Below are 144,179 nucleotides of genomic sequence, written 5' to 3' on the forward strand. Positions count from 1 at the left end.
GAGACATCAGCGTGGGCACTGTGCCTCTCAGTGCCAGCTCTTCCTGACATCTCCTCGCTGGGCAAGTGTTCCTGGAACTGCTTCAACCCCTGCAGCCACACGAGGAAGGGTGGCTCACTACAGGACACTGGGAAGTGTAAAAGCAGGTCTGAATACTCCCATTCTGTGTATTCCCAGGGTGGAGGTGTGGAGAAGAGTAGCCAAGAAGAGAGAGGCATCCTGAGCACATGCTGTCCCAACCAAGAGGCAAGTCAGCTGGGGCAGGGCATGCACAAAGCCCCTTTCTTGATTGTAATACACCCCAAAAGCTGTCATAGACCTTATGCTCCTGTCCAACAGAATAGACCAACTTTATATTAGCAATTTAAACCAGATAGGCAGAGCAAGCAGTTTGGAATAGATAGAAGACTGCTGAAAGAAATGTCAAAATTATAGAGTCCTCATGCAAATGCTACTGACTTTGTGGGCCAGGTCTCAGATCCTGTAACAGTAAGTAGAACGAACAACTGAACTGTAAATAACTGACTGAAAGGACAAAGCTGACTGCACACAAAATTGCAACAATAAAAGTGAGCTACAATAATTCTTCCTCCTGACTGTTTTTCAACCTGCTGTGCCTCATGGAAGGAGAGTTAATGTATGCTCACCCTCCACATTGCTCCAGCACTGCACTTCCATACACAAAGCAGCTGAAAAGCAGGTTGTATATATTTTGCTTGTGCTGGCAGCTCCTCCCATCCCAGCAAAGGCTAATGAGGCGTTTTGGATGCTTCATCTCATTTGTTATCTTCCTGATGGCATTATCATTCCAGTCAGAAAAGCCCTGAGATCTCCCCTCCCTTATGGCCATGCCAGCAGGGAAAGCACATCCAGAATTATGGTCCCCCTGCAAGTTCTTCGTCCTGTTACTGTCACCACAGACATGCACACCCTTAGAGACTGTGTCCCCCACGTTTTTATTGAAAGAGCCCACAAAAAGCTGACAGGGCAACTCTTTTTCCTCCCCAGCCTTGCTGTAAGGGTGGCCTTAGCACACTGCAGAGCACTCTCTGGGTTATTTCATGCTACTCACACAGCCTGTGTTAGGTTGGCTTCAGCTGGCAGCATGAGAACACTTGGATTGACACACTGCTAATGTTCCACCACAGCACATGAGCCTCCTCCTCCGGCAACTTGTGCAGAGTGCCCTGGAAGGGCACAGTATGGCTACTGGCAGGTTGGAGCTGTCCACTGGGGCTCGGCCATGCCGGGATTCAGGCTGCTCTTCTTCAGCACTGGCATCCAGCCTAACTGCATAGCAGGCTTCAAAATGGTGTAGAAATCAGTGCCAGTCTTCCTAAGATGCCATACCCCTGAGATTATTTATTAAAATATTTATATCTTGTTAATCATGATCTCAGAACCACCCACAGGTGTTTTGCTTTAAAATCTGTTTTTGTAAATTGATGATTAAGAAGTGGCACCCAAGGGATTTGTTCCAGTGGAGCATTATTTTCTCCTTAATCAATACAGGAATTTCAGGGGAAGACACTCTGTCTCCTTAAAGGGAGAGAGAAAATTCAGTAAAGCTTAAAACATAAGCACTGCTTGATTTGTATGTATGTGGGTAGTCCTAAGTAGTTATCACTGGGATATTTGCTCCTTGTCCTCAAAGTGGGCAGTGAGATTCACAGATTTGGATAAAATAGAGCTTAAGGACCAAAAAAAAATGGTCTGAGGAGGAAAAAAAACCAAAAAAACCCCAACAGGTTTGTTAGGGTGAGACTCTCCAGTGGACCAGCTCAATGCTATGCTACTGCTTTTATGGGAATGCTCACTGTTGTACAGGGAACTGTCAATCACCTCTCAAGGCTGATTAGGGAACAACAGGAGGAGATCACTGCTGGATCTTTCTGTAAGATAAGGACATGGTCATTAAACATCATTCACAGCCTGAAACAGCAATATGGCGGGGAGGTCAAAGAAGTCAACTATACAAGAAAAGTCCTAGATCAATGGTGATTTGGGAAAGATCAGCCTCTGGAAGGGGAACTGCTGTGCATTTTAGCTGGTAGATATTTATGATAAATCCATCTCCTTGAGTGCTGCAGTGAATTATATTTCTGAGCCTGTACGTGGACTCTGCCACAGCAGGTCCATGTGACATAACCTGCTCTAATGTAATGATTTCCCAAACTACTTGGATTAGGAACCTGGCAGGATCACACAGGGACTCCTTTTGAAGACCTTGCGCAAGACAGAAATGTATACCAAGTTCTCCTCCCAGATAGAAATCTATTGAGAACTGTACTTATCTCCAGGTGCTTAGTTTACACAGGCTAAAATAAGCTTTAGTCCCAGAGAGAAGTTGATGAAAAAGTGCCAGCTCAGAGATCTCCAAGGAGATGTGTTGTGGCTGCAGTAAAAGGGGCAGAGGATTGAAGTATCGAGACAAATCAGTTTGTACAGTGCAATCCATGTCTGAACGATGCCTTTGGCACACACTTCTGTGCAGTCAGTCAAGGGAGGGGTTGGAATCAAGGCTTTGGAGGAGGTAATGGCGTGCTCCTCGTTTTCTGGGGATCCAACTTGAGACATCTAAGCTGATATTTCTGGTTTGCAGATGTGTCAGGACCTCTGCTGCGCTGCCATCTGTTCTGAGTGGAAATGTACTGTACATTGTAATTGCTTTACAGAGTCAAGGCCTGTGGTTCTTAAAGCTGGCGATTGAAACACCATGGCACATTTGGCAATTGTGGAAGGCTCCCGAGCCTGACGAGGTGCAGCAGGGAATGCAGGGGACAAAATAAACTCCTCACTAGTGCAGTGCGCACTGCCTGTTTCTGTGCAGGGAATTTGGTTGTATACTGAGAGTCTGCACCATAACACTACAAGCATGTCACCTCTGCAGGCAATTCATTCTGGTACCTGCTGGTACCTTACTTCACAAATCCTTACTTCACAGGCTTAATATCCTTCTGGAAACAGGGTTTGGGAGACTTGATGGCATTAATTTGCACTGCAGAGCTCCCCAAAGGTGGGAGTTGTTGCATTAAGCACTGTTCAAACTTATGAAAAGGGTTTGGTCCTAAACCAAAGTGCTTGTAATTTACATTAAAAAAAATACTTGATGGGTGGGTATAAAAGGCATGTAAGAGGTACTGAAAGGAAAGTGTGTCTCTGAGATACATTATAGTGATCTCTTCAGTCCCATATCAAACCTGAAGTGCAGCAGTTAATTCATAGTGGTGGCTGATGTTCATATATTTCTGAGCCCCAGTTTTGTTCTGACATTGGACAAGTTAAAGACCCTTTAATTATCACAAGACATCATCCCTTTCTACGGTCCTATTTTCTTTAATAAAAACAATTTGTATCACATTAAAGAACCAAATCACCTCCTACTAGTTCACTAGAAATAAGCAATAATGTACCATAGGGTGCCTTCTACAGGAAGGCTCTGAGCCTGGAGCTACCCAAAAATTCAATAGAACTGTCCCAGTAATACCTTTGAAACCAAAGATTCTTGAGACCTTCTTAAGTTTCCTTATGAAATCCTGTCGTGCTTTTCCTGACCGACCAAAACAACAAAGTACTAGTCCACACAAGTCAAAGAGCTGCAGGAAAACCTGGTGCAAGTTGAAAAACAAAAATTCTAGTGTTGGTGGGCTTCAGGGCTGGAGGATTGTGAACTGTGGAAATCTAATAAAGCAACCCCCTAATGTTCACATAGAGATGTAAACAGAGAGCCATGTTTGCAGCACTTGGACTGGGATTTTTCTGTGGGGCTGTTACTGCTTTAACCAGACCACATGCACAACAAAATAAAACATATCTTGGTCTTTCCTTGGCCTTACTTCTTTCAGAATTAAGTGCAACATGAACAGCTTTGGGAAAGTGATGGGCAGAAATACACTCAGGCTGCTTTCTTCTCTGTCCTTACCTTTGTTAGCAGCAGAAGAAATAAAAATTAATAGTGCTATTACCACTTTCCCCTAGTCCTTCTCACCCCAGCTTTATGTCTCTTCAGCAAAAGGTCAGTCTTTTCAAGCATGATTTAAAATGTGCACCCATGAAAAGAGGAGAGCCAAACCACACAAATGTTGGATGTTAAAAATATACTCCTTTGTAAAGCGGGCATTCCTCTTGTGTTGAATGCACACTCCCTCGCTGCTGTTCTGTGGTGTTGGGAGATGTTTGCATGGAAAGAGCTGATACAAGTGATATCAGAGGAGCCAATGGAGGAACTGAGATCCTGATTATGCTTGTCTGTGGGACAACTCAGGAAAATGGAGCCTCAATAAAGATCCTGAGAGGGAAAGCCCCACCCAAAGAGCATGACTTGTGGTGGGGAGCAGGTTGAACATCTCCAGATTCTGGGATGTGGGGAGCAAACCTGCCCTGCAGCTCTGGCTGACAGGCAAGGACTCACCCCTATGCTTGGGCTGGAGCTCACCAGCTTTACTGTCTCTGTGTAATCTACTTAGTGTGGCAGTGAAGCACTCCAGTTTTCCAACTGTGCATGCACCGAAGCTTTTAAAAATCCTTTCAATTTATCTCTAGTCATTTGCAGAGACATTTTAATGGAGAAAGAGACATCATTATAGATTTCTCTAGCTAAGACAGGGAAGCAGGGTACCCACTGGCAAAAACCAGGGCCAGAAACAAGAAAGTAAATCTGTAAGGGACCAGGGAAATGCAGCTCTGCCTAGAGACAGCATTTTTTGTTTAAAGCTTTTATTGTCTAGATTTTCCACCTGAGGCTTCTGCTGTGTGAGAATGGGCTGTGTACTGTGTGTGTTTGGGTTTTTACTGTTGTTTTCCCAGGGATGTTTGGCATCCTAAAGGGATCTGCAAACTACAGATGGTGCCCAAAGCAAGGAAATGTGGAATGTGGAGTGGAACACAAATGGAGCATCTGAAAGGCTCCTTGTCTGCTCCTGCAGGCCAGGGGAGAAAGGCAGAGGAGACTCTTTGCTCCTTTTCTGTTATGTCAAAGTGATTGCTGCAGGACTGCTCATTTTCCTTTTCTTTCTCTCCATCATCCACCCCCAAAGCCTAAACCCTTAAAGCCCAGTTTGAACAGTGGAATGTGTGGTACATTCTTGTTCTGTCTGATGGGACAATGTCTGTGCTGTGGGGGGTTCTGAGGTAATTCTTTATTAACCATTAGTAATTCTGGGAGCTCATTGTATGAAATTCCAATGAACTGTATTGTGTCAAAATCATGCTTGTTTAATTTAATTAAGTTTTGTATGCCCTGTGCTGAAGAATGCTGATATGGAAACACATCTCCCAGGTATTGCCTGGGCATTTCATGGGTTACATGAAGTGTTTTTCAGTGATTATTTTGGGTTTGAATTTAAGAGTTTTTACATATAAATAGAGGTCACTTTTAAGCAGCAAAAGCAAATTTTAAAACCCTATTTTTTTTTATATTGCTAAAGAAGAGTTACTGTATCATATTTGGGATTTATTTATCTTTTACTTTTGCATTAAATTGCCAAAAAAGGTTGTTGTCTAAACGAGGACATGAGTATGGTAAATAAAGGGGTTGGTTCTTCTGTCTGCAACCCCAGAGTGAGCGTCTGCCCTCTCTTCTGGGCTAAGTTCAGTCACACCTTGGCTGCACCAAACCAACCAAACACAGCTTGGATTGGAACAGAAGTGTCTAATCTTTAAAAAAAAATCAACAAGGCATAGAAAAGAAACATTTTACCTCAAGATATAATCACAGACTGTTAATTATTTTGAAGGCACTAAATTCTGAAAAAGTTGTTCCAAAATTTTAAATTAAATCAGATCTTTCTTAGATGGAACATTCAGACACTTTCATTTGTACCAATTGTTGGAATGGACAAAACAATCACCTGGATATCACCAAAGCCCCCTTTAGAACCATTCTCCCCAACACTATCCAGCCTGGATGGCACCATGCAAGATGCATGATTTTATTTCCTCAGCTGCAGGGGAAGCAGTTGTGGCTCAGAAAAGGTCAAGCAAGTCATGTGGTGTGATCCAAGCAGAAATATTTTCTTTAAATTTGTGTATTCACCTTTAGAGAAAGTTGTTGCTTGTTAGTGATTTAATCCCTCTGTGGTAGCAATGCACTGGAAAAGGAAGGGAGTGATTTAAGTGCAGTCAGAACATGAGGTGGCTGATGTAGCAATGACATTCACGTATCTTGAAGATGTACAACTTCTGGAATACAAGTAATCAAATTGACTAGATAATTTAATTCAGATGTTTTGTGGTTACTGGAAAACAAAAACCACAAACTGAGAGAGAGGCCTAAATATCCTCTAATGATTTATTAGGAAGACTTTCAGCCTTCATAAGTGTTCCTATAAAATGGATTCAATAACCAAGATACAGAACACAGTAAGACCAGACATTTTTATCTTACAGTTCAGTGTAACCATATCCTACAGCAACATTCTCAAAACTCAAACAGATGTTGTTTAAATAAGTCATTTCATGAATTGTGCTGCTCTTTTCTTAAGAACAAATGTCCTTTTGGCTGGGCTTTAATGGAGATACTTTACTGACTTCAGAGGACAGCAGAAAAAAAGCTCTAAATTCATTACTTGGTAAAGCTCCATAGCTCTGACTGCAGGAATGGTAAAATGTTTGGTATTTTTGGGGCAATGCAGTGCCCTGACCCCAAATCCCAGGCAGTAGGGATGGCCCGACTGCAGGGTGTGTGCTCCCAGTTCTTGTCGTGCTGTTCTCACAGAGGGTGGCAGAGAGCTCAGGAGGATTCTCTTGGTACCCCAGAGGCAAAGAGATGCTCTGGGCAGTACCACCATACCACATAGCACAGGAATATGGACAAGCCTCTCCTAACGAGAGTGTGAGACAATGGGAAATACCCCTCCTCATTTCAGTGGTCTCTGCTCAGCTACCAAAAGATCAATAACCTTTAAACCTACAGGAGACTGTAGCTGGGGTAAAGGGAATAATGCAGGGAGCTTTTTTTTCCCATGCCCATTAAGGTCAGCTCTATTTTACAGTAAGGACTTCATGAACAGCCTGTGGAAATATTTTATATGCTTGTAGGTTGCAGCAATAGATCCACTCGACAGCATCTCTTGCTTCCAGTGTTTTTTGGAAATCCTTTGTGGGTAGATATATTTCAGGCTGTGTCAGTCAGCTGGGTAGGAAGTCAATTTTCAAAAACCTTTTCTATTTTTTTACTCAAAAAAGAGACATTTTCAAGAGTTTTTATGCAAAACCCAAGGATGCAAAGTAGCCTGGGAAAAGCTTCTGCATTTTTTTTCAAAAATCAACTCTTCAGATCCTGAAAGATTGTACGATGCTGAGATGAACAGCTATTTAGGCAATCCACTTTCTCTTAACTGATTTGTTTGCTACCCTAATGTCCAGCTCTTGAGAAAGACTTTTCTGTGACAATTCCTTTGGGAATGGACTGTCCCTGAATCCTTCAGAACATGTGCAGTATTGTGATCAGACAATGCAATAGATGGCAATATTAATATTATCAAAGGATCTTCTGCTAGACAGGAAATATGGGGAATACTCGATTTACTCATCAAAAGATGACATTCGTGATTATTATCAAGTAGACTGTAAATATGAATTATTCAGTGTCAGATTCTCTGTAAAACACAAGTGATATTTATCACTAAGAACACTCACTGTGTTGATGTATATCTGGAAGTGACAGACGAGCTATGCTATCAGAAATGGGCTTTCCCTGCAGAGAAACAATAACTTAATCAGTGTTTCAAACATTCAGGACATCTCTCATCTTTCAGTATGTGTTGCTGTTTATTATGGCTATGTGCACATGCCCTCAGACTTCAACATCCTCCTCATATCTCAGTCCTTTCAGCTGACATTTCTTGCTGAAAATCTCCTCTGACCTTTGCACTGTTTTTTGTCTGTAAGTGTCCAGATTTCCATTTGATTTGGTATGTTGAAAAAGCACAAATGTGCTCAGAGCTCTGACCTGTTTTCCATAGAGGCTGGTATCAAATAAAGCAATAGGAAAACATTTAACATTTCTATGTCTGAAGTGCAGTAGCAAAGCAGCAGCCACAGCACGTGGAAATTGTTTTGCAGTTTTCAGAGCAGGTGGAGTCCACTGTAATACTGAAGGCCATGAAACTCCTGTTGCTCTGCATGAAGCAGTTCTGGGTGGAGATGATGGTCAGTGGATTGTTGTGGTGTGGCACAGTCATGTCAGCAACATCAGCAGTGTGGCTGGGCTGGACAGGCCACATGCAGGTTGTGAAAACACAGATTCATGAAAACATAGACTAATTGGCCTTAAAATAGTGTGCAAGTGGCACAAATAGGCTGGGTTACTATTCCCAGAGTACTGGCACACACAAAGTGTCCCAGTGTCTCTTTCAGTGCACAACCTCCAGCTCTCTAACGCTTGATACAGACATATCACTATCAAATAGCTTCCCTCTGTACCCCTCCATGGGTGGAAACAGCTAAAACATTTTGACATTTAGCAAAATAACAATGATTCATGTTCTCTTCATCATTTATTAACATTGTTTGCTGCCTCAGGCAAGTTTTGTATTTGGTAACTGATAGATTTGGTGTTCCACTCTAGGGATCCTGCTCAGTGGCATTGCTGAGCCACAGCTCTGGGATATAGGGGCGCAAACATGGCATGGGCATGAAAATAGAGAATTTCACTGGAAACAACTGTCACTGTAGGTGTAAATGAGGTCACTAAATTGCCAGTGGACACTAAGGCTGCAAGCTGCTGGGAATATGGCAAGAAAGGAGCATCTCTTCAGCTCTGAATCCCTACAATGAAGGTGCTTCACAACAGCATTGGCATTTCCTTTTCACTTGAGAGATGAATAGAAATTACTTGCTTGAGTTCATCAGGAATGCATGTTACAAATGATGCACCAAGCACCTGCATCTGTGCTCAGTTTTGCAGTCATAGATATTTTTAGGGGAGCTATTCATTTTTTTTTAAGTAGATGCAGAAATTTCAAGAACACACGCAATTCTTATATAAACTATGATTGATAAATGGTAAATTCGTTTTTGATCTTTAAAAAAAAAAACTTACAAGGAAGAATTCAGAAAGGCCAAAAGACCCTTGTAATTCTTTCCTGTGGAGAAAAATTCAGACTGTTTGGAGGAGCTGTTTTTTCAGTCATCAGCATTAGACATCTCTTTTATGTGTTTGGTGAACTGTTGCTTTTTTTTTTCTTTCATTTTGATTTGATTAATTAGACCACAATGAAGACACAGGAATAAAATGGACTGGTTACTTCTTTCTTAGTTTGAAAAATAAGCATTTGGGTTGAGATCACATTTTCCCACTCGAGTGCATGATGAGGCTTGATTTTTGAAGATATATTTGAAAAATATGAAATGTTTCTGTTTAGCTTGCTCTATTTGCAGTTGCAATTTTTTTAATCCATCAATATTACTTGAACTATGTTCATGTTCTTTGGAATATACAGAGTAACTTTTGGCTGCTGAGCACTCTGGTAAAAAGGTGATGAGAAACTTGTCAAATTCATGAGGAAAATAGAAAGAAAAAGCTTACCATTTTTTCCCCAGCAGTTTTGAATCTTTCTACCTCATGAGACACAAATTGTATAATCATTAAAGAGTTCTGTGACATAATAATGTGAAATTATGAAAGTATATGGGGTGAGAGTATTATAAAGTGATGACAGCTGATTCCTAATTTCATCATCCATTATAATTCTTGTCTTTCTGAGCAGCTTGAGATAAGCTGATTTTTGTGGTTGGTATATTCATATGTTGCTATGTTTCTTGAGACATGTGTACTCTGCAAAATATGTTAACCAGTACAAGCGCCTGTCTGAACTAAGTAAAACAGGACATGCTGAACTCATGTAGAATTCCTCCTGCAAAAGGAGTGAGCCTTGAGTCACCAGGAAAATAAGTTTGACAGTGCTCCATTTGCAGGCCCACTGAATAACACGGAGAAAGATGGAGTGAAATAAGGGGGTAAAAACCCCAGCTGCAGACAAAAGTTTCGATTGTTTACCTGTTTGTCTGTGAGTCAGGCTAATTTAACATCATCACTTAAAGAGCCAGAGAGGAAGAAAAGGAAAAGCCTCACCAGTGTCCCCTGGCATGATATTTTCACTCTTCATTACAGTAACTTTTGTATTCACTAGGAATCAAAGTAAGGTGGTTCTCCAAAGCCTCATTTCAAAGTACAGTAATTTCACTACTGTAAGGCGCACCCTTTTGACTAAAATTTTCTCCCGAACCTGGAAATGTGCCTTATAGTCTGGTACACCTTATATGATGTACAAAGCAGCGACATTTGCCACCCTGGAAGCGCAAGCCCGCAACAGTCCCCAGGTGAGCAGAGCCCACCCGGCGGCGGCATCAGGTCAGCGCCAGGCCGTGCGGTGGGGGGGAAAGCGCAGCAGTGCAGCTCGGGTGGGGGGGCAAAGCCGCCGGCATCAGGGAGGTGGCCCCGCGAGGTGGGCCCACTGGCATTGGGGCAGTGGTGGTACGGGGCGAGTCCGCCGGCATTGGGTCACCCGGAGCACCAGGGGACTCCTGGAGCACACAGTCAGCGCGGGGTTCCCGGTGCGCCAGGGGGACGTGTGACACTCGGAGTGCCAGGGAACTCCCGGAGCAACGGGTCCCCAGGGACGCTGCACAGAGTAGCGGCGGGCATGCCCCGGCTGTGGGGACGCTGCATGGAGCAGCGGTGGGCATATCCTGGCCCCACTGGGTACAGGTGGGCCCGGGGGCCAATGGCTGCCGGGTTGAGGTGGGACCTCGGCCAGCAACCACACGAGGGAAGCTGGGGGTGGATCCTTGCTGCAAAAGAAGTGCACCTTATAGTCCAGTGCGCCTTATATGATCTACAAAGTTGCGAAATTTGCCGACTCCCGGGGGGGTGCGCGTTATAGTCCACTGTGCCTTATGGTCGTGAAATTACTGTACTATCTGCAAATTATTGAATGATAACCCAAACACTGAAATAACAGGTCAGAATGGGCCTGAAGTAATTTCTGCACTGTTAGCATGTTCTTCTATTTAAAGATTTTTTATGCATTTTATGGTGTGCAGCAAGTACTTCTAGATTAACATTTAAATATTTAACTTTCTATCTCTGTACTTCAATCTTATTCTTACATCCTTCAGCCTTTCATTACATGACCATTATCTGATAAATGCACAGTTCTCTGTGTCCTTTGAAGTAGTGAATTATTATACAGTATGGACTAGATTATCCATAGATTATTTTCCATGCAGCACAGTCAGGAGATTCTCAAGAGCCTGGGCAATCACCCTGCATCAAGCTGCAAGGTCTGGCTTTGTACTTGCTCCAGGATTAGGGAGTTGAATTTTCTTTGTCTGGCTTTAAGAGCATCTATAGCCACAGGCACCTGAAGACAGTGTGTGAGCTAGAATCTTCACAGTGAGCAGCACTTAATTTATTTTCTCTGAAGTGTGATTGTATCATCTAAAAGCAAAAATTGTCCCAGCTTAAAGCACAGTCAGTCAGTACTAGAAGGAAGTTCCAAATTCAAAATTCTGTTTTCTCAGTCCAATGTTTGATGCTTATTATCAACTTTAGTGATGACATTAAGGAGGAGGTAAATGTCTCAACATTCTTGAAATCATGGGGTCATTTAAGGATCTTTAATTTTTAATCTAAAAATATAAGTTTACCTCCTGTAGTTGTAAAAAAAGACTAAAGTCTGCAGAAAAATAAAACAAGTAACCAGAGTATTAATTTCTGCTGCATAAATCCTCCTGCAAACAGCAGTACATGATAATTTAATGACTTGTACATTTCCCTTCTCATTCTTAAGACAGCTCTGATGCATCTGATATGACATGAGAAGCCAGAGCTGGGACTGGGATGGTGCCTTGGTCTCTGCTTTCTAGTGACATGGGCATCTGGGCAGGGAGATGTGGTCTAAATCTGTGCATAAGTATCCCCAGGACCACACACAAGTGAAATGTCCTTGCATTTTATGCTCAAGACTACAAAATCCAAACAGTATGAAAATTGTTTCCTAGAACATCTCAGACCCAAATATTCTAAAATAGAGGAACAAGAAGAGGGGAGATATTTTGTCAGCCAGAGGTCTAAATGAAGAAAGGTGTCTGAGGCTTCGTGAGCTCTGTAATTCTGTGTGTGGCTCCCATTGCTTCTTTCCTCATAGGGCATCATCAAACTCCGTGTATTCGTAGGAGTTGCAGTGGAAATAGTTCAGAATCAAATGGCAATACCTCCACTGCACTCCTCAGTTTCTGTTTGGAGAAAATATCCATCTGCACACAGAATTGTTTGGGTCTCCTAAGTGGGTAACTGCAGCAGACTGAGCTGGACAATTCTTTAGAAGCGTATGGTCCATGCCCAGTTCCTAATAACTTTTTCCACTCTACAGAAAGTCGAGTGGTGGGCTTAGCAAATGTGTGATTCAGCCATTCCAATTCTCTTTTAATTATTAATTTCTAGTCTTCATTTTTTTTTCATTGTACTGCAGAAAAATCTCCAGTCACCACAGTGCCACTTCCATCCCTTAACAGCCTGAAATATTTATTAAACTCATTAAGCTCCAGTCTTGGTAGCTGATTACAACAAACCCATGTTTGTGGAAGCACATCTAGCTGTAAAGATTAAATTTAAATGACTGCTAAAAACTCCTGGCCTTTGGAGATTTTTGTTTTTCCTCTTTTAAATTTGTCAAGCGGATTTGTAAAGCTTCCTAGTTATTCTGGTTACATTAGCACTGCTGATAACAACAGACGCTGTTTGTCTTGGAGAAGTGCCAATATTCTAAGTACATATCTAATTTGTGCAGACAGTTTTAAAGTCTCTTGAATTGAAATCATAAGTTTATTCTGAAGAGTTACAGCAGACAATTACATATGAAAATTTGAAATGAGAAATTTTTAAACAAAATGAACTACCAGAATTCTTTGAAGTTGAAGGCACTGAAAAAATTTGACCCCTTTAGTACAACAAATGTCAGCAACCCATGTGTTTGAGCAGGGCTCTCAGAGGGTTCAGCATGTGGACTTGATGCTATTTAAAGGTTTCAACAGACCTTATGTAGGTGATTTTGATTCAAAGAATGCAAGATTCAAACCTCCATGTGTGCATTTACTCAGATGGAGAAACACAGTATTTGGCTCTTTCTGAAATGCTGTCCATGTTAGACCTCCTTTGAAGCACCCCTTGGGGACCATTTTCCTCTCCAGAATTGTGGATGGCTATTGGGATGAGGACTTCAGGCTTTGATAGAAGGCATTCCTGAGCAGTGTTCAATTTAGGGGGCATTCCAGAGTAGTTCTCCTTCTAGAAGTCTTACACAACAAAATCATAGAATGCTAAGGGTTGGGAGGCACCTTAAAGATCATCTAATCCTAATGAACCTCATAATTTTTTCAGCAAAGTTTTCCAATGAATTTAGAAAAGTGAATTTAGGCAACTATAGCAGATGTTGTAGCTACTTGGATATTAACTCTTACTGGCTAAGAGTAATTGCCTTCACTTCTACTTGTGAGCCCTTCTGGAAGCTGTCCCCAAAAGTATCGCTGTACCTACACAGTGACTCCCCAAGGACCACTGGAATAATTCTGTGAACATCAGGTGTCCAAAGCTTTCTGTGAGAGCACTGTCCTCTCTCCAACAGAAAGGGAGCAAGCTGAAATTGTAGTTTTTAAATAGCATCTTTCAGTTTGACAATCAAAAGGTGAAAGTCAGAGATTTTTAAAAAGACAAAAGGCCTCTCACATAGTCACCCCTGCAATGGAAATATTCACTGATCTTTTTAATACAAAAATATATTTCCTTCTTGATTCATATGTTGATGACTTTGTCTTCACTTTTTTTGGTATAAATTGAATTCAGTAAATGCCCTGAAAGGAAAAACCGCAGAGTGTGTAACCTGAGGATGGGTGTGCGAGTCTCGCTGCTGGCATCTGCTGAAGGGAATTTCAGGCTTACTGGCATAGGTGATTTTGTCTTGACTTGCTCCTTGGCTGCAGTGGAGTCAGGATGTAAAACATTATGGTGGTGTAGAACAGAGAAATTCCTTTATGCACACAGCAGGTCTAGCATAACCTTCGGATGTGCTGGGTCCCACCATTCCCACACCGACTGCTTTTCAGGCTGGAGCACGCACAGGGACTGGATGAAAAAGTGCTCCTGGCTTTGTCACTGCCTACTTCTTACCCTGTACACTTAGAAAAGAATGATTAGCATTATTTCATGGTGTTTAAAATAATACTTGTGGGTATGCTTTGAGTTAGGTTATTTAGATAAGGTTCAAACTGAACAGGATGTATCCCTCTGGCAGTTTATGCTGTAATGAGGCAGATTTTTAGGGGAAAGCTGTCTTTTTTTTTTTTTTAATCCAAAGAAATGGGAGTCAGATAAGATACTGTAGCTTCCTGGCCATCAGTGTACATTGGAAAGTGACATCAGATTGCTTTGTGAAAGTGAAATTAGAGTGTTTCTGTAGCTGCCAGTCACTCAGGACATGCAGAGCCTGGTCCTGGTCCAAGAAAGAGGTGACAGAGTGTGTCTGCTTGGGTTGTGCTCAGCCACACTGCAGCATGCTGCACTAGCTGCTCCTCATCCTGCTCTTGTCTTTACTGAAATATCAGTGGTACATTGCTGGTACATTCTTCATTCAACTCTCCAGTTTTGTAGTCCAAGACAGGGAATGTGATGACACAGCAAGTGCACACGGTGGAGTTCTAGAAGTTTCTGAATAAAAAGCACTGTCCCCACCTGAGGACTGCAGAGGCTCTTCAAAAAACAAATACAGTAATTTCACAATTATAAGCCGCACCTGATTGTAAACTGCACTTCCGGGTGTCAGCAATGTTTTGTTCTTCGTCCATGTATGAGCTGCACTTTCTTTACAGCGAACTTTCACAAAGTTGCCAATTAGTAACAGAATCGCAGGATCGCGGGGTTTACTGGCAGGTGGCAACCTTGGAAACGTTATTTCCAAGTGAAAAAAGATACAGACAAGAGCTGCGGCAGTGTACCCTGCAAGCTTTATTTACAAGTGGAAAAAGATACGAACAACAGTACGGTCATTTTGCAAGCATTTCCAATGGATCTGCGTTGCCTTTAAACAGCCACTCAGCCGCACAGCCAGGCAGCTGGGCAGCCGCTCAGCTGCACAGCCACACAGCCACACAAGACTGAAAACACCGAAAAAAATACAGAGAAATATCACGGGCTCAGATCGACCCCACTGCCCTGCCACCGGGGCCATGCGGGCTCTGGCTCAGCTCGGAGCTGCTGCAGGCTCACACTTCCGGCTTGGCAAATTTCCGAATTTTGTTCATATATTGGCTACTCCTGAGTGTAAGCCACACTTACGGATTGGGACCAAAATTTTAGTCAAAATGGTGCCGCTTATAATCGTGAAATTACTGTACATTGAAGTGTATTTCCAAAAGCGCTCAAAGTCCTTAAAACCTATGGTTAAGATCAGGATTTTTAGTGTATATTGACAATACACATATATTAGGCTGGGAAGAAAATGACTTATTAGGCTTTTAATGAAACGGCTTATTAGACTTTCAAAGAGGCTCTCTCCCTCTTGAACAGCAGCACTTATTTCTGCCCCTTTGTAAACAAGAGTGGATGATGACATATTTTTCTAATCTCACTCCATGTATTCTCAGGGCAATAAAATTTCCAGTATCTGTGGATACCATTCTTCAGTATCATCAGATACTAATGATATCTTCTGATGTTCTCTAAAGATACCATTAAGCCCATTAAATGAAACTTCTACTTATGCAGTTTACCTCGCACTGCATCTGACTTTTTGCAGGAACGTTGTCTTTTTCTACCTAGATATTTTGCCTAGGAAAATACCAGGTTCAGTCACCTGATGAGCAGATCAAGGCCATTTGCAGCCACCTCCATTGCACAGGGTCAGCTCTGTTCTGTGGCATATGGGCAGTGAGTCTCATGTATTTGGGATGCAATGGGATCTAACGTGTGTGCAGAGTAGATGATCTGTGTGAGCACAGTAAATCTAGTTCACTCTGAGCTTACCATGTGGGTATAAATCGGGGATGCATCCCAGACACATTAGTCTCACTGCATTTTATTTTGTCTGGGAAAACCTGGACAGAAATATGGTAGCCCCAAGCTTCCCACATTCCACACTCTACACACACACCTAATAGGTTCATGTCTTGAGCCCTTGGTGTCTCTCGGGCTTTCCATTATTGTTGATACAACACATAAATCTCAGGGTAAGTGTTCTCCTGACTTTGCAGTTATTTGCCTTTTTCCTATAGGCCCAACAGTCTTTAAATCCTTCTGAATTGCTTATTAGAGTTTTAGGTGGGAAATAACAGATGACCATTGGTTTAGCTCTCAGGCTGATTCAGGAGAAATCTCTTCTCTGTGTAATGCCCTGGTCTCTAACAAACCATTCCAAGTGATTTTTGCAGATGTGGGCATTGTTCTCTTTGTTCCATGTTCATTGTTGTTTTCTTAGCCAAGTATTTGGTATTTATTAATTGAGAGTTGTAAGTAACTCATGTAATCTCACACTTGATCAGCAATTTCAAATCAACATTTGAGAGGGAACATACCCTCAGGCAGTTGTTATTTATTCTGGTCAGGTAATTCCTTTCTGGGCTGTTTAAACAGCAACATGTTTTTTGTTACAGTGAGACTGCCTAACTTAGGAAAAGAGTTTGCAAAAGTCTGCCTTTCTGTTTCTTTCAAAGTTTAACTTAGTAGACTGTTTTGTGTGATAATGATAACCAAGTACTGAGGTGGGCAGACAGCAGCATAATTAAGAATATGCAACGCTGCAGTATAAAGCCCAGGCATCTGGTAAGGATTAGATTTGCTGGTTGTACAAAATCATGAAGATACAAACCATTCTGACAGATCTGATAGAAAGAAGAAAGATACATTACCATCTAAAAATACATTACCATCTAAGCTGCCCTTGTAGCACTGAGAAATCCTGTAGTGCTGTCCACTTAAAATATTTCAACATGAAAAGCTAAGCATTTGACTCTCAGGGAGAAGTTATATCACCCATTGCTAAATTTCTCCTTGAGTATTTTAAGTACAGTAATTTCATGATTATAAGATGCACCTGATTATAAGTCACACTTCTGGGTATTGGCAACTTTTCGTTCTTTGTCCATATATAAGCCGCACCTGATTATAAGATGCAATTCTGGTTCAGACCAAAATTTTAGTCAAAATGGTGCGGCTTATAATCGTGGAGAAAATATCAAATATAAGACTCACATTTGGGTTTTAGTAGATTTTTTTCCTCCTTTTGGAGTTTTGGAGTATGAGTAAGCCTAACTTAGTATTCCAAAGAAGTCCAGAAGTTGGAAGCTCCATAGCAGAGTTCCTTCTGGCAGCCCATAAGGAAGAAGTCAGAAGAATCTCACTGAAATATGTAAGACTGAGCTTTAATAAGAGCACTGTGCTAATTCAGGAGCTAGCACCTACAAGACACACTTGTGGTTAACAAAAAAAACCCCAAGCTTTAATCACTGCAAGGAGATGGATCCCTTTGCACCTATTAAAAAGTGCTTTGAAAGTTGCACAGGCACTCAGTGGCAACTCTGGCATTACAAAAGTTATACCTCGTCATAATTTTCAACAGGGTAAAACCATAACCCAAACCTCCATTCCCTCTTTCCTTCCTCCTCCAAAACTAACAACCAGCAACTACCAAAGCATGAAGTTCTATTTAGAGAATCCTTAGAGCAGGTTTGTCCTGGACCCAATAAGGCAAGTGTCTGCAGCTCCAGAATAAAGTGGGAAACTGAAGAAAGCTTTGCATTTCAAACATCTTTCAGTGAGGAATTAGTTTTAAAAGACATATAACAATAAGCCATGAAATAAGGCCAGACACCACAATTCAGGGTTAGAATATGCTATGAAACTGGCAGGCATCCAGGCCAGAGCCAGGTGCCTGTTTTGGATTAGATTCAATGGCCTGAGGCCACCTATGGAGCTTTCAGGTAGAATCTGGAAGCTGCTCACCTCAATATGCCCTACCTTGCTTCTATTTCAGGTAATTGTGAAGAATTCCCAGATGGCTGGCACTTGTCCAGACCCATCTGCTTTCAGCTCTCCTTTTCTCTATACTGTCATGAGACAGGCTGCAGAAAAAAGTGCATCTGAAAACAGACTTAATAATTAACTACCCATTATCCTCAGTTTGCAGTGAGAAAATTTGACTCATGAGAGCTGCATTTATGTCTTGCTGTTCTTGACACCCTGAGTGTCAGATGAACAAGGCACAAGTGTATACATATAATCAGAGGGAAACAAAAAACAGATACTGAAAAAACATAAAGATCTTGAATCTTAGACTATTATAGCCCATAAAAAAACCCCAAAAACCTGCTCTGTCAATCCAATGAATATTTTACCCATCACATTCTCCTGTTTACTTTTATTTCAATTTTACACTGGATCATGAAAGTAGGCCTAGATAACTTGAGTCCTGAACGTCAGTTTTAGAATTCTGACTGTAAATGGTTTTTGCCTGACTGTGTCTGGGTCCTCGACATGCTGTGTTCCATGTTTCTCTGGAAGATCCCATGCATGTCCTGCTATGGGACTCCAGTTTCATTCCATGAGGGTAGCTGGCTGTAAGGGCAGAGCTGGAGCCAGTGAGGTTCTTCCTGCTAGATTCAGTACAATTATCCTGGAAGTGTTGGGAAAAACTAATCAAGCTACCCTCAAACAGACTAATCAGTTTGAGTTTATGTTATGAATCTCTAGCACAATGTTGCTGTGTCTGCTCTGCCAAGGAGGTTTAAACCTCAATTAAATTCAAGCTAAAATCTCCTGCACTCATTAAAGTAAAATGATTGAAACAGCCATTAAATTACTTTTATCAATGTTACAGTCTTAAAGAGTTCATCCATGGAGCAAAACAAGAGCACTGTCACAGTATCTGGTATTCCTTAAAGGGGAGGAAGGGAAGGATTCTGATTATGAGGCACCTCCTAGCAAACATAAACATCGCAGGAATTAGACTTGTACATAAGGGTTTGCTGAGAAAAGGCTCAACCTTCAGGACTCCAATTCTCATTAATAGAAATATTCCACATTTCTCTGATTGTTATACGACTAGAAATCACCCTCCCAGCTACCCTTCATCCATGCTCCACTGCAGTGCTTTTCCTAACTCTTGCCTTACTAAATCCAGTTTAAGAAGAGCTGCTGGTTTTCGTGCTAGAGGCATACAGCATAAAATGATCTAATTCCTTTTTCTTCCCAACATCCTGCTCTATTGAAAACAGGCAAAAATCAAGCACTTTCCAGTCGGTAGACACACACAAACACAAACACAGTAAGATATTATTAAATGTTGTCACAGCAACTGGTACAACACTGAGTTCATAAAACAGCTGTTTGTTTCCTCAACATGCTGAAATCACTTTGGAAATCAACACCATAGTTGGGGAATAGTTTTGTTTGCAAATTTGGAATGCAAAGAAGGCTGTGGTAAATTAAAAACTGTAATCTGAGCTCTTGGGATAGGGACCAGTTTTTTGTTCTGCATGTGTTCAGCACCTAGATCAAGAAGTCCTCTACAGCTACTGCTACCATATTCATCATCTTTTGGCATGAAAATCAGTGGTAAAAAATAAATCTCTTTGCGTAAAAATAAAAAGTAAGTCACGAAGGCCTTGTTTTCCTGATGAAAGAGTATAAAGCAATTTGAAGGGAGTTAATGCCCTTATCCAAAGTTGTGATTGCTCACTGCCATTGTGGTGCAGTGTAGTCCTCAAGTAATGAGCTCTGGTTCTCAAAAGACACCAGTGTCTGACACAAATCTCACTCTTGTTATGGAACAAGAGTTTAGAGTCTTTCAGTGCACAGTCGAGTATCTGTGCAGATCCTTTAGACAGCACCTTCTTTGTACAATACTGCATGGTGCTGCAAGCTCTTTCTTATGGAAGCAAATATGGAACACTCCTTAGTTCTGTGGGAGACCTTTTCCTGTTTGTTTGCCAAGCTGTAGTTAAAATTCCCCCAGAGAGGTCCAGTTTGGGTAAGAAGGACATGAAGATGGTGAGTCTGGGCAGACCCCTACCAAGGGAGGATGAACACATACTGTACCAGAAGTAAAACCACCTAATTTTATAGGAAATGGGCTGATACTCAATTGAGAATGGTGAAAAAAAGGATTTGTGAGTACACTGCAACTGTTTCATAGAAGGAACTGAAAATGCTCCTGAGCTCCTTTGCAATCTGTGTTCCCAGCAATAAGGCTGAAGTAACAAAGGCTCATTGATGTGAGAAGGGAGGGAAGTTTTTAATAGAGGAATCCCAGGAGCCAGCCAAAGAAGCATTATCTTATATTTAAAAAATCTGCAAATAATGAAATTCAGAGAAAAGAGAAGCCAATTTTCTTTGCCTGGCCCATGAAATGAGTAGCAAATAGAAAAAGAAACACGTTTAAAAAGGGCTGGAGACTAAATCTTCCCAGCAACGTTCTTCTTGGTGTATGTTGCCCAGAAGCATACAGGCATCCATGTTCAGAAATTCTTGGGAGGTTCAGTTCTTCTTGATCCCAACTGGAGCTGTGAATTCTTGGTACTGTGGAAAATTAACACCCAAAATTTTCATCCTGGAACTCAGACTCCCATCCTGAAACTAACTGGATGCAAGCAGGAGAATTGTTATCAGAGATGGTATCTTGAAACTGATGCCAGCACCTGTGGGAGCTAGTCACATCAGCAGAAGTCACCTTTCCAGTCCAGTAATAAAATGAAAAAGCAACACAGTATTTCAGGCTTGGGTGTGATGAAGCAACACTACCAGGAATGGGGGAGAAAAGCACAACTTTCAGTCTCTGTTGGATGAAACAAATATGCGTTGTTTACAGATATGAAAAGAAGAACCAATAAGAAATGAATGAAGAGTAATTTCATCCCAATGCCATTTGTTTTGGGGATGGAATAATCTGATACATTCCTAACATGGAAGACAGAGGTTGAAACTTCCATATGGATTTTGTTTCTTGGCCTGATTTATCCTTTTCTGGGGTGCAGATGCTGGCTGACTGTAACAGGGACGGAACTTTCCTTCCTGCACGTGATACCAGAGGATGTCTGAAACCAATCCTAGCTTCTTAGAAGTAATTTGCAGGGGTTTTGACTGTATCTTTGTGACTCTGTAGGTTGCCCAGCCTTCTGGGTAGAGTGCAAATCACTACTTATAAAAAGCATTTTCAAAGTGGATCTTTGAACCTGCTGGACTACACGGTTTCTCCTGTGCCATTTTTGATCCATTGTATAAATACAAATGTTGGCACGTGTGCAGCATTATAAACTGCATAATTGTTTTGACTAGAGTTCTGTGAGTTTGGAGGTACCTGTGCTTTAATTACACTTGGCACGTTGCCAGGAAAACTCTTCTAAAATGTAGTGCTTGCAAAGCCTTCATCGGACCACCCACAATGACAGCTTTTATTTTTCCTCTATTAGTGATGGACATTTTCATTTAATTTCGGTGTGGGTGTGTGACAGAGCTCTGTGTACGGAGCTGCAGCTTCCCCCTGTTCCCTTTCAGCCACGGTGTGTTTGGGACACTGTGGCAACAATTTGGGACATTTGGACCCCAGCCAAGTGAGTGCTGTTTGCAAAGATTTTTAGGTTGTCTGTCTTGCTTCCTTGGCCTCCCCTCCCCCTTTCAAAAATTGCTGGTGACACTGGAAGTGCAAGTCAGTTAATCTGTTCTGAAATCTAAGCACCAGCCTACAGCAGAGACAGCTGGAGAAATGCAGAACATTGCGTGGAAGGTGGGTTTAGTTCCGCTCCTGAGCCCAAATCTCTTGTGTCGCAGGACAGGGCAAGGACAATGGTAACAAGTCAGCAGGATAGCTGGAACTTCATACTCCATGCCAGAAAATGGGATGTCCAGCTAGCACAAATAAATGTGTAGAACTAATCAAATTAGGATGGACATGCTGTGCAATACAGAGAAATGCATGTAAGCAGAAAATTGTTTTTAATATTTGTAATCAAAAGCATTTATTTGGGACTATAATAGCCCAGTGCTACGTGCAAATTGGCTGAGGAAAAAATGTAAACATTGTTTCTTTGATTTCACGGAGTTAGGGTGCAGCAGGAATGCTGGATGGAGCTCCTTTTCCAGGGGTTGGGATTACAAAGCTATGTGAAATGAATATTTAGGGGCTTATTGACAGAAAATATTACTTAAATGGTGGCAGAAACCAATTCCACAACTATTACTCTTTATTGCAAGGAGTCTGCCAGAATTTATAGGATGCAAACTGAAAACTAGGTTTAGAGACAAGCTGAGGACTTCTGTCCTAATGCCATGTTTTAAGGCTTCTGCAGAAAGCAGAATTTAATATAGAAACTGGTGGGACAGTGAAATTTTATTCTGTGAACTATCAGGTCCTTAACTATCAGGTTCCTCAGGTATTAATGGAGGAACTACACTAAGTCAACCAGTACGTGTTTTTGTTACACATCAACAGAATAACCAGTGACATGGTATAGCCCGTGCCACGTGTCATGTTAATGCAATTAACCATCACACAAAAGCAATTCCATTCCAGTAGCTCATATGGTAAACTGCATACTGGTTAGAAATGCAGAAACATGCTTTTGGGAACATGCTAGACTAGCATTTTCCATTCCTCAGAACACTGTAGTCAGCTTCAGATTTTGTGGAAGTAGACAAAGGAGTCCCTGAAGTTTCTGTTTATGAGAGTAGCCTTTTAAAATGTGGGGTAGAGGGGGGAAGAGGAGAGTGCAGGAGTGCCCTGCTGTCAGCTGCCATCCCAGGACTGTCTGGTACTTCATAACCCTGCTCTGTGGAAGCCAGAGCCAGTGCAGGAGCTGCTGCAGCTGTGGGGAAGCTGAGCAGTGCCCTCATCCCAAACCTGGGGGGCACCGAGTCTCTGCTTACAGCCTCCTCTCTGCACAAAGGATCTTCCTGGCAGGGACGGTACAAAGAATCTCCTCTCACGTTCTCTAACCCAGCCAGAGGAAGGAGCTGTGGTCAGTCATGCCAGCTGAAAGGATTTGGCCTCAAATTGTACAGTGTTGCATGGGCTCAGGTAATGTACAGATAGATGTGCCAATGGGATTTGATGCCAGCTGAGCACATCCCTGCAACTCCGCTGGATCTCTAGGAACCCTCCCCCTAGGTCTTCTTTAGTTGCTGATATTTTGTTCAGCCAGTGGTCTGGTCCTGCTACAACTCAGTAACAACTGCTGAACTCTTCAGACAAATTATATGATTTCACAAAATGCCTTGAGATTGTTGAATGAAAAATGCAATGAGAAAGAAAAGCCTCCTTAGCAGTTATGTTGTGTATGGAGCACAACCAGTTCTGCAGCATAATTTGGGGCCTCTTCAGCTAGTGACTAAGATGAACCTGATGGGTTTTGAAAACTACCAGCTCATTCTAAAGAGGGTCATTTGTAAAGGGGTTTCTAAGAAGACATCTCTGCTGAATTTCATCCAGCATGGGGATAATCATCCTGCACTGGAAATGAAGGCAAAGGGCTTCTGTGCCTCACAAGAGGGAAACTTCTTGGTGAGGATAAACATAGAGAGCATAAAGATTGAGTTGGAGTGCTTATGTGCATCCTGAGTAACCCAGCAAGAATGTAATTTGGCAAGAAATCATCCCAGAAATGGTCAAACAGGAATAGAAATCTGCAGAAACTGAATGCTGAGTTAGCAAAGGAAAACTGTGCTGTGATTCTGCTATGCACAGTCACTGAATGTCAACTGAAATGAGCCCTCCCTGCACCATTTCCCTTTGCAAGTGCTCTGCCTCCAGTCATCCAAGCATATGTGGTTTAACTGTGCTATAAATTGTACAAATTCATTTTAAACGCAAATAAACCTGGAAGATAATATAAATTGACAGTTCTCTGTCTCCTGTGAATCATTCACTCATCTCATCGGCCACAAATGTCCCTCATGATGAAGAGTTTGCTCTGACAAAGATGGCAAAACAAACATGGTGGTATTTTTACCAGGGCTTGTTTCTCCTGCATGCCTGTCAGTCATGTTTCCAGTAAGCACAGAATCATAGAAGCATAGAATGGATTGGAACGGATCTCACCTTCCAACACTCCTGCCATGGGCAGGGACACCTTCCTGCAGAAAGGTTGATTCAAGTCCCATCCAACCCGACCTTGGGTAATTCCAAGAGATGGGGCAGCCACAGCCGTGTGAGTTCTGCGTGCAGTGTGACTCTATCATGACGGCATAGTTCTTGGGGTAAAAAAACCCCACAAATCTAGGAAAGTTTACTGGAAAAGAAGGATTCAGAATTAGAAAGAATAGACTCCTGAAAAATAGTAATCAATTTTCTATGACATGCTCACAAGTTGAAACAATAACATCCAACATCTTTGCATGTAAACATCAGGACAGTGGACAAACACTTTGTAAGCAGGTCTGGTCTGTCTAGAGAGAGGGCTGAAACATGCTGGTGAAACTTGGTCTCAGCTCCTGAGACCTCCATGTGGGTAAGATGAAGCAGTAACTCACTGTTGGTGGGAAGCAGCAACCTCCTACTCTGCCTTGCATCTCTGAGAAACCCTGACCTCCTGAGCCAGTCTGTAGCTGATCTCTTTGCGCTGGAGATCCCTCCCCAAGAAGGTCCTTGCTACGTGCAGGGCAGTGCTGCTCCAGGGTGACAGCCTTTGCTGGGTCTGCACAGTCCTTGGTATTCCTGGGTAATAAAAGAATTTCTCACATGGGTAGAAAACAATTAGAACAGATGGATACAAACCAGTAGGGGAAAATAACGACCTATTAAGAACCCGACAAAACAGATCAGCATAAAAAAACTGGTGGGAGCATCCAGCCTGAGAGCTTAGGGAGGATAGAGTCCAGTGAGCCTGCAGTGTGGTTAAGGTTGTCTCTGAGGAAATCTGTGCTTGTGGTCAAATGAGGTAGGACTTGCTAGGGAGAGGGGGAAGGAAACCCCCCTCTGACTGCATTGCTTACTCCACTGCTGGCTGTGGAGCTTTAGTTTTCTCTGATGTTTTGCATGGTGTGTTTGCACATGGAACGAGCTGCCTTGCAAGACTCTCTGATGTTTATGACCATCACGGCTGGGATCTTGATTGACTCGGGGAGCAAAGGATGGTGCTGTCTGAGCATGATAACTGATCAATGTTGCTGCGTACAGGCCAGGAAAGGTTGGGGTCCCCTGCCTAATGCCAGCTCAAATTTAGATGCATGTCATTTGTAGTCATGCAAAGCAGTGTCACTTTTTTTTCTTCTTCTTTGATCATACCCAGAAACTATAAATCCCCAGGGTGAAATCTTAACTCTACAAAAAGCCAGAGCAAACCTCCTCTCAGTGATGCAAGTTTCATAGTGAAAGTTATGTTTTTATTTCTTAAAAATTTCTTGTAATTGCTAGAGAATTTAATTATTTCCCTCACAGCAAATTAAATGTCAGTTTTCATGGTCAGGTAGTCCACTGAAAACAGTCAGGTCTGTCTGTTCAGGCTGTTGAGGGCTGATAATAAAATTACAGCCCAGTAACTTTATATTTTTCTCCCATTATCTGCCATGCACAGCATGCTTTATGTGTTCTACTCCACTGCAACCATTGTAAACCTGTGGCCATTTCTTTCATTTAAATATACTCAGTGGGAGGTGGCAGGTGCACTGTTGCAAAAAGATCTTGAAACTTTATCATAATATATTAAGCAAGGTGATAATATAAACCCTGCTGGAAAATGGAGAGATGTGGAGGAGAAATTCCATGCCTGGGAACTTACTTAATGTTTAAAGACAGGAAATGCTTCAGAAGCAAAAATATCTCAGATCTGTCTAATCTACTGCCCCAGACTAGTTATCATGATGCCCCTGGTGAAGGGGGCAGGTAGAGGAGATGACCTCCATCTCACCTCAGCTTCCATCATGCTCTCCAGCTCCAGCCAACTGGAGCAGAGAGGCACCTTAAGCTCACACAGTTATTACTGTTTATTTTCACAGTGTGCCTGGGACAAGGGAGATTTTGAGTGAGATTGGACTGAGACACATACTAGAAAACTCTCTGGCACAAAAGAGAGATCATGAGGTGAGGTGGCACTTCTCCCAAGTGCAGCCAAAATCATCAGAAACAAGTTCTGTGTTGATTTCCAGCCTAGACCAGTCCCATCCACTTCAATACTTGTTTGCTTTTAGATTATTTAGGTCTTTCATCCTTTCCTGAAGCTTCCTGAAGAAAGGAGTGTGTAATAGCACAACTATGTGGGTTGGGACCAGAACCTGGTGCTGTATTGGGCTCAATTTGTGTGAGCCACTGTGTGAAAATCAGATCCTCCATGGACATCATTGTTCAGTATCCAGTACCTGTCACAACTGTGTTTGCTTCCCAGGCACCTTAATCTTTGTGTGATTTGTTTATTTGTTTTCCAATGATTCGACTCTTAAAAATAATAGAAAGTAACAGCACATTGTCTCCAAGTGAGTGGTGGAAGCTGCACAGCTTGTCCCGGACTAGTGCTCCCCTATGCATCCTCACAGAACTCTGCTTTTTGTGAAGAGAGGGGATCTCATTTAATGTATGAAGGTGTAGTGCTAAGTATCTGAAGTGTCTGAAGGAGGAGTGCCAAGGGGATGGAGCCAGGTGCAACTTGAAGGTGCCCAGCAATGGGACAAGAAGCCGTGAGCAGAAACCTTTGCCCAGGAATTTCCACCTGGACATGAAGAAGGATTTCTTCCCTGTGCAGTGCCTGAGCACTGGAAAAGATTGTCCAGAGAGGGTGTGGAGTCTCCCTCAATCGGGACATTCAGAACTGCCTGGAGACAACCCTGTGCCTGGTGTGTGCATTGTCCTCCTAGTTCTGAGGTGGGGGCTAGGCTTGAATGGAAGAATGCGAGGAAGAAGGCAAGGAAGAAGAAAGCCTCTGATGTGATGAATAAGACTATGCTGTGTCGTAGGCGTTTTTGGACGACGGGAATGTGGTGGCCTTGGAAGGTGCTCTCTCCTACGATGTCACGTCATCATTGGAATATAACTAGAGTGGTGGAGACAAGGCCAATGCTTAGGAGGTGGGATAGCCGTGGTTGCACCAGCTGATGCACTGCGATCTCTTCCAGCCTGCCCATCCTGTGCCCACCCCCTGCGGGCCGGTCCCTGATTCTGCCCCGCACCGCAGGTCCCGCTGTCCGCTGTGCCCCGCCGTGCCCTGCCCCAGGTGCTCCCGCCCGCTGTCCCGCCCGGCCCCACTCCACTCCGCCCCGCCCCGCCGGTCCCGCCCGCCCCGCTCGCCCCCCGGGCGCGGCCGCGCCAGACGCGGTGCCGGAGGCAGCGCTGCCCCGCGGCGGCGGCGGGGCTTAAAGCGCTCTCGGGCACCAAGCCCGTACTCACCGGGGCTCCGGTCACCTGCGACCCGCTCGTCGGGCGGGGCCGCGCTCACCTGGGCCGCGCTCACCTGGGCGCCGCTCCTCGCGCTCCGCCGGCCACCGCCGCGGGGCAGCGCCCGGGTGATCATGTGGGGCAGACGGGCGCACCCGCCGCACGCTCCGGGCAGCAGGTAGCACTCGCCGGGTGCGCGGCGGAACATGGACTGTCTCCTGCTGGCCGTCTGGACTTTACCTGCTGCGATCCTCGGCGGCAGTTCCATGCAATTCCAGACTCTCCTGTGGCTCGGAAGCACTGTAAAGGCAGGTCGAGAACACTTTCTTTTGCAGTCGCCTAGTGTGTTTTCATACAAGGTTACTGCAGTTTTTGGTGCCTTGTCTTTCTGCCTTGCCTTGTCAAGGAAATCTCCCCCAATAGTCCTTTTCTCTCTCTCTTTTTTATTTTTTTTTTTCTCTTGCAGACCCTTCAGCTGTGTTGCCTCTGTTGCATGTCTCATGCGGCAGCTTTAACCAGTGACAGCATTAGTGAATTGACTCATGGTTTGTATAGCTCTTTCTGTGTTTGTGTATGTGAACGTTTGCATTGATGCTTTATATATATATATTTAGAGGGAAGAAGCCACAGTGTTTGGGGAGCATAAAGTGCATCAGGCTGGCTATTGCGGGATGGTGAACTATGGGCAGAGATTAATTTGTTAAGCTCTGTGTGCTAAAGTTGAAAGGAACAATATGTAGCGGCAAAGCAAATGAATGCGATGCTAAATACATCCACGTTTCCACGTGCGATTAGAAAGAGGAATGCATGTGTAGCCACAGCAGCAAAACCTCATGTGTGTGTTGTGGAAGCAGTGAAACAAAAGTAATGAAAAGATGTGTGGGAGAGCAGGAGGAGCTGTATAATGCAGGCTAGGGGAGAAAAAAAACTGGAGAGAAAGGGCTTGTGTGAATGGGAGCTCGGGATCCGTTCGTTCCCAGGTTGGAGGGACTAACACGTAGACGCTATGATTTTGGGACTTTTGAAGTGCTTTGTATTTTGTGTGAGTAGAAACAAAGTACAATAGAGAACCACGCCAGGGTGCAGAAAGGAAAACCCTCTTGCACCCGGTGCTCACTGGGGGATTCCCTCTCTCCAGCAGCCGCTTGCATTTTTTTGGCCCCCAGCCCGCTTAGCGTCCTCAACTTCTGCCGTTGATTAACACCACTCGAGGAAGGTGAAAGCTCTTGATGCATTGTTTCCACTGTCTGAGGAAAAGCAACCTATCGGTGGTTACGTTTTCAGCCTCATGTGTGTCCAACAAGGTCCATTCGGGCGAAAAGATTGATTGAAACGATTTGCAACATCTGTTACAACACAAGGAGGAGGGGGTTTTCTTCCTTTTTAATCGTGTTATTTCAATTTAGGAAGAGAAATTAATGATTTGTCAAGTGCACGGACATCTCTAAGTATCCACAGAGAAATGCAGGTCACAAATTAAATGGGCTTGTGAGGCAGTTTTTTCAGCATGATTACTTAGGCTACTAGGAATAGGTGCAAAGATCCTAGTTCAGGGAACAGCTAAAACTCAGAGACTGGTTCCAGGACACAGGTAATCCCTGCATGGCTAGGTCAACACCAGTGGTGATGTACTGCAAGTGAGGCACCTGCTTGTACAGCCAAGCTTCTTCCCTCTTCCCCCCATCCCCCATCTTTTTAGGTGGTTCTGAGTAGATCTCCTAAAAATAGTTTTGTAATTTTTTGAATATTTTATCCAAAACAGTAAACTTCTTTGACGTGCAATTAGCAATGGCTGACTAAAGGTTCTTAGGTAGGATGTAATCTCTTTCTGCTGGAGGTCAGTTACAATTTGAAACCCAGTCTAATCAAGTCACTACAAAGAGATGAGGTCTCATTCAGTTAAGGTATTAATAAATTAATCCTTTAATCCATTTGAACAAGTGGTACAGTTCTGCAAGGCCTCAGTCATGGCTGCCCCTACAGTGATACAATATTTGCTGCATTCTTAGGGAAGGGAAAAACCTCTCAAACTAAAGCAGCCTTCACGTTTGACAGCAATTAATACAGGGGGAGGGGAAAATCTGCAGATCTGCTGGTGATGACAAATGTCTTCAGAGGAACAGTTGTGGGAATGTTCACAGCTATGCTAGTTAGTCTGTGCTCTCAGTGGGGCACAAAGAAAACAAACCCCGGCTGAGAGCCTGTGTGACTTACGGGCGTGAATTTATGCACATGCAGAGCCTGCAGGCCAGCCCCAAAATGAGGGGATGCTCTGTGCCACGGGGAGTGCCTCATTCAGAGTTCCTTGGCTGTGGGATGCCAGAGCTGATGGCCAATTCTTTGTCGTTCCAGATTATGTGTTTGTGACACCTGTCAGAGTGGATGCCAGCGGATCGTACATCTCACACGATGTTTTGCACAGTACTAGGAGAAAGAGATCAACTCAGAATTTAAAGAGTTCCTTGCACTACAAATTTTCAGCATTTGGACAGGAACTTCACTTAGAGCTTAAACCTTCGACCATTTTAAGCAACAATTTTATTGTCCAGGTACTTGGGAAAGATGGAGTGTCAAATTCTCAGGAACATGAAATTGAACAGTGTTTCTACCAGGGATTTATAAGGAATGATAGCACCTCTTCGGTAGCAATATCTACATGTGTAGGCTTGGTAAGTGTTTATTTGAAACAAATCAGCATTAGAAGTATTTTCATATGTTCAATAGTAGCTGAAAGTATGTAGTTCATATGATATTCAGGATATCAAACAGCCTTTTCTGATTTTTCTAGTATCACTTGTTGCTATTGTATTTAACAAAAGAGACTTTGTTATAGCCAATGAACTATATCAAAACCATTTTATTTTTTGATGAGTCTTTCAGGATAAAAACCCCAGAATACTAGCTGGTAATCCTAGTAATTATCCCATATCAATCTGTTACAGTTTGTGATAGTTTATACATTTCTGTTCACTCTTTAGTAGAAGTTCTTCCTGCCTTTGTGAACTGTGATGAATAAAGGAAAAAAAATCAGTCCAGAAGCTCATGAAAAAACAATATTATATCTAGGTTCGTCAATTGCTTTAAGGGAGGGTGAATTTCCTAGCTTGGCAGGAATTGTGAACAAATTTCCTTTTGTTTCCTTTGAAAATTCAAGCCTTACTTCGGTTTACAAGTCTTGATGAGTTGATCTCTTACAAATTTGTTAAATATTATCATTGTGTATTTTCCATTTATGGCTGTCAGCCAAATTAATGAGAAATCATTATTCACAGGTGATTTTTTCAAAATCTGTTTGACAGTGCTCATTGGTTGCAGAGAAGGCTTTATTGATGTAATTTAGGGGAATTGTCTACGGAATTAATAGTTAAGGATGTTTTCTAGGCTTAATCCCTTGCCCTTATAAGCAGGCTGCTGTGCCTGCAGAGGAAGGCAGTGACATTGAGTGGGAAGTATATGAGGTCATCTGTGTGCTTTGTGGTTGACTAAAGGTCCAGAAGATATGTTGGGTTACCCTCTAGAAATCTGTTTTGCAAAGGTACTTGTCTCTGAGGGCTGTTAAAGTGCTCCAAAGAAGGAGCACTTGAGAAGAGCCAGTGTTTCCTTTGAAACTGGAATCAGCGACTTGAGAAGCCTGGTCATTAGGAAGGGCTGTTGATAACTGGTTGAAGTGGTCTGGGTTCTTCTGTGTTTTACTCTTTTTTTTTTTTTTTTTTTTTTTTTTCTTTTTTTTAATTAATTTTTTTTTTTATCCCATCAGGTTAGAGGAATCTTAACATTTCATTTGAACAGTTGCAAATGTGAGTTTGGAGCAGGTGCCAGGAAGCTGAAGCTTTGCTTTTTTTTGCTTTTAAAGTTGTGTTTGTGATGCTGAACTGTTAATATCAAATGTGCTCAGTTGTTTTCATGGAAACCTCGTGTTCACAACTGCTACCTTTCATCAGATTTACTCAGAAAAATATCCTTTTTTTACTCACTGCAGTGTTGTCTTTCTGCTGTGGAAAGTGCTCTACCTACACACAGCAGGCACGGTTTGGGAGATATCCCCTGTTCTGCCATGTTTTGGTTTTTAACATGCTTTCTGAACTAAGTGAAGTTGGGCTTGTCATGTCTTGTCTGGAGAAGGAAGGTTCAAGCCTGCCTCAGGTCACAGAGGAACAGAATGTGGTGATCTTAACTGAGAATGAAATGGATCTTTTACCACTGTCTCGACACAGAGGTTGTTATGACTGGTAATCTTAGAAAAGATCCAGAAATTGATCAAAAGAGAATAAATATTGTGGTATGAACGAACTCATAACGGAAGTACCCAGATTATCAACAAACAGAATCTCTTTTTAAAATTAATTTCAAGGTTCAATAGGTTTTGCCTTAAATTGTTGTTTTAAACTGGCAAATGAAGTAAAACTTTTACTTACAATAATCTCCTGTAGGGTAAGTATCCCAAAGTATAATTGTTTCTTTCTCTCCCTATTAATCTATTAATTTCAGTGCACCTAATGAATCCCAGGCAAATTACAAGCAGGATTCTGAGTCTTTTAGTTTACAAGACTGCCTTCCTAAAGATGTCATCAGCTGTCTGTAATGACACCCACGTCACTTTTTACTGGGATCCAAACTCAGTAATCATATGTTAAGTCTGGACACTGTGCTCTGATCAAGAGAACCTTGTGAATAGCTTCTATATCCTTTTTCACCAACTGCTTTTGTCACTTGGTTGCCCTTCTTTCCTATTTGCTTTGTTCACTGCAATTAAACCGAAAGTGGTGTTTCTTCTATATGGTTGGTAGCACTAATCTTTCCATTGTTCCTTTCATTAGCAATAGCTTCCCTACAATAAAGCTGCAGTGACCCATTCTTTCAAGCCTGGAACACCACAATGTGATTTGGAAGCAATTGCATTTCAATAGGCTACGGGTACTCTTTGATCTAATTTTTTGGATGACCTAGAGTATTCAGTCATTCAGCTGTCTGTTATCTGCCAGTGCCTGCAGAGGAGACTTTGGGGAGAGTGAAATGGTTTGTTAGGCAGGATGACCTTAACTTAACACTGAAAAGGAGCAAGAATTTGTTGCTTTGGTCTAGATCTGTTAAGAGATGTGTGTATATTAGGTTTTAATGGCTTAGTTGACAGGAAACCCACACATTTTTATGCTGATTTGTTGATTTGAGACCAAATGTTTCCATCAATCAACAAAATTTCCTTGTTGTATGAGAAGGCAGAACTGGATCCTTATCTGAACAAGTCTCTAATATAGTAAGTGAGCATTTCAGGAGGATGTGCACAAGTTTACTGTGAGTACTGCCTCCCTGCATCATCAAAGTGTAATGACTTTCAACTGGAAACTTGCATTTTTCTGTCTTCTGCCCTTTTTCTACTTCAGTCAGCATCCTTTGCTTGCTGGAGTGTCTGTTATACAGCAAAAAAACAGTGCTTTTACTTGTTTTATAAATGAAAACTCTTTTCTGGATCTCCTGTAGGAGAATGACAATGAGAACATGAGAAATTCCTTCCACAGAAGCTCTGATAATTTTTTCACATTTTTTAAAATGATCCCTGGGAATGAGAATGCATTGTTCTTACTCTTACAATCTTGGGACAATGAGTTTGTTTATGTTAGTAAATGCAAAGCTAGTTTCTCTCTTTAGCATCGTCTTAATGTATCCCAAATAAAAAGTAATGCAAATTTTTTCTTGACTGATTTTCATTATTGAGTTAATCAACCTCTTGTGTTATTTCTGGATGACTTTTTGGAGTTTCCTTCAGTGCCCTGTGCTCTCCCAGTTGGTATATCCAGGCTACTGGTTTGTCTTGCTGCTTCATCCCCTGTTTACATTCTCAAATTCAATCTGTTTGTTCTTTTTTCCAAAAATCCTGATTTGAGCTAGTCTTACTTGTTCTAATTGTATTTTTATTGCTATTATTATTTAGCAATTTATTATTACTTATAATTGCCTTTAGCTAGCTCACTGGGAGGCAGACTATACCAAATCCACAGACTACTGTGTTTTTTCAGGTTTTTCTGAATGAGTTGATGCTGGCCACTCTTAGAATAAAAAAAATATTTTTTTAGGACCTACTCAGTATGCCTACCTCTTGTATCTTCCTACCTCTTTTCTTTTTCCCCCTTTCCCATTCTCATCCACTTTATGCTATTTAATCTGCATAAAAAGTGAGATCTGTTGTAGGTTCACCATCTTTAACTCCACGATGACATCTAAAAGATGTACTGCTGCTTTCCTAGCCTGTATCATAGTGTGGTGTTTGCCTCTCTTTATAGGCCAGTTTTTGTACAGAATCTCCTGTGTAAAGTGAGTTGTTTGCAGTCACACAGTAAATCAGGGCAGAACACAAGAGAACCTCAGAGGTCTCTGGTTGTATTGTAAAGACTTTCTCAAAAGTACAGTAATTTCAAAACTACAGGGCGCACCCTTTTGACTAAAATTTTGATTGAAACCCGGAAGTATGCCTTATAATCTGATGCGCCTTATATATGGACAAAGTTCGGAAATTTGCGAACCCGGAAGTGCGAACCAAGCCGCACACCGCACCAGCCAGTGCTGGGGTTGGGTGGGAGTGCTGGGGCCCATGGCATGGGGAGAGTGCCTGGGGCTGCATTTCAAGGCTATGACGATCCGTGAAAAATGTTTGCAAATTGAGAACCTGCCAGTAAACCCCACGAACGCGCGATTCCGTTACTAATTCGTTACTTTGTTGTGCGTGGTTCCTCGCTGAAAAAGAAAAAAAAGTGTGCCTTATAGTCTGGTGCGCCTTATATACGGACAAAGTTTGGAAATTTACCAACTCCTGGAAGTGTGCCTTATAACCTGGAGCACCTTATACTTGTGAAATTACTGCAATTTATTATTGTGTTTTTGGGAGCAGAAGTTGCATTCCCTTCATGAGCATGAACTTGGGCAAAGTCAAACAAGTTTATGATAGGAGTTGGTGGCCCTGATGAATGAGGGGTTTGTTATGCAGCATTTGTGGGGTGCAGGACACAGGCGAGGGTCTAGAGCCAGTACAGAATGCGTGCCCAGAGGAAGGAACTGTTTGTATCAGGAGTGCTCCTGCCATTCCATCCCAGAGAAAATATGTGTGTATTCTGGGTCAGAAAAAGTGAGTTCAGTTCAGTGAAACAGTTCAGGTCCTTTAAAACTATGTGATACACAGCTTTATGGAGGCCTGAGAGGCTGCACTGCTCACACCAGAGGTGGGTTTGGGCTATTCTCTCCCTTTGATTTATGCACCTCCATTAGAAGTAGTGGTGCCCTCATCTGGTTTTGGCCAGATGTGGCTGAATCTGTCATTACAAGGAGCCTCCTTCTCTTGTCTCAAGTTATGTTTATTACTGTCTAGTCAAAGGAACAGAAAGAGGAGGGAGGGATGAATCATGTTACATTTGTTGAACTGTCAGAGGATTCTAGACAAGAAGGGTTATAGATGTAGCACTGAGAGATAAACAGGAGATGAATTAATTCAGTGGAGGGTGTGTGTCTGAGGACAGGGCTTTGCTCACGGTATCAAAGAAGCCACAAAATTAAAGTGTCTTGATGCAGTCTTACCACCTAAGAGGCAGGCAGGCCAGGCAGCTCATGTACCCCTTCTTTGTAGTCATTTAATTGCACCTGGTATTAACATTATTCAAGTTGATGCTAACAACAGCCTCCTATGCCTAGAGCTCACACTTTAAGTCCAATTAAATGTGTTGAGACAAATCCCAAGGTTCTTATGCAGACAAACTGCCATCAAACTCAGTGAGGCAGACTGCTGGTGAAAGTACAGAATAATTGTTGTTTGCAATGAGGTTCCTTTAGAAACTGACTGCTGTAAAAATACAGCTTGGCCCAGTGAGACCTTGACGAGAAACGAAGTACAGAGCGGGTGATTTTTCTCCTTCTTAAGGTGTTTTTAGTCCACCCAGAAGCCAATACACAAATCCTATATTTTCTGCCATTGTACCAGCACAACAATGAACAACGTCTTGGATGGGAGTTCTATGATTGCATCTCCATCCTTTATAAAACCCAAACTGTATTTTATAGGATCATCCTTTTGTCCACTGTTTTGGTAACCATTTTTCCGTTATTATTCCATTACTCCATAATATGGTACATATGAAAATAAGAAAAATCTCCACAGGAAAATGAGATGACAATGGGAAATAGTCATATTGGTGAGGATATTTTAGGTTATACTAGAAAAATATAAGGCGGTTTTTCCAGTCTCATCATTGACCTGACTGGTGATGAATTGTGTGATTCGGTTATTGATCAACCTTCTCCATATCTGTCTGATAAGCTTTCTGTTTAACTCTGCCTTTAGGCTCTGAAAGACGAAGGCAATGTTATCTCAGGTGTTTTGGCAGTACTGATTCCTGATAGGTAAGAAATAGAATTAAAGGGGATTGACGAAAAAGACTCTTCTTCTGCTTGGCAGAAAAAGTAATAGAAGCTGCATTTTTTTCCTGGTTTTATGTTAAAAAATCTGGAATGTACATGGAGGAAACTGTGGCTGCAGAGCTGCTCTTGAGTGCTCACAGGAGCTGGTCCTCTCTGACCTGTGCCTGCTCTGTCATTGCTCAGCTGGCAGCAGAGTGTGGAAATGGTTCATTGGTGTGTTTCCAACCAAACTTCAGGCTGCTGAGAGCACCACTGCTTGAACCCTTGGCATGGTTTTCCCAAAAGAGGGAGTGTCCATTTGTAGAGAGATAGTTCATCCTGACCCTTCTTGTTAAGCAGCAGTCTTGTCATCACTTCCAAAGCAATCAGCAGTGTCTATCTGTGCTTGAAATATCAGTGTTTTACTTGCTGTAGCAAAGCCTTTCCACTAACCCTAGTTCCTACACTTTGCCTAGTCCATCAGAGAGAAACTTGTAGACAAATGCCCTAGTGAGGGTCAGGAGTGGGTGACCTGCCTGCACAGAAGTGACCCATTCATAACAGGATGTCTTTGATGTCCTGAGGATTTTTATTTTCAGTGCCACTATTTTCATGTGGGCTGTACCATCTCTGCTGCCAGGAGGCAGTGTATTCTCTTCTGCACAGCTGGGAACTGCTGGACATCACAAATAGTTCTCTTTTTAGAGATTTCAATAACTAATAGCAGCTTTTAGTCACTAATTAACCTAAACAGGCTTTTATTTCTGTCTTTCCTCTTTCTTCCTGTGTTTCAGGAGGATATCAGTTTGGCAGACCTGGTGAGTAAAGGCTTTTTTCTGCCCAAACACAGTGGCAGTCTGTGAAACTGGAACTCAAGTCCATGCTAAGCAACCCACTCCTGGAGATCTGTACCTGACACAGGGCACAGGGGTGGGAAGCACAGAAGTGTCTTGATTGTCCCCTGGTCCCCACAGGGGGGATAAATTCACTTAATTTGAGCAAATGGTGCTATCAAAACTGCTCTTAAACATTACTTTTTTTCCCCAAGCTTGTTCTCTCCTTACCCTGTGCAGAACCAGATACGATGACAGCTCTATGACACACTTGCACTCAGCTGGGAGCTTTACTTTGATGCAATGTAGGCTGCTCAGTCATAACCACTCTGGATGGTCACTGGGAGTTCTGTCACCAGCTCCAGAAGTCCCTCCCGTGTTTTAGCTCCTCAAATTTTTGTTTGTTATGGTATCATGTTTAAGTCCACAAGATATCTATGATAATGTTTTCTAATTTGCAGCTGCTTAGGGATGGGTTTGTCTTCCTGAAGCACAGCAAGTTCTTTACTCTTTGGAAGAGAGGATCACTGGGACTGCTGTCCAGTGCTGCCACAGGAGGGGAGACTGGAGGTCTAAAGACCTGTGGTGTGGAAATTTGCAGTGCATGGATCAAGATAAAAGCTGGAACTATGCCAGACAAAGGCATCCAGCATGGTGATGCCCATAATGTACCAGTCAATTCCTCAAGATCATTTCAGAGCTATTTGCATCTGATTTCATTCTCTCCTGAGCGTTAGCACTGTTGTTGACTTATACACATAGAGTTTGCTAGGGATTTTCTAGAAAATATCTGCTTTCCAGGAGCTCTTTGTGCCTCACTTTGTCATGGTCTTCTCCCAGCAAACTGGCAGGAAAGAGGTTAAATTTAATTATCCCTGTAATGCAAGCTGGCAATGGACCTGCAGTGAGTTTTAGCAGCTGAAGCCCAGACTTCAATATATTTTTTTTTCTAAAAAACACTCATTTTGTATTGGGAAGGCTCTGACTAGCCCTTAAGTGGTATCTGAATTGAATTTTAATGGATAATTCCATTACAAACAAGGTTTTCTTCTGTCTTTTTGATCATGTCACTGGGAGCAGAAATGTTGATTCTTTCTTGCCTTTTCTTATCCCATTTTAATCCCAATTCTGTTGCTGCAGGTCTACCATAAATTACTGTATGCTAGAGGAATTTCCTATTGATTTGCTCTGACAGTGATTTGACCAGCTATGTGAATAGCTGATGGAAGCAGAACATATCTTGGGTGCAGACAGTGGAGCATTAATTTAAGCTCTGAGGTAAACATTTACAGAAGCAACCTGAAATCATAAAGTCTTGCAACTCAGCACAATTTTCAAGCATGTATTAATTAGGCTTCAGAACTGGCTCTACTGTGTTAGATGAGAACAACATCCTGGCACACAATGGGTTGACATCAGTAACCTTTTATTGTTTATCGTGCTCGGAAGTCAGCAAGAATGAGAGTGAAGAAATGTCAAATAATCAGGTCAGATGCAAGTGAATGAGTCTTGATGGTTGAAGCTTGGTACCGTGGGAACCATTATTGTCCAGAGTAATTTCTGGAACTTGCAAGTTAATTTCTTTTTTTACAATGTTAGTTCATAAGCTGGGAAAATCTGCAAACAACTTATACAACCAGATGAAAACCCTTTTCCTGAATCTTATATGTGGCTGCCCAGCTAGTGACTGCCAAAAAATGGTAAAAGACAAAAGTTGGATGACAAATATAATCGGTCTTGAAGTTATTCCTACTGCAATAATAAGGCCCAGCACAAACCTTAAGAGAAGATGAAGCTGAGGCAATAAAGCGATATTTGCTTGCAGAGACAATGGGCTGTTGCCTTTTCACTCCCCTGGAAATTCACATCTCAGGCTGCCCCACTCTGTACACAACACACTCGGGACTTTATTCTTTGAGGGCTGGATTCTTGCTGTTCACAGTGGGATCACTTGAATGCTTGTGCCTGCCTGCCTAATATATGTTAACTGAAGGACTTTTGTGTCTCAAGATCTTTATTAATATTAATGGAATGAGATTTTTAATGGACCTATACAAAATATGCTTGACCTAGCTTGAGCCCTCACTTTTGTTTTTATACTCTGCAGCACAGTGTGGCTTGTGACTAATTTAAGAATGTAATATTATATTCTCTGACAGAGTACACAAATGAATGGAATATGGATTACTCTTCAGACCTGCAGTTTTCTTGCCATGAGATATAGAACTTACAGTAATTTCATGATTATAAGCTGTACCTGATTATAAGCTGCACTTCCGGGGTGTTGGCAACGTTTCATTCTTTATCCATATATAAGCACACCGGATTATAAGCTGCACTTTTGTTCGCAGTGAGGATGGTTGCGCCACTTTCACAGTTGCCAATTAGTAACTGAATTGCGGGATCGTGGGGTTTCCTGGCTCGGCTCGGGGCCAGCCGACCCTGCCACCACAACTTGGCAGGGGCGCCCCGCGCTGCCCTGTGCCGCTTGGTAGGGGCGGCTGGCACTGCCCCACGCCGCTTGGCAGGGGCGGCCCATGGTGCTGGTAGGAGCCTGCTCCCCCTGCTGCACAACAGAGTAACCAATTTGTAACAATAGCACCATCATGGGTTTTACTGGCAGGTGCTCAATTCGCAAGCTTGGCTTGGCCCACAGCTTGCACTTCCAGGTTGGCAAATTTCCTGAACTTTTTTCCTATATTGGCTGCTCCTGAGTGTAAACCGCACTTCTAGGTTGGGACCAAAATTTTAGTCAAAATGGTGTGGCTTATAATCGTGAAATTACTGTATATAACACCAGAATGTAATTAGTTCTTTTTAAGTCATGAAATCAAAAACAGGTTTTCTTTTTCTCTGTGCAAATTATTGCATGTCAGTGAAAAGATTTTTAAAATAATTCTTTCTTGACCAGGCCTGTCTTATGCTACACACTCAATTTTGTTTAGGAAGAAGTCATCAAAACAGTAGGCCTTAAAATTTGGCTAAACTAAACCTCAAGAAATATTTCAAATTAATATTGCTGTTAAAGTACAAGCTGGTCATGGTGAGGGATAGGTATTAATGCTATAATGCAGCATCAGACAAGAAAGTTTAAACTTCTCTAAAAATGTGGTTACCCAGTGTCATTTCTTGTAACACTTAACAGAAAGTTAGTTGTTTTGTTAGATGCAAATATAAATGAAATGTTAAAGTAACAGTCTTGGGTGAGGGCAGAGATGGTTTTTGTTTTGCAGTCCCCTGTGGATGATTATGGCATATACAAGAAAAATGCTTCTGTCACGTTTGCACTTTTTGCTACTTTTTCTGATAAAGAATGATTCCTTGTAGTGTGCTCTACATTTCATTGTTTGTAATAAACATCTCTGCAACCTCTGTGGAGACCAGCCTGCCACAACAGGAGCTCCAGTCCTGCTCTGTCAGCTGGTTCTCTTCATGCTGGAGGCCATATGGAGATTTTTTTACACTACTGACATTCCCACAGACTGGTGGTGGGATTGTTACCCTACCCCAAGCAGCAAAAGCCTGAGGAAAGGGACAGAAAAAAGAATTTCAAGGCTGAGACAGCAGTGAGGTGCTGATGTCTGCTGAATCCTGCAGCCCAGCATCACCCACTCTTGTTGGGAGGTGTTTGCTGGTTGATGGGCTTCATCTAAACCTTCTTGTGGTGAGTAAACAGTTTTCTGCTGACTGCTTTGGATCTGAACCTGACCTTGGGAAGTGTCTTTTATTCCTTTCCTATATCATCTTGGCCCTTGAGTCAGTAGGCATTCCACTTTTTTGGGACACACTGCTGTACAATTTCTGTTTGGTTTAGAAACATATTTGGAAAGGGGAAGCACCACAGGCTCATCAAGAAAGTGAAACATGCCTGTTGCTCCTGGCAGACCCCAAAATGCACATTGGACATAAGCCAGGGTGTGTAATCAGATTTCACTGGATCACAAGTTAGATGAAGGCAAACCCTGTGTACAGGCTGAGCCTTGCTGTTCTCATGGGCTGCTCAGACCAGTGCTCAGGCTGATTGCACAGTCAGCTGCTGCTGCTACTGCTGGGAAGTGCAACCAAGTGCTTGGCATGCAGTGCCTGCAGTTGCCAGCTAGGTTTCTGTGTCCTGGTGCCAAGTGCTGTCCTTACACTCTGCTGCCAGTGGATCCTGGCACTGAAGGAGCAAAGGAAGCACAGTGGCCACCAAAAAATGCAAAGCCTCAAGTAAATGTAAAGAGGTTATTTGGCCCAACCTAAACCCAGTCCTGATGAAGTCAGGTCTAGTTATGGGAATAAAAGAGGATGGTGCCTTTTGAGGCCTGTTGTCCTTGTTAGACAGGAGATGGACTTGGCTGGTTTTGAGCTGTGAAAAATGCAGAAATATTATCAAGATGTCATCACAGAACACCTGTGGGGGACAAGACCTCACTCAGCTCCTGCTCATGGTAGGAGAGCTGAGTAATTGCAAAGAGGGGAGCATGCTACAGAAATAGTTAATTTTTTCCTGTGTTTGCCAGAGAGAGCTGGGTGGTCACTGGAGCTACCTGAGACACTGAGCCCTGCACAGGCTCCTGTAATGAAGACCATGTATGAGCCCAGGGGCAGAACAGGGTGCAGGTGGTGCCATGTGCTGAGAGCATCAGGATAATGCTGTGGTGACAAAAGTTGTGTTTTCCATCAGTGGGACAGATGAAATACCAAGGAAAGGGCACTCTGGACCAGCAGCTGAATCAGAGGGCGATACATCACCATGTATTACCAGTTAAAGCTAGGAACAACAATGTGCCCGACTGTAGTCTTGGCCTCTGAGTATTCCACTGGTTCTGTTTACAGGCCCTCAGCTTTTGGGTTATAGTGCCATCAGAAGTTTATTTTTGTTGTAATTTTCCAAGCATTTCTTGAAAATTATCTTTCTGGTACACAGAACAGCACCACCACACTAAATTAATTGCAAATAGCTCGAGGGCTAATGGAATAGTATATTTTCTTGGTTGTGGCTATTCACAGGATTTATTTAGTCATTTGAAAGACTACAGTTTGGGAAAGTCAGGAACCACTCTGATGTGAGAAACAATACAGAAGGAAATGTTATTCATACAGAATGAGGGTCTGTCCTCCAAACCAGCATTTGTGCATAGCCAAGGTTGTTCTGCCTCCACAGCCCTACTCCTGTGTTAGGATTAGCAGCAGATGAGGAGTATTTCCCATTGGGAATGCTTCCTGCCCAACATCAGCCTGCTCAGAATGGTGCCCATATACTCCAAAATATCTCTATGAATACTCCACATCCTTTGTGGACAGCTTAGCCTTTGGACTTAGTTTCCAAATAAAGAGGAAGAGGGATTTACACGTTGATACATACTTTTCTATACCAATTCCCTGAATTGGTGCCTATTCTTTATTAAATCTTTATCATGCAAAGGACAGTGCAATTCAGTGTCCATTGTATGTGAAATATTAATATATTGGTTTTTCTATAAAGGTGCACATGGCAATGTTGTTTATGGTTGTAGTGTCTTCTGCTGTTCAATAACTTGTTCAATCATTATTGTTATTATTAAAAACAACACTGTTGTGCTTCTTTCAGGAAAGGAATTGCATTTTAAAGAGAAGGTTGTTGTAGTTTGCCTTTAATTTTTGTTGTAAGTGGAGAGTGTAGGCTTATTGCAAAATTTATAATGTGGAGGATGTAATGTGGAATGAGTCTCATATGACTTTCTTTATTATTTGTTAAGGATATTTGTAAACCTGTTAAGTGTTTTATAAAATGTATCTGCTATTGAAAACAAAATCAATTTTATTTCAGATTGGTGAATCTTGTAAGAATTTGTATAAATTACCTGAAAAACCCTGGTCAGTGTCCTATTTTAGTCCTTTTGAGGGGCTCAGTGGAGCAGTATAAAGAGAAACCCTGGAGAGGGGTGATCAAATGTGAAATCTTGGGCTGAAACTATTCTGACAGGATGGGGAGTGTAGCTTAAACCCTTTCTTATCTTGCCACTGTTCTTGTGTGTGCAGCCTCTGCCCAGCAAGGTGCCTGACTGATTCACAGCAAATGACGGACAGTTCAAAATTACAAAGCTTTCAGTTTCCTTGTTCCCAACAGATAAAGAGGATGGGCGTTTCCTAATTATATGGCATACACTCAAAATATTTAAGTTCCCCATGGTGCTATTTGTGCCTAATTTACTTCTCTAGCACATTAACACTGCTGGTTTTCTGCAGAGGGAGGAGTGTGTGATGTAACATGCTGTGAAGAGAGGAAATGTTTCACAAGAGCTCCTTCTGGCTTTTCCTCTGTTTGCATTACCACCTGGAAAGAAGAAAAGGTGGAGGGACTGACTGATGATCCAGATGGATTGCTGGAACAGTCATATCTGTGGTCAGATGTGTTAAGCTGGGCAAATTCGTACTGGGAAGTGGCAGGATTGCACTTGAGCTCCTGAAGCACATGGAACCTTCTGTAGGACAGTGCATGATGAGTGCTGAGTACCATCAGCCAGTAACCTTGGGGCAGCCTATGCCCCTTCAGAGGCCACTGAGAGACAGATTATTTTGGGGAAAAGTTGGGGATATGCCAGTGTGAGGAAGAGGGGAGTAAGGACAGGGACCAGAAGACCAGAGTATAATACATCATAGGCTGTGCAGGCCACACAGAGCTGCAGAGACACTTGGAGTGGGAGCACCACATTAATCAACTGGCATGCGCACTTTGCTAGTTCTTGCCAGGAAAGCAGAAAAATGTTCTCCTGCTTATGGGAGTTGGGGGCTGATGTACTAATTATTCCACTTGTGGTACTTAGCAGAGCGAGCATGTCCTGACTCCTGGGAAAGGTCTCAAGATGCAAGAGCAGCTGAGCTGTGCAGCATTTCTGTCAGTGCTGGGTGTGCCGTGCAGCACTCCTGTCACTGCTGGCTGAGATATGCAGCACTCCTGTCAGTGCTGGGTGTGCTGTGCAGCATTTCTGTCAGTGCTGGTTGAGCTGTGCAGCATTTCTGTCAGTGCTGGGTGTGCTGTGCAGCGTTTCTGTCACAGCTGATTGTGATGTGCAGCATTTCTGTCACTGTTGCCTTTGCTGTGCATCATTGCTGTCACTGCTGTCTGAGCTGTGCAGCATTGCTGTCACTGCTGGTTGACATGTGCCGCATTTCTGTGTCGCTGCTGGTTGAGCTGTGCAGCATTTCTGTCAGTGCTGGTTGAGCTGTGCAGCATTGCTGTCACTGCTGCCTTTGTTGTGCAGCATTTCTGTCACAGCTGGCTGTCCTGTGCAGCATTTCTGTCACAGCTGGCTGTCCTGTGCAACATTTCTCTCAGTGCTGGTTGAGCTGTGCAGCATTTCTGTCACTGCTGCCTTTGTTGTGCAGCATTTCTCTCACAGCTGGCTGTCCTGTGCAGCATTTCTCTCACAGCTGGCTGAGCTGTGCAGCATTGCTGTCACTCCTGGTTGAGCTCTGCAGCATTGCTGTCACTGCTGGATGTGCTGTGCAGCATTTCTGTGTCACTGCTGCTTTTGCTCTGCAGCATTGCTGTCGCTGCTGGCTGAGCTGTGCAGCATTTCTGTGTCACTGCTACTTTTGCTCTGCAGCATTTCTGTCACAGCTGGCTGTCCTGTGCAGCATTGCTGTCACTGCTGGCTGAGCTGTGCAACATTGCTGTGTTGCTGCAGGCTGTCCTGTACTTCACTCCTGTCACTGCTGCCTTTGCTGTGCAGCCAGCTCAGGTCACGATAACAGGATGGAGCACAGAGCACTCTCAGGCCCTGGGAGTAGGAGTTGCTTCGGAGACTGGAGTGTCTATGACCCTCACACTCTCCCCTGATGTCCCAGAGCCTCTGGGACCCTGGCAGCGCATTTCTCTTCTTGGAGCTTTTTTCTTAACCTCTGCTGAACCTGACCCTTGCTTAACCTTCTGTTCAGTAGATTCATTGCAGAAACACGGTCCTGCTGCTTAGGAAATTTTGCCTCCTAAATCTTCTGCTGATACAATTTGGGTTTTTTGCCATCCCTTTATTGCTTTGCAGTATGCTGAGCTGTCAACAAATATCTCCCTTGTCTTCACTGCATCTTTATTTCTGTCAGAAGGCCTGTAGTGTTCAACACAGTGGCAACATCTGTTCAATAGATATCTGGTTATCTTGGACCAAGTTTTTATAAAGAATATGTCATAGAATAAAAGTTGCTTTCAGGGACTACCTTCCCTTTGCCACTTAAATTTTCTTGTTTCCTGAGATCCCAGAGAACATCACAGGGTTACTTTGAGCTTTGATCCACTATACTTTGAGAGCCTGATATGTAAGGTATTGTGCTGAAAATACTCTACTATACAGATGCTTTTGTGAAGGAATGTTCTTAACTTGCATGAAAATCCTGGCAAATGGTGTTTTTTGACATAACTGAATTGATTTCTTCAATGAAAAGACACAAGAAAATGTTCCCACACTGTCTTTCTCTCCTACTGTTTTCTTAACTCATCCCTGCTAAGCAGTTGCATAATTCAGATGCTTGTACTAAAGTCTGGTGATGGTAAAATCAGTGTAGCCTTTCATGACCAGTTTATTTCTGCAGGCCTGTCCAGGGGGTACAAGTCAAACATGGGGCTGAATACCTGGAAAGCAGTTTATAACACTACAAATGCTGCTTTAGGCCCTGCTTTGGGCTCTGACCTTGTCACAGACAGCATGTCAGGAAGTGTAAATCGATGCATTGGGTTGAAATATGGATTTACCGCCTCTTACCACAACCTGGACCAATATTAAGGTAGTATTTCTGTGCCCATTTAAAGACAGTTGTGACCTTATGTTTTCTTTCATGCCAAACCAGGACCTATTTGTGGTGGGTTTTGCATGTCATGACACTGATTTCTACTACAGAAATTTAGAAAATAGTACCAAGAATTATTTCTCATCAAACTTTCATTTATAATATTATTAAAAGCAAGAAATCTGGCTGGATTTGTCACAGACTAAGCAAAGTTTCTCATTTACTCCAGCAGAGCAGTTATAGCATGTTCACCCTTGGGCATCATTCCCTTAAAATAGAAACTGAAGAGTGAATGAGTGCACAGCTTCAGAGGAGGCCCGGGGTGGGTGTGGAATGGCTGAGCAGTGCAGATTGGTGGCATTTGGCTACAAGGGAGAAAACAGAGACTCTCAGGACTCAGGGTGTGCTTGGAAGTGTAATATGGTGAATGCAGGGTTTGTAACTGTAAACAGGGCCTGCAAATATGGGGCTTTTTCATGCCATGGAATGTAGATGTAAGTTATTACATTCCTCTTAGTAAAGAACTATTTAAATGCCCATGTAAAGTAAGCTCTGGATGATGAGGGTGTTTGTTTGGTCATGGGAGTGTTGTGTGGAGTTGCCATTGTGCAGCTTTTTAATGTTAAGGAAAATTGAGAAAAAGATGAGGTCTTATTTCAACTTGGTGGGTTTCTGGGATGCTGCTGCCTTGTACTTTAAGTGTGTGAATTGCAGTTAACATGTTACTGCTTTACCTTTCCTTGGTGATGAGAGGGGATGCAGACACACCTAGGCTGCTGTTCTGCTTCAGAGAGAATTCTACAGCAAGAGAGCAGAGGATTCATTCCATGGATTGTTCCCTGCTCTGCCCTGTTCCCAGCGGTGCCACCCCAGTATAGAGGGGTGGCTATGTGGTGTCCCATCCCCAGCTGGGTTTGGCACCATGACACCAAGTAACACCCTGTCTCTAAAGGCATGTGACAGTAGGAGGCCTTGTGGAATTCCCAGGTATGAGCAAAGCTCCCAGCCCTCCCCAGCTGGGTGTGCCCCTGTTTCTGGCTCAGTGGGGCTGCCCCTGAGTGGGGCACCTGGCAGGAGCCTGCCCAGGGTGTGCTGAGGGTCAGGGCTGTATTTGGGGACGGGTTTTTGACCAGGGCCAGCTGGGAGCCCTGTGAGGTGGCACACACCTGGCTGTGCTCAGCACAGCTGGCTCCTGGATCACAGCTGGCTCCTGGATCACAGCTCCTGGATCACAGGGCTGGGGGGCTGCAGCTTAGAGTAGGGAAGGTAGGAGCACTTTAACAGAACAACGCAGCCAGGACCAAATGTGAGCCTTCATGGGTCTCTCACGAGCATTTTCTGCATTGATTACGACATCCTGCCTCTTAAACTGATAAATAAGGGGCAGAGAAGCTGAAATGCTGAAGAGCAGGAGGTTTAATCCAGATAACCCAGGTGCCAGCCTGACATTCTCACTCTTGGGCCGTCTTTGCTTCTTGTTTTCCATTCCCTTAATGGCCTAAGCTCTTTTGTTCCACGCCCTTTCTCCTTCCCACGTAGATATTTCAACATAGGGATCTGTCTGTATATATGGAATATCAGCAAAGCTGATACTTTGGTCCCTACAGAATTCCTTGTGACCACTCTCTCATGTAACTAATCCATAGCAATGTATACTCCAACAGGAAAATTAAAAGGTTGGGAACCACTGACCTAACTTCTTAGTAAGCAATACAGCTGGCAATCAGATGTAACCCAAGCTCCTTGTTATTGGAGCTGCCTGAGCTATTCATAGCAAAGCAAAATTGCTATGGGAATTGTGCTGGATTTATTTTGTTTGAATGCAAATTATCCCAGGTCAGACAGGCTCAGATCTTCTGCGCCCTCAAATTCATTTGCATCAGCTCTGGCAGGGCAAAGCTTGTATCTGGAGGATCTGCACTGGGGAAATGTGGGTATGAGTAGGGAACCACCAGATGTGGAGAGCATTTGCCTGGGGCTTTGATGCAGTTGGGTGTAACTCATTGCAGCCCAGAGTCTTGACCGGAGTGGGGGTTCAGAGCCATCAGGTAGCCCCAAGTGGTGTCCCATGCTTGGGCAAGTATCTCCCTCTATTGTCTGCAACCTCAACAGGGTGTCCTGTATGGGACAGAGAGTATTAAACCTTGCCTAATTCTCACTTGCAATATGAAATGTTTTGAAGGGTCCAACTGCCAAAGTCCCATCATCACAGGAAAAGATGTGTTTTCACTTAAAAAACCCCCAACCCCACTTAACTTTGATTCTAGCATACATGATTATAAAGGGTAAAAAAAGCTTCTTAACAACTCAGCTGAAAATGGATCAAGAAATCAGAAAGAAAATAAAATACTGAAGCCCTTTGGCATGATTTTAAAAAAATGTCATAATTTATAGTGCTGTTTCCTGCAAGGCCTGATTCATGACTTTTAATGTTGGAGTTGCGGGTCTGATAGGGAACAACATTGCTGATCAGAAGCATTCAAGCAAGCATCTGTTAATGCTAAGTACCTATGGAAAAGGAATTTCCAAGTACTGATTTTAGTTATATATCATCAGGTTTTTGGTGGTTTTTAAGCTGTTCATTTTCTGTTTCACTCTGCCTTAATCTTACTGGTTTTGCCTTTATTGCCACTCTAGGAGCAGCATTTAAGAAGGTACGCACTTTCCCTAGAAAACTGGTACATCTGAGCTCCAGCCCTGTAAAATTGATTAACTGTAGACAAAGCGGGAGGAGAATCTTGCCAGAACATTTTCATCTCACCTAATTCTTTGAGCAGCATAAATACTCATAGCAAACCCTCCTTAGCACAAGATGCCCTGTCTGAAGATCTGGGCATCCTGAAGGCACATTTCAGATATTTAGGAGGGGGGTAAATGGTGCTTTTGGTTTGTGCTGTTACAGAGAATGACAGGACAGAGAAAGCTGCATTTCCTGTGCTTCTGAAAGTTTCTGAAGGCGAACCTGCTCTCACCTGTTGTCTGAAGCTATGCACTAGATATGTGGCGTGGTAGATCAGGGGACACACTAAGCTACCCTCTGAAGTCAGTTTTTCTGTTATTGTTGAGGTACCCTGAGTAATTAATCAATGGTCAGCACATGACAAATAGTAGGCTGCTTCTATTTAGGAAAAGTGAAGCATAATTAGATAATCCTGCTGTTTTCTATTTGCTTTGTGATGGATTTCACAACTGTCACAACTTATAAAAGCTCTAGATTTTATCTTACAGTTGCAGGGATTTGCTTAAACAGGCCTTACCCAAGTGCTTGTACAGCTACCAAGGCTAAATTTGAGCCGTTGGTTTTAACTAATTGCCTTCCAAAACCTTTATAGGGAGTCAAAGAGCCTTACTGATGGAATTTTAAATTAAGTGATCCTGAGTGTAACATGGTAAACCTCTGGCACTTCACTTAAATAGTACTGGTGTATAATTAGTGTGGTTATACTGTAGTTTGCATTAGTATTTTTCTTCTATTCATTTATCATGATTACTCCTGGGTTTGGTTTTTTGGGGTTTTTTTGGGGTTTTGGTTTTTTTTTTTTTGTTGTTGTTTTCTTTTTTAAAACCCAAAACATGAGAAATGAGAGAGCTCACATACTGACAAGCAAGTATTTAATCTGTGGCAAAGCAATCAACTTTGTGTTAGTTCTAGAATATCTCATTACCCTGCAATAAATACCAATTTAATACATTTAAATACCAATGTGACTGATTCAATTACCTTAAGTGGAGGAACAAGTATGAGTATTTCCTTATTTGCCATATGCTGACAGGGGGTTGCATAAAGATGTTTGAAACAAGCTGAGTCAACTGCAGAAATACAAAGGCACTATTCAGAGATAACGACGCCTCTGTTCATATAGGAATAATTAAAGACATGCAATTTTGTTACTTTGTTTTAATTGCTGACTGTTCTGCGTAGCACTTCTTTTGAGCAACCAAACAGACTAGTCTTTCATGGCTAACTCAGGCTGGCAGTTTAAACCTTGTGCTTTCCTTCTGTCAGATCGTCAGGTAAGAAAATGCTGTATTGTTAAGAACCATTAACATTTTACATTTGCAAGAAATCTATATTATGTTAAAAAACAGAATAATTTCGTTATTTTTCTGAGTCAGATTCTGAAGAAAAATGCCATCTGCTGACAATTCTCAAGTCAGAAAAGGCAACCAATGATTCTAATGCTTCTTTCATGATAAAAAAATATTTTAGTGTGTATAAGGGTGATTAACTTAACCTAAACATCTGCTGTGGTACAGAGCCAGGTATTCGAGTCTGGTGAAAATCACTAAAGGTCTGCTGAGGTTATTCTCATCAGCCAAGGACCCAGTCCCATAAAACATCACTTTGTACTTCCCTGACTCTGGGACCAGCATCAGGAACTGCCCATTTACAGGCTTGATACTTTTCTGGAGGATGGGTGAATTTTTTGGCAAACATAAAAACTAGGGAAACGTTTAATTAAATTCCCTCTTCGGTGTGTTCACATGCCTTGGTGCTGCCTGGTTTGGGATAGGATCAAAAATGAACATGCTCTGAGTTTTACTCATGGGATTTCTGACTTCAATAATACACGTGTATTATTGGAAACTTCATGAGAGTCCATTCTCACTAGTTTCCCAGAATATTTTCTTTCCCAAATTGGTATAAAAGCGTTCTGGAAATGCTTGCACAGACAATGTTCAACTCAATGGGAGCTCCTGGGTGCTTCACACTCTGTAAAAGTCTGTCTTTAATATAACAATCTGTGTGTGGATTTTCAGCCCCAGACTTTTCCGTTTGTTGGTGGATCATGGATCGTGTCCCTGTCACAGTGTCTCAGCAGCCTCTTCCATTTGTCCAGTGCTTCAGTAACGGGGGTGCAGTTGTGCAAGACCGTGCTCAGGGGGACAGAAACAGGCAAAAAGCCCCTCAGCCCTGTGGCTGCTTCTGTCCCCTCTGCAGCTACCTCCCAGAAAAGGGCTCTGGGTCAGAGTGGAGAAGGAAGGGACTCCCTTAATTGCCATGATTTTCTGCCATTGGCTTGGCTGTTTACTCCTGATGCTTCCCGAGGGTAAAAATATCTTTCACCTCAGCAAACACTTTCTGCAATTCAGCCCCTTTCTCCTTTCCAGATATACTGCTTGTCATTTTTTTCTACATAATTTCACATTGTAATTTGCTCATTTTGATTATATTTTCCAGAGCACTGACATTGTGACCCTAGCTTGAGAGGGGCTCAATAAGCCATCTCTCAAAGTCAGTCAGTGCTATTGGGTATCTGCAGTTCCAGGTCAGCCTGTACTATCCTGCTGGCTATAATTCTTGGAAGTAGTTTTGCTTATGACTCTAGTAAGGTTACAGTCTCATATTTTTCAGACTACCAACTTAACCCATCCCAAGAGGTGAGTCTACTTCATTATGTATTCTCTAAAGAAACAATCATTTATTTAAACTGCTTACATGATGCAGGATTGCTCTGAACAGCCTCGTGGTGATGTTGGTTCAATACCCTTGGTTTGGAGAAAAGAGGAATTAATGAGATGAATGGTGACTAACTTAACAGGACTTTATTATTCCTGGGATTCCTTGGCATGAGTGAGAAAACCATACATTTACTGCATTTTCAAGGCTTAACCCAAAACCTGTTCTAGGCAACTGGCACTTTCCTGGCTGTCTTAGCAGGGTTTTGTCTCTGTTGGTGCTCAGGGACTGCCACCTCCTCATGGATTTCTCCGTGGGGGCATTTGAAATGTTCCTGAAATCCCTGCTGCTGTGACCTCACTAGTATGGAATACTGTGTCCACACTTGGATGCTGTGCTGTGCGTCACTCACTGCCCAGGCTGTGAGCAGACCTGTGCCGCTGGGCTGGGTCGAGTCGAGCAGATCTGTGCTGCTGGGCAGGCTGGTTTGCTCTGAGCAGACCTGTGCCTCTGGGCTGGGCTAGGCTGAGCAGACCTGTGCTGTTGCGCTGGGCTGGGCTGAGCAGACCTGTGCCTCTGGGCTGGCTGGTTTGCTCTGCCAAGTGTGTTCTCCAGGCAGGAACAGAGGGATGGCGGCACACGTGCAGGGGGTTTCTGTGCTTGCTGAGGGCACTGCCATGACCTGCTCACAAAACCTGAGGCAAAGGCCTCTCCCATCTCCCCTCGCTCTTGGCTGCAGTCTGAACAGAAATGCAGGAGTCATGGGGAGACCTCTCTCCCGTTCTAGCACAGGTTGCTGTATCATGGTGTTTAAAAATTGACATCTGCCCAGTTCCAGGGACCATTCTGGGCCAAAAGGCAACTCCTGGCTGTTGTCAGGCAGCTGTGAGCTATGTGAACAGCTTTGTGTCTCTGGGTCTCTGCCATGCCCTCTTTGGCTTCCGGCTGCCCTTGGTTCCAGGTGGGACAGCTGAGTAGGGGCAGTTGTCACATCTTATCTTCTTTTAGCCAGGCTTGGGATTAAATGCTCAAGATACTATTTCTTGGACTCAGATGTTTAATAGTTCTTAGCTATGTTACAGTCTCACAAACCATGAGTTCTGCAGCACTTCAAGCTAACAAGCTAAAAATGGAGACCTATCTCTCTCTCTACAAGGCCTTTTAAGGATAAACTGGCCAATTAAGAAATGACACCTAAATTATTTTTGCTTTTAACCCAATAACCAATCACCCATGGCCTGTAATGTGACTTTTCTATCTAATTATAAAATATCACCCAAACCCATGAAGAAGAAGGTGAAGAAGGACAAAACCTCTGCCCTAAAACCTCCATCTTGCTTTGTATGTATTATTATATTAAGTTTTCCACCATGTGATATTACAGTAATTTCACGAATACAAGCCGCACTGTTTTGACCAAAATTTTGGTGGAAACCCGGAAGTGCGGCTAATTTATTAACAAAAATGTGATATCTGCCCTTACCTGGTACTGTGCCGGTCCTGTCCTGAGCCAAAATGGTTTGAAATCCATGGTTTCCTGGTGTTCCGATGATGAACCAATCAGAGAACAGCTTATTGCCTGCCTGTGGATGGCGACATTATTGAGGGGTGGGGGGTATGTTATCGGGGCGAGTTCCCTCGGCGAGTTACCTCGGCAGTTTGATAAAAGTGTGTGATATTTCTCTGTACTTTTTAAAGTGTTTGTAAGTCTTGTGTGACTGCGTGGCTGGCTAGGCTCGCAAGGAGAGGGGTGGGGGAGGCGCTCGACTCGCGCGGAGGGGAGTGGGGGGGGCGCTTGGCTCGCAAGGAGAGGGGTGGGGGGGCGCTCGGCTCGCAAGGAGGGGAGGTGGGGGGGGGGGGCGCTCGGCTCACAAGGAGAGGGGTGGGGGGGGGGCGCTCGGCTTGCACGGAGCGGGGGGGGAGGCACTTGCCCGCCTGGCTGAGCGGGGTGGCTGTGCCAGCATGGAGATGTGGCTCCGCTCAGTGCTCGCCCGTGCGGCTGAGTGGGGTGGCTGTGCTGGCACGGAGATGTGGCTCCGCTCGGAGCTTGGCCGCTCGCCGGCGCGGCTGAGCTGCTGTTTAAAGGCAGCACGGATCCGTTGGGAATGCTCGCAAAATGACCACACTATTGTTTGGGTCTTTTTCGGCTTGTAAATAAAGGGTATGCTGCCGCAGCTATTGTCTGTGTCTTTTTTCACTTGCAAATAATGTTTCCAAGGTCGGCAGTAAGCCAGTAAGCCCCGGCAATCCGCGATTGTGTTACTAAATGACGACTTTGAAAGTTCACTGCGAATGAAAGTGTGGCTAATATTTGGGTGCAGCTTTTTTATTGACAAAGACATCAACGTTGCTGACACACCGGAAATGCGGCTTATACTCTGTGCGGCTTGTATTCGTGAAATTACTGTACATATTTCTGTTCAAACTGCACACTCATGATCCCAGTTCTGTCATTCAATTTTGGAAGCCTTCTCCACGGCCTCAGATCAAAAACAGTGTTCTCCTGGGGGTCAGTGCCTGCCAGCACAGAAAGTCTGAAATTCTCAGTGACCAGGATTCCAACAGGCAATCTCTCCTCCAGCAAGGCAAAGCTTTGGTGACAGAGCTGGGCCTTTTGTGTTTCCTTTGTGGTGTCAAAACACCAAGGACTTTACAGAACATCAGGGCAGGAAACAAGAGTTTGATGAAAATGGACTGTAGACAAGGTAATTTAATGAGTTTTCTCTGCAAAGGGAATGAGAAAAGACTCCAAAATGCTGTAACATGAGATGGCCCCAACCACGTTGTGATGTGCATATTAGATTTCTAGGAATCTTTGGCCTCAGATGGTTTTAAATAACCAGCAACCATATTTCATAGGTCATCTACTCTCCTTACTTTTGCTTCTCAGGGAAGACTTACAGTAATTTCACGACCATAAGGCACACCGGACTATAAGGCGCACCCCCTGGGAGTCGGCAAAATTTGCAACTTTGTAGATCAGATAAGGCGCACCGGACTATAAGGCGCACTCTTTTTTTTGCTGCGAAGATCGGAGCCATGAGCAACAAAGTAACAAATTAGTAATGGAAACCCGCAATCATGGAGTTTACTGGAAGGAGCACAATTTAGAAACCTTTTTCACAGAGCGTAGGCTTTCAAAGGCAGCCCCAGGCGCTCTCCTCGTGCAGTGGGCCCTGGCACTCCCATCTGCCCCCCGTGCCGGCAGGCGTGGCTTGGCGCAGCCGCGGGGCTGCCTCCCCCTTGCGGCTCCGTGCTGCCGCGATGCTGTTTCCCCTCGCGGCTCTGTGGAGCCATTGTGCCGTTCCCTCGCTCGGCTCGGTGCTCCTGCCGTGCTGTTCCTTTGCTCGGCTTGGCACTCCTGCCGTACTGTTCCCCCTCGAGGCTCCGCAGAGCTGCCCCGGCGCCCGTCCCTGCTCGGCTCAGCGGGGGGGCGGCCCGGCGCCTGTCCCTGCTCAGTGCAGCGGCGCGGCTGCCCCGGTGCCCTTCCCCGCTCGGCGCAGCTGCGCAGCTGCCCCGGCGCCCGTCCCCACTCGACTCGGCGGTGCAGCCGTCCCGGTGCCTGTCCCCGCTCAGCACAGCGGCGCAGCCTCCCCGGCGCCCGTCCCCACTCGGCAAGGCGGCACAACCGCCCCGGCGCCTGTCCCCGCTCAACTAGGCGGCACGGCTGCCCTGGCACCCGTCCCTCGCTCGGCTCGGTGGCGCCGCCGCTTCTCGCCCCTTCCCCGCGGCTGCAGGGGCTGCGCCGCCGCTTTCCCACACCCGGCAGTGCTTTGCTCCCCCCGTGGCTGGTGGTTCCTTGTTCCCCCTGTGCCGGCACCGGCGCTGACTCCCTCCCTCCCCACGCGGCTCCTGCTGGCCATGGCCACCCGCTCCCGCCCCCACCTCGCGACTTGGCGCTCCCGCAGTACCGCCCCCCCTTGCGGCTCACACTTCTGGGGTGGCAAATGTTGCAACTTTGTACATCATATAAGGCGCGCCAGACTATAAGGCGCACTTCCGGGTTCAGGGGAAAATTTTAGTCAAAAGAGTGTGCCTTATAGTCGTGAAATTACTGTAGTTTATGTTTTTATGTGTTTTAAGTAGAACTGAAAGCTGTACTTTATGTCTCTATACTTCATGTTCTGTAATTCTTGTTGGGATGTGTTTGAATCAATGATTTGGTTTTTTTAGGAGCTGGACAGTTGGGAAATAACAGAAGTCTTGGATCAATGTCCACTGAAGTCTGTCAAAAGATTTATGCCAATTTCAATTGACCTTTTGACAAGTCTTTTAAAACTTCTCATGAATATTTGGAACTATTTTAATGGGTGGGAAATGACATTTAACTCTTTATTTTCAGTGATTTTTCATTTTGAGCACACTCACACCCACATAATGGTATATATTTCATTGATTTCTTTGGCCATTGTTTTAGTTAAGACACAGTGAGTTTTTAGCATTTTATTTTATATATATATTATAATATTTTATGATATTTATAATATTATGATATTTTATGTTATGCTCCTAACACTGAATAAGGCATTCTGGGTATGAGTAGTATTCCTTAGGAAATATGTGCATGCTTTTTAGTACTTCATTTAGTTGAGATACTCTTGTGCAAAATGTAATTTTATTTTGCATCAGTCAGCATTAAGTAGTTACGTTTAGCAGGGACACTGCAGTTCAATTATTCATTTGTTTTAATTCTCAATTTCATTTTGTTATGCTTTTACCTTATTATTTGCATCTGGTATCTGAAACTCCTTTAACTTTAATATGCATAAAGCTGTTGCCGTCAATTTAATTAACAAGTAATGAAAGTGCCTTGTATGCAAACAGAGAACCCGCAACCAAAAAGACTTTCTAGTCTGGAGTGAGGATTTGTCTGCTCCTTCAACAGTCAGCTTTGTTAAGTTATGGGAGAGAAGCAGAAGTTCTGCAAATCCTTCACTCACTGTCACTGCTCTGCTTTTTATGGAGGGTCTGTTTTGTCTGGAGGTGCTGAAACCCCAGAGTGAATTAGGTTTACAGGCTGGTGAGCTGCCAAAAGCTCCACTCTGAGAACACAGGGCAGTAAATGGGAGCAGCCATTCCAGTTCCAGTAAGAGGGCAGTGAGATCTGTTAGGGACAGATATGTTAGTGTGTGACTCTGAAAATCCTTCCATTGAATTGAAAGTCAGTGGAAGATCTACCTGATTTTCTATAATTCAGATGACCTTTTTCAGTGGTTTAAAAAAATTTTCCTTATTTTTCAATTTATAGCCTATGTTCAATTAAAAAAATCTTGAAGCAGATACCATGCTGTCATTGCCCTTGACCAAATTTTATTATGAAATTCATCCTTTTGAAACATACCAAGAAAACAGAACAAGTTCCTTACTTTGGTGATTACACTCAGACACTGAGGAATTTTACAGAGGTGCATTGGATCTGAAAATTCCTTTAGCCCAGAGCTAAGCAAGTGTTTTGTAGCAAATAATGAGGGGAGGAGGAATGTTGCCTTTTTATATCTTCTGAACTTTTTCACAAACTGCAAGAAGTTCCTCTAAATTATTGATTCAAAATTATTTGCTAACCACGCAAGTCAACCACTCGCTTTCCATTTTCTTTCCAATGGCATGGAATATCCTTTCCAGAAGGATAGCAAATACGTGTTGTGAGGGAAGAAGAAAACAGCAAATTCCAACTAAGCAATCTCTTGGGTGTTCCTTCCCACCATGTTCTCACAATTACTGCTATTATTAGTGATAGCCACAGTGGGATACAGAAAGAACAGACAGTAGTCCCTGGCCTTTTTCATACTGTGTTGTCTAGACTTACAAGAATGTTACATTTTTGTCATCCTGCATCCTCTCGTGGTGTTATAATTGCAGAGAATCTGAAATAAAAATGGAATTTTGACCTAGCTGACCCTCTCCTCGCTGTATCCTAAACCCATCAAGGTTAATGGAAAGTCATCCTTGATTCAGGGAAAATCACATGTAATGCAGAAAGCTATGCTGAAAGTAGAAAACCCAATGCATAAATTTTGGTCAGTTGTCCTAGTTTGGAGGACAGGTGTCTGCTGAGAAAGGCAGGAGCCTCTCTTTGAAATGAAGAATGTAAACCCTGTCCCTCCAAATTATTATAATTTTGAAATCAAGCGGCTCTCAGGCGAAGATATGGGAATTAGGAATAACAGTTCTTTACTAGGGAAATTAAAATAGAAATACAATACTATAAAGAAACAAACTCCAAACCCTGACAAAGTCCGTCAGACAGGGTGCTGGTAGCAGTCCCATTAAATAGTGGCTGCATCCTCCTGCAGTGACAGATGTGATTCAGTTGAAGCAGTACTCCTGCAGAAGGTGCAGTTTCCCTCTAAAGGTCCACTGGTGATGTGGAGAAATCCGGTTTCCCTCTGGAGTCCAGTGGAGAAAGGGGCTACCTTAGTGTCCCAAAACCTCTGTTTTATCTTGGTAAGAAATGCTGGGCTCTTCCCCCTGGCTGGAGCAACTTCCAATGGGATGCAGTAATTTTATCAGTCCCACAGTGGGACTCAATGGGCCTTTAGCAGAAGATACCTCCCTGAAGGAAGGGTGAGTTGTGAAAAGATAAAGAACAATGCCCTGCCTGGTTTCAATGGATGGCCCATTAGCAGAATATCTCCCGTGGAGATAAGGATCACCATCCCCACCCTCAACAGATGGTGATAGAATAGATACCTTTTATCACATCCTGTATTGTAACCCCAGACAGAGTTTTGACTGTATTTGAGCTGGATGAATACATTGAATCTAACTCACAATTATGGAGATGTTTCAAAAATTCCTAGAACACCCAGGAGGGCACAGTAGCCAAAATCTGACCTTCACAACTGGAATTCCCTTATGGTGTAAAGCTAGGGAACATGAACCTGTGCCAGACTCCTGCCTCTGTGCCGTGGTGTTTCCCAGCTGGCATGTTTGCCAGCCAGCACAGTGAGCCACAGGCCACTTTGCTTTACCCAATTTAGGGTAAAATTGTTTACTACAATTTAGGAGCCTGCAGGAAAAGGACCTGACGTTTGTTGTCCCATGTCCCCCTTTGCAGAGCTGCAGAGGACTGCAGCTCTGCCTGAAGCCAGGTCAGCATTCTCTGCATTGCTTTGGAATTCCCAAAGTGATTAATTCAATACGGACCCTTGAAACTATCCTGTGCCTGGAAAAAATGGCAAATGCGGTGTGATTGAATGAGTGTCCAGACTGCTCTGTGGCACTTCCCCTTTCTTCTTGACAACATCACAACTTCATGAAACTGGATGTTATCAAAAAGAATGTATCTTTCACTCACACAACAGTTTTCAACTTGGAGGATGAATTTGATGTAAAACTCAAAGGAAAAGTGTCTTATTGGACGTTTAGGGTCATTTCTGTTGGAAAAAAGTGACTAGATTTGTAAGGCACTCAGTCAGCTACAGCCCTGTAACGGTGCAGCAAATTACACGCAGGGCCCAGAATTCAGTCACTTCTTCCCCCCCCACCATGAATTCTCAATCCACCCTTATTACGTTAAATATAGAAATGATGTTTGGGGCTGAGACTTCGTGTGCATCAGGGACAGTTTCTTACAGGAAAATGTAGAACCCCATTTTTTTTCCATATGGTTTGACTCATTTACAAAACAAATCCTACAGGAATGATTTCAGATGTGAAAGCATTTAAAATGGGGAAATAAGAACCAGATTCACTACATTTCTGATTTCCAGCTGAAAAAAAAATGCTTAGAAGTGCCCAATTATCAAAGCATTCTAGATGAAGATTGCCTCTCAGAACCACTTGTAAATTGTGTGACGACATACATCATAAGAATTAAAATATTAGTCATCTTCCCTACAGGAAAGTACTTTGTCATGACCAAATGTGATCTGACATTTGAAATATGCCAACTTATTGTAGTGAGCGGGCGAGTTAAATTCCTGTCAATTATTTGAAACCTATCTTTTATCGATGGAGGCAATTTTAACCTTCTTTTAGAATGTTGAGTAGATACAGGCTGAGGTACAGTAATTTCACGAATACAAGCCGCACTGTTTTGACCAAAATTTTGGTGGAAACCCAGACGTGCGGCCAATATTCCGGGGCGGCTAATACATTAACAAAATTCTAAAAGCTGCCAACATGGAAGTGAGAGCCCGCGGCAGCCCCAAGCCAAGCTGGAGCCCGGCCGGCCCCGGCAGAGGTAGGAAAGCCTGGCAGAGGCGGGGCCAGCAGTGCGGGGGGCGGGCGGCTGAGCCTGAGCCAGCAGGGCGGGGCAGGGAGGGCGGCAGAGCCTGGGCCAGCATGGCGGGGGAGTCGGCAGAAGCGGGGCTGGCAGTGCACGGGAGCCACATTGCATAGGATAGGATAGTAGAAGCAGGAAGCCCGGCGGCGCGGGGCTGCCCGGCGGCGGGGAAAAGCCCCCTAGAAGCAGGGCTGGCAGTGCACGGGAGCCACATTGCATAGGATAGGATAGTAGAAGCAGGAAGCCCGGCGGCGCGGGGCTGCCCGGCGGCGGGGAAAAGCCCCCTAGAAGCAGGGCTGGCAGTGCACGGGAGCCCAGGGGAACCGGGGCTAGCAGTGTGGGGGAGCCCGGCGGTGCGGCGGCCAGCAGTGCCGGCCAGGGCGAGCCAACATGGCAGCGGCGGTGCAGACGGGAGCGGGGAGCCAGGGAGTCTGGCAGCGGCGGCGGCAGCAGCACCGCCCGCAGGGCAAGCAAACGCAGCAGTGGCAGTGCAGACGGGAGCAGGGAGCCTGGCGGCGGCGACGGCAGCAACACCGCCCGACCGGCCCAGCCAAGCCGTAGCGCCGAGCCGGGCCATCCACCCCTATCGGCAACCATGAGCGGGCCGAGCCTGCCTGGCCCCGCCCCGAGCCAGTAAACCCCGCTATGCTGCGATCCTGTTGCTAATTGGCCAATTTGTGAAAGCTGCGCACGGATTCTCGCTACGAACGAAAGTGCGGCTAATATTCGGGGTGCGGCTTATCTATTGACAAAGACAGCAACATTGTCGAGGCACCGGGGGTGCAGCTTATAATCCGTGCGGCTTGTATTCGTGAAACTACTGTACATAATTATGAATTCTTGTTGAAGAAAGGAGAATGGGCAGATTGTGGATCAGAATATAATTTGCGCGATTTGTTGTTATTATTATTATTATTATTATTATTATTATTATTATTATTAGTAGTAGTAGTAGTAGTAGTAGTAGTAGTAGTAGTATCATCATCATCATCAGAGGGCAATTAGACCCTCCCAGTTCATAATGTGGAATGTCTTCTATTGCCAAAATTGAGTTCACAGTGTGACTTTATGAGCACTGTTCTTGGGCCCCTGTGAAATGTGCAGGGAGTACTGCAAAGCTACCTTTGATTTGGATCAACAGAAGAGAACTTCTACGAAAAGAGCACAGTGGATGACTGTAGTCTGTTGAGGACCTGTAGATCTTTAATAAATCTTTCTAGCTGGAATAGACTTAAAATCAATTTCAGTGTTAGTTTAGTAATGGTTTAAGCTGTGAAGATTCAGATGCAACTTTCAATTTTCACTTGCTTTTCATTGTGTTGAGTTTTCCTCATAGGAGACAGTTCTTAAAGTGCAGAAAATTCCACAGATCCTGAAAAAATACAGCACTTACATTAGGCATTCAAACTGCTCTCCTTTTGATACCCATGGCATTCAGGCCCTGGGAGGTTGCACTAAAGAGCATCCATTTCAGAAGGGAGGAGGTGATGCATGTAACAGGTCTGCATTTTCAAAGACTTTTTTGAGGAAGGAGGTGGAATCATCATCTTGGAGGACTCAAGATGTGGGGCAAGATGGTTTGCAATTGACATTTGTTTGTCTGCACATATTCTTCTGAAGCCTAAGAGATATGTAGTCCTTGTGGGATGTCAGTTTTAGCAGGAGGGTGTTGGCACAGGGTAGAGCCTCACTGATCCAAACCAAAAATCTGTATCTAGTATTACATATATAATGTAACAGAATTACCTGTTGAAACTGCTTTTTGGTTTTTGACTTGGTAAAAAGGGGTGTTTATTACAACATGTTTTACAAAATCAAAAAATTAAATAAAATCATAACTGATTAATGAGTTGCATGGAAATATTTCCTCAGTGCCACCCACTTTTCCCTGGCCCTGCTCCTGGAAACACTTAATCACGTGCAGTTTTATGCACAGATCCTATGTGAAAACTACAGTGTAGTTTTCAGAGATCCAAGAAGGAAACAATCAGACACTTGCCTTTAGTGATTCTCTTTCCCTTGTAGGAAGGTATAAATTTTACATTGTGTTTAAATTATTATTAAATTGCAGGGAGTTGATTACTGTATGATGGTGCTTCAGTGTTCAGATGCTTCAGCTTTGTGCTGCTGACCTGTAAAGTAATTTTCTACTTGGACTGCCCTTAAGTTTGGGACTCCTGTTTGGTAATACCTTGTTGTGAAAAAGCTGTGAACCTTAATTCAAATATTTCCTTCTATGATGTGTGCACTTACGAGAAGTTCTATTTTCCAGTAGCATTTCCTTTTTATGTATATCCTGTACAGAAATATCCACGCAAACAAACCTGAACGGATTAACATTGCTTATGAAAATATCCATGCTATTGTGTGAAGGTGCTGTGCTGCCCATCCCACAACTTTCCTGGTTTGTATTTTTCCAAATGGGAAACCTGGTCATCTCCAAAAGGAAATTATGCATATTTAAATGGGAAAAATATCCGGATTGTACAGTGAATAATTCATAACTTGAGTGACTAACCAGTGTGCACGCTGTGACCAGTCTGGGGCTTAGGAAGGTGGCTTGGGGAGCTGCTGTGTCCCAGCTGTGGGCTGTGGCACCTCCTCTCTGATGAGCGCTGCCGTCTCCTTTCCAGTCAGGTTTGATACGGACGCGGAAGATGGAGTTCCTGATCTCCCCATTGCCCCTGCAGCTGGCACGGGAGCACAATTTCACGTCGCCTGCCGGCCACCACCCGCATGTGCTGTACAAGAGGACTGCCGAGGGGCAGGTGCATGGGTCACCAGCACAGCCCCATCCCAAATCCGCCCGGCCTGGCCGGCGCAGGACGCATGTGTCCCGTGGGCCCCACGCGCGAGCGAGCGGCCACCGCCACCCAAGGGCTCAGAAACAGCATTTCTGTGGACGGCGCAAGAAATGTATGTAAGGAAACTTTCTCTCTTTCCTTGAGGTAGTGGCTGTTTCAGGTTGTGTGGTGGTCCTGAGGTGTCCTTCACATCCCTTTGGGACGGAGACATAATAACCTTAAACTATACATTTCTGACATGAAATGCGTATGAGAAACTTGAGTTTCCCTCTAAGTTCATAGAATCATCTCTTTTATTAAGCCATCAGAATCACTGTTTAGTTTTCTTGTGCTTTGCCTAGATTAAAAGATCCCAGTGGTGATTTTTTTTTTCACACTGACGTGGTTTTCAGTAAGCAGTTCTGCACAGTGATGGATGCCAAGTCCCTGAACTTCTCTCTTTTTTTCTGGGGATAAAAAAATCAATTTGACTTGAGGATGGAGGAAAAAAGCTTCAAAATCATTAATTTCTGAGAGGATGGAGAAAAAAATCTTTTAGAACTCACTGTTTGATAATGAAATTTTCAGCAACTGAGATCTTCAAACAGAACCACCCATGTAAATCGTTAAATAAGATTTTGGAGCCACATCTTTAAAAATATATTGAAACATATTATCCTTCCAAGATCCATTCTGAGTCCTTCATTAGGCCCTCAAATTGCAGAACATTTTAAAGCCCCCTTGGACCCCATATCTGTACTTTTAGCATTCAGTTGAGTCTTTTTGAAAGCTGATCAGCTTCAGAGCTGAGGTTCTTAATGAGTGTCTCCAGTGCTGTGAACAGTATTGAAAACAGTGTCTCAGTCCACTTATAGTCTTCTAACTTCCTACTGAAGTTCTGAGAAAATGAGCAGCTTCCTTTTCCAAAGGTGTGTAAGAAAGAAGGGGAAAATAAATAGAAGGGAAGGAATGAGAAAGGAGTTAGTGGGAAAGGTGGCTGGCTGAGACTGAGGCCTGGAAACAAATGGCTTGTTAAAATTTCAGAAATCCTTCCCCCCAGGTTTAAAAGCCAACACTCAAATTCCAGATGCACAAGCCTGTGGTTCAACCTGTAAACATTTGCCTTCTAATGCAATCCAAAAGTACCTAATTCCATCCTCCTTTGCCTCCTGTCTGGTTTTCCTGCTGCAGAGCAGGGCTGAGGGTGCTCTCTCACTTCCTGTGCTCTACACTGGCCCCTTTTGTTTGGATTGTCCACTCTGAGTATGTGCTTCATTTACTGTTCCTTCTGTGACTGCTTGTCCAAAATGAGAATCATCCATGCCCTCTTGAGCTTTTACACAGGGCTTATCCCTATAACAGATAAGAGCATTTTGAACACTGTATTTGTATTGACCTCCTGGGATGTGAGAAGATGTTTTTGTTATTCCTGTCTTAAAAATGGGCCTCACAGACACAGGAGAGGTCAGAAGTAACCAGTGATTCTGGGAACCGAATTGGGGAACTGACTTTTTCTTTAAAATACTTTGTCCTTTAGTAAGTCTACATGTATATCTATCTAGTCAATAATTTTACTTACAGGTATGAGCTCTTAACTGCGTGTTCAAGCAGGTTTTATGTTAAATGAAGAACATGCAATTAGCATCCAACTGTGATGAGTTTAGCAAAAGTGATTTTCCCATCATTGTTTAGGATCTTGATGTCAGACATTGATGGCATTTAAGTACCTTACCCAGAAAACTCTTTCTTTTCACACCCTGTGGTATTTCACTTTGTACAGTTCATACCTGTAACCTTCTGAGAGAAGGAAAGGAGTTCTAAAAAATAACAACTTATTTCCAGACCTGGCCTTGGTTAATTTATAGAACAAATCAATCTCGTGTTCACTGAATGAAATACAAATAAACTCACATGTCATTGTTTAATTGAGTAGAGGAAAATACAGGATACAGAAGAAATTACCCCAGTAAATTGAACCCTTTAAAATGAGTATTTGGTGGGGTTTTTTTGGTTTTTTTTAAAGTTTTTACATTGTTTTCCTGGTCTTATTCTGAGATCTAGAGTCATATCAATTTGAAAGTTTCAGTGAAATCCAATCTGGTCATCTGGAATAGAGTGCCAGTTTGAATGAACAAAGGGATGAAGAATTCAGGCTGACAACAGGTGGTCCTCTGCTATTAGCCCTGCCTAGTCAGGGTTAAGTTATCCTAACCTAAGAATGAAATCAAACTTGCTGAGCAGTAAGAGGGAAGAGCACATTGCCACTTGGGTGTCAAAAATAACTTGTCCCACACACCATCTTTTAAAATTTCATGTGCAGGCAGTTTGTAAGCACTGGAAAAGCAAATTGATCAGCTTCCAAATTCTTTGTCACAACCTAAATTTTAGATCATGAGAATTAACTCACAGTTAGTATAACATGCATGAAACTGCTGCTGCTTAGGTTTTATGAGTGGCAGTGAAGTAAATTCGAGAGCAAACTTCACTGCTCATGGATATGTGTGTCCAAAACAATGGAACTGTATTGCCTTCAAAATAGCACCTGGGCACTGATGTGCCTTGAACTGAGCACTTGCCTCTTCGGCGAGGCCTGTCCTTGTGACTTGTGCTTCCAGAAAAGAAAAGTTCTTTGAGCTTGCAAAGGATGGTTGTGTGTAAAAAGTAATGCATTTGAAAATCACCGTAGCCTGGTCCTTTGTATGTTAAATGCACATCAGAGTGCTGATTTCTTGAAAGCAGAGTACTGTTGTGCACTCTGTGGTGTTCTTGATTTCCCAGTTTGGCCTGGAAAAAAGTAGTGTCTGTTTTAGCTCTTTGGAATGACTTTCTGATGAGGCACAGGCAGGATTTTTTTTCATTACCTGAGGCTCCCTCACTTGCATTGTTACATCCTGTGTCAAAACCCCCCCATAATTACCCAAAGAGTTAGTTAAAGTGGCCTTTGAGTTAATTCTTGGTGCAAAGGCAGAGTAGGTTTATGCAGAAGAACCTGTGGATAGCAGGACCACTGTAGGATGTGAGAGATGGATTTCTCTTCCTGATTCCTGGTTTCCTGAAGAGCTGGAGTAGAAACCATTCTCCAGCTGTGCCACTGCCTGTGCTGCACCAGCACAGAGGGAGAACATGCACCCTGGATTGGGATATGCACTGCCTGTTGTCGAGCCCTCCTTGGTGTTGCTTGGCATTTCCCTGTGCTCAGTAAATACATTCTCAGCAGGAATGATCTCACTGGCAGTTTGGCATGGAAGGGCAGTGTCAGTCCCAATATCAGGCTGGCAGGAATTTACTTGTGGAGTGTATCTGATTTCTGAACTGCCCGTGGACATCTGTTGTGGAAAGGACTTTTTGCCAACTGCTATGTAAGTAGCACATGCCAAACACCTCAGGAAGTTATCAAAAGGACAGGAGAAATGCAGATACTCTGTTAAAATTTTTGTTGTATTTTTTTGCACAGATACTACCATTTTATTAGATTGATTCCTTATTTTAAACTGCTTATTGAATACGACTGTAGATCTCTTATTTCCTTCTCTCCCTGTAGCAGTCCTTCCCTCAGGAATGAATCAGGTCTTTTTTAATAAATATGGAAGAACTCAGCCTGAAGTATTAAATCACATGCTATAAAAATAATCTAAGGCTTTAAACCTGTGATACTTCATTTTCTGATGAAACTGTTCATGGGTGATCTGAACTCTTTCCAAAACAGTTTTATTTCCTTTTAGATGCACCCAAGCCACCCACAGCAGAGACCTACATTCGCTCAGATGAGTATGGGCCTTCTGCAAGGTTCAAAAGATCATCTGCTAAAATCCAGAAAAATGGAAGTCTAAATGTCGAAACCCTTGTTGTGGCAGATAAAAAAATGCTGGAGAAACATGGCAAGGAAAATGTAACAACATATATCTTAACAGTCATGAATATGGTAAGGTGACACTGAAATGTCTTTTCTCTGGGAAATATTGTTGAGTTAGTGTAGGACCTTTCATTAGACAAGTACTGATAACAAAAAGAGCAGAGACACCTTATGCAAGCCTTTCTTCAAGCCTCATCTAATGTAGTACTTGGATCAAAAAGCCTTTAAGCATACATCTTTAGAACATCACAGTTCTGGCAACAGTACTGTAGAGAAAAAAATAAATAGAAACACTTAAAATGTTGGATTTTAAAATACTTCCTGTGTAGTACAAAAAGGCAGATGCTCTGAAATTGAAACTTTCATTTAGTATCATGAAGCTTTGTCTGTTTCATCTCACGTCTCCTAGAAATGCTTATTTGAGAAAGCACAAATATATTTCCATAAAATTGATACAATTTGACTAGAAATATGTTTTCCTGCATGGCCTTACTCTTTACATTTGTACTGCAAAACCTGAGCTTGAACTTTGGCCTTAATTACACTTGATCCAAGAGACCAAGGACAGATCAAAACCCATTGAAGTCAATACACGGGTTTAAAGTTTTTGACTAAGTGCAATTTGGGGCATAATTCTTCTACTTTGAGCTCTTGTGGGTTAATCCTACAAGGTATATGACTCCATTAGCTAGTACTGAAAATTGAAGTCCAAGGCAATAACTCAGTACATATGTTTTATCTATTAAAAAGGAATTATGCACCTAGGTGATATTTCTTCTCCAATAATCATTGCAGGTCTCTAGTCTGTTTAAGGATGGAACAATTGGAAGTGATATAAACATTATTGTTGTGAGCCTGCTTCTTTTGGAACAAGAGCCTGTAAGTTGTGTCAGAATTTTTGTCTGAGCTACTTCATTTGCTGCTGTTTGGGAGCATTTGCTGCACTGGGAGCATTGGTGTGCTCCCATGTTATGTGCAGGGATGTTTCTTAAGGCACAGAGTGTGAGAAAGAGATTAAAACTGCCAAAATCTCCAAAATGACACTTTCTACTTTTCACTGCTTCTTGGGTTTTGGTTCTAAATTCTTCATTTCATATAAATATTCTTTAGAAACATTGAAATGCTTCCACTAAGATAAAACCTAACATTTTCCAGTGTTTCCTTGAGGAGAAATGGCTGGAGTGAGAAATCTACTTAATAAGTATTTAAATAAATAGAATAATTTTGAACTGGACTTTCCAAGGTGTGATGATCAGAAGTGGTAAGGGTTCAGAAGTCCCAAACTGAAGAAAACACATAACAAAAGGTGGAAGTGGAGCCAATTCTTGTGTCAAGGGTGCTGAGGCAAAAGAAGATAAAAATCTCTGTTGCTGTAAAGAAATGTGTGATGAGTTGGTCTACTTGGATAATGTTTTTCCTCCCAGTAATTACAAATACATTATAATCACAATATTGAATATAGCTTGGTGTTCAGCATTCTCAGAATCAAATATATTTGTACACTGTAATTCCAGCCACCAGCTTTAGAAATATCTGTGTGTCTGGGGAGAGACCCAGTTTTATTTTACAGTTGTAAGAGATTGACTCATTGGCTGACTCAGCCATCACAGACAGATAACATGGGAATACAGAAGTTGATATAGGGCAAATATGAAATATTCACTCCCTTTTCCCCAAGCAGCTCTTGCTCTTTTAATCTCCTTTCTCACTGCTGGGAACACCTTGTCTGTGTGTGTGTCTGTGTATCTGTGTGTGTCTGTGTGTGCGTGTCTGTGTGTGTGTCTGTGTGTCTGTGCATGTGTGTGTGTCTGTGTGTGTGTGTCTGTGTGTCTGTCTGTGCATGTGTGCATGTGTGTGTGTCTGATTGTGTGTCCATGTGTGTGTCTGTGTGCGTGTCTGTGTGTGTCTGTGTGCATGTGTGTGTCTGTGTGCGTCTGTGTGCACGTGTGTGTCTGTGTGTGTGTCTGTGTGTGTCTGTGTGTCTGTGTGTGTGTCTGTGTGTGTGTGTCTGTGTATGTGTGTGTCTGTGTGTCTGATTGTGTGTCCGTGTTTGTGTCTGTGTGTGTGTCTGTGTGTGTGTCTGTGTGTGCGTGTCTGTGTGTGTGTGTGTGTCTGTGTGTGTGTGTCTGTGTCTGTATGTCTGTGCACTCCCTGCAGGGCGGGTTGCAGATCAACCACCACGCTGACCAGTCCCTGAACAGCTTCTGCCAGTGGCAGTCAGCGCTGGTTGGCAAGAACGGCAAGCGCCACGACCACGCCATCCTCCTGACGGGCTTGGACATCTGCTCCTGGAAGAACGAGCCCTGTGACACTCTAGGTGAGACACCAAAATGTGGCTGAGAAACTTGGTGTGTCCACAGCAGGAGCTGAACTGGTTTCACATCAAAGAGTCCATTTGTGCACATATGTTTGTCTTCTTGAAGAGGGTAGGGCAGTATTATTTTTGGATTGCCATATCTTCAAGGAATATTTTTCATTTTGGAAATATTTCTGAGCCACTCTATTTTTATTTTCTTTTTGTGACTGCTTGCCTTTTTTTGAATGGGATTCCTCCCTAATTTGAGAGAAGTAAAGGCATGGGGGGTGGGTTGGAGGGGAGAATAATCTTTACAAATAATGTAGTTGGAAAGGTTAGGTTTGATTTATACTTTTTATATAGGAGTTCCTTTATTGTAAAAAAAAGGTTGCTGTAATTCCTGCTTGATAAACCTGATGAAGTAGAGGAGTGTCTCCATGTGCCAAAATAAACTGGCTTATTAGAACCAGTGCAGATGATATGTGTGTTTGGAATTGTGTAGAGAGAGGAACAAGATATTTTACTGCTTCCTTCCTTCAGGATTTGCACCCATCAGTGGCATGTGCAGCAAATACCGCAGCTGCACCATTAATGAAGATACAGGCCTTGGACTGGCTTTTACAATTGCTCATGAATCTGGACACAAGTAAGTTTCTTCTTCTATAAAAAAATATGTGAGCAAATGGAAACATAACCCATTTAATATAAATCAGTTAAATATAGATCATTTGGTTTGGCACATTCTAAATATAAATCGCTTGGAAGCACAAGGAATGTTTGCAAGCGGGGCTCCATCCAGCTGGTGACTGGTCACCAGTGGTGTTCTGCTGGGCTCAGAACTGAACAGTCCTCTTTTACCCCTTTGAGCTCCCCACACTGCTCCATATTCTGCTATGCAAATCCCTTCTGGTATCCATGTGCTTGCTCCAAGAGGAGAGGGGTCTCTGCAGGTTACTGCAGCTGCACAGGAGAGTTGATGTCTCTGAGTCTCTTGGAGGTCTCCTTTTCCCAGAAGACCCAGTGTTTCATGGAAAACTTTGAACCTGTCCTTTGTTTTCTCCACCAGTTTAATGAGCGATTTGGGTAAAACCCATCTTTTTAATGGTCTCTGCCTTTCTGTATTTATGTCCATTGGATTTTCATTTGATTTCTGTTGTAGGAAGACTGTAATTTTCGTACAACCTGGTGTCTCTCACACAAAACCAGTAATAATCTTTTTTGGAGCTTCAGCTATTCTTCAGGTTGTTGAATTAAATTTAAAGAAGTTGATCAGGTTTTGTTCTGCTGTTTTTTCCCCCAATAATTTTGAATTACTTTTCCACAATTTTGTTCATGGTTTTTATTTCCAGTTTAGCACAGTTCAAGCTGGAGTCTGCCTCAGCACTGGCAGTAGGAAAGCAGAGTTTTTCTGTGTGGTACAAACCTAACATCAAGGCTTAGTTAAATGTTGCTTTATTTTTTAGCAACATTAATGGACAGAAAACCTTTGGAAAGTAGTGGTGCAGTATTCTACTGTATTCTGCTGATGGGTCAAGGATGAAGCCTTCCCATTCCGCCTGACTGCAGCAGGATATTCAGTTTTCGTTGTACTGATATGCTCTGCAGTGCACACTATGACCTAGTGTCTACATGAGTGACCCTTTCACAGGTTTCTGTACCTCTGAAGGGAAGCAAGGAATTAAAGAGTAATCCAGCTGCCAGTGAGGCCAGTGGTAATTGTGCCAAAGCATTAAAAGGAACAGATATGTGATATGAATATTGTTTGATCCTCCTGTCAAGCTAATGCAGTTTCACTGACCTTAGTACATTTTTATGCCCTTTGATCAGTATTAGTAGAGAATCAGGCCCATAGCTTATTTTTCAGGTATTATCCCATTTAGTCTCTTAATGTTCTCTTCCCTTTTTATTTTCTCATTTGCTTTGAGAGATTCAACTTGGAATTCCTTTTCTTTTTTCTTTTTTTTTTTTTTTCCCTTTTTCATCACTGCCTTTGATTCACATATTATTCAACCTTCCTTTGGTATACTTCCATGCTCCTAATAAAATGCTTCTTATTTCCTGGGAAAAGCCTGTGCCAGACACAAAATGTCTTTATGATCATTTGTCATGTTCATGGTCCTCAAACTACCTAATATGTGCTGTAAGGCAACAGAACTTGGTTTCTGTGATACAGAGATTCTTGGAAAAAAAAAAACAACCTGTGACAACTTTGGAGGTGCTGAGGTCCACTCTGAATGTATTAACCAAAGGCTTCACAGGAGGGGAGTATCACACTCTATGATCCCCTGAAAACTTCAGTGGTTAGGCATTTTAGTGGTTTGTTAGACATTTTAATGATTTTCTAAAGTTTGTGTTTTTACCTGAAACCTTAACAGTTGCTCGGGGTGTTCAGAGCCCATTGTGTCAGCGGGATATAAACTGAGAATTCTCTGGCTGCAGTGGAGAGTAACACAGTATTTTATGAAGGGTTCTAAAACACTGGCTCAATTGGTGCTTTTTTTGTCCATTTATAGGAAGAGTCATATATTTTAGGAAGTTTGGAGCCTCAACTGGTGGCAAGACATGCAGTAACTCTGAGGAGCCTGTAAAGATTTATAGCAGTAGAGGCTTGAGTCCAGTAAATGAGATATTCCCTGCACATACAGAGATTACATTTATAAAGTCACCAGTGTTCTACAATATTGAAGTAACAGATGATGAAATTTCTATCCCAAACACATTGAAATTCCCATACAGTCAGTAAATACAGAACAGTGAAGGGAAAACCTCTAAAAATTAGCTTTATTATATTAATAAAATCTCCGTAAATTGCAATTATAATGTGTTTTTTAAATTATTGCTTATTATTCTTTATATCATCCTGTGAAAGCAGGGCCTCCTGATGCTCAGACTGAGCAAAACACCCCATAAGATGCAGTTTTCCCAGTAAGAGGCACTATTCCCATTAAAGAGTTACTGTCTAGACAAAATGACACTGTTAAACAAAGGTGAGGAAACCAATGTGATTTGACTGACATAATATAGCAAGCTAGAGGCCAAAACTAGAAAAAAAATTAATGTTGTTATATTCACACTTCTGTATTCTATTCCTTCACACCCATTTCCTTTGCTACAAATGGAGCTCTGTAGCTCTTCCCTCTGATCAGGAAGGAGTTGTGGTGTATGAGGCACATTCCTGTGGGCGGTATTTCCCTGGATTCTGATCCCAACATTCAATGCTCACAGGCATTGTCCCTGGGCAGAGACAGGCTCTCACTGCTGGCTGGTTTAACCTGACAACTTCATAGGAAAGGACAAGTGTGGCTGAACATGAGGTCCGTGGTGTCAGTGCACCTCACCATGGAATGTTCTCCTTTGGCAGTGACAAATGGCTGAACTGGAAACTGGGGCACAGTCTGCAGCTCCAGTGCCTCTGTGCAGTGTCCTGACTCTGGCTGCCAGTGCAGCACCAGTAGAGCTCTTCATTGGAGCCTCACCATCCTTTCCCATCAGACAAGGGTGTGATGACAAAAACTGCTGTTAACTGGAACTTAACTCATTCCAATACTAATTTGTACGGTGCATCAGTTTCCTTTGGAATTCCTTTGGAATGAAAGGGGTGAATTCCACTTTCCCTGTGGAGCGCCAGCATAGAGCTGGGACCCAGAAAGTGTTTACGTTCCCCCAAATTTTGTCTTGCTTCTGTTTAATCTAGACTTTCACTCTCCCACCTGCTTATCTTTTCAGCTTTGGGATGATTCACGATGGAGAAGGAAATGCTTGTAGAAAAGCTGAGGGAAATATTATGTCTCCCACACTCACTGGAAACAATGGAGTGTTTTCTTGGTCAGTATGCAGCAGGCAGTATCTCAACAAATTTCTCAGGTAGGTCACATGTAAATCTGGGCCAGCACCAGGGAATGCAGCTTCAGTAATTTGGCTTGAATTCTAAACAGCATAAAATTACTGAGGTGTGAAGATGTGCTCCTTTAAAATGTGCTGCAGCCCACACCCCCGGGCTGTTGAGGTGTCCTGGAAGGGCTTTTGTCCTGCCTTGTTCAAAAGCAAGAGTTTCACCCTCCAGGAATACCCTGCAATAATGACTGCCATATCATTCCTTCCCAGGCATTCCTGTCAGCAGCTGACTTTATTAGAGAATTAGTAGGAAGTGTACACAAAGGAGGGCAGACACAGTGGTACCAAAGTCATTATAAAATGTAAATTAACATCAGTGGCCTTTCTCACCGGAGTTTCTCTCTTGATCTAGTTCATGTCAGGAGTAAAGGACATTTTACATTTTTCACATCCTGTTTCTGACACAAAGAAAAAAGGAGGAACGGAAAGATGTCAGGGTTTTTTTCAGCATGTTGCCATTACTCATTGATGCCTTTAGAGGAACTGTTTTTCAATCACTTTTAAAGTCATGATTACATTAATCTTTCCCTTGTGGGTTGACTACACAGAAATACTAGAAAATGTGTAGGAGGTATTTTGAGCAAGAGCAACACAGGAATTTTAGATGTTAATTCCTTAGAGTGAGAAGCAGGCACCTTGGTACTTCTATGGACCTGGTCCTTGAACTCCCAGTCAATATATTTGAGCAGCAACCAGAAAATGTACTGGAGTGCTGAGGTTTTTTAATGCTGCAGTGATGCAATGTATTTTGTGTACAGAAGCAAATTGCAAGCTAAAAAGTCACACGAGCTCTCCAAGCTGCCATGCAGTCCCAGAGACTGGCACTTCGAAGGCAAATCCAGGATGGAGTGACACAGGGGTACAAGAGGTTCTGTGCAAGGGGTTCTCAGGCAGAGACCTGGGGAAAGGTGGAGCTGGAGCTGTGCTCTGGACACAGCCAACCCAAAGCACACACCCTGCAACAGCAGCTCCACAAGTGCCTGCTGCTCCTGCTCATTCCTCTTTTGGAGAATCCACTGAAGGGAAAGAAGCAGATGAGGTCACCTCGCTCTTGGTACCTCGGGAATACAGGCAGGAAAAGAATTTGGCATCATTCTTTCTTGTTGTCACAACAGTCCCAAAGCCTGGAAATTCCTGCTTCCTTAAAACTTTGCAGGTCAGGCTACCAACAAGAACTTTTGATTACTGCACACAGATATTCTTGTTTCAGAGTGTACCACTAAAACTAGTTAAAGGTACTGTATACCATATTATGTTATTTGTGCTGATCTGTAGCAAATTAAAATATTTTGATGCAAAGATCATAGTCATGATTCATTTACCTTCTCATTATAGTACAGCTCAAGCTGCCTGCCTGATTGATGAACCTAAGCAAACAGGACAGTATAAATACCCTGAGAAACTGCCAGGGCAGATCTATGATGCTGATACCCAGTGCAAATGGCAATTTGGAATGAAAGCAAAACTGTGCAACCTCAGCTTTGTAAAGGTAACTATTGATGCACTTTTGAGAAGTTCCAATGACATGAGAGAGCTGCAGTACACTGAATAAGCACAAGTAATGGGGGGCTCTTCAGGGCCCAGGGCTCTTCTCTGCCTTATCTGGCCTGGCAATGTGCTGTGAAGGTGCTAACCTCTTCTGAGGAGTACCCCAGTCCCAGGGGAGTTTCAGAAGGAAATGTGCTCCTTTCAGGAGTCATGAGGGGGGCACTTGAATCCACATGAGCTATGAGCCCTTGCCTGCCTTGCTAAGGGAAGTGAGCAGGCAGCAGAGTTCTGATCAAAGCTTGTGTGGGGTGTGGGGTAAGAAGGACTCAGTTTCTTGTGTTTTACTTTTATGACAGCAAAATGTCTGGGAGAGATCTATAGGGTTATTTTAGAGCAATGAAATGTAACTTATACTCTTGACTTCATGATGAATGATTTAGATTAACCTATTGTTTTAATGACTGTTGCACTCCTTACTGGTCTCTTCAGAGAAGGCATTTTTAAAAATAATCTGGAGTACTCATTCTGAAAAAAATATAGTAATTTCTTTTAGTCCTGCTGTTATCCTGGAGTATTTTGATTTAGTGTATACTAACATTATTCAAGTGGTGGCAGCTGTGTTTCTTCCACAGCTAACAGACAAGGAAGAGGGCGTGAACAGCACTGTGTACAATCTGCCTTTCCAGATATCTTCTGTGGTTTAGAAAAATCTTGTCTCTTCACAGTATTATAGTCCCTGCAGACATGATGAAATTTTAGCCATGACCATTGTTTGTGTTCTGTTATAATCTCACACTCAATATAATTTTAAGAAATATATAGTGAAATGGTGCATAAACAAGAAGGCAATATACAGGGTACAGCTGTGCTAGGAAACTTTAATCCAGGCTTTTCTAAATTCAGAAAAGCGTTTATTTATAGGTCTTTTAAGGTAGCAAAAGCATGTTTCATTGGTTACTCTTTTTAAACACCAGGAAATAATGGAAATTATGAGAACTTTAATGACTACTGTTTCATTTTCAGGATATCTGCAAATCTCTCTGGTGTCACAAAGTGGGTCACAGGTGTGAGACAAAGTTCATGCCTGCAGCAGAAGGAACAGCTTGTGGTATAAGTATGGTAAGTTGTTCTCTAAATAAAGTATTGTCATCCTTACCTGAGTTTAGATTGTGTATGGTCAAATACAAGCTCCCATCAAAAGCAGTTTTAGCCAGATCCCTGCGGATTTGCCATCCTGGACTTTGAGATTGCTTTGTAAATGATTCCACTGTGATGCATATTCAGTGTGTGGCCTCCCAGTGGTACCTGTCTGATGGCAGGGCCTGGTGCCTCTCCCAGTGAGCTGTGGGATCAGATACCTCTGGTGAATCTAAAGCAGTAAGAAAAAACATGAATTATACAGGAATTAGATCAGTGCTTCAAATTCCACTCTGATATGAGCATACCTTAAGCCATAATATTGTCTATACAGACTAAGGCCATATTTTCATCAGAGATCACCACTAAAAGAACTTATTTGTTTGAGTCAAACCTTCTGATTTACACTCATCTTATTTGTTTGTATTTACCCTCATTTGTTTGCGTTTGAGTTGAACCTTCTAATTTACTCTCCTCTGTAGTTATGCAAAATATTTTCTTTTCCTATAAGATTTCTTCCAGCAGAACATTGTTTTGATCAAGTTATTGACAAATGTTCTATTTTGCTTTTTCTCTTTGTGCAGTATTTCCTAATTGAATCTTAAAAGGGAGACATGTTAGCAGAATTCTAGCAGGCTGTAATTACATGGAAAGTGTTGAGCTCTGCGGCACAGGGCCATAAAGTAACATGGATTTTTGGGGGAAGAGTAAGGCAAAAAAGCACTCTTCAAGAGAACAGTTTTGAACTTGGACAAGTATCAGAACATTACTGCCACTGTATGGATCCATGTTCCACTCCAGAGCCCTTGTCCTGCTGTGAGCTGTTCACCGAGTTCTGTGGCTGACTTATATTTATTAGCATCAAGCACTGGAGCTTTTTAATGTGGTTTGTTTGTTTTGTTTTTTTTTTTTATTGCATCTCGTGGGTGGTGCTAACTGTGTTTCCTGTACTGTTTTGCAGTGGTGCCGGAGAGGTCAGTGTGTCCGGTACGGTGACCACGGGCCCAGGGCTGTCCATGGCCACTGGTCCGCCTGGTCCCCATGGTCAGAATGCACTCGCACCTGTGGAGGGGGGGTCACCTATCAAGAAAGGCACTGCAATAATCCAAAGTAAGACACAGATGTGGACAGGTAGTATTTTTGTACTCTTACTGGAACAGAAAGCGAGCACAGTGCATGTCTGGGGGGCAGTAACGTGTGTGGGAGTGTTTGTAAGGCTTCCTCCCCTGCCCGGGGTGGGCTGTCATGGTGTGCAGGGCAGGGCCATTCCTGACTCCAGAGACCAGGCTGCCTGCACACTGCTGGGGTGCCTCAGCATCTCCGGTTCAGCTGGCTCCATTTGTTTTCAGATGATATAGTTTGTCAAATACCTGCAGAGGTAAGGAAGCACCATATAGACATTTTTACATTTTACACTTTTATATTTTACATTTTTACATTGTACATTTTTACATTTTACATTTAAGGAAGAACCACACAGACGTTTTTACATTTTACATTTTTGCATTTTACGTTTAAGGAAACACCACACAGACGTTTTTACACCTAACATCCTAAGAGCAGGAGAATAAGATCTTAAAAGCTATTAAGACTTCTACTGAGATCACATTATCCAGGATGATAAGGACAGATGTCTTTGCATATCTGTCATGTTCTTTTATATTTCATGAGTCAAACAAAAGTTGCTAAACCCTAGAATTGTGTGCTAACTCACGAAACATTTTTTTTATTTACCTCTAATTAATACCTTATCTCTGTAAGTACTGTTCATTATAGTAAGTATTTCAAAGTACATTAAAAGTGTTAACTGACCAGCATCTTTCCCAAGTACTCAACTCACTGCAACTTAGAAGAAAACCAGGATTTCCCTGTTTTTATTTCATACACAAATTCAGCAGGCACAGACACATGTATTCCTCATTGCACACAATAAAAGCATCATTTAAACTGCAATAATAAAAAACAGAGAAAGTATGACACAGTTTATCTGAGGCTGTAAAGAAACCTCTCATCTACTGTACAATGCTGCAGTAATAATATCCACGCTTCATATACTATGTTATAGGAGAATGTGAGTTACTTAAAGTAGTCTTTATTACCCTCAGCCAAGCCAATTTTTGCAGAGCCATAGCAGAGCGTTTTGTCAACCTTTTCTGTTGTTTCTCAGTTCATTTTCATAGATAAAATTACTTGTATATTTTCCTTTGTTAAATGCTTTAGCAAAAGAATGCGGGGTCTCAGTTAGAGGCCATATGTATATATTTTGGTCTTCCTGCTCTGGTCCCTGTTCTTCTTGCTGGATTTGTGTGGCTGCACATTGCTCTTTGCATTTATGCACGAGCTGCCCCTTGCTCTCCCTGTGTGAGCTCTCCTTGTGCTCTCCCTGTGTGCCCCTTGCTCTCCCTTGTTCCACCCTATGTCCAGTGGTGGAACTGGTGTGACTCATAAAGATTTCTGGGATTTTCAAACAGAAGCTCTTCAACAGGAAGAGTGTCAGCTGCTGTGGCATTTAGAACTTTCCTTCAGAGTGAACTGTCTGTTCTAATAAAGTAAGATTTGATGTTACCAAGTCATACTTGGTGCCAGAGCTGGATCATGTTCACTCTAACTTTAATTCCATTGTATTAGTGGTGGTCCAGTTAAGGCAAAGAGAAGATGTCATAATTCACTCTCAGAGCTACATTGGTGGAATCACAGGAGTATACACAACAGTGCACAAATGTCCAGGTAGCTGTATTTGCCATCACATCATTTTGTATGAATGTGGAATTAGAAGAAAAATAATATCATCTATTTTCAATGCTACACCACACAGAATGATTTAAGGACTGGTCCCTGCTCGTTGTTCACCTCTAAAAACACACAGCAACTCAGAATAATGATTCTTTTCTTTCTGAATTTCTGAAACATATTTCAGATGTTTATATATTTTAGTACATATGTTATTTTATATGTAATGTATTTATTTCACTTTTGCTAATCCAGATTTGTGTAGGAGCTAACATTTGTTTTGTTCAAAAACTTGATAGATGAATTTTGGATAGCAAAATTTTGAAAATGACAATGACATTTCTGTAAGAGGTTAGAACGAGGGGTATGGATCTATGAAGAACTGACTGGACTCTAAAATGAAGTCAAAATTATTGACTTCTTATGAATACTGAGGGAAATATCTGTTTCTGGTGATTTTAAAGGTGGCCCACCTTACCAGAAATTTAAGGGCAAGTGAAAAAATACAGCATCAGACTGCTGTGTGTGAAAATCTTGTTACCTTTGTGAGTTTGTGAAATCCTCCTCTTACAAATAATATCCAACCAATTCAATTCCCTTCCTCTTGCCAGTTTTCAGGTGGTCCCTGTGACCATACCCAAAGAGCTCTGGGAATGGAATTCCCACTGGAACTGTGCACAAATTCTCCCTGGCAAACACCCATGGGGATGAGCTGTGGTCCACAGAGCTGGGCAGATTTGCTAAAATCATTATGTTGCTGTAAATTGTCACAGTGTAATTTCATGGATCTGGTTTTCATACACCACAGCACTTTACAGTTGAGGTACTTTTCCAAGATAGAAATTGATTGCATAATTTAATAGTTTAGCTGGCAAAGAGCCCGAAGAGTGCCCAAGAGATTTAAATTAATACCTAAATCGTATCTGTGGGACTGCATCCTACAGTTCACAATAGCACATTGTTCAGCAGAGCAGAATGGAGCTGTAGGCATGTGTGCAGTCAAAAGACTGAATCAAAACTGCTTGAACACACTTTTTAATATCTTTTGTGTACAATATCTGTAACAGTGATTACAGAAAATGAGATGTAAACCGATGCAAATTAATGATGCCATTTAAAATACTTCTGAAAAACAAAGAATGTGAAAGGCATTGTAGAGTTTTCAGATTAGTGCACAATAATAAAACTTTGTGATACTATCATAATATGGCCACAAGATGAGCAGAAGTGTTCTTACATGAAATTAAATTATTACAAAAAGTGAAAAATAGGAGTCCAGAATTTCAGAGTCTTAATTAATTTGGAATTGCATGAAATACTTTCCTTGATCACATCAATTCCAGGACTTCTCTCCCTCTGTGTTGTAGTGAATATCATCCTTTAGGAAATCTACATTAAAAGGGTACTCCAGAATTAATTTAAGCTACTCTTGTAGCATTTTAATATTTCAGTCTCATATAGAGTGGAGTACAGTAATTTCACAAATACAAGCTGCAGCAATTTGACAAAAATTTTGGTGGAAACCCGGAAGTGCGGCTAATAGTCGGGGGCGGCTAATATGTCAATAATTTTCTGACATTTACAACCCCAGACGTGCCAGCCAGAGTGCCGAGCCAAGCACCTGCCAGTAAAAGCCGGCATTTCGCAATTGTTACAGTGTTACCGTGTTGCCCTGGCTCCCTGCAGGCAGCACGGGGGGCGGGGAGAGAGGCGGGAGAGCTCTCTTCTTCCCTCCTCTGCCGCAGCCCAGGGGAGGAGGGGGGGGGCGCCGCCATTGCCGCGGCCTGGGGAGCCGACGGGGGGGGGGGTGTGGGGGGCGCCGGGGAGGACGCGGGGGGGGGCGCCTCCATTGCCGCGGCCCGGGGAGCCGATGGGGGGGGGACGCCGCCGTTGCCACGGCTCCGGGAGCCGACGGGAGCCCTGTGCAGCCATTGCCGTGGCCCGGGGAGGACGGTGGGGGGGGCGCGCCGCCATTGCCGCGGCCCGGGGAGCTGACGGGGGGGCGCGCCGCCGTTGCCGCGGCTCCGGGAGCCAACGGGAGCCCTGCGCAGCCATTGCCGCGGCCCGGGGAGGGGGGGGAAGTGCGCACCGCCATTGCCGCGGCCCGGGGAGCCGACGGGAGCCCCGCGCAGCCATTGCCGCGGCCCGGGGAGGAGGCGGGGTGCTTTGTCCGCGCCTGCCGCCGGCGCCACGGGCGTGGGAAAGCTCCGTCCCCACCCGCCGCCGCTGCCGTAGGAGTGGGGGAAGCTCCGTCCCTGCCTGCCACCGCGGGGCAGCGCCGACCCGGGGTGACCGAGCCCAGTGGCAGTGGCGGCCGGCCCCGAGCGGCAGCACCGGGCTGGGCCACCTGGCCCCGTCAGCGGCCCCTAGCGGGCCGAGCCTGCACAGCCTTAGCTCAGCCAGTAAACCCCGCCCTCCCGCGGTTCTGTTACTAATTGCACGCGGGTCCTCGCTGCGAACGACAGAGCGGCTTATATTCGGGTGCGGCTTATCTATGGACAAAAACCGAAATATTTGCCAACACCCAGATTACGGCTTATACTCAGTGCGGCTTGTATTCGTGAATTTACTGTACTTACCTTTTTGCACTCAGACTCTTTTTCCAAATCCATCTGGGGAGACTTTTTCTTGCTGGCCTTTTTCACCAAATTTCTCCCTTTTCCAATTATCCTCAGCAAGACATTATGCAGGTCAACCTATTTATGTCAGTGCTTGGGAGTCACAGAGGGATGAAAGCTTTAGGCTGTTTCTGTATTGGGGGAACTGCAGTGCTGCAGAAATACTGGAATACCCTTTGTGCAGGTGTGGATACCCCAGCTGCTTCTGGAGGTTAAAATCTACTGGTGTTACAAATATCCTCAAGAAAAGTATGATTTTCTCAGTGTGGATAATAGCATTTCCACAAAAACCTGCATTTGTAGATCTCCATCTCATTTCCTGTGAATCACTTAACTCCTACTGACATCTCGCTGGTAAAAGTGAAGGTGGAGAAGTTTCCATCACTCTCAAGCCAACAGTTTCAGTAATGGCAATGTACTGTAATATTGAAATTCTGTAATGGAGCTGGGAAGCAGAATGCCTCTTTCAGAGCTGCCTTAGTTTGGAGGAATTGTATCCCATCCTCAAATGCAAGAGAGCAGCTGGAAATCACGATCTAGCCATAAATAATTCTATTATATTGCTTATTTGGTGGCATTTACTTGGAAGGGAGCTGCTTCTTTTCCTTACACTAAAGCAGATTTGTACTCTGGGTTTGAAGGAGGTCAAAAATCCTCCATGTGCTGAAGCTGTAAAGAAACTCTGTAGGGAATTGAGTCAGCACCCAACAGTTTGGCTGCCTTAACTCAAAACTCTCACCAATTGCACAAAGTCAACATAAACACTCCCTGATTTCACTGATGTTCCATATCCTCCCTGCCCTTCACAGGCTGCATTGCCACCAACTAGGACAGAAAATTTGCCTCTAAGACCTCCACCACTATACCCAGTATCAGTTTAGCTGGCAGGTGACCTCAGGAAAAGTCAGTGGAAGTTGTTGTGGTATTTTCCACAGCACATTTCGCTGGTGGTTTAACCCAGTTTTTAATACAGTAACAGGTGGGTTTCCATCTGTTTCTCTGAAAGACTGTTTCGCAGCCCAGAATTCTGGAAAAGGCAGATATTGTGTAAGAAAAACATAAAAAAGGCAAGTCCCAGCTTGGTTACAGGCTTAGACATATGGGAATTAAAATTTATACCAAACAGAAGAAGCACCTGGATTTTCTCCAGGTTGCACAGAGCTGTCTCCATGCTACTCCAGGCATCAGCAAGACAGGAGTTTCATGGGATTTTTGGATGTGGGCAATAGTTACAGCATAGTGTTTAGGGATTTCAACCAACAATATGTTTCAAGTGCACATTCTGTATTCCTAGAATTTTAAATGTTTGCTATTAGTTAATATATTAGTTATCCACTATTTTTTATATTGTTCTGGTTATTTTTCTTAATGTGTGTGTAATATGTGAAAAGCTGTCCACTCAAAGTTTATATCTTATCCTTCAAGTATGTAAGTTCCCTAATTAAAAAAAAAATCATTATATAAATGACTGCAAGTGTAGCATTGGTACATATCTTTTTCACTTGATGCAAAAAATGTATAATACAACAAAGAGTTCTTACAATTTGTTATTTTGAAGACTTGACTCAATGCTTGCCAGATGTGTATCTGAGCATTGTGAAACTGCACAAATTACATGAGTGAATTGCTAAGTTAAAAAAAGCAATTCTTGCATTTTGCATTGTTTTACAATGTCTGTGCACAGAAGTGGTTAAAAAAATAATATTCTGATAATGTGAGGTATGAGCAAAGTAATGAAGGGAAATGCCCCGGTGAGGTTTGCTGAAGTGGATGGGACATGTTTAAAATTACCCCTGAATTCCTGCATTTTCTTAAAGCAGGACAACTATGCACAGTCCCTGTTTCCTCTGACTATTTAAAAGCACATTTTTCCAAATGATTTACAAAAGGAATGAACAAGCAAATGTAATCATTCATTCTCTTTTTGTTTGATTAGTGTTATGTTATCCTTTATTAACTCTAATTGTGATAGGTAATTCTTTGCACATGTTCATTCCTTGGTTACAGCAGAGTAAAAATAGCTGTATAACAAGATTGAACCTGGCCAGTACCAAATAGCCCTATAAATTTAAATTAGTGCAAACACAACTCACCTCTAGATGGTTGCATCTTTGCTGAGTCTGCAGTGATCCAAGTAGATAATTCATGTCAACTGCTTTGCTTGGTTTTAGGAGCCATGAAAATTAATGGCCCATGTAAGAAATACTGATCTCCCAGGGCAGAGCATCCTCTCCTGCTCTCTGCACTCTCACACTTGTGTAACATGCCAATCACACAAAAGGCAGATTTTGCAAAATCACCTTTTTCTCTTGTTTTGTTTTTTGGTTTTTTTTTTGTTTTTTGTTTTTTTTTGTTTTGGTAGGCCGCAATACGGTGGGAAGTTCTGCCAGGGTTCCAGCCGTGTTTATCAGCTCTGTAATAAGCAGCCTTGCCCAGCAGATAGCCTGGACTTCCGAGCCCTGCAGTGTGCAGAGTACAACAGCAAACCGTTCCGGGGCTGGTTCTACAAATGGAAGCCCTACACCAAGGTGGAAGGTGAGAGTGACTCTGCTCTCAGGGACAGGGAGGGAGCTCTGGGCCCCAATTAATCCCTGTGTGTGCTCTGAGCACCAATTCCCCTGTGTGTGCTCTGAGCACCAATTCCCCCCTGTGTGTGCTCTGAGCACCAATTCCCCCCTGTGCGCGCTCTGAGCACCAATTAATCCCTTGCTCTGGGCAAACACCATCCCATTTGAGCAGATACAGGCCAGGGAACCTGTGTGAGCTGTGTTTGCTCTCTGGCAGAGCTGGAGCCAGCCTCCTGTGTGATCCTGCCTGCATGGACATGCAGGATTGATTTGGGTTGGGAAATCAAGTCCTTGTCCTCACTGTGACTCCCTGGCTGTTGCCACCTCTCTCTCATTTTATATTTCATATTGCTTAGTCTGAAACCCAAGCAAAACATTTTCCATGGAATTTTCAGCATGGGAAATGTAAGCTTCCACAGTAACACTACCAGAGTCTTCTTTCCTTTGGAATGTTCTCAGATTTCGAAATGTAGCGGTAGATCAACCTTTTGACTTTTCTTTTGGTATGGTCCCGTGAGAAGTGGAAATGCAAACAATGTACTGGCATACATTTTTTAAAGTCATCTTTTACTAAGAGATCTTTATCAAGTTCAGGTCTCAATAACGATTTCTGTTATTTTGAAAAAACGAGTTTATTTTTACTTTATGCATCTTAATTTTGCAAATATTTTGAATCAGTATTCACTTTTATCAGCTAAAACAAATATGTTCTCCAGTTTGAAAGCACTACTTGAATAAATGTGTCTGAATTTTTTCACATCATATCTACTTTGTTTAGCACATGTACGGATTTGCTTTTTGATGATAATGTGTGTAATTAAATAAATATATAAACATACATGTAACTTTCTTTTTTAGCATGATTATATTTTCTTGGAAGTCTTTGTGGACATTTGCATGAGTATTTAAAAATGTCCTAACAGGCAGTGTGAACAGAGGAAAGAAGTAATATGGTTTCACAGCATGTAGCAGTGGATGTTGTGTAATAGTTGTTGTATAGTGGATGTTGTATAATGTATAAAAAATACATCCTGTTTAATAGAAATGAAGGTGGCCTACTTTGGTTTTAAAGAGAGGGGCTGTGCTTAGTAAAGGAGGAGTAAAATTAGGGACAAGTGGCGTAATTTTCTAAAGCAAGATGTCCCCAAGCGATTCTGAAATTGAAAATGCCCCTCCTTCCTCTCAACTGCTTTGTAAAAGCTCCCCCAAGATCACATTTATAATTCTGCAAAGTTGATCTGGTTTTCAAAATTGCTACAAATGTTTTGCCTCTGTAGAAGGCACTACTGGAAATCCAGCTGCTGATTCAATAATAAAAGGATACTCTTTTGAAGCCAATTTCATGTTCTTAAAAACTGTTTTATTTATTGCACTTAAATTTGTATTAAAACTCTGCATTTCAGCAGTTGTGATAATATTTACAATTTCATGACTGGTTTTGTCTATGCAGAATTAATCAGCCCTTTATAAGCATAACACACCACCCATGTGTAAGGGGACATTTGACAATGGTTGGGATTTGTTGGAGGAAAAATACTTTTGTTAGGAGGAAGTCTGGCTGCAGTTCTTGCTTTCACTGAACTGGTCATTTGTGCTGTGTTATCCCTTTCCCAAATTTTAAATAGGCTTCAAATAAAATTATTGCAGTCTCCCATTTCTCTTAATAAAAATGAAATTTGAGCCTGTGAAGGAGTGGAACTGAAAGCAGAGTGCAGCAGCAGAGCTAAGGCTCTGAGTTTGAATTCTTAATTCTTTGGACAAGCAAACCCAAGTGTGCTTTTAAAAAAAGCATAATATATTCTATTTAGCTATATTTCAGTTTTTATATTTGAATTTATTTCAGCCTGGTGTCCTAAGCTGTCACCTTGCAGAGTTCATCCTTGTAGCTTATCTGCAGATAAGAATACAGAATATAGGAGGAAACAACAGCCAAGTTGCTTTTTATCTCTTTAACACTGCAGGTCTGCTAATACTACCTTGTCTTGTGTTTGTTTGTTTGTTTGTTTGTTTGTTTGTTTGTTTTCTCCCCAGAGGAAGACAGATGTAAATTGTACTGCACAGCTGAAGATTTTGACTTTTTCTTCGCAATGTCCAGCAAAGTGAAGGATGGAACTCTGTGTTCTCCAAATAATTATGATGTTTGTATTGATGGAATATGTGAAGTAAGATAAAATTAAGTTTCTTACAATCCTAATGTCTATCTATTTTTTTTTATAAGTGGGCAATTGACTCCTTTAGGGAAAATGCAGCTGTTTCTTTAAATTCCCTTTTGTCTGAGTCCTTCACTTGTGCCTTTTGGTTGCAGCAAGTAGGGTGTGATCATGGACTTGGTTCCAGTGCTGTGTTGGATGCTTGTGGAGTTTGTGAAGGAGATAATTCAACGTGCAAGTTCTTTAAAGGCCAATACTTGATCCAGCACAAAGCTAATGGTAAGGAAAACTGTTCCCCATGATCATCAACTCCCTGCTCTGTTGTGTCCTCATGTAATAGATATGACTCCTTGCTCATCCAGGCAGTGGCTGAGGGTCCAGATGTGAGCTGAAAATCACAGGGAGAGTGAGAGTTCACATTTCTCCTGTTTCTTGGTAACAAGAAGGCTGTGAGCATAAGTCTTGGTCAGTTAAACAATCCTCTTGTTTCTTAAGCCACATTTTCCCTTTACTGTGAATTTCCTCTTAGAAGAGATTTTGGGATTCAGGCAAGAGCAAAAATAGCTGTCAGCAGCTCTGACTGGGATGGGACTGTGGAACGTATAAAAAGCAATACACAGCATAATGCCAAACATGACAGTATTTCCATGTCCATTTTCAAATTAGGTTTTCTGGAAGCTATCCAGCTGTTTCAGCGAAAGATCCAGGCACTGGGAGGTAGACTTTTCTTTAGTGGACTGTCACGGACTTCTTGGGAAATAATCTCACTGTGCTGCAGTTTCTCAGGCATAAAACGCAGATACTATTTCAGTACCCACAGGGATATTTTGAGGATCTGTTTGCTGTTGGTCATAAGACATGTCCTTACTGCAGTCATATAGGTCAGGGAATTGTCCAGGATGCAGTAATGCAGCCCTGGGTGGCAGCAGGGACATCTTCTGGTATCCAGGGCTTTGTGAAGACTCTGCATCCCAGTGCACCTCACCTCAAAGCCCTTGTGGCTGGCAGGAGTACCTTCCAACTCCTGTAGGGAGCTAAAGGGAAAGCTCCAGTGCAGCCACCATTAGGGTGATCTACATCTTCCTAAGGTGAAGTTGCTTTTTCTTGCCTTTAATCAGAAGGAAAAATTTAAGGAGTTGAAATACCTCAGAGTTACTCTGATTAGAGGCTGTGTGGGGGGAGAGTGTTAAAATCAGAACTGGTTTTTCCTGGTGAAAATCGAGTAACTTGGCAGGTCAGAACAGCTGTGATGATTTTCAGACTGGCTCAGGAGGTGACCCAGCTGTGTGTGTGAGTGCCAGCTGTGTGAGTGCCAGCTATGAGTGCCAACTGCCAACATGTTGCTCCTGCTCTCCTCACAGACTACTACGCAGTGGTGACGGTGCCGGCGGGTGCGCGCAGCATCCAACTGCAGGAGATGCACATCTCCCCCAGCTACCTGGCTGTGCGCAGCCTGGCCAGCAGGTACTACCTGACAGGAGACTGGACCATCGACTGGCCAGGGAAGTTCCCTTTTGCCGGGACGGTGTTTGATTACCAGCGCTCCTTCACCCATCCCGAGAGCCTCTACGCGGCAGGACCCACCAACGAGACGCTGGTCTTTGAGGTAAGCCTGGCTGCTGTTGGCCCTTGCCCTGATGTTCATTACAGAATTGGTCTTTGAGGTATGCCTGGCTGCTGTTGGCTCTTGCCCTGATGTCCATTACAGAATTGGAACGACAGCTGCACCTCTGTACTGGGGCTCTCAGAGGGATTAAAGAATAGTGTTGAGTCACGGTAGCATTCAGACTTAATTGTGTGCTCATGTGGGGTTGAAAAGCCTTTCCCTGCTTCATTGAGATCTGAGGTTTAGTAAACTGTCACAAACTCAGTGAAAAGGAAGGTGCAAAAAACACCTTATAGCATAATTTCTGAGTTGCACAGTGGTGATGGAGATTTTACATGCCTCCCATACATGGCACGCAATGAAATCCAATAATGTCAAAATTAAAGGTACCATTATGACAATGCTCAATGGTTATAGGTTCAAATAATGCTTCTGAAGCTGCAGGTGAGTGAAGCCATTTTCACATCCACCTTGGAATGCAGTCAAAATACCACCGACAGGTTCCTCTAGAATGAGTTTCTGTTGGTTCAGTTATTCTATTACATATGTTTATCTCACAATGAAATTTGTGTCACCTGCTTTGTTTGCCAGATGTCCTGTGTTGAAACTATTGTAAGCAGAAAGGAAACTTCCTACTTACATGGTTAGTTCAAGATTTGCAATTTTGAAATTGGTCTCTTCTACTGCTGTTCTAAGAAAAATCTCCTGCATTAGGTTGCTTAGCTTGATATTTTTTTAAAATGCATCAGAACATTTCTGGCTGGATCAGGGCTTTGCTTCCTGTTAGCTCCGTTAGTTTGTCTTTGTTAGTCTAGCAAGTCTTTGGCTTTTTAACTCAGCCATTAAGTCTGCTTTGATGAAGTTTTCGTTCCCTGTGAGAAGGAGAGATCCCTCCCAGCAGGGACTCAGTTCCTCCCTACTCCTTCCAGCAGCACTCTGGAAGGGGCAGTGCCCCTGGGGAGCACAGCAGTGAGTGCTGTGCCTGTTTCCCCTGCTGGCCCTGTTTCCCCTGTGCCTCTGTGCCCCCTGTGCCCCTCTGTGCTCCTGTGCCCCTGCCCAAGGCAGCATCCTGCTCTCCTTGCCCCCATCCCATATCCCAGCCTCTGCAATCTGATCCCTTGCCCAGCTTAGACTGGTAAACCAAGACAAAGCAAGCATAGACTGGAACATGAAGTACAGTAATTTCACGATTATAAGCCGCACCATTTTGACTAAAATTTTGCTCCCACCCCGGAAATGCGACTCACACTTAGGAGTAGCTAATAGGTGAAAAATTTTCTGAAATTCCCAACCCTGGAAGTGCAGCCAAGGTGCTGAGCTGAGCACCTGCCAGTAAAACCTGGCATTGCGCAATTGTTACAAATTGGTTACTCTGTTGCGCAGTGGGTGGAGGCAGGCTTAGTGCCGGCAGCACAGGAGGGGGAGGGAGGCGGGGGCTCCTTGCTGCCATCCCTGTGGCCCGGGGGGGGAAGAGGGGGACTCCCGTCCCCGCCTGTCACCGCAGAAGCAGGCAGGCTCCGCCCCCGCCTGCCGCCGTGGGAGCGGGGGGGCTCCGTCCCTGCCTGCCGCCACTGCCACGGGTGCCAGTGGGCTCCGTCCCCGCCTGCCACCACGGGGCAGTGCCAGGCCAGGGCGAGTGAGCCCGGTGGCAGCGGCAGCCACCCCAAGCGGCCCTGCTGACCGGCCCTGCCAAGCTGGGCCACCTGGCCCAATCGGCAGCCCCAAGCAGGCCGAGCCTGCATGGCCTGAGCCGAGCCAGTAAACCCCATGATCCCGCGATTCTGTTACTACTTGGCAACTTTGTTGCACACAGGTCCTTGCTGCAAACGACAGAGCGGCTTAAAATCGGGTGTGGCTTATGTATGGACAAAGAATGAAATGTTGCCAACACCTGGAGGTGCGGCTTATAGTCAGTGCGGCTTGTAATCATGAAATTGCAGTAATTTCACGAATACAAACCGCACCATTTTGACTAAGATTTTGCTCCCAAATCGGAAATGCGGCTTATACTCAGGAGCGGCTAATATGTGAATAATTTTCTGACATTTACAACCTCAGAAGTGCCAGCCAGGGTGCTGAGCCGAGCAGCTGCCAGTAAAAGCCAGCATTTTGCGATTGTTACAAATTGTTACTCTGTTGCGCTGCGGGTGGAGCCTGGCTCCCTGCAGGCAGCACGGGGGGCAGGGAGAGAGGCGGGAGAGCTCTCTCCTTCCCTCCTCTGCCGCAACCCGGGGGAGAGAAGGGGGGGTGCCGTGCCACCATGGTTGTGGCTCGGGGAGGAGGCGGGGGCTCCATCCCTGCCTGCCACCGCGGGGCAGCGCTGGGCCAGGGTGAGCGAGCCCAGAGGCGGCGGCCGGCGCCGAGCGGCCCCGCTGAGAGGCCCCACCGAGCTGGGCCACCTGGCCCCATCGGCAGGCCCGAGCGGGCTGAGCCTGCACAGCCTGAGCCGAACCAGTAAACCCCGCCCTGCCGCGGTTCTGTTACTAATTGGCAACTTTGTTGCACGCGGGTCCTCACTGCGAACAATAGAGAGGCTTATACTCAGGTACGGCTTATTTATGGACAAAGAACGAAATATTTGCCAACACCCAGAGATGCGGCTTATACTCACTGCGGCTTGTATTCGTGAAATTACTGTACTGTATATTCTTTGAGGGTTATTAAAGCTTTCTCAAGTGTCCAGTGAAGTGTGCATTTGGAACACTGAACAGCTTTGCTGCTCTTCCTGCTGGCTACGTAATGGACTGAAACATGCCCTTAAGAACCACTGAATGCCCTGGACCATGGGCAGGGTAAAGATCTTTGGGGTGAACACAAACTTTAGAGCAGGCAGTTTGACATGGGCTAAGGGTTTGTCTTTCCACAAACTGCCATCACAATTCACAGTGCCTTTTGCAACATCCTTCTCTGTTGAAGAATTTTCATTTGGGTATGTGTGCTCGTAGGGATCTTCCTTTAGTCCGATCAGTTTGGTCTACAAGCTGCAGACATGCTCCCCTCTCTGCAAATCACCTGCCTCACACCAAAACCACTACACTTACAAATACTACGAGATGTTAAGCTGAACTCCCAGGAATCTTATTTGTCATAACCTAAGGTAGATTTGAGCTGTGTTCTTTTTATGGAGCTGAAGTATGAATAATAAATTGCCTACAGGAAGACCTGGCTGCATATTGTACACATACTTTGCAGAATAAAGACTAAATAAGAGAAATTAATGCCAAATAACAATTCTATTTTCATCCTTTCAAATTATGCTAAACAGTTTTATTAAGATGTAGCATTTAATTGGAGGCTGTAGCTCCTTTCAGAGCTCATTTAAGCTTCCTTTGTATTTTTATTGAAATACCTACACCACACTGGCATTGGTAGCTGGGGATTCTAATGACTAAAAATGCTATGTGTTCCCTAATTACACATATCTGTGAACTGGAATTAAGATTTTTTTTTTCCCTTTAATAATTTAAGCAACATTCAACAAGCTGAATTCTGAAAAAAATGCAGAATTTTCTGTTCAGAGATTTGCATTATTTATAACTTACCAGTAATTCTAAGAAGCAAAAATGCCAGAAAACTGAAGAAATATGTTTTGAGAAACATTTTGCTGAATGTCTACTTGCAGCCATAGTAGAGAAACAAATCCTGCTTCAGCTCTAAATACCAGAAACTGATAGCAGGCTGAAAAAAATGAGTGTTTAAGCATACTTCAGTATAGCTTAATTTTCATTTTTATCTCACCTATAATTTTTAAAGAAGCACACAAAACTATCCTGCTGCAATTTTTTATTCAACTAATTTACAGTAATTTCACGATTATAAGCCGCACCATTTTGACTAACATTTTGGTCCAAACCCGAAGTGCGGCTTATAATCAAGTGCGGCTTATATATGGACAAAGAACGAAAAGTTGCTGTTTTAGTTTGGAGGACAGGTGTCTGCTGAGAAAGGCAGGAACTTCTCTTTGAAATGGAGAATGTAAACCCCCTCCCTCCAAATTATTATAATTTTGAAATCAAGGGGCTTTCAGGCAAAAATATGGAAATTAGGAATAACAGTTCTTTTCTAGGGAAATTAAAATAGAAATACAGTACTACAAAGAAACAAACTCCAAACCCTGACAAAGTCAGAGTACAACCTGACACCCTGTCAGGCAGGGTGTTGGCAGCAGTCCCATTAAATGGTGGCTGCATCCTCCTGCAGTGACAGATGTGATTCAGTTGAAGCAGTGCTCCTGTACAAGGTGCAGTTTCCCTCCGGAGTTCCAGTGGTGATGTGGAGAAATCCGGTTTTCCACTGGAGTCCAGTGGAGAAAGGGGCTCCCTTAGTGTCCCAAAACCTCTGTTTTTATCTTGGTAAGAAATGTTGGGCTCTTCCCCCTGGCTGGAGCAACTCCCAATGGGATGCAGTAATTTTATCAGTCACACAGTGGGACTCAATGGCCATTGGCAGACAATGACTCGCTGGAGGAAGGATGGGTTGTGAAAAGATAAAGAACAATGCCCTGCCTGGTTTCAGTGGATGGCCCATTAGCAGATTATCTGCCATTGAGATAAGGATCACTGTCCCCACCCTCAACAGATGGTGATAGAATAGATACCTTTTATCACACTCTGTATTGTAACATGCGGCTTATAATCAGGTGCGGCTTATATATGGACAAAGAATGAAAAGTTGCTGAAACCCAGAAGTGCGGCTTATACTCAGTGCGGCTTATAATCGTGAAATTACTGTAGTTTTATATAAGATAGGGTTTCCCAGAGGTTGGATCTCAACTTCTTCCTGTATTCTTTAGATTTCTTAATTTTTAGTTTTTTAATTAGGCTGTATCTAAAAGATACTTTCAGTGTGAGACCTTGTAAAATGGTGCACTGCAGGTATTAAGGATTTGGATAAATTGTGTGTATAATACAGGAGATTTTATTATTCAGGAAAATAGAAGTTTTTTGAGCTATATTTATTGCCATTCACCTATGACTGAATGCCAGATTGTGCTCATTTTATTCTGCAGTTATAATTTTGGTAGAGATTTGTGTAGTGGCCGAAATGGGCCAGGTTTTTCCTCTGTTTCTGCATGCAAAGTGGGCTGCAGGTATCCAGGGAGTCCAGGCTATGCTCTGAGCAACAATCCCAGGAGAGGATGGGAACAGACAGGTCTGGCAAGTCTGTGCTCAAGGCAATCACTTCCTTGGAAATGCAGTCGTCCTGCAAAATATTTTCTTGAAAGAGACATCTGAAGCATGTATTGAGAGAGCAGAAGGAGATGCAAATAAGAAAAAAAATCTTTAAATTTCTCATTGTCTTGCACACCACAAGTTCAGCCTTGCAGTTCTGTGAGATGTACAGTAATTTCACGACCATAAGGTGCACCGGACTATAAGGCACACGGGGTTTTTTGCAGCAATGCTCCACCCCCAGCTCCTCCCGCATGGTTGCTGGCCGAGGCCCCGCCTCAACCCGGCAGCCATGGGCCCCTGGCCCGCCTGTACCCAGCGGGGCCGGGGCATGCCCACCGCCCCTCCGTGCCGCCTCCACGGGGCTGGTCTGTGCCTGCTGCCCCTCTGTGCCCCCTCTCCGGGGCCGGTCTGTGCCCGCCGCCCCTCCGTTCCCCCTCCCCGGGGCCGGGCTCTGCCGCCTGCTCCTCCGTGCTCCCTCCCTGGGGCCGGGGCAAGCCTGCCCGGGCTCCTCCCCACTTCCACGGGGCCGGGGCAAGCCTTCCGGGGCTCCTCCCCTCCTGCACAGGGCTGGGCTATGTGCCTGCCATCCTGCATGCCCCCTCCCCGGGGCTGGGCTCTGCCGCCTGCCCCTCCGTGCCCCCTCCCCAGGGCCGGGCTCTGCTGCCCGCTCCTCTATGTCCCCTCCACAGGGCCGGGGCAAGCCTGCCGGGGCTCCTCCCCTCCTGCACAGGGCCGGGCTATGCCTGCCGGGGTGCAACCCCACCTCCACTTGGCATCCGTGGCCCTGCTGGCTCCCCACGTGGCTCACACCTCTCACTTCCGGGTTTGTAAATTTCCAAACTTTGTAGATCATATAAGGCGCATCGGACTATGAGACACACTTCAGGGTTCGGGGGAAAATTTTAGCCAAAAAGAGTGCACCTTATAGTCGTGAAATTACTGTATTTATATTTTATTGTACCGTGTGTTCCTGGGCATCTGCATTTCTGTCAGACTTTTCAATAGTTCAGCTGAGCATGTATCATTTCAGCAGACATTGCAGTCCTCAACATATTCAAAAATGGGTCAGAGACCAGATAAAGATATAAAGAACTTTTCTTATTTACCCTAGAATTTCACCAAACCCTCCCCTCCATATCTGTATTTCTATATGTTATAGATATGTAATTATGGGAATGAATCATACTAAAAAGACAAAGAGTAGTGACTCTGTAATTTAACTGGGTTGTGGGAGAGAAAGTACAAACTGTAGTGGCCAGATATGTTCTGAAGAAGAGAACATTGTGAGAGGAATGTGGAATGAATGTGTGTGAACAGTATTTCCTGAGCACAACTGCTGGAAGGGTGAATGCATGATGAGGTTTTAGGATTCATCAGGATCTCTTCTGGATTGTTCAGGAATTTATTTCAGAGGTGGAGAAGAAAAAACCCAGTGAACTGATGTCCTTCAGAATTTGTGTGTCAGTGTCCTTCTGAAGTTAACATTACTGATATTTTTGGTGATTATGTTTTTTCAAAACCTAGTTAAAGGCTGAAATTACAAATATTCATAGCTTCAGAAGACAGTCACTGAAGTGGCCCAATTCAGATTACATGAAATAATGGTCAGTGGTCAGAGGGGTAGAAATATGATAGATGGTAATTGACTATGACAAATTAATACCAGTTACATATTTTTGAAAATATAGGTATTGTAGCATATTTTTCTCTTCTTAAATAGAAATCTGCTCGTTTGTTTTTGGTGGTTTTTTTGTTGGTTTTTTTTTAATGTAGTTGAATACCTTCAACTCATTTATCTGTTATTTGGACCTAGGTAATCTACTTAGGTAATCCAAGGTCAGTTCCTCCAGTTTAAAGACCTTTTCAGTGTTTTCCTGCTAACTGAAAGATATTTAATTTGAGGACAAACAGTCAGTATATTTATCTATCATTAATTATCTGGCTTTGCAAAGAAGGGCTGCCAGTGGGCACCAGCAACTGCTGAAAATCCTTTGGAGGAGGAGAACCCTCACAGGGCTCTGTCACATGGGAGGCTCTCTGGGCACATTCATGTGGTGAAACATTCAGTCACCCTCCACAACTCCCTCAAATGCTGGGAAAGATTCTGAAAGGGCATAAGAAACAAAAATTTATGTGGGCTTGGAAAGGGCTGCATGGCCAGGGACTGAGGAAATAATTTAAAAACATGAGAGTTTTGTAATTTTGTGTTCCATTCCATGAATAAGCAGATGAAGGAAGAATTTACTGATTTGAGAAGCCAAATACAACTGGAGAAAGCAAAGTTTTCCAGGATGAGACAGGATGAGTATCCTCACTGAAATTTACCTCAAACTTGGTGAAACATTAAATCAAGAAATTGCAACATCTTTGTGAAATAAAGACAGTTTATTTTAACATCAATGAGTGACAGACGGAAAGGATGCTTTGCAAAGAGGCAGACAGGAAGAGAAGGTGAATGGAGCTTCAAGGCAGGAACGTGTCTAATTAAATCCAGTAAATCACTTCCTCTTTATCAATAGGGGAAAACAGGAGAAGGGAGGCCAGGTAGAATGGCTTTAGTGGTGATGTAGCTGCCACTGGGAGAAAGCCAAGTTGCAGTTATAAAGGATTACATTTATTATTAGCTGCTAGATGATAAATTTGTACTGATTTCCCCTGAAGAGAAAGTAGGCTAAAGAGACCCAAGATGTACTTATAAGATACAGATGTTGACTCAATACAGTGGTTAAAAGGGTTCTCCTGTAGTGAGGAGAGATTAGCTGGACAGCATCCCTGAAGGTTGTACATTTAGCATGTGAATAGTGAAAAAATGGAGCACAATAACAATGGAAGATAAATTTGAAACAGCTGAAGTAGAAATGAGATCATATAAGATCCTTTCAAGGATACTTTTTTTTCCTTTGCTTTTAATGACCTTAGTGGACTTGAAAAACAGTAGTTTGTCATAAGCTTTTAGTTAGGACTGTGCTTAAAGTTATTTTAGAAGTACTGAAGAGATAAAACCCCTTTTGTTTTAAGGTTTGGTTTAAATACCCAGTGGGTAATTCTTCCTCTACTGCTTTCCAAACAGGTGTTCTCCCACTTCCCTTTGAAGTCCTGGTGCTGCCACTGTCAAGGATCCCATCCAACAACTGCCCATTCAAGACAACAATTTTAGTTTTAAAACTTGTTTTAAACACTTTTCCACCAGAACCATATGCTGCATGCTTAGATATACCATAATAAATTCATAGAAGTCCATGGAATTAACCTTGTTTGAAGAGAAAAATCAGAATATGGCTTAGGATATTAGATGTTACAATTTTATTAAACAGCATGCAGATCCCCAGTGGATGAGAACTGCATGTCTCAAGCACAGCAAGCCAGGCTTCACACAGACCTCTCTATCTGCCCTCTCTGCAGATTGGTACATCCCGCTAGAGAAATTATCAAAGACTTCCAAAGCATGGGAGTGACCCAGGAAGTGTAGATAATGTTTGCAATGCAGATACAGTGTGAGGATGCAGATCAAAGGCACTGTGAATGCTGGGATTCAGAGTTTGGGCCCATTTTGTGAATTGGGCACATGCAGAATGTGTGCAGATGAAAATAGTCCCTTTTAGCTGGATATTTTCTTCTGTGCTCAGCTTCACTCTGTAAGTGATTTGTAAATGTCTCTTAGTTCTCCACAGAGATAATGAGGCTTTTTTTCAGCATGCTACAAGCCAGGCATTAGTATTCTTTCCTAAACATTGAATAAAATATTGTGGAAGGAATAGGAACTTAACTTCTATCAATTAATCTCTTCTAATTCAGTGTGCTGCAAGTAACTTCACATGCACATCTTACAGTAAAAAAATACTGGAAAGCACTGAGTCAGTCATAGCAAAGCAATGTTAGTAGACTCTTTAAAAATTTGACCTGCAAAATAGAGTATTAGGAAACTTAGGATGGCCATGAGAAAAAAAAAATCTCAAACAAAGGAGCAGATGCACAGCTAGTTTAGAGAATTTATTGGTTTAGCTTTCACATCGAAATTAGCAGCAAAAGGAAAAGGTTCTTTGCTCAGGAGAGTTGAATTTATCCATCGTTTTAACATTTTGTGCCATGAGCTAAAGCCACAGTTCTTTTCCTTCGGACTAGCTCCAGCAGATTCCACCGCAGAGCCTGTGGTTTGGAGCTCAAGGAGCTGTAAATTTTATAACCCTGTGCCCCGCTGTCAGAGCTGCTGAGTGCTCTGTCTGAAGTCAGGTGGTTGGTGTGTTAAAGGTACACATTAAACAGCTCTGTTGAGGAACTGGAAATGTTTAAGGAGGTTGTTTGCCAGCTGTAAATTTGGGAGCAAATGCCAGTTGGCTGAAAAGATGCTGGAATGTGTTCAGTTAAGTAGACTAGCACTGGAGGTCTTTCCAAATTTGTAGGTCTGATAACTTGGCTGAATATGCAGACATCAGTTATTGGGTTGTTAAGAAGGGGCTTTATAATGAATGCTTGAAAATACGATAGAAAACTTTTTAATGCTTGTTACTTTGGCAAAATTGCAGCTTTGCAATGGCATTGCATTCCTGCTAAAACTGGGTTGGACATTATACATCTTGGACAGTGGTTCAGCTGGGTGCCAGGCACTTCAAAACATTTTGTTTTTGTGCCCTGCAATATTTTTGGCTCCAATACAGTTCCATAGTTTGCTTTTGCCCTTTTTCTGCATAGCTGGAAGGATGCAGGAGGAGAGATAGCTGGCAGTGATGCAGCTCCTGCCTGGCAATCATTCCCTCTCATGGGTGGGAAGGGGCTCTGGCTTTGCCTGCTGGCTAGGAAATGGAGAGGAAGTTCCTTCTCCTGCCTATTGGAGTTGTGGCTGCTTCCCAGTGTGCAAGGAGGGGGTGTAGCCCAAGGTTTTACATATGTATGGCACATCTTGCCTGCTGGGCTGGATTTGCCCCCAGCCACTGCCCTGGCTGTGAGTTCCCTGCACCGTTGTGTGGCTGATCTCTAGAGGGATCTCATTCTCATGGGGCTTGTTCTGACTCATCCCACATCATTCCCTTCACTCTGCTGAAGATCCAGTAGAATATTGCTGTGGCAGGGGTAAAACTGCAACCCTTACCTTCTCATCCTCCCCTTTTCCTGTTCTGAGCTCTGTGTTCAGAATGCATTCCATCTGTTCCTGGCCTCCACTGTCACAAAGAGCACTTTCAGAAGACAAATGTTCCCCTAATACTTTGGGGTATTTTTATTAGAAAACTTTTAAACTTTGCTGCTTTTTGGTCCCTGGCACAGCACAGCTTTATGACAGTTGTCAGAAGCAAATGAGATGAGGACTAACCCTTACATGAGGTTTTGTGGTATGGACAAAACCTCCTCCTCCTTTAACACAACTTATTAAAAGGCCAGACAGACTTTCAGCCTCTCCACTTGAAGGAACACAGAGCACTTAATGAAATGGGAGAAAGTGTTTCTGCCTGCCTATGATGCTGAGATCTGTGCTAATACCTTAGACCTGGAGGATGAGTAAATGTAAATCAAAATATTTTGAGGTCTGGTCTGTAAAAAGAAACAGGGAAGGCATTGTTTTAAATGAAGAATAGTATTAGAGGGCTCAGTTCTTACTACGGTTAACATACTGCATTTTTTTTTCTGATGCTTTATGCTTCAGATATTTTTCTCAATTTGTCCTTGAGAGAAGAAGAGTCAGCACGTTACTGAAACCTGTTTTATCTGTAATGCCAGTGGACTTGGGGTTCAATATTCAAACTCTAGAACAGCTGTTTTAACAGTTGGACTTTTTGCTGTCAGCAGTCCGATAGATTTGTAAAAATGAAACTGTTACTTTGGCAAAATTGCAACTTTGCAGTAGTATTGCATTCCTGATGAAAACTTGATTGAACATTATACATCCTGTATTCCATTCAGAAGAGATGTTTTCCTTCATTTCAAGGGGCTGTTAAATCTTATCACCTTTATATCAAATAATGATGAATAGCCAAGGCAAAAAGAAAAGTCTTGAAAACCCTGGGAATGGTTTGAATAGAGCCCAGCAATAGGGCACAGAAGCACACAGGTAGTCTAAAATGCCCATGAATTAAGCTTGGATGGCTGAAAAAGTTCACATGAAATACTGAATTTACCTGAAGGAGTTTCTAATCTGAATCCTCCCAGGAGAAGGCACATACTCTACAATTCATTTGGAAGTATTTGCCTTTTGCAGCCCTAATTGCTTCACTCTCAGATTAGATCATTATTGAGGTTCCTGATTGAAATCAAATCTTTGGCTACTAAGAATGGAAATGATAGCATCTGTTTTTCTTTCTTCTAGAAAAGTAAACATTGTGCAGTCCAGATCTGTCATGTGTTCAACATTATTGAGCTGCAGGTCATGTAAATTTGGTCTGAATTTTCACTGTCATGGGCAATTTCTGTTTTCCAATCAGTACATTTTCAGAATACCTTAAAACCCTTGGCTGCATTTCAAAATGTTACTATATTCCTCACTTTTAAACAACATAAATGGGAGTTTGTTGCTATTTTATGGAACCAGTCTCTACAGAGATCAGTTCTACTCATATGGATTGCTTAAGTGCTCAGGTCAGACATGTAAACTTCTCTGATAAGTTATTAATATTCTGAATGGCAATAATTAACACAGACTTGAATTGTACTTGAAATGCTAATGCTTATCAAAAAGCATATTTAGGAACTGGGGTTAACTGCACCTGCTCTTTATGTTACTGTGACAAGATCCATATTGGTGAAGAGTTAAAACTCATTAGGGCTCTGTAACTGTAAACTCCCACACTATTTCTATGAAGTGGGGATATAAATGCAATTTGCTGCCAAAAGTTTCTAAAATAAATGTTGTTGAGTAGAAATTTCTCCCCAAATTTAGGTATGTGTCAGATGTTCATGCATCTTGCAGTGATTATAATTCAGTCTTGAAATGCGTATAGTGAATGAAAACTGCAATATAATTCACCACTAAAATAGTACACCCTTGAGAGCTGGGCTCCCTGAGTTAAATGACAGAGATTATTATTATAGTCAGTAATCACACTTCCTATAAATTTTCTAACACATTATGGTGAAATAGTGAATAAAAGACTTTTCCAATCCTTTTTGCCTCTGTAGACACCCAAGGACAGGTTCTCTCCTGCACGGAAGCTTTATCAGCTTCAATCACCATGAGAGAAATTCCTGCTGAGGGTCTTACAAACAAAATTTATCACCAGTCCGGATAGAAAAGAATTTTTTACAAGAAAGAGATTTGTGTTTTATACCCTCCACCTCAAGAACTGAGGAGCCATCTCCAGCCCCACAGCTGTGCTGCTGCTGTGCTAAAGCTCCTGCCAGGAAAGCATTTGAGTCCTGCTTGGTGGGCATGGTTCCTCTGTGCTAGGTGTGCATATGGGTAACACCTTACAAAGGTGATTTTCAGGAGGGGACTGTGTTTCTGCACCCACTCGTACAGACCTGCAGGTGTTTGTCCAGGCAGTGCTTGGTGTTTAGGAATTACTTTGATAGTCTTTCCTTTGGGTTTCCATAAAATTTCTCTCACATGCATGCTGTGTGTCCATATATTTTGTGTGTATCTTGTTTAGTTCATCTTCCTTCAGACTCTCAGAATCCTTTTTTAACCTCCTCCCCACCATTTAAAAAAAAAAAAAAACAAACCCCAAATATCTCTCTACAGATCCTGTTACAAGGCAAAAATCCTGGGATTTCTTGGGAATATACATTTGCCAAAACCAGCACTGAAAACAAGACATCTGTCAGAAAACACAGCTACTCCTGGGTGACAGTGCAGTCTGAGTGCTCGGCGACCTGTGGTGGTGGTAGGTGACTTTCCATTGCCAAGCCTCTTCTTTTGCTTTTCTTTTTAAAGCATCTCAAATCTTTTCAGCTGCCTTTAATTTTGCAAATATCTATTGATACATACAGGGGGTTACACTGAACACCTGGTCCTTATTTTTTTATCTGATAACTTAGAACACAGGGGAAATAACTTGGTATTGCCTTTAGAGTAAAAAATATTCATGACAGTGAGTCAGTCTTTTTTGTTTAGGTCAACCCATATGCATATCATATCTTCCTGTTGAAGTAATGTGGAAATTAATTATGCACCGTGATTTCCTCTTTTCTTGCACAGACACCTATTTGTTTTTATAAATCTTGCATGTTTTGTCAGTGAAAGTAAATCTGGGATGCAATCTAAGTAAAAAGCTGACATGTGGGAAGCCTGTAATACCGAAGGATACAACTGGGCACTGAGGGAAATGTTCCTGTATTGGCAAAAAGTTCAGGTGAAGTTCAGGAGTACCTTGCTGGTGCATTGTCAGAACTTCAGTTAATGGGTTATGGAAGAAAGATCCACCAGGAGCATTGCAGCCATAAAATATGAACAGCTGTATTTTCTTCCTTCCCTTTAGAAGGCTGCAGCATGGACATGAAAATGATGAAAACAGTCTTGTTTCCAAATCTGATTCACTGTGCCCATTGAAGCATGTGTGAGGTGAATGATAGCTCTCAGTTAAAAAATAAATCTATAAAATCACTTAAGGCATTTCTATAATTGTCCTGCTGCTGACACTTGATTCAGTCTAAGGTACAGGTACCTGCACAACTCTGGAGTCTGTAGAGATTCACTGTAAATATTTACAGAATGTTTATTTGTAGTTTTCAAGTGTGTGAGGAGGGCTCTAAGCAAGAACTGCAAGTGTCTGCAGGGCATTAGGATTTGAATAATTACTAATTTTTGCTGGGGGAACAGTCTGCAAATCTGTTGTTTATAGCTAAAATGTTTTATCTGACTTCAGTAGTATCTGTGCTACAGAGAAGGAAATCAATGTTAAAAACATGTCGCCGCATAAACCCATATTTTATTTAGTTCAAGTCAGTGCATTTGTAGCAAGGATGAGTTTAGACTTGTTTGGTTAAAATTGCTCCCTGCTACTTTTTTCTCTTACACTTGGAGTACAGGCTTATTACAGTGTATTCTGTTCCACAGGACACATCACAGCAAAAGCAGTTTGTTTGGAAGATCATCGTGCACGGGTCAACAGCTCCCTTTGTGGCCCCAGGACGAAACCTTTAACCGAAATAAAACTGTGCAACACACATCCTTGCCCAGCTCAGTGAGTTCTCTAGGGGTTGTGCCTGCTGGAATTGCTCTCCTGGGGATGAGCCCCTTGTGCTCTGCCAACAGGAACCAGGAATTGTTTGAGATGTGCTGCCCAAGGTTCCCGGGGGGTTTTGGGTCTGATAGCTAAAGCAAGAGCTGCTGAGGGCTCTGTCCCCTTGCTGGGGTGACACAGGGCAGCAGCTTTCCCAAGGGCTCCTTTCCTTGTCCTGAATCCCTGAGCCCATTTCCTGAGTAAAGTGCTGCTCCCCGTGACTCTCATTCCACATATTAGATTAGGTTAAAAGAGTCTTGTGCAGTGGAATTGGTGATTTTTGGACAAAATGTCCCACAGAGTATTGTGATGCCATGAAGAGGGCTATCTGAGCCAGATGAGTCGTCAGCAAAGACAACAATTTCGTGGTGCCCATAAAAATATATGTGAAGGCATTGCTTTTGTGAACAATCTTAATTTCTAAAAGGTGTAAGAAAGGTGAGATGCAAAGAAAGACATTGGCATATAGATAAGCACTTAGAATCCAGCTGGTCTAAATCAATTTAAAGACCAAGGGATTTACAGTGATTTATAGTAGGAGGGGTCCCTTGGGAAAAAAAAAAAAAAAAGTTGTGTGCTCATATAATTAAAAACAGTATTGTGTGGCTTAGTGTATAAATAGATAGATTAAAGGACACATCTTTCTTCCACTGGTAATTTCACTTTTGGATTCCTGACTTTGCAACCTCAGTATTATTGTAATTTTATATTAAAGATGAAAAAAGCTGTATTATGTTGGACAAGAGATTTAAACCTGTGGAACAGGAGATTTTCTAAATGAACATGTTTTAAAAATGAAGAGAGTTTCAGTCAGTGGGAAGTAAATACAGTTGAAGGTGCACTGAAGCAGAAGAAATGGCGGAAGGGTTCAGACCTAGCCAGGTCATCTGCTGGTTTTACTCTGGGGTGATAAAAGCAACAGTAAAAGCAGTTGGCTAAGCCTGCTCCCATATTTCATAAAGTATCCCATTTAATGATGTGTAATAGGAAGCATCCTTCTTCCCCCCAGTCTAGGAGAGGATGGTGGAGCAAAGCAAAGAGATGCATATGTTCTGCAGTGACTTTGGTTTTACTTAAAAAATCCATACCTTGCAATGTGTTGAACATGCCTAAAAATAGTGCAGCAATAGTTTGGAATTTCCTGCAAATTGAAAGAGTACAACAGAGTACACAAAACTCAAATGCCAAATTACACATTACGACCACAAAACGACAGAGATAAGGTTTAAATAATGGTACCTTGTGGCATGAGAGCCCCAGGTTACTGCTTCAGCAGTTTCTTTGGATTGTGTTTAGCCACATGGTTTGCTCAATACCAATTTTAAGTAATCTTTATAACAAAACACAATCTTTTCAACTTATCTTCTGTCAGAACTATTTTTATCCAATGAACACAGAAATATATTGTCTGTGGTGTCTCCAGGAGCCTGTCTAAGCTTTCTGTTTACCTTTGTTTTGATGTGGAATCATTATGCTATAAAGCTCCATCCAAATCAGATTTATTTATATTGACCACACATAAAATTTCTATTTCTGATAACCTGAGATCCTGATGTATTTTGAACATCCACTGATATAGATTTACTGTGAAAATGCCAAATATCCATTTTGACACAGAGTACAATGTTTTCATACTGAAATCACAGCTATTCTATCATTTACTACTTTAAAAAAAATTAATGAGTTGAACCCTAAAAGGAGTACAAAAAGAAAAGATGCAAAAGCCCCAAGCACCTCCAGGGAAAAATTGTATAACTCACTAATTAATTATTCTTAAAATCCTTAGGATATATTAATTCATGGAGGATCTATATGTAGGACCATGCCTTAAATTAACAGGCTACCATTCAGCTGAGTGAAACTGTGCCAGGATATCTCTGCTGAGGAATCTGCCCAGAAACCCACAACACGTAATATTTCCCATAAACCCAAGACTGCCAACAGGAGCGGGGAAAAAAAAAAAAACAAATAGAATTAATAAATACCATGGAGGAAACAAAAGAATGTTTAATAGCCAGCAAATAAAGCAAACCCAAATACACCAGGCAGAACAGGCAGGGGATGGAGGTGACAGATGAGATACAAGGGTGTCAGTTTGGGGACATAAAAGAGGTGACAGACTTGTAAAAGCCATTGAGGAATAATTGCTGCAAAAGAATAAAGGCTGATTAGTTTGAGTGGGACCAAACTGCTGTCCCACACAGAAAGGCACCAGCACTGCATACTGCTGCTGTTGGATTTCAGAGCTGCCAAATCTGGTTATAATTATTTAGTTATTTGAACTAATGAAAGATACCCTTGGATCACAGCCCAGATAATCTTGGAAAATGAAAGTTTACTAGAGGACATTAGAGTAAGTTTGCTACCCTCTCCTCTGTGAAGAGGGGAACTTTCTGGGCAGTTATGGTGAATAAACTCTTAAAATGAACACTTTTGGTCACTCCACCAATGACCATGGTCAGAAACATCAAGGCAAACTAATTAAAAGTGGTAATATGGATTAAAACTCTTTTCTCAGAAGTTTATAGTTCAATGGCCCAAATATTTATACATCAGACACAAAAGAAACTTCTGACGTGTTCTGGAATTACATAACGGCTGACTTTTCACATTAATATTTCTTTGTCCTTAAATTAGTGCCTTTTACATTTCTCAGTACTTTTGGCAGTTCCTGAAGTTGCTAGACACTGAGAGCTGGGATTTCTTCTGATTCTCAAAGACGTTTTTCAAAATTAGACTTTTAATGAATTTTTTACAAATTAAAATTAGCTTTGTTTTTCAGACAGCTGTGAATAGACAAGCAAATGGGATGCTGTACATCTTTCACACACACAAAAAAGACAAAAAAAGGACCAAAAAAGCTTTCTTGTCATTAAAACTGTATGTAAGCAGCTGTTCCAGAGGTCACAGGATCAATGCTGTGAGAAACAGCGGAAGCAGGATAGGCCAAATGGTCAGATGTGAGACAAAAACCTTTTCCATGACATTAATTACTAAAAATCTGCCAAACTCTTTAAAAATTTTAAATTTAATTTCAGTGCTGGGTCTTTGAATAAAAGTTCTCAATGAGTCATCATTTAGTCATTCATAATTTCTTATGCCTTTTCACTTCTGTTTTCCTGTCTGACTGTGATTACAGTCTCACATTGGAAGCCTTCAAGGACAAAGACACTTGGTTGCATGTTTGCAAAAGTGTCCTCCAAGGCCTGGAGACACACTCAGAGTTCAAGAATAGAAATAGTGAGCAGCTCCTGGCATTTCACAGCTGAGCTTAGCCCAAGCAATTGGCAGTAACCTTCAGACTTTGTCACTTGAGGGACATGACGTGTAAGCTGCAGCCTTCCTGTGCCTGAGCACACATTGCCCAACAGCTTGTGCTGGTTAAATTGCCTCTGTTTTATTTAGATTCTGCATCAACTGTCTGCCAGATTTATTAGTCTGAGGATGTGTAAATCATTGAGTCAGAGAAACATAAAGTCACAGTGTGCTTTGGGTTGGGAGGCACCCTAGAGCTCATCCAGCCTCACTCATCTGTGGCAGGGACACTTCCCACTGTCCCAGGCTACTCCAACCCCAGGGTCCAACCTGGCCTTGGGCACTGCCAGGGATCCAGGGGCAGCCACAGCTGCTCTGGGTCTGACGGAAATGTCAACATTTGTCACCCTGTGTGAGTGGAGTGTATCTCAGCACAAACGGTCAGTATGTACTCAGCTAAGTTCTATCTCAGCTAATTACATCTTCTAGTTACACCTTTTAAACACTTCACCAGCCTCAATGGCAGCATCCCTTTCAGTCCCTGTGGAATTCCAAATTCCAGGCCCAATTCATAGGCAAGCTGGTTCTAGTGGATAAAAGCTATAAATAAAAAATACTTGCTTTTCTAGTTGAGTGATTTAATTTTATCCTTAGCAGAAAGTTCCATGCTTTGGAAATAGGATTATGTAACTGCAGCTCTTTGATTGCTTGAACAGTACACCAGGAGATAGGCTGAGCAGGATCCCTGGATGGTTCACATGATAGGTGACTGGCTTTATTGGTGTTCTCAAGCTGATTGCACTGCTGTGTTTCTAACCCATGTTTCCTCCTTTAAGCTGGTCAGCAGGTGAGTGGAGCATGTGCAGCAAGACTTGTGGAGGGGGACAGCAAAGTCGCCACGTTGAGTGTGTCCAGAAAAGGACTTTCCAAAGAGAGGAGGTGGTGGCCCATTCCCTGTGCCCTGTCAGTACCCCAGCACAGATACAGGTGTGCAGCAGCCAGGACTGCCCACCTGAATGGAACCCTGGCCCCTGGTCTCAGGTAATTTGGAAAAAATTTATGTTTTTCTCTGCTGGCATAATGAAAATACTGCAAAAAATTCTCCTCAAAAAGAAGAACAGTTCAAACTTTGTGGAGATCAGTGCTTTGCAAGTGGCTTTTTTGCTTGAAGATAATGTGTAAATCATGTTTTTATGAACATGTAAACTAAATATGCACTGTAACCAACCTTTAGAAGAGCTGGCACACAAGGGCTTGCCAGAAATGGGCTCGTGGTGTTCTTTTAGGTACATACAAACAGATGGATAATTCTTTCTGGGTTCATAATTTAAGGATCTATGAATTCTTCAGACCAACAACCCTATATGAGACTACTTCCCAAGCAGTGTTAACTTCTCTCAGGGATGACAGGCAACCAAGGAATGAAGAAATATTTGGGGTTAGAGTTGCATATTAATGCACATGCGTTATATGGATTGTGGGGTGATAAATTTGTGATTTAGAGATTCACTACTCACTTCTATGCTTTTGCCTTTGTTAGAGTAACTCTCCTGTAAGCTGTGCTGCTGTAGGTATTGCATGAGGGCAAATTCCTGTGTGCACCCTGCTTTACATACCTGACACTGAAATATCTGAGCTAAAACCACACAAAACTCATCTCTGCTCCATCTTTCACTGCTACTGTTGCTGTTCATGTAAGGATAAATTAAGTACTGACATATCTAGGGTTTAAGAGACAGCTGACAGTTCCCTTATAATTTTTCCATCTTCATTTAGTGGGATTCAAGATGGATTTCAATTAGCTGAAAAAGGTATTACTTATGTGTTCTGTTCTTGGTACTGTTACTCTTTAGGTGTTCATGAGCATCTTGACCTCAGCACTCCCAGCTGAGCACAGAGTGCCCCTATATGGGGTGCACTGTAATGCACAGTAATAGAGGACTAACTGTTCAGTACTCCAGCTCAACACTAAAAAAGAACTTTTTCTTCCAGTGTATCTCAAAGAAACCTGAGGGTGGCTGAAGATTATATAAATCAGGTCTTCAAATGCATTTACACTTTCAAACTTTCTTTCCTCTAAGACAAACAAACAAACAAATAAATAAATAGATAAATAAATAAGACAATTATGAAAAATCTGTTTTCCTCCTTTTTAAGGGGTGTAAAATTCAAGTTGTGATTTTCAAATAAGCCCACAAGAATTCAGTTCACCAGTCCTGCTGAAATGTAGTGAACATGCCGACTGAACAAGTTAGTAAAGGTATAAAAATTCAGCTGAAAACTGTTATATTGCAGACTTAGAGGTGTTAAGAGGAAAAAAAAAAGTAAAGAATAGAATTGAAGAACGGTTTGTATTGGAAGGGATCTTAAAGCCCATCCAGTGCCATCCCAGGGACATCTCTCACTGTCCCAATGTCCAGCCTGGTCTTGGGCACTGCCACGGATCCAGGGGCAGTCACAGCTGCTCTGGGCACCCTGTGCCAGCCCTGCCCACCCTGCCAGGGAGGAATTTCTTCCTAACTTGTAATCTAAACCCAGCCTCTCTGCACTAATCAGTGTCATTTTAAATGAAAACATCCTTTTCTTTGTTTGGGGAAGGATTAAACCCACAGATTTTCAGCATGCAGACATTTCAGTTGCATCCTCAGCACAAGGGTGCTTTCATGGAATCTTTTAAAAACATTTGTAATTTGATACAAGGAGTGATTCTGCCTTGGAATGTGTCCCATAAGTAGAAAGAACGGTTAGAAGAGGATGCAAGAAGGTAGGAAGCTGGCAGCATTATTTCAGGGCTCTTTGCTTCATTTCATCACAAATGGCTCCTTCAGGCATTCTGCTGTATGTAAGGCAGTGCAAACCATAGCATGTTCCACTGAGCCACGGCTCAGCAATGCATATTTATTCTGGTGACTCCTCCTAAGCTGCAGTTGGCAACTAAAATATCTCCCTAGCCATTGTTTGTATCAGATTCTGCCTTGTGATGAGATTCCTTTGGTGGAGCAGTTATGTGTCGATTCCCTGGGCAGCTTTCTCTGCCTGGATCTCATCCCTCTAGGCCAAGGTGAGGACAACATGACAAATAGCTGAGAGCATCCTGCCCTGGGACATTCGGTGATGGGAGCTTAGGACCAGTTTTCAACTCTGCTGAACACGGAAAAAATAATTCTGACAAAACCATTTTTGCTCACAAAAGCCTTTTGCTCACAAGTCCAATTTACCTCATCTATGGAAAAGAGATACTACTTGTCCTACATGGGGACTGAGAGAGGTCACAGCTTACATTAGAACACTTATGACAATGTTTTAGAAGTGACACACAGATGTTACTGTTCCTTATTTACTAATAGAATTTCAAGTTTACTTATATCACGATGGCAGCTGTGCAGCCCATTAGCCATGCTTTCTGTGCTCTGCTGGAAAATGCAAATAATGCAAATTTTCATTTTCTCCAGTTCAAAGAAGTGTTTCTTTCCATCACAGTGCTCCAAGACTTGTGGGAGAGGTATTAAGAAACGGGATGTGTACTGCAAGAGTACTGGTTCTCCCAAGGTGAAAATCATGCCTGAAAACATGTGCAGCACAGACTCCAAGCCTGAGTCCCAGCAGACCTGTGTGCTTGACCGCTGTCCCAGGAATGACCGGCTGCAGTGGGTGACTTCTGCCTGGAGTGAGGTAAAGTGGGGTACTTGCCACTGCCTGCCCTGGCTGCTCTTGGGAATGCTGGCACAGGGACACACACAAACATGGGGAGGAGAGAAAGCTGACCTGTCCTTTGGAAATGAGGTATTCTAGTGAACCCCAGGTGCTGTGAGCCCCAGATGTGGATGGATGTACCCAATGTCTTTGTTAATCACTGGGGTGATTAGCACTGGGGAATGACTGGGGTTTGTATTTCAGTTTACGTTAGGGAGCATGGGGTTTGTGGGATTATGTGATGTTTTCTGCTGCAGTTTAGGGTGTGTGACCATGCCCCCTCCCCTTCACTTGGCTCTGTTTGAGAGGCTGCAGCTCTGTGCTCTGCTCTGCAGTGCTCAGCCTCCTGCGGGCCCGGCCTGCGGCAGCGAGAGCTCAAGTGCGGAGAGAAGAGCGGCCATGGGAAGCTGGTCACCTTCCCTCAGAGGAGGTGCAGGAACATCCAGAGACCAAACAGCAGCCTGGAGGAGCCCTGCAACCAGGGAGCCTGTCCGTCTCAGACCTTGTACAGCATGGTGTCTGGCTGGTATTCCTCACCATGGCAGCAGGTAGGAATGGGAACCAGAGGTGGGATGGCACAGGGGAGGTGCCTTCAGTGCTGGCAGCACCAGTGCCTTCTGCAGGAGCCATTCCCTAGGGAGGAACACACCACTCACTGAGATGGGATGCGGTCCACATCCATCATGTGCTTCAGTGCTGCTCAGTTCTTTGTCCTGAAAATCAAGAATGTCACCTAAAAATGTTATTCATGCTTGAGAGGCACTGCATTCCACACTCATTTTCCAACACTTTCTTCTCGGTCTTCTTCAAAGTGCACTGTGGTTGAACTGCAGCATTATCTGTATGCACAATGTATTTGAGCATCTGCACAGATTGCCTGGAATTCCCTAAATACTATGATTAATTGTGGGATCAGTCTGTATTTGTTTCTACATTCTTGCAAACAAGCTTCTGTATTTCTGGAACTTATCTACTTTATGAGTCTTACATCAATGAGATATGTACTAATTTAATAATATTTACATGAAACAATGTATGCCGGACAATTCCAAATCAGATGAAAATGATCACATTTATCTTAAAGACAACTTTTCATGAAACACATACAAGTAAAAGGCTTATTAATTTTTAAAATACTTCATAGCTCTTCCTGCAAAACTCACAGTGGTTTTTGCCAGATACTGCCGTAATTATGGTTCCGATGGGAGTTTTATCTGTGTTCAGGCAGCAGGGTTGGGCCCAGAGCCTTAGAGATCAAAAGAAATCCATGCAGACAATCAGGAATAGGTTTCTGAAATGTTCAGTTTCTGTCTCAATGCCTAAGCAAGGAAGCAGATTTTCAGCAGAGTCCTTAAATAACCAAAAGACACGTGTCTTTGCAAAGTTGGTCCTGATGGGGACTGGTGAACAGCAGCACACCTGATCCTGACCTCTTTTGCTCTGAAAGTCTCATGCAAGGTGCTTGCAGGCTCCCTTTTGGCTTTAGGGGCTCTGGGGGTGTGCAGTGGGAGCCAAGGTTGTGTTTCCCTTGCAGTGCACCGTGACCTGCGGCGGGGGAGTACAGAGCCGGAGCGTGCAGTGCCTGCGCCAGGGCCGGCCGGCTGCTGGCTGCCTGCCCCAGCACAGACCAGCGGTCCTGAGAGCCTGCAACACCAACTTCTGCCCAGCCCCTGCCAAAAGAGGTAAAACTCACCTCAACATGCTGCAGCAGCCTTGCTGCCTAGAGCTCTGCACCCAGCAAACATCACCTTTTCACTATACTGCTGATCTGGCCTGCTCCTTCATAAATGTTTTTTTCCCAGACTTCCAGATTCACAGTAACTCTCTGATATTAACAGCATCTCTTCTTCACCAAGTGAGTCCTCTTAAAGCAGTCTTGGGAGTAAACTGGCACTGGAGATTTTAAAAACAGGCATATGTGAAAAGAAGTATGTGAAAAAGTCATGCTGTTTGGTTCTGAACTGCACCTTTATACTCTCTTGTTGAAAAACACAAGCATTCTATGCTGGCACTGCTTTTGATGAATAATAGTAACTTTGGAACTGAGAAATAAGAATTTGCCATGTACTTTTAGTCTTCCAGACTGCACCCAGCTCCTGGGATTCCAAAATTGCTTTACCTAGAATGTCCTTCTTACTGCTTCTGACCAGTGCATGACATGCAATCAGGGAGCAGGAAATTAGGGTCCTTCTCCACTTCCATGTGTACTCTATCCTTCCACCTCTTCAGTGTGAGAAGGGAGGGGGAGCAAGAGGTTTTGTGCAACCTGGAGTGATGGAAGGGAAGTCTGAGCACCACCACAGACAGAGAGTGGTGCATTGCCCTGTTCCAGGGATTTGCTTATAGGATGGTCACTGTTTGTGACCCCTTCCTAACTGCATGAAAAAAACCTCATGGAGGTCCATGTTTTTCCCACATAATCTAGTTATCTAGGTATGCTAAAGCACTTTAAACAGTAACTTTCAAAATACTGCACATTAATTGACTTGTTACCTTTTAAAAACTGGGAACTGGAAGCAACCTCTATAAAACCTAGGCTGGATTGCATGGGGAAGGTGGTAATGGAGCTGGGAGCAGAGGTCAAGCTCTGACCCTGCATCTTGTGAAGTGACATTAGCCAACCACCTCCACGTCTGCCCCAGTTCCTTTCATTCCCAGAGTACAAAACCCCAGTGAGATCCCAGGAGAACATTCTGCTACATCAGCTCGAGACATGCAGGGTGTCAGCCTCATCTATCAGGGCACCTGAATCCAAACAAGGGTATGGAGATGAAATGCTCCTAAGAGGGATAAGTAAATTCTTCTGCTGTTTCTATCAGTAAATGTTCCTAACACTTCAAATTAACGTTCCTAAAAGGTACTGCTGTACTTTGGAGTTTCGGTATAACTTCCTTTTCTGCTAGGATATAGCAAGGACTTTTCTTTCACCCCTGTTTTCCCCTACTATATTTCATGTCTGAAGTACTGTCTGTTATTAATTTTGGCCTCTGCCTCTCCCCTCACATCTGCAGGAGCCCTTTCCCCTTTATTATACCTGGGTCGTCAGGCTCTAGAGATCAATTATCTCCTCCCTAACTGCTCACTAACTTTCTGTCTAAAGCAGCAAAAAGAGAAGAAACCTGCTGTGCTGGAATCACACTGAAGCAAATCAGTCTCTATTATCAGCCATGCAGCTCCAGCTCAGTGATCACAGGCAAGAAGTTAATGTTCCAGGGAGAGTTTGCACACTTTACTAGACAGACTGGGTCATTTCCATCCCTCTCCAGATGCAGTTACGGTCACCGTAACTCCTGGTAAATGCAGCTGCTTCAGATGAATGAAAATCTAAACAACTTATAAATACTTGGGTAAATAGAAGTAAAGACCTGACTACCTGATGCCCATCCACTGAATTTTGTGGGACTCTGTGTTCCTTCCAAGAGTCCTTGGATTAGTCCCAATTTCAGCCATACCTATATTAGCACTGACCTCTGATCTTCAAAGGGGGCATTAAGATTTATTAACAGGGCTTCCTCAGTGCCTCAGTGCTTATACACTTTTTTAAACAGAAATTATTATTATTTTTTCTTTTTTAGTTTACCCTTTCATGGCAGGAGAGCTCCTTCCTGTCTTCCTAAAAAGAGCTTTCCTTCCTTTGTGTGGTGTGTGCTTTTCATCTCCTGTGCGTGTGCCTTGGGTCCTCCCAAGTTCTGTCTGGTGGCAGCAGGTGGAGGAATGGGAAGGCTGGTGCTGAACTGCCAGCTGGATCCCTGCTGACACTCCATGCAGAACAGAAAGGCAGAGCTGTGGGGTGGGAAGGCTGCAGCTCAGTCCTGAGCTCCCCAGCTCCTGTTCAAGAACAGCATTTTCCTTCTGTACCATTAGAATTTAAAGACAAGCTCGTGTTTTGAAAACCTGAGGAAAAAAGGGCATATATTAGAAGAATTATTATTATTAATTTATTTTATTTTTCATTCAAATAAATTTGATGGTGATTAAAGCATAAAATATCCCCTTTGCCATCATATAAAAGGGTATAAAAAAAGAGCAGTGGTGATTAAACCAAAGGAGTTGCTACAGAGAGATGGAGATGCCTCCTGGCCCACAGAACGTGCAGAAGTTGTCTGTGCTCTGTGAGGGAGCATTTATCTGCTGTGACTCAGTAACTGATCTGAGAATGCAGACAGTGGTGGCTAGATTTTTGTTCAGTCTCCTTGTAAATTCCTTTTATTGACCATGTAAACAGTAATTCTGAGAGTTGAACAAATCTTTTCCCATGCTTGCAGGAGATTTCAGTTTGGCTATAAATTTTGCTAAACCCCATTGAGTCTTACTGCTCTCCCAGACATGGTGAATTTGTTTATAAATCACCCAAATGAATCATCACTCTCCTCTTTTAAAGATACATAAAGCATCCACTGCAAAACTGGAGAGAGGAGCAGCTACAAGGTGCTTTTACAGCAATGGAGCTGTGTGTATAACTTACAACTATACATAAATTGAAGAGTAATAGGATTTCAATTGAAAAATATAATTGGGCTGTATTTGTAGCTAAAAGCTGGGCTTTTGAGAACTAACCACGGTTAGCAAGTCTCTTCTCCCATTGCAGTTAATTAAGATTTTGCCAACGTGGCATAGTCAAAGTCCTAAAAGCCTGACTCGTGACACCTAACTGAAGTGTCTGAGAAAAGAGATTTCTGAGGTTCCCTGAAGCGTGGAAGGGACAGGAGGAAGTGTCTCCAGGAAGTGCTGGAATGCAAGCCTGGAGCAGAGCACTTTGTGCAGGGCCCAGGCATTTTGGGTTTTATGAGGTCTGTGAGCAATGAACTGCATGTGAGGATGAGGATGGCAGCCAGCAGTTGGGATCAAATATGGAGCAGGCTCATTTGTATGAGTACCTGGCTTTGGAACAGCATCTGTAATCAGAGATGCAAACACAGATGGCTTTTTTCATCCTCTAATGTGGAACTTACTCTTGTCTTCCTGAGCTACAAAGTGTGCTCCAAATTTTTTAATTCCTTCAGCTTTTGAACCCCATAATATTAGCTCTATCTCAATCAAGGTAACAGATCTCTTAACAAAAATTTAATGGCTCTTAAAATAAAACAAGAAACTAGTATTTTTGAGATGAAAGCTCATTCATGTTTCCTCTCCTTTGAATTGAGTCACTCACTGTGTTTTTAACATTACCAAAGCATACAAGGGTGTGGGTCTCTTGCCTGATTTGCAGACTTGCTAAAACCCAGTCTTAAAAACCCAGTCTTACATTATTGCTTGGGTTCCTCTCCTTCAGATGATCCTTCCTGTGTGGATTTCTTCACTTGGTGTCATCTGGTGCCCCAGCATGGTGTCTGCAACCACAAATTTTATGGCAAGCAGTGTTGTAAATCATGTACGAAGAAGAACTGATAGCATCGTCTTATCTGAACCCTGCAGTGATTCTCTTCTTCAGTTCATGTTGGAATTATCTCTGCTTTGAAGCAAGACATGGTGCCACTTAAACCACTGATGGAAGACTTTTTTTCTAGGGGAATGTCTGAGGTACAGTAATTGTTGGATATGTGCTGGAAAAGGAATGTTTCTTTCTTATTTTTTCTTAATTTGCTGACCTCACTAAAGCACAGGGTACTATGGATCACTTGAACACTGAGACTCGAGGGGAAGTTCTCTCTTTGGAAGTGTCATTTTGCACTGTCACGTGCTGCCAGGAAGAAAGCAAGGCGAGGGAGCCTTTTGTGGCTGATTTACCAGAGAGCAAAGCAGGAGAGCTGGGGAGCTGGAGAGGAAAGAGCACAGCACCAGGAGCATGTCCTGTCCTGGTTTTTGTGATGCTGTCCCGGGGTGAGGAAGCTGTTTGCTGCCCCAGAGGGGCTGGAGAAGGGAACGACACACGTGTGGCCACCAGGAGTAAATCGTGCACTACAAAGATACTATGGTGCTTCTCTACCAGACTTGCTGCTGGAAAAGCAAGCTGTGCATCATGCTAATGTTTTTATACTTTTTGAAGAATTCCTTTTCTGCTTTGTGTAGAAACTCAGAGGTGGTTAACTAGTAACTTGAAATGTATTTCTAGAAATATGCAGCGTTAGGATATTTGGACTTTTAATATTGCTGTGTTACAAGTGAAATAGAATTTCATATTTCAACTAACTCAAGGAACTCGGATTGGTTGAGCTCAATGGTTATGTTTTCAACTTTCTAAGCCCATTAGATACGTAATTTTAAAATTTAAACTTGATATTTTAAAGTAGTTTTGTTTCAGAAGCTAGATTGTTTGAATGCCAAGATATATGAAGAATCTCAAATCTCTCTGCAAATTTTGATTCATCCATTACCCAAAGGAAATAACAAGAATATTACAGTCCGTTAATTCATGCTGTACTTCTCTAAACAGTTATTTATTCACGTTACACAAAAAAAACCCCAAAAGGCAAGAAAAGATAAGTGGATTATTTACTCTTACCAATAAGAAGTCAATTCTATTTTTATACACTCTCCTGATACTGGTGTTTAGTTCAGAATCCAACATGCTGATATTTGTGGCTGTTCAGCATGGAGATGTTGACGGCCCCCTGTATCAAATGGTGCCATTCAGAAGTTTCTGCATTGAAAAATCTCCGGCCTATTTGCCAAACCCACTCAGACAGAGCTGTGTCCTACTGCAATTTTCTGGGAAGTGCCTATGAGGGACATATTTATCTAATTCCACCCAATCCCACAACTTCGTTTGATGAATGTAATTCAGCTTGAGTGTTTTTTTTAAAGCATGGTTTCAGTGTAGGATTAGCCAGCTCAGCACTAATGCCAGACAGTGGACACTTAAAATTAGCAGTTCCTTCTGAAACAATTTAAATTAAAAACATGTATTCTGTGATACTCTAGGAAATGGTTGGAAACATAACTCAGCCTACACTGCTCTGTCTTGATATCAGACATTGTGTAATTACAACCTTTTTTCCAGGAAAACTACAAGGTTGTTTTTGTTTTGTTTTTATAATTTTGTCCTTTCTATTATTTGATGTAAAATAATTAATTTATTAATGCATAGCTTTTCCTTTATATTTCTTTGCTCACTTCCTTAGGTGAGAACTGAGGAAAGAAAATGGTAGTGTCACAAAGTATGAATTGTGGTGTAAAAAATGCAAAAACTATAAGTGTAATATTTAATTATTTTATAAGCTTTGTAATAAAATAACTGTTTCATTATATTTGGAATTACAAAATTCATTAATAAAATATGGAGGTTATAAGTAAATATCAACTGTTATAAGTGCTGTGTGCATTCCCTTGCATCTTTGTTGATTGTCCCATACAGAGGAGGTTATCTTGTTTTTCTGCTGCTCTGTAATTGGGAGATTGGGCCCAAAAAGGCAAAAAGGGGCAAAAATCCATGGTTTTATATGCATGACAATACAAAAGGTAAAATACACAACAATGTATGTGCAAGACAAACCTGAGCTGTGGCTCCTCTCGGCAAAGCCAGAGGGGATTTGTGTATCCCAGAACCGGCAGGATTCTTCCCTGTCTTTGTCTGCAAGGTGCTGCTCAAGATAAGGAGCCTCACTCAACATAGCATGAGCTTTTACAGCCTCTGCCCTCTGCCTGGGGACACTTTATTTTCCTAAAATTGGCTAAGAACTTTCCAAGCCAATCCCTAGGAGGGAGGGTATCATTTCACTGATCATTTCAGATGTATTCTCCAACACATATTGGTGCTTTTCCCTTCGTTCAGAATCACTCTGTGCTCTCACAAGAGCCAGTTATTCAGAGGGCTGTTGATAGAAGTACTGAGATGCCTCCGACACACAGAACACTCCAGTGAGCAATAATAGATCAGTCTGCTCCTGAAGTACTCCCAGCAAGAGCTCTTTGGAATGGGATTTGGACTAGTGATTTAAATAATTAATATGCCCACACAGGAATTCAGACTATAAACTGCTTGGTGTTTGGGGCTAGAATTTGGAATTAAAATGAACTGATGGTAGTTAGTGAATTACAGTGTTGGAGGGGGATGTTGAAAGAGGAAATATTGCGTAAAGATGTGCTGTTGTGTGCTTGGATCCCCCCCAAGTCCACGACAGTTTTATTGCTGAGCCCTTGCAATGGTATTTGGTACACAAGGCTTGGCAGCTTTCTGGAAGTCATTGCTGCAAGGTTTACTTTATAGAGAAGAATGGGGTCTTTTCAAAAAGCAGCAGCTCCATTTCCTGTGGTCAGATTTTGTCACTCAGGTAAAGGGTGCATCTGCCCAAAACTCATACAGATATTTAATGAATAGCTTGATTGTGTAAATCAAACTCAACTCTCTCACATGCCCAGAAGACATGAAATGCTGGAGGCAGATGAATATTTCACTGCATGTGGTTTTATGGTAACACGATCCATATCCCATATTTCCTTTATTTTTCAGCAAATCATATTCAAAGGTATCAAGGAGATAAATTAACATTGCTATTTCTATTGGAAGTGCAGCCTCACAGAGTCACTAGGATGTTCAGGGCTGTGTGTACAGGTCATGAGGGGCTCAGAGTCCTGAGTGTGCCTCAAGAAAGGAAGGAAAAGATCATGTTATTAGGGAGCTCATGGTGACTAGGAGGAGAAGTGCAGCTGGTGGCTCACTGTCTATGTGGACAGTGCAGGACATCTCCAAGGCAGCTCTGTGCAGGTGAGATCTGAAGGAGCAATACTGAGGAACTTTATCCTGACACTGCTGTGAAAGCAGGAATGAGGTGTGTTCAGTGCTGAGTCCTAACCAAGGTAGGGACTGTCCCAAGAGAAGGGAAATCCATGTGGGCCACTCACTTGCCAGTTATTGGGGACTGAGAAGTGAGGATTTGGCAAAGCAGTAAGCCTCCTTCTTGTCAAAAAAGTCCTGAAATAAAGAGGTGCAGCCTCCAGGAGATGCTGTGAATTCCTCCCTAGGCATTGCTGTAAGAATATCAGACAAATGAAGCTGACCTCCCTGCCTGTTCACTGTGCACCAGCACTGTGGGTGTTCTCTGTCCCTGCTCCTCAGGGCAAAGCCAGGTCCAGGCTGGGCTGGAATGTGTCCTTTGGTGTAGATCACACTCTGGAGTCCTCCCCCTGGAGCTCCCCAGGTGCAGAGTGGCACTGACCTAGTCCTCAGCCCTGCAAAGGGCTCTGAGGCAGGAGGTTATTTACAGCACCTGCCTCACAGTGCCAGGGGAAGGCACAGCCTCTGCCTGGAGCACAGGGAACCAGGAACACACCCTGGCCATCCAGCAGCCAGCACACAACAGGCAGGGCGAAGGGAAGGGCTGGAAACATCTGCCAGCTGGGCTAGAGCAAAATCTGAATTCCTCAATTCACAATATAACATAGTAACATCAAAAGCAGTTTTCCTTATGTTCCCTGAAGAAAAACATCTATTATGGGGTTTGTGCTTCAAGCTTCTAAATATTTTATGTACTTTCTGTTCAATAATAAGAATTATTCAGTCATGAACAGAACCTGTTTTAATTTCTGGATTCTGCCAGTGGAGGCAGGAACCTTCAGCTAAGTTCTAACTTCCAGGCTTACTTTGTAAGCATTAAATCAAGCTATTGTCACCATACATGTCAGCCTCAACACTGCTGTGTGCCTACTGCAAATTATGAGGGGTCTTTAGCATCCCTTGGGCTGGCAAACGTTAATTCACTGTCTTCTGTTGTGATAATGTTCACTAATCCTTTCAATAATAACATAGCAAAGCTGACAAAAATCTCATTCAAGAGGACTATGAATGGGTTTTTATGGGAAATGTTTACTTGTGAAGCTCCTACCTGTGGAGACCAAAGAGATTTTGGAGGAAAGCATACACAAGAATTTCTTTTTTTGGGATCTCCTCTGGGACTTTCTCAAATCACCACAACATCTGAATTTGGTCTGTCTGACAGGACAAACTGAAGGGATTCCCTCCAAAGCAGGAATGCCCTACCAACACTCTACTTCCATGGAAATAATGCTCCTCTGCTGTCTCTATTTAGATTAATTGAAGAGTCAGGATATCTATTAAAAGAATTTTCACTTTCAAAGGCCTTAGCTGCACAGCTCTCTACATTGATGTTTTAAGTGGATCAGAACATTTCATTCTCAGAGAGATATTGCCTGTCAGTAGAAAACTCATCCGCTCAGGTTTTGTACAACTAAACTGCAGATGCCAAGTTGCCCAGAACTTCCAAGAGTCTAGGTTTTGCTGGGGTGTGGGGAAAAAATCAACCAACACAGACAATTACACAGCTGTGAACACAGCTCTCCCATTAAATATAGGTTACACTTCTTCAGACTGTATCATTTCCCACAGCTTCATTCAGAGAGGTTTGGCGTCCACTTCCAAAATACTAGTTGCAGACCCAAAATTGTGTATAAACACAATGTCTAAACTGGAACATCTCATCTGAAAAGCATCCAGCTATTGATTGAGGCTGTCAGGCAGTGTAAGGGGCTGTGATAACCACTGACCATGTTACACAAACCTGAGCTGGCCTCGTGTCCTATGGACACTTAACAGCTAATGCTGACTTTCTGTTTTGTTGTTTCTCATTTGCAATGGAACATTTAATGAAAATAATGAAATTGGTATGAGGTTATTGTTCAGGTAAAATCCAGTGTCAGGATTACCCTGGTAATCTCCAGCTCCAGCAGAGCTGTGTGACATTTGGCTCAGGGACTGGGGGGCAGAGCACTGCAGCCCCCACAGGCTGGTACAAACACTGAGCTCTCCAAGACATGCTGTGCACCTGTGCCACTCATCAGGCATTCCACTGGCTCCCAGGCACAGCGACCCTGCCCCAGAACCTGCACATCACTGAGAATCCTGCCCAGATTCACCAGCCTTGCTGCTGAAGAGTAGGGCAGGGTAAGGAAATAATGAGGTAGGGGAATGGTCAGTAGGACAGAGTAAGGTAATAGTGATGGAGTGGTATGGAGAATAAGGTAATAGTGAGGTAGTGGTAAAGGCAGAGTAAGGTAATAGTGAAGGAGTGGTAAAGGCAGAATAAGGTAATAGTGAGGTAGGGGTATGGACAGTAGGGCAGAGCTAAAGCACCTGTGCTTTCCTGCCTCAGTGCAGCTGGGGAAAGCACTGAGGAAACCTTCACCTGAGGAGGCAGAAGAGCACAGAACTGCTATCCCTGCTATCCCATCTGGTAATGGGCAGCCACTCCCTGTGTCCTGTTACTCCAGGCCCTTGTCCAAAGTCCCCCTCCAGCTTTCTTGGAGCCCTTTAGGTACTGGAAAGCCTCAAAGGGGTCCCCCCAGAGAGATTCTGGGTATTGGTGCATGTATTTTAACTTCTTCTACAATCTCCTGTGAATTTGAATCTGTGACCTGCTGTCACGTCCGGACTCTACTGTGAGGTGGCAGATGGAGTTTTTCACTTGTGCTGAGGAAGGAAAAGAAGTGGAACAGAAAAGTGGATCCTGTTTGCATTAATCCTTGATTATACACCTGTGACATAGTAGCCTGCTGTGATCAGAGACTGGAGTTACTAAAACCAGTGATCACCTTCAGCCTTTTAACCACCTCTCTTTAGATCACTGCATCCAGTATCCCCTTCGGTTAAATGGTTAATTTTATTTAGGGCAGGAGCAACTCACACCCTCTGTAGAAGGGCAAGTGTTGTGGTGTCCTGGTGTTAGTGTGTCATTGTCCTGCTAACAGCCCTGATCTGCTGAGAGATTGTGACTTAGAGGGAGACTAAAAGTCTTATTTTATTTCACAGATCCCTCAAATCAGGCCAGTTTTAGAAACTGCTACCCAAACTCTTCTTATGCACACACACACACATATACAAGATTATTGTAACAGTCTGTAGACTGTTTATCTAGACCTTGTTTTATGAAAGGAACAAAATTAAGGTGCAAAAAACACCCAAACTATTCTGTATGTGCTATCTTATCAGGAAACAGCCAGACTAAAATAGCTCCCCAGCTTTCTAGATTGCACAATCCCTCTCTGCTCAATAAGAGAGTGCTGCAAGAACTGGGTTGTTCTTGGTGCTGGCTTTTGTAAATGCTCTCTCCTGAACTTCTCATTAACCTTCTGAACCTCATGTCTACTGGATGGATCCCAGCCAGCATCCTCCACTACCAAAGGACTCTTTGAAAGGAGAGTTTACACCTCAGGTTCCAAATTGATTTACTGTGGCACACTAACTGCATAGAAGAAGAAGGCAAACAGTGGGTTAGCCTTTTTAAAAACAGCAGTTGATTAAAAAATAAAGTACCAATAATGTGAGAATCCTGTCTTGAAACCTTCAGACATTTTGGCACACAGCTCTGTCTCTCTCGGACAATTGCATCCCCTTTTTCACTGCTTCCCTTCTCCTGTTCCAGAGGTCCCCCTGAAGCCATCGGGGGGTGGGAGCAGAGTGGGTTTGAAGTGTCCTGGGATAACTACTTTGACAGGAAACTGTGCTGATTAAAAGTTATGGCTTTGGAACAGCAAAGCTCCCACTGCTGTCCACGTAAAAGTTGCTGCTTTCTATTTAAACCTTAACAGTCAGATCTAATCAAGAGAAGATAAGGACGTCTTTATGATTTCCATGAGAAGAACTCCCCTCAGGTGCAGATTGCACAGTTTGATCAGCTCCAGTATCATGTTTTAACGTTTAATCCAGCCAGCTCCGAGCCAAGAATTTAACTTTCAAACTTGCCTGACGGCCAGGCAAAAACATCTTGGCAATTTGTTATTATTTCAGCTAAACTTGCAATATGCAAAATAAGATTTATGGCATATGAGGCCTTAAAACTATGCATTTATCTCCGCGTGGAAAAGGTATTGTGTAGCTGCAAGGTGCCAGAAAATACCAGAGCTGGGATGAGAACAAGCAAATCACAACTCCCAGAAGGCACTGGAGAGCTGTACATCAGCATTTGGTGTCCTGATGACAGGAAACAAACTATTTCACAGTCTGAGATTTTCTGGAAGATATGGAGTTGACCCAGCCCTCAGACTAAGTATCTCATGTCCCTGTTTTCAACTGAAAACTATTAAAGTGTCAGGTAAATCTGGGTTTTTCAACAAGGCTGAACTAAAAGAAAAATGATTGTTTCATGGAATGTAAGTATCCTATTGAAAACATAGTGAAGGGAAAACACTGATGGAGTACAGATAACATTTATATTCCCTTTTATTCTCCCATCCTCTCCCTCGTTTCTCCATGCAGAAGCAATTAAGATCATTGCCACGTGCCAATTCAGCTTTGCTGCAATCCCACTAAGGCAAGGAGACCAGACACTGCCAATTCCCTGCCTCCTCTTCTTGGGCTAGTCCAGAGGAGCTCAAACCATGCAAGTCAGATCCAGAGGTGCTCTGAAGAGATGCATTTATTGCTGTGTGGTCTAATTCCCTGCTCTGTATTCTACAGAACTGAAGACAATAGGATGACACATGGACTGGAGATTGATCCATGCATACTTTCCTTCCTAAGTCAGGGTTTCCAATGAAAAGCATTGGAAAACTGAGATACATTCCCAAAGTTCAGCTCAGCCTCAGCCTTGGGGTCCAATTTTCATCTTAATCAGAAATAATTTCTCTTAGGTTAAAAGATTCATAACCACACAGAATCAATGCACACAGGCCAGACTGAAGCCACATCTGGCAATAAGGGCTTGAACATGAAGAATGTTCAGTGAACAGCACAGATTATTTCTCAGTCTGTCACCTCACATGCAAACCAGAATTTCCCGATTCTGAAAGTGGATTTGCCTCACTGCCCTAGTTTACTGGAAGAAAAAAAGCAACCTTCATCATGCACCTTATTCCCTATTTTTACCTAACTCCTAGGAATACCTCATAGAATTAAAAAAATTGGTGAAGAACTCATTCAAACAAGGCTTGACTTGGTTGGTACAAACACATAATGCTGCCTTGAGAACCAGAGTGGTTCAGCCACGGGGATCTGGTGCCCAGGGCGTGTGTGGCTGGGTGTGCCCAGTCCTGCCCAGCCAGGGCTGGAGAGAGGATGCTCCCCAGTGGGGAAGGGAGCAGGAACAGAGCACAGACCATGTGTGTTCCTAGACAGCCACCTAGTGAGCTCAGGGAGGAATCAAGAGCTCCAAGGAAACTGAATTCTCGCAGAGGCTGTAGCTACACTGCAAACACAGTGCTAAAACACTGCCAGACTTTGCCATGGGTGCAGAGGGCTTTGCCTCACTCAGGGCAGCAGCAGAGCCAAAGGGTGCTGCAGTTACTGAGCTGTGATTTATCATCCCTCTGTGATTCTTGAAGGCAGTGCTGGGGGGAGAGTTCGAGTATTGAAAAAGATGTCTGAGGTTTGAGTGAATTTCAGAATTTCTTTCAGGAACAAGTACATGTGTACGGCTTTATTTATATACATATACACACATACATATATATGTACACATATATATACACACCTCACCTTTTTCTTACACATCCATTGCTAAACCAAAACATTTCTGTTGACTGAAAACAGCACATCATGGACACCATGCACTATAAAAAAAGGGGCAAAGTCTAGAGGGATAGAGAGATTCACAGAATCATTAGTGTTGGGAAAGACATCTAAGAACACCAGATCCCTCTGTCAGCCCAGCATCAGCATCTTGCTCACCATTAAACTATGTGCTCAAGTGCTGCATCCACAAGCTTTTGGACCTTTCCAGGGATGGTGGCTCCCCCAGGGTCCTGGCTGTTGGCACAGAGAGCCTGCTTCACTGCTGTGCTGTGCTGGGCCAGTTTTGCTAAACCAAATTTGCCTGTGGGTGTGCCATTAGCAGGGAGTCTTTAGAGAAAGGAGAACCTGTGAGCCTAGTTCACCTCAAAACCAGCTCTTTTATTTGCTATCTGTGTGTGCTGAATTCCAGCTCTGTGAAAAAAGAAGGGGGGAAAATCCCTCAACTGTAAGGATCTACAGTAAAAAATATTCAGGTATGATATTTGGAGTTTGCTTTTTCAAATTTACCCCATGGAGATGTCTGAAAAAATTACACACTTTCTGTCTCATGCTCTGGGCACTCACAGAGCCACAACAAACAACTTTATCCCTGTGCCAGAAGAACACAGAATGTGTGGAGCTGTAACGGAGCAGCCAGAGTCAGCACCTCATCAGTCCACTGGTTACCTATTAACCGCTGCTCACTAAATTGCCTTCTGCTATGAAGTTCCCAGATGGTCTCTAGTTATAAATGGGACCACTGAAAGGAAAATAAATTAAAAAAACCCAATAAACTCAAACAAAAACTTAAGATACTAGTGGAAAACCTTATCAAAACTGTGGTTCTCCAAAGCTCCATCCAGTTTCACTGTGCCACAGATTGGCTGCAGGGGGGTGAATAATTCATAGAAGAGGCAATTAAACCCTGATGATGATATTCCGTTTGGGATGCTGTAGAATTTCTACTTAGGTATTTCTTGCCTCCCCAAACTCTACCAAAACAGAGAACTGCCTGGGCTGCACATCATGCCAGTGCTGACCCACTGATGTAGACTTGGCATTACAGTTTCTTTGTTCTTACAGACTTGCAGTGTTGGTAATCCCCAAGTCTAACACTGTGATAACATATTAAAAATAGCTATGAATGTGCCTTGAATTCCTCTTAGAAACATCAGCCCTACATGCCTAATTAAATATCCTTGACACACACAAAAAATGATTGTGAGGAAAAGAAACCTCTCTCATGAGGGCCAGATGATTTTAATTAGTCTCACTCAGAGTCCTGCTCGGCTCACATGGCTCAGCTCTCAGCAAAGCACTAGGTCACTCTGACATGCCCTGCTGTGCTTCCCTCCTTTCCCTTCACACTGCTGCTGCTCCTGTGCCCCAGTTTCTCCCTCTTCCTGAAGAATTTCCTGAGAATTTTAAAGCCTGGGCTCTTGACTTAATATTTTTTATGTGTGTACTGTGGGTTTAATCAGCATTAAGTGTCACAAGCCTCAACCTGGCCCTGAATGGCTTGTGTTCACTGCAGTGTTTTATCTAACATCTCAAGGGGCCATTCCAGATCTTGCAATGCCTTTTGAGTGGGTTTTTTTGTTTGGTGGTTGGTTTCTAAATACCAGATCAGGGAGCCTGGCAAATTGCAGCTACAATATTAAGTTCCAGCCGTTGGACAGACTTACTACGCAGCCCATAGACCTTTTGAAATATCTCCACTGCAGTGTCATCCTCCTCCTCTACCTGAGGTCACCCACAAGTGTCCCCCAAATGGCCTCTGCTTCCCAGCACTTCCCTGCTTCTGGAATTCAGCACTTGCAGGTGCTGCCTGTGACACTTCCACAGCCTCTGAGGTTTCCAGCTCTGTGCTTGTCTTCCCCCATGCTGGGTTTTTTGCTTATTTTTTATCTTAATTCTAGTACAGCAAGGAATTTTATCCAGCAGTCTGCATCCAGCTATTGTTTAATTGTACACAAGGTTCTTCAAATGGGCTGTCCCCACAGCCCCCATCATTCCTCCAGCTCAGTACAGATACCCACACAGAGCTTATTAGCAAACTTCACAGACTTTCTCTTTATTTCTGAGACAAGCAATGGCATTAGATTAAGACCTGTATTTAATTTGTCCAGAGAGGAAGAGCTTCTCAGTGGGCAGTGTCATACTGATCACAGGTACCAAAGCTCCCTGACCTGCAGCAGTTCCTCTGGCTCTGAGCCATGACTGAGATTCCTGCCTGCATGGATCATTCTTGCTGTTATTTACCTGGAGCACAAGTAAAATTCATCCCTGTCAGACCAAGAAGAAGATACTGCATCTTGGGGATGTATAAAATACATTTTCTCTTTGTTAAATGTGCAAATATATCTTTCTCTCGGGTAATACCTGTATGACACTAATTTCTACACTGTGTATTTAAAATCTCTTCAGTGATGATCCCCAGAAAAGTCTTCCCAAGTACCTGACCCCTGGAGTAGTGTGTCTGTGTGTTCCCATTGTTTGTCTAGAGGTCCCTGGAGTGGTGTGCGAGCCCTATTCCTGCTTGCAGACCTCTGCTCTGGTGGAACAGCTCTCTGTGAAGCCTGATCCAGAGCTTGCTGGCTCTTTTCCTCTATGACCTTCTGTCTGACACAGCTTTGTCACCAGAAAAACCTCATGGAGTGCCCCATAATGGCTATAAGACATGTCAGAATTACAAGAATTTAAGAAATGTGCAAGATTTTGCAGAATTGAAGCTTGTGGAAACAATGGTCGCAGGTTTAGGCATAGCTGCAGTTTTGTTCTAGAGCTTCTGTTCATTTGACAGTTTGTTCAATACCATTGCTCTGCTGTATGAAGTGAAAGATCTTGGCAGGCAGGGAAAGGATCCAAGGAACTGAAAGCCAACCAGCCCTGGGAAAATAGCAGATTTCTCATATGAATAATCATCAAGCTGCATCCATCCTTCTGTGGTTTGAAAATAAGGACGGGATTTGATTGAAAATCTATGTGATTATGGGTTTAACCTTTAATGATTCAGAGCAAAAATATCTCTCCAGGGTCTTTTAATTTAGAAATAAATGCCATATCATCTCCTATGAACAACCCCTTTGGTGCTCCCCAAAGCCTTTGGAAAATACTCTAAGCAGACTGGCAAAACTACAGCCATGAATTCTCTTGCACAGGACAGTTTGGTGGATTTTATTGCTTCCCAGATCTTTAACTGCAGAACATTCCTTTGAAAATCTTCATTGACCTCTCATAACCCTGAGTTTGGATTATATTATTGTTTCTATTCCTGATTAGCTTACTGCAGGTAATTTTAAGGGCAGACAAGGACATAGAAATGCAGCTGAAGCTGGTGGGAACTTGAAGCAGGGAAATACTAGAAATTCACCTCTGTGAAGCCATTTTACAGGAGTCACATGGGATGTACATGGACAGAACACTCCAGTTTATGAAATTAAATATTTACTGGAAATTCCTTTGTTATGGTTTAATTTTTCAAATCTGACATGCTGACAACATGTGGCAGAGTAACCAATGGTAGCAGGAAAGCACATGGTTATGTTTTTTATATTTGTGTTGTCCTGTGAACATGAGATACACAAGGACACAAATTTAGTTAAGACTTGCCCGAGTTTTTTGACAAATTCAACTGAGCTGCACCACCCACACCCATGCAGCACACACTGGCAAGAGGTGCTCTGAGGCAGGACATGCCCAAGGAGAAAAGCCTTATCAAGAACACAAGAAACAAACCCTGAAATTTGCTGGATGACTTGCTAGAAAAGACCTGATTTGTTCCATTTTCCTGAAAATAACCTCTGAGACACGAGGCTGTGACAGTTTTTGTACAACAGGAGGAAGGCTGACCCACCTGAGAAGCTCAGATAGAGCTGTTCATTCCCACTGCCCGCAGGAGTGGTGTGATAAAAACTCTGTGCTCAGAGGACAGAGCCAATGAGCCCCGCCGCTGGGCCTGCAGATGGCATTTCTCTCTGTCAGTGTTTCTCAATGCACAGCCTATCTAGTTTTGAAGAAAGTCTCATTTTTGGTAAGGTAATAAAAAAGCCCAACCCCTGTCTTTGTTTTCACAGATTTAGGAGATTTAAATTCAGGCTGTCTGTGAAACTTCATAGAAGAAGAAAGATTTCCCACAGCTCATCTAGAACTTAGAAGAGATATTTACTCATTCCATTGATGTTTTACACTCTCCATGTGAGACAATTCCCTCCACAGATCTCCCCCAGTAGTCCTAATTTCAGCAGAGAATTGTTGTATCACAGAAGGCAACTGCAAGGTGAGATGTAGAATAACGTGGAGAAAGTCTCACATCGTATGAAAAATCTTTGAAAGCAGGTGACAGGTGTTTGGGTTATTACAAAAGGAATGATAAATCCTTCCTTTATACATGTCTTTGGACATCATTAGAAGAAATGCTGTAAACAACCACCCTCATAAGTGTGCTATCCTTTCTGCTCAGCAGCAGTCACCTGGCAAGTTTTTACCTTTTTTCCCCTTGCTGCTATAATTGCACATCAGGAGGGCTGTGGAGCAGAGCTGCAAAGGCTACCACTAACACATGGAACAAAGACCTCATGGCTGTGCAAGAAGGACTGGGGGAAGGTGGGGCTGGAGAAGCACATCATGGGACACCGGGGAGGTGTGCAGGTAGAGCCGAGTGGCACCAGCTGCCTGCTGGATTAAAAGGTGCCAGAGTGAGCCTCAGCAGGGCAGAGTCCATGGGCACACCAGGGCTGGCTTTGGTTCTGCTCTGCAGGGGAGATGCTCTGCTTACAGTCACACACTTCTGGGGACTCTGCTGAAGGACAAATTCACACCAGAAGTACCTTTGGCTTCACTCAGATCATGGTGGAATAATCAGAGTGATCCATAAGGGAAACCTTGCATGAAGGATGGCACAACTGTTCAGTTAATGACTTTCTATTTCTGAGATGACTGCAGCTCTCCCTAAGCCTCTGGAAGCACTGCAGATGTACCTACAGCAGCTGCACTGCCATGAGAAGCAGCATCCTTGTCTCTCCTTCATAAGCAAAGTCTCCATAAACTCAGTTCAAATGCCTCCAGTAGCTGATAAAACCCAACAAGGATCCCCTTAACCCTGCTCTTTTATATGACACCTGTGTGTTTGCTGCCTTCACCAGCAGCATCCTCTCTGAGTTAATAAAAACTGAAGCAAGTTTCTAAGTGTTATCCCCTCAAGAGGTGTTTAATGAGAGTGCCTTTCCTGTGAACAATCCCAGTAATCCCACTGCTTCCCTGGACCTGGCCTGCACAGTGCATAAATGAGCAATTGCTTTCACACTGTGTGCTTGAAGGCTTTCAGCATATGTAGATCCACTTGTGTGCCTCAAGAAAAAATACTCCAGCAAGTAAAAACATGAATGTGTCCTTAAAATTGCCCTTCTGGAATTAGCTCAGTCTATTTGTAAGAATTCTTGCAACTTAGCACATGCTTCATCTTCAGCTCAGAGTGTTAGCCAAGCAATGATCAGCACTCAGCAAGAATTAGAAAGCCAGTTTGTCACAGTGAGGTCATGGGAAAGATTATTCCTGCTTTATGAGTCCACTTAAAATAAATATTCCATAGCCTGTCATGGAAAGGATGTAGAACATATTTATACTTCCAGCCTCCCTTTTCACATAAAAATTTATCAACTTGTCTGGTAAATTCAATAGGAGCCTATTCCCTTTTGTTACTTTTTACGTGCCTGTTGGCTCAGGAGAACCAACAATCTACCTCAGAGTGCAAAACAGATCTTGTCTGCCTTTGGAAGTTAATGTGGCACAGATCTAGATTAGCACAGGTATTTAGGTATTTCCTTTTCAGGTAGAATATAACTGTATAACTCTTCTTCTCAGAGTCAAGTCAAACATCTGATGCACTCTCCTCATATTTAGGCTGCTTATTACCATCTGTTGAGGTATCAAGATTCAGTTTCCCAACATCATCTTACTCTTATCCAAGTATTTATTGCCAGATAAGCATGAGCTTGGGAAATCAGCCTGCATGTCAGTGTAATGCCTCTGTCCTCCTCTTTCAGAAACACTTAAAGGAAAATCCAGAGCATTTCTGAGAACAGAAACATTCCCTTCTCTGAAAAAGGCAGCAGGAAACCTGAGCTGTATCTCACTATGTGGCAATGAGACATCTGAGCCTTCACAGGGAGGGAGTCAAAGCAACAGGACATCCCCACACCCTGGTGTCAGAGAGCAGCAGGATTTAGACAAAATTTCCATGTGTCCTCAGATTCCCTAAGGCATCATGTCAAAGGAGCTGACTGGGGTATTTCCACACAGACCAGGGACTCCTCACAGGGCATTCCCTGCAGAATATTTGGAGAACAATACGTGCCAGTGCCAATCTCCTGCCTGGTGTTGCCAGCTCTGGAAGACAGGTTGAAGAAAAGCTCCAGGTTCCTTTGTGGTTTTCACTCTGTACATATGTACATGCAGCACTGTGGTGATGATGCAATTCAAAAAATAAAATAACAAAATTAATCAGACTGAGGAATATGTTAAATTTCAGGACCCAGGCCTCTGAAATGTTATAAAAAGGCAGGAAAGAAAACACATCTTAGCTAAGATTTCAACAGGATGGTAGCTCAGAAAGGCTTATAGTATGAAATTGAAACAGAAAAAGCATTTTATTTGCAAGACATGAAGACATGTGCTGTACCTGTGTCCACTCTAAATATATAATGAATATTTAAATGCACATTGTTGAAACAAACTGAGTACAGACAGCTATTTCTTTTTACAAAACATATGGGAATGATCATGATGGAAATACTCTTTCCAGAAAGAAGTTTTGAGGAACTTCCAGTTGTACTCCAATAAAATAATTGCTTAGAGAGGGGGAAAATAAAACAACAAAACAAAATCAAAAAACCCAACAAACCCAGCAATTTTTTTCTAGTAAGAAAGTTTCTAATCCTACATTTTTTGCTCCCACAATTCTTACACAAATTACTTCAGTGAAGTCTGCTGCATAAAGAAGCTTCCTTAAGTGAGTGAAAAATGATAATAAAAAAGCTAGTAACATAATTTTAGCTCCACAAAGAAATAGATTTGTCTTGAGATGGCAAATGAGAGGTTTGTCTTGAGAAATAACTTGCATATGATTTTTTTTTCCTCATCAGCATTGCAATTGCTGCAGGGGTTGTGTGGCATATCACAGGTGAGCTGATTCAATGCCTGGAGCCTTTAACTGTTCCACAAAAAAGAACTAACAGAGGAAATGAGTGCACCTGCCCTCGAGGACAAGGATGATGGAAATAGAGAGGAAGAGGGATTCCACTCCCCAAGGCTGAGAATCTGTTAAAATCTCATATAGCTTTGAGGAGCCAATTCACACAATTGTTCTATCAGGACAATAAATCAGACAAGGGCTGAAAGAATAGAGGAACAGTTAAAAAAGAACCACTCTGAGAACAAACCAGCAACCCCATCTAGGTGTTGAAAGATGTCGGGATTTGTATTTTAAATCTTTAAAATCACCATTTTGCCATGACCATGGGGAGATAAGCACCCTTATGTCCATCTCCTCATCTTTTGTCAAAACACATATCCCCTCTCAGCTGTAGAGCTGCCCTGGGTCATTTCCCACAGCCTCTCCTGACACCAGCACCTGGTCCTCACCTCAGGCTGTCATGCCTCCACAGTATCACACCTCCTTTTCCACTGCAGGAACTGTTAGCACCACGTCCTATAGCTCACTGGACATGTTCAGCAGGATCATAAGCAGGATTCTGTGATGTTCTAGTGGTTTTGCTTTGGGCCATTTCAGTCCTTTTACCTAAGGCAGCCAGTAAATCCAACGACAGACTTTGCATTCTGATTTATACACACCCATACAGATTTTCCCCTTACATGGAAAATACTGGTGTTTATGTGAATTAAAAAAAAAAAAAAAAAAAAAAAAGAGTCAAGTGAGCTAAACCCACCAGTTTTTATGTGCCTTTCTGAGCCTGCAGCACTTTCAAACTCTCAGCATGGTGTGTAAAGCAGTCAGCTTTAATTGTTTAATTGTCCTTTTCCCCAGCCCCTTGCAGCCAGGAAGGGAGCACTGGATCTCCTGCCACAGCTGGGCAGACAGAGGCAAAGAGTTTATGTTCCCCCTGAAGTAACATCTACTTTAGGATAAGATTTCCTTACAACTCAGGAAAGTCACCTTAAAACCTGTCTGCAATCCTATTAAGGAAAATAATGAAAAGCCAGCTGAAAAGTGAGAGTAAGGATTAAAAACTTGCAAAATGTTAAGATATGAGTGCTGAAAAAAAGCCCCTCTGAAGCAGGCAGGAGGTAACATATCTTTGGCTAAAATGGACTGCACAGTAAACCTGTCATAAAAGCCTTCTGCAAACCCATGAACAACTATATTTAAAAAAAATACAATAATAAACACTGAACATGAGCCCAATCCAGTATAACTGAATACTATTTCTTGTTGATGTAAGCTCTGTAGCCAACTGAGTGTGGTGCTCAGTTAAATCTGTGGCAAGCAGCAGTGAGAGAAGTCTACAATGCAATCTCAGAAGGCAGGCAAACACAGATGGAAGGAGACAATAAACAAGCCAGTGACTAGACAGACATAAAATCTCACCTAGCATTTTATCTTCCATCTGCTTCTCCTTATAACTGCACCTTTACAAAGTCAGATCTCTGTTCCTGACACTGGAAATGGCACAAGAGGTGCTTATGACAAGGGGAGTGTGTTTAAACACACAAAAACCCAAAACAACAAAATGAAAATTTGAAGGTAAGCATTTGAGAGCAAGCACTCGTGAGAAAGGTTTCTTTAAAAGAAAACATTCTTGTGTTTCCTTTGTTTTCCCATGTTGTTCTTTAATCTGCCCCTTAAAGGAGGGTCTGAAGAACATTGAGAGATAAGCAGAAAAGAGATGACAGAAGGAAAGATGCAGCTCTGAAACAGTAAAATGTCTCATTTTGTCCCACTCTCCAGCATCCCCTGCAGCAAGAGTGGGGAGCAGTAGGGAATGTGCTGGGGAGGGAGTTTGGCTGCAAGTCTCAGTCCCAAACAGTACATTTTTAGTGGCACAGAGCACAAGCTTTATGTTCCTTCCCATCAGGCCTGGTTATATTTGAACTAACAAGTTTATATATACTATACTATGCCTTGTAAGTCATCTTTCATTTAAATTTAAATTGCTCCCGTGGGGCAGAAGGGAGGACAAAACTCTCCAAGTTAAAAGCTTGGTAGCTAGTGAATGAGTTTCCAGGCTCAGTAGACTGCAGGAACCAGTGAAATTCTGTTTCAGGTTTTCTGTGTACCACATCACCACAGATATTGCAAAGATGCAGAGGGGAAATGTTTGATTCTGTTATCAAATGTGCAGGGATAGCACGAAAGCAGAACTTTATCTTCCTCTGCATAGCAAGAAATATTCTACTACTTAATATAAGATTGGTTCTTTCAGAGATGAGTGACAGACAAAGCATCCTGAGGGCTGGAGGGACATTTAAAATGCAACCCTGGATTGCTTCTACCAAACCAAACAGCCCCAACATGTAGCACTTCAGCAGTTCTGCCTCTCCATCCACATCCCCCTGCACCTGCTGCAGCTCTCACCTTCCATCCCCATTTACCACCCAGGGAGGGTATGAGAAAACCATTTCCAACAGGATTAGCAAATTTAGAATCAATGGGTTTTATTGATGCAAAGGACAGAGGGATTTCTGCTAGCAAAAGAAAGCATACACCTCCACTTCACGCCCCCACTAGTTTCGATTTCTCACTTAAAAGCAGCAAAACACTTCTGAGCTGTCCCTGGTGAGCAGTTCTTAATGAGCATGGAGTTGGCATGGAGCACTCAGTCAGTGCAACAAAGGACACTATTCCCTGGCACTGACACAGAGGTTTTTTATGGTAAAACTGAACTGATTTCCAGAGCATTCTGTACCCAAGCATTTCAGACTTTGTAAGAATTGCAGCACTGAATTTTATCAGCTATGTCAGTTTGATTGGGTTGTATTCCAGCTCCAGAGGTGGCAGCTATACAGTAATACTTTATTTCTTGTATTGCTGACAAAGACTGTATCATCTAGCTCTGGAAATGTACTTAGAGGGCTGTAAATAAAAAGGAAATTTTGCAGAACTAATATTGCAGGTTGTGAATAGCAAGGGGGCACATTTACAGTAGAACACTGAGAGCACTTTCTGGCTATTTTAGCAATTGGATAATGATGGATGGAGCCACAGTAACCTTGCCTTGGGACTCAAGGGAGATCAGTGCGTATCCGAGGGAACACCCTGATCAGGAACTACAAAATATAGGCCTTTGATTTAACATAGAAATTAAATCCTGCAGACACTAATTCTGCTGAGCAGGTCCTTTGCATGGAGCACATTGCAGCACCTCTAGAGCACAGGGATGGTGTTTCTGCAGTGATGTCCTGATCTACAGCTACTGCCCATGGCCACCCTTTAGCACATGGCTCGTTTGGCAGGGTCCAAACAGGACCAGCCCGGCCAGGGTTTGTTCAACTGACATGGTGAAGAGCTTTCTGACAGCCAGGGCTGCAGTGTTTGCATTTCTGGGTTGTGCTGAGCCTGATCCAAGGCTGTTCCAGCTGCTAGAAGGACTCCTGTAGATCTCAGCATGTGCTGGATCCAGCCCTTGGTGCAGTGAGGGCTGTAAAGTGTTTGAACACTGAAGTTCTTGAACAATGTGGATATTTCATAACTTAAGGAACACATAAAAGAGCTATTTTCCCTCCCTTCCAGTGCTCACATTACATAACTGTGACAAAAAAAACCCCCTGCCAGATTCTCCAAGCCATTGAGCAACCTTCCTTGTTTTTACAATCCTTTGTTCCTGGAAAAAAAGTCAGACAAAAATATCAGCTGCATCATCTCAGTATTAAACAGCTACTTCAGACAAGGACTGCCTTATTTTTTCCAGTACTTAGCATTTCAGAAGTGGATTGTGTTGAGAGATTAAAGTAATCAACCATTTCATTTAGTGGATGACAAAATCCTACTTAAGGCATGCTACCATTTGGAAATATCAATACTTGTCCCTGTATCACACAAGGCCATGCACTCCTTGATCATGATCCACGAGCAGCAGTTCTCTCTAGAGATTCAGCAGGAAATGTGCCAAATATCACCTCATTTTAAACACCTTTAAACTTGTTAAATGCGGAATACTTTAAAAGCAGTTTCCACTGATTTCCCACCACTAAGACACGTATCTACATTTTTATTGCTTCTAAAATAGGCATGATGCAAGTAGGACTGATTCCTTTTGTGACTGAAGTTTTCTGATCTGGTGTTTTGTCATACCAGTCCTGTGATTAAATACATGAGTTCTGAGGAAGTGCTTAGGGGCCAAGGGGTTAAATATCCAAACAGGATTTTCCTTGTCTTCGGCATTTTTTCTATTCATAAGTTCCTCCATAATACAACATGAGAAATTTAAGTTACACTGCATTCTTTGTCCCTTCCAGCAGCCAACATTTTCCCTTTATTGTTCAGCAGAGCAGTGCCTACATTTGGTGACAGTGCTGCTACCAAAGCTTGCCACATTATGAGCCAGATTTGAAATGAAGGAGAATTCTATGGCTGTAAGAGCATATTTTATTTTGGGCTTTTGTTTTCTTGGAGCCTTTTTTTTCTTTTTAACTTAAGATGGCATCATCATGAGAATGACATATCCTGGAAGATTGTTTCAAAAGAATGAGGGTTACAGGCTACCCGTGGAAACAATTGACTTGAGGTGTTTCCCAGAGATCTTATCACTGTCATATCAGAATTTCAAATGTGTGAGGCAGATAAATATGGATGGCAACTGAGCTGCAAATTGACCTTGGAAGCTTGGGATAGATTTAGTCACTGCTGCCAAAAAAATTTTCAGGTACATCAGAGATTTGTGCCCAGGGTTCCTCTTCTTACCCAACTAACTTGTAATCACAACTGTCAGCTTCAGAACATTTCTGTGACCCTGTGGAGTGTAATGTGACTCAACCATCTGAATGTGAAATTCGTTAGACAACTGCAGCACGCCTGGTGGGAGCAGCCTGTGACACAGCCGTGATGGAGAGAGAAGACGAGAGAAGAGGTTAAAGGGTTCCTGCAGTGGTTCTGCAGGTTTGGGAATAGGTGTGCATGCTTTAAATGTCAATGTGGCTCCTCTCATACCCAGAACGAGATCATTGGGGTGCTGTGAAAACTTCAGCAGTAACAGAACCTGACACCTCTCTCTTCCAGTGTCAGGGTATAACAATTATTGGCCTGCACTTTAATAAGCCTTGCCATTCCTTGTTTATCAAGGACATAATGCTCTGGAAGAACAACTTGCTTGATTATAATCTGGCAGTGAGAGGTGTGAGCAGCCCTCCTCACAGCACTTTAGCCATTCCCCACAGCACCTCTCAGCCCATGCCAATCACTCTTGTGTGAATCATTCCAATTGCATAAAGGGGTTTAGACACCACTAACTTGTGTCTGGTACAAGCAGAGTTGATTTATTTGCTCTCTCCCACTTATACTTGTTTTAACCTCCAGTAGTCCAAAAGGAATCTATTGATCTAGTTAAGGGCTCTATGTAAAACTGAACCCTTAGGCAATGAGACTCCTTGGCAGGCTCTCACTGAGTTATCAGTTACACTTTTTTTTTTTGTCTAATTTTACTTCCCCTGTCCATTTTGCCCCATAATTTTTTCTCGCTGAGGTGGGCACTTACAGAGAAAGGCAGTGCTGCAATTGAGAGAATCAATACTTCCATTTCAGGGTGCTTACAGTGCTTCATTCTCTTTGCATCCTGTGCCTTTCATATGTCAGGGATCAATTATGAAGATCTGTTGGGTTTGTTATTACATGAGACCATTTATTCAGTTAAGAGGATAAAGCAAAGTCAGCCAAGCCAAGAACATTTCAACTATAGTTACAGCCTGTTAGAAAGACAAGAATATTTCCTTTATTCTAAACTCACAGAACAAAGGGACAATTCTCTTCAGCCTGGCCACTGAAGAAATGTAATTGAGAATCACAACACAGAGACTGAAAATATCTTGAAAATTTTTTCTAAAGGCCTTTTCACCTAAAGGCTTTCCCCCAAAGCCTCTCCTACATCACAAAAAGAGTCAACTAGAATAGCACTTATCAGATCCCTTTTTGTACTAGACCAAGAGCATTACTCCACTTTCCACGGCTGAATTCAGGCTCTCAGGGAATTACAGCAGGACATGCAGTTGTGGTCTTCTCTTGCCCCTCTAAGACAGCATGAACTTGAATTTGCCAAAACCAGCAGATGTCCAAGCAGGCTGCAAGAGGTAGAAAGAAAAGCAGCAAGTGTGAGCAGAACCTGGCTCCCAGATCTCTAAGAGATTGTTATTAGTGTGATTAGCTGTAGCACTGTAATTGAATAGGCTGGACACATTAAACTTGCAAAGACATTCAGCTGTTGACTAACAAAACTCTTGTTCCACACGTGTACACCTGATCCAGGCAAGGGCCAGGTCGGAGACAGGCTTTGTTCCTTAAGGTTTTAGGATTTTGATTTTCTTCAGAAGATAAAAGGCAAAGACAAGAGCAGAATTTCTTATAGTGATTTTCAACTAATGCTTTGAAGGTGAATTCTGAATATTTAAACTGTTCCTCTCAGTGGGAATTCTGATATTTGTAGCCACTGCCAAGGAAGGATCTTTTACTATTAAAGTGGTCAAAAATGAAAGTGAACACACTGCAGAGTCTGGGAGAGATGCCAGAAGTGCATGTTCTCTGCATGGCTAAGGACAGGTACAGTGCAAGTGCTGCATGGGGAAGATGTTATCTACCCTCAGCAAACATCTCAGCCTAATTTAGAAAGGACCACTTTGAGGGGAAAATGATTTTTTATTCTGCACTTCCATTCAGCAGTGATTTAAGGAGATAATGAGTGCTTGAGGTCCAGATCCTAAATAAGCTTGAGTGCCTATTAGCTTTTGCATGTCTTGCCAGCCACAAGCCATGTCCCCTCGAGGATGTGAGCCCTCACTATGCTGTGAGAGGAATAGCCCTGCACGAGAAGCCTTCCCGGGCTGTCCAGTGAGAGGAAACCCACATCTGGAGATCACTTTTCACTTGTGCTCACTTGCAGGCAGCAAGAACAGACACGACTTTGAGAACATGAGCAGGAATTTGACTCCAGGTAGCAAATCAGAAAGGTTTATTTCAATGCCCTATATCAGATATCACTTAGCATTTAAAGTCCTGAATCAAATTGTTTCAATTGAATTGCATTAGGTACTAAGGATCTGCTTGGAGTTATAGATAATACCACCACCATCCTCACATTAGCTCCTGAGCTAAAGAGTGACACTTGAAATGGGCTTTTCTGTGTCATTCTGCTGTATGGGACTCAAGCACAGAATATCATCTCAAACCACAAAGACCCAATACTTAGCTCAGCATGCTCCTGGCTAGACCTACACACTGGTCTGTGCTGTTTCCAGGGCTGAGTTTTCTTCTCAGTACAGATTCAAAATCCACATAATGCAGCAAAGATTTTCCAGACATAGTGGTCAGAATGCATTTAAAGTTGAACTTCTCTTGTTTCTTGTTATTCTCCCATGTGTCTCATGTACAGACAAATGTACAGAAAATTTCTTTTCAAATGTGAACAATGTTTAAATATGTATTTGCATATAAGAAACCAGAGTTTGCATCCTGCTCTGGCTGTGACCCCGTGGTACTTGTGGTGCTGTGCCTGTGCTGAGCCTGCTGCCCTGGTACACAAGGAAAAACTTCAGGGAAAAAATTCAGGAGGAAAGAAAGGCAATTCTAAATCTTTTATGCTTATCTACCTTTGTAATTCCAGTCATGGATCCTATCTGTTTCTAAATTCCAAAGCAAAAGGCCTCTGAACTTGCTAAGTCAGCGTGGATATGCTCATCTTCTCCTTGCTACATAAAATTAGACACATACCAGGCAACAGTGGACTGATTAAGAGTCTCTCCAGAAAAATAAAAGAAGATAGGTCTTGCTATCAACTTGGCTGCTGGCTCTTCACAGAGGCAGAGTGTAAGGTATATTGAGATGCTTATGAGATTCCTACCCTCTATTATGAGAACTTTCAGCAGTGGTTTTATACAGAAGAGTGACTCCAAATAAATAACATCGTGAAGTTCCAAATTTATTTTCTCTCAAACTCTTGCAGAATAAATTTGCCCACTTTACAGGAAAAGATGCATTTTCTCTTGCTGACATCCCTGCAAACTCTGAAAGTCACAGCTGTGTTCTCCTTTCATTGCTGCTCTCCTGAAGTGGTGTCTTTGTTAAAACTCTATTGTTAAAGTAACAGAGAAAAAATTTCAATACCTTCAGAAATAAGTCCTTTACAAGGCCTTGAACATAAAAAACAACCAATGCATATCCTAGGATTACTATAAAGCTATATCCATATCTAAAGTGGGGGGGTGGGGGATACAAATCACTCTGGGATTTGAATTCTCTGAATCATAAAGATTCATCACAAAACTGTAGTTAAGAGGATCATTTAAAAAATGAGCTTCAGAGCATGAAATGTTACAGACATATGCAATCTTTTAGAAAAATAGTTTCTTGTTCAAGACCAGATTTGAAATCATCCTCTCTAAGTTGTCTGAATGCCAGCTTCTCGAAGGCAGATGCAGATGTGAAGAAATGTTGGCAAATGTGTTTCAAAAGTGTGATGTAACACACACAGCACGGGCATGTTGTGGTTCTCCCTTCTCAGAAGTAGATTAGGGTCACACTTTGATAGACCTTCCATTTTTAAACATGCAGATAAATACCTAATGACAGTTTTGAAAAACCTTTATTATCACACTCTTGTCCAAGTCCTTTAAAACCCAGAAGCATCTCAGCTGTTTTGAAAATTCCAGGAGTTACTGAGCATGGCAAATGCCCAAATGATTTTAAAAGTCTAATCATCAGTGGCTGTAAATGGCTGGCAAAAGAACAGGTAGAACAGACCCCTTACAGATTTAAAGCAACAGATAAATAGATCATACAATGTAATGTGATATTTTGCACTGCTCTGACTCTACTCCTTTCATTAGGATAGATCATATGTGATCAAAGCTGACTATAGGATACAACTCGGGAAATCAGGATGAGACAAAAATCAGGCCCAGCAGAAATATGTAAAAGCCATAGTAACATTTCTTGTTTGTAAACTTGCTGGGATGACATGATCCACCTTCTGTTGGGCATTTCACAGTTTTGAATAAGGAATGAGCAGAGTTATTTGCTGGCTTTCACCAGCATGTTCCCAGCAAAGTCTTGGCCAGAGGTGGACACGAGCTCCTGCTGGGGAGCAGGGTGAAAAGACCCCTGAGAGAACAGGCTGGATGTTGTAATCTCCATGGATCACTTCAGGATCTTGACTTGAGTTCTCTGGTTTTTCCTTGCAAACACTGCCTAAATGGCAGCACAACGAATGTGGTGCATGGTTTGTGAAAAGTGCATTTACCTGCTGATCTGGGTTCTGGCCTTTCAGGAAATTTAGAAAACTTTTCTGAGCAGCTAATGTCAGATTGGAGAGGATTAAAACAATCTATTAATTTATCCTTTTGTAACAGGTCACATTCCAATTTGCTAATTACACTATATAGCAACGTTGTTTTGAACTATACTGCCATGTATTTTATTTTTATGGGTCCATTGCAAAACCAAACAGCTTAAATTCCCTGAGAACTTTCAGCCACAGGAGAACTAGGAATGGTCCCTTTTCATGGATATATGGCCCTTTTTCATGGATGTATGGCCACTGCTTCTCAGGGTCAACTCTGGCCCTGTCTCTATGGAAAGTGCATTTGTTGTTCAGTTTTACAGAAGAATCTTTTCCATGGATTCTGAACACTAGAGGGCAATAATGCATGAGATATTCAGGATTCCTGAGCCTGAGAATATCTGACATAGGTGGTTTCCATTTGTTAGTCCATCATTTGCTTCATGTGTTTGCTTTAATTAAGGAAGAGTTTGTGTGGGGTAGGAAAAGAAAAAGCTTCACAGAAACCGAAAAATTAACGATTATTTGCTTTCACAGTGTTGTGGTATTCTTAAAAGAGAGGATCCCTTTTGGGATGGAGATCTGCATACAGGGGAGGGGTATCTCTTCCAAACAAAATATTAAAGGACATGTAAAAATCCCGGAGTTTGTTTTGAATTTTGCTGAATCACTGATAGCAAAAAACCTCTTGAAAAGGACACAAAAGAAAAAAGGCAAAACAGAAAAAATAAAAAAGCGGATAGAAAGGGAGAAGATTAGAAAAAAAATTATAGAGATAAGTAGCATAAAAAAAATCTCTGTCCATTAGAGGTATCTTACCTGCACAACAAAAAGATTGTACTTTCCCTTGCTGTGGAGTGTCTGCATAAGAGTTTTTCTCTAGAGCCAGTTGATCTGTAAAGTGACGCTTTGGCAAGGGAGGGGAGGAAGGGTTTGGTTTGGTTTCCAATCTGATCTGTCACACTTTCAGAGTGTCTTGGGTCACACACTATTTTAACGACTGCTCTTCCTCAGATTGCTCTGGGAAAGGGATATTGTCTAAAGCTTGGACACTGTGTTACTGGAAAACAAACCCAAAATCTTTGCATCTTGCTGCTTTCAAGTCTCATTAAATCCAAGGAACCTGGATGGCTTTTTGTCTCAAGTGTACGTCTCTGGTGATTAACACCCTCAGGGTGTGCTCAGACATCAAGAGAAAGGTTTGCTTAAAAAAAAGCTTCATTTTAGGAATGACAAGTGCAAAATTAATGATTCCGGATTGAGTCTGTAAAAAAGAGATGCAAGTGTGAAGTGAATCTTTAATGGTGTATAAGAGGGAGTGACTGCTTAGAAGAGTTTTTATGGCACTGCACTTCCTGCTGCCTGGGTAATAATAACAGTAATGATGACTGCCTCTGATAACTTGCTTCCCATCAGCAGAACACAATTAATTATGTTCATTTTTTATCTTAAAGCAAGTGTTACTCAAGAGAGGACTGTGATAATGTGGTGTTTGTTGCTATCTGTGTTTTTAAGCCAAGTCTCAGGACCAGTTTCTTCTGCCGTACTGAGGTGGGGTAGGTACAAATATCAGCCAAAGCTGTTCTTGAGCACCCACACTGGAGACAGATTACCTCCTTAAAGGCAAGGTGAGGGTCATGTCATGGCCACAGAGGAAGTCTGGATCCTTTAAGTAGAGAAAGAGTGTGTTTGTGACATTTAAAAGCCTCACCATTTCTGCTTTCAGCTCTGCAGCACTGGAGTGGCAGGAGACCACCTCGGTTCAGCACTTGGTTATTGATGGGTGATGATACCTATCAGCTAAAGCCAGGCACTTCAAAAACAGGTGATATTCTTGTTAAGAAAAGGAATTAAAGAGAAGTCTTAAAATGCTGGGCAGGCTTCATTTTTTTCCCTCCTACAGCCAAGAGGAAATGATCATGCCATAGGAAATTAATTCAGGTCATGACAGTGCCATGGTAAAGCTAGAGGCCAATTAATGGAGGTTGCTCAGAAAAGCCTTTCTGTTTTCCTGTTGCATTTAATGGGCTTTTGGTTGAAAAATTTGTTATGCTGCACTTTGATTGCAGCACAAGATGAATATGGCTCCTGTGTTTCTGAACCTCTCCAAGATAATTACTGTGGTTCCACTGTTTCTCCTTGGTATACCTGTGTTCGTGGGGCTGAGCTCCTCTCTCACTGGCGGGTATGAAAGGGAGCTCTGAGGATATTCACACAGGTCAGGTTTCCCTGAGGAGATCCTGCCTCTCATACCTGTGCTCTTTCTGCTAATCCAAACGTTAAGATGAATAGTAAGAATTCATTTCAGCCATGTATCATTAATTTTAAGCAGTCTAGCTTTTCTGTCAGCCACTTTCTATTACCCATGTGTAATGACCCTTGCCCACATAAATCAGCCAGGAAGATTTAATTCACTCACTGATGAACCACTGATGAATTTCCAGACTCTTCCTGCAAAACTCAGAACAGAACACTCAGGTTTTTTTCTGCAACTTCTTGAAGAAGTAATGCACAACTAAACCCTTCAGTAAAACTTGGAAGATTACCCTTCAGTGCCTAAATGCTTACTATTAACTGCAGTAATTTCAAGTGTAATTTCTGGTCTGCTAGATTATCCTTGATTTTTGCACTGTCCATTTTTTGTTGAATGAGGTGATAAACACATGCACTCTATAGAAGAGAAAGTGTTGTTCAAAACTAACCAGCAAAGGTCATGGAATAAATACATTGACAACTTGCTAAGAAAGGAGATTACCCCAAGTCTTGACTTGGTGTTATTTCAAATCCCAAGATACAAGAGAGTTTTTATTCCTTCTCAATTCCTTTTTGTTTGGGGATTTCTGTGTATTGCTTAGCTTAAATTTCTCTCAAAGCCATCCAATCAACTGTGTTGACTGCTTGGTAAAATTCCCTTCTACACTTGGGTCGGTGTGTACTGAAGAGGAAGGTTATCTGCACTATTAAACCTCTGACTCCTTGCCTTTTGAAGAGATCATTTTGCATTTTGCTATGGCAGAGCTGTAATTAGATCTGTTAATTAAGGACAGAATGAACTTTTTAAAAACCCTAAACCCCTCTGCATTTTTGATAAGTTTGCTTAGGTTGCTAGTGACCTTCGTACAGGGTTTGTCACTGCTTATTAATTGTTAAATTTTAATTAGGCATGCTGATGAATGTGCTAGCCTTTGCAGTAAATAAAAAGTAGCTTCATTTATAATCGGATATTTACCAGTCTACACAGAAATTATCTGCTTTCCTAGAACACAGTTAATTTAATGTATTTTGATAATTGGTGGTCTATAAAAGCCAAATGCAAACAGATAAATATAATGACTCCCTGGTCAAAGACTGAATTAGCAGTCCTAACAAACTGAGCTAGGACATGGAGTCTTAAAAACATTCCATAGGCATTTGAAATAAACTGCTTCATCAGCTGGTCAGATATTCATGGCATTTTTATTGAAATTCCTTGAAAACATGTTTTCCAGGGAATAATCAACACTTCTTACAGAAAAAGCAAGTCAGGCTGAGGAGACAGAGGAGTAGGAGGATAAAGAGGGGATCATCTTTCACGCCTAAGGGAAGAGAAATTTTGCAGCACTGGTGAACAACCAGCTTTTTCCTTTGCCAGCAAGAACTGTGTGGTGAACCCCAGTGCCTATGGGGACTCCAGAGACCAACCCACCAACGCTGTAAAACAAAATATCAGGAAATGAAGGGGTACTGAGAATCAGAATAATTCTTTTAGATTGACCACAATCCCCATAATGGAAAGAAATATAAATTATTTGTGCTGTTGGATTGCTCTGGCAGAATTGGGTACTGCACCTTTTAAATTGGACTCCTGCCATGTTCACCTCTTGCCTCTGTGGAAGACATCACAGAATCTTGTCCTGAGGAAGGACGTATTTAACTAGCCATGTCCATTGCCATGAAGCAGAGGTCACAATCAGCAGCTTCTGCCACAGCACGCTCGGGTGTGTAAATTTACCCCTGATTTCAGTGCCATAACTGAACTGCAACTGGGAAAATGCTGGAGATGTTGACTCAAGTCCTGGTTCACATAGAGGCAAGTGGCAAAAGTCATCCTAAATTCCCACCCAGTCCCAGCCAAGCTTCAGAGACCAATGGCCAAATGCTTTGCTTTTATCAGGACCCACCACCTCCATAAAGAAATACTGCTGCTTTTTAAAGGAATTAAACTCTGTTTTGGGAGGTGGAGGAATGGGGCTCCATTCATCTACTTTCCATCCAGGGCTGACTTTCCAGTAGTTTCACTGTTTGCCTTCAAGAAAGAATACATATGATTCACTTTTTGCTGGGAAATTTAGCACCTACCTCTTCTCAAGGGCTGAATAATTAGACAATTATCACGTTGCCTGTGTTGTTAGTGCTGAAACGCTGCCTACATTTGTTAGGGGTGCTAAAGCAGGTTGCAGGCTGATGAGTGCACTGCTCAGAGCTGTGTGTGAGCAGTGCCAGGGGCTGCCTGTCCCCTGACCATCTCAGAGTGTGTCACTGGTGTCTGGTTTGATGCCAGCTCTTCAAGCACTGAGTGCTGCTTTCAAGATCCCCACTGCAAGGAACAGGGCTGGTGACTGACTGGCCAGGGTGATTTGGGGCACTGATGAATGCAGGGCTTTTCAAAGCCTGGTACTCTGGGAGCGTTCTGCCAGACTGAGGGAATATTTTGCTAGTGGCACACCTAGCTGGGCTTAGAGTGAGAATTCAGACACAGGCAAATTATTTTCTAGGTCCTAATAAGTATGTATTCCCAGAAAACAAGTTTCAGCAGCATCCTAACGTGGGACTCAGTGATATGTGCTTTAATATGTTCTGACACTGAAAAAGCCAGTTTTCAGAGAGTGTTTGAACCACCTGTCTGCTGTTAACCCTGGCTTATCCACAGATGTTCCTGCAAGCCTACTGAGAATCAACTCTTTTCCTTTTGAAATCAGGTATGACTGCATGCCTGGTTTCACTTTTCCCTGCAATGGAAAAGCAAGGGAAACATCAGAAAGCTTTCCCCCTTGGGGGCATAAAAATGACATTCCATCCTCAGCACAGGGTGGGCATGCTTCACCTGCCTCTTCCAGACACAGCCTGACACATTTTACCTGTGCTGATAACGGAAGTGAAGACCAGCACTCGGCAAATAGAGTTGTTACTGCAGTAGAAAATGGGGCATGAAATGGGGCTGCAGATCAGTCTGTTTAATAATGATCTCCTCAGAGCTGTATTAACGAGCTGGAAGTGAGGAGAGCAGAATTTCTTCCCCTTGAACTTAGACTAGCAGCAGGACATGAAGGAGCTGTAATAGAATGTTATTTTACAAGAAGTAAATAATGTAATAGAGTCTATAAGGATGTCAGCAGGAGAGTTAGAACTGTCATAGCATAATCCTGACTTGAGCAGCAATGTGTGAAAAAGTAGCCTGCAGCAGTTTCTCCAGTACTTCAATAATTTCTGCTTTCTCACTGATCTTTGTTTACTCTACTTACCATGTCAAAAAAATGTTTTACCTTATGTTAAAATGCTACCTAAAAGAGGAAAATGTATTCTCAGGAATCCCAGCTTTTCAAAACACACTCATTTTATTTTCTTTTCTACTGTTGTTGTTGTGGAAAAGATGGAGGAATTGTATTCCCTTCACTTAAAAATATGAAGAGTAATAAACCATAAATAAAAAGAAGCTGCCTGTGCCTTTCTTGCTTCTTTTTCCTTCAGACTAATGAATAATTCACAAAATTGGCAGTATTAGACTTCATATCCTCATGATATGATGGCAGATTTTCCAATGAGGCCTCAAATGTAAGCTTAGGAGGGTCATGAAACTACACAGTTATCTTTATTGGAATGCAGCAACATCTTCCAAGGTACTGCAGCACCTTTGTATAATCAGGCAGAGAGGACAAGTCTGCACTAAAGAAAATGCTAAGTATTAAACTGAAGCTACAGAAAAAGGGGAGGGGGCTAAATCT

The 144,179-nt window shown here is 42.8% G+C and overlaps 1 protein-coding gene across 3 annotated transcripts; it reads left to right on the forward strand.

The window, feature by feature from the left end:
- The first annotated feature begins 27,483 nt into the window (after positions 1–27,483).
- On the forward strand, positions 27,484–114,556 carry ADAMTS18 (ADAM metallopeptidase with thrombospondin type 1 motif 18). Of its 3 annotated transcripts, none has more exons than XM_033069905.1 (23): positions 27,484–27,655; positions 27,814–27,892; positions 29,700–30,016; positions 61,566–61,848; positions 65,438–65,637; positions 66,364–66,447; positions 67,726–67,885; positions 68,405–68,510; positions 71,591–71,728; positions 73,094–73,247; positions 74,270–74,365; positions 75,345–75,493; positions 82,094–82,266; positions 84,330–84,460; positions 84,604–84,727; positions 85,810–86,054; positions 98,895–99,036; positions 100,209–100,335; positions 104,466–104,670; positions 107,110–107,301; positions 107,658–107,870; positions 108,857–109,004; positions 112,595–114,556. In XM_033069905.1, the coding sequence occupies exons 1-23, from the start codon at positions 27,554–27,556 to the stop codon at positions 112,708–112,710; spliced, it is 3,684 nt and encodes a 1,227-aa protein (XP_032925796.1). In that variant the 5' UTR covers positions 27,484–27,553; the 3' UTR covers positions 112,711–114,556. The 3 variants fall into 3 exon arrangements, with proteins under 3 accessions (XP_032925796.1, XP_032925798.1, XP_032925799.1); XM_033069907.1 differs by having other exon boundaries at positions 84,330–84,436; XM_033069908.1 differs by having other exon boundaries at positions 27,569–27,659.
- Positions 114,557–144,179: the final 29,623 nt, after the last annotated feature.

Source organism: Catharus ustulatus, chromosome 11 (genome assembly GCF_009819885.2).
Source record: "Catharus ustulatus isolate bCatUst1 chromosome 11, bCatUst1.pri.v2, whole genome shotgun sequence".
NCBI classification, from domain to species: domain Eukaryota; kingdom Metazoa; phylum Chordata; class Aves; order Passeriformes; family Turdidae; genus Catharus; species Catharus ustulatus.

Bases quoted from the DNA above. Each gene is read 5' to 3' on its own strand.
- ADAMTS18 (XM_033069905.1), top strand. From the start codon at position 27,554: ATGGACTGTCTCCTGCTGGCCGTCTGGACTTTACCTGCTGCGATCCTC. The intron at 74,366-75,344 runs GTAAGTTGTTCT...ACTGTTTTGCAG, and splicing joins CAGCTTGTGGTATAAGTATG to TGGTGCCGGAGAGGTCAGTG. The intron at 84,728-85,809 runs GTAAGGAAAACT...CTCTCCTCACAG, and splicing joins GATCCAGCACAAAGCTAATG to ACTACTACGCAGTGGTGACG.